The following is a 144,179-nucleotide window of genomic DNA, read 5'->3' as shown; positions in this document are numbered from 1 at the left end:
ATCACTTGATCTCACTGATACAGAAGAGGGGAGAACCCTACTTCCCACTACTTTGTTCAGTCTGTCCTTTGCCATGTTGGTATGGAGGTTCAGCCTCTTAATGGGCCTCGATGACATCAGAGGTAAGAGGAAGTGATGTGCTTATTACCTCTGATGTGCAGCATCTTGTTTGATGTTAGGTGGGTGTAAACGCTGAGTTCCCCATAAGCTCTACTAATTCCGTGTATGTGCAGGGGACAAGGGTGAAAACTTCTGGAGACAGCCTCATTAAATCTCACCATTTCTAGGTAGAAATGAAGGATCAGAGCACCACCTAGTTCTGATAGCTAAGGGATGGAAAATCAATTGTCCACTACGTCCTGTAAAAATCATCTGGCTGGGAAATTGGAGCATCCCTTGCTTCTGTGACAAAGAGGGATTATTTGAAAGATCAACTCCCCGCTTGGATCCCTGAACTCCTAGGGGAGGCGATGCAGTTTTTCTGTTGGTGTTGGCTAGAATAAAGCAGGTGTTGCCAAAAGATTTTCTGTTGTTAGGGTCTGGGGAGAAGATTTTTCTTGGAGCTTCTTTTGTCTATGCCTGTTGGTGGTTTTATGTTGGAGACTATTGCAACACCCTATCTGGGATACATGGGAGCCATTAACAAAATCCAGTAAAATCCAATAAAAAATCCTGCAAGAAAAGTTCCAGGATCCTCTCCATGGCCCAATTTCTTCTCCCCACCTTTCAGAGACTCCCTATGCTTGTTGATGGGCTGTTTTAATTGTAAAAGCTAAAGATTTTTTAATTGTAAAAGGTAGAACATGGGAGGAATGGGACTCCGCCATCTTGATGGACTCCAATACCATTGTTTTATTGTTAATTCTAAATTGTTTTAGGTTCCCCCACTTCTGATATCCTTCCTCAGTCTTATTTTTTAGTCTCCCATTGACATGCACATGAATCAACAAACAGATTTACATGCTTCAAATACATTTTCATATTGATGGATATCTTAAAATATATACCTGCATTCTGTGTGTTTTGTGTGCGTGTTTAGTACATTTATATTAATGATAATGTGTTAAGTATATCATTGGGCTTTTAGTTTACTCATTCACAATTTTGAAAATATATCCCAAGTTGTATGAATGGATGTACTAAAATTCTTTGATCATTGTGTCACATAGCACAAGAGGAAAACTGTGCTTCATTTATACCTTTAAAAATTGATATTTAATGTTTTTTATTTTTTTCCAATTTGAATAATGTCACAACAAATATCCTTATAAGTATGCCCTTGAGAATTATTTTGAGTATGTTTCTGGATACGGAAGTGAAATTACTGTGCTGTGGGACATGTATATATGCAATTTTATAGGATACTGCTACATTTTTCTTCAAAGGATGCCTAGTTACACTCTGGTCATGTGCTATTACCAGACTTTTTGGTTTGTGCTTAATTTTAATAATCTAATGGCTGTGTCCTTTTTAAAATTTGCATTTTTTTCTGATTTCTGGTGGATGGAGCAACATTTTATCCACAAATCATTAAGTTTTATTGGTCTGTGCAACTCCTTTATATATAACTTTCCCATTTTCCATTTGATGTGAGAGGTTTTTTTGTTTGTTTAGTTATTGGTTTGTAGGAGTTTTTTTGTGTTTAAATATAATCTGGGTACACGAATTTAGTACATTTCCCCCGGGTCTATTATCTGCTTTATATTCTTTTTTTTTTTTTTAAGATTTTATTTATTTATTTGACAGAGACAGAGACAGCCAGCGAGAGAGGGAACACAAGCAGGGGGAGTGGGAGAGGAAGAAGCAGGCTCACAGTGGAGGAGCCTGATGTGGGGCTCAATCCCAGAACGCTGGGATCACGCCCTGAGCCGAAGGCAGACGCTCAACCGCTGTGCCACCCAGGCGCCCCTCTGCTTTATATTCTTGCTTATAATACCTCCTTCTTTAAATGTCTTTGTCTTCTCTTTATATTTTGTATAGGTTTTTATGGAAGTACAAAATATTGCATACAAAGGGTAAAGTGTGTATATATTAAGTGTATTTCTCTGTAACTTTGCCCATCTGTGTAACGAAAACACAGATCGAGACGTTCAAACATGAGCATCCTTGAGTTGCTTGAGTGTCCCATCCCACAGGGTAGCCCTTACACTCTTTGAAACATAGCTCATTTTGTTTGTTTCAAGTTTTTATTTAAGTTCTAGTTAGTTAATACATAGTGGATTATTTGTTTCAAGAGTGGAATTCAGTGATTCATCACATCTATACAACACCCAGTGCTCATCACAGCAAGTGTCCTCTTTAATACCCATCACGCATCTGGGCCATTGCCTGACCACCTCCCTTCATCACCCCTCCATTTGTTCTCATAGAGGGTATTAGCTAAGCAAAGTAAGTAGGTCAAAGAAAGACAAATTCCATAGGATTTCACTCATATGTGAAATTTAAGAAACAAAGCAGATGAACATAGGGGAAAGAAAGAGTAAAAGAGAGAGAGAGGCAAACTATGAAACATAGTCTAGTTTTACCTGTTTGAACATTTCACAAAGTGACTCATGCTGCATGCACTCTCTCTTTCTATCATTGCTTTCATTCTTTTTCTTTGAGATTCATGTCTGTGTTCTCATATAGATTCAGGTCATTATTTTTCCATTGTCATATAGTTTTTACTGTATGAATACAGTACAGCTACTATTCATATTACTATTAATATTTTGTTAAAAGTTTTGGTGATTTTTAATATTGTTTCTCAAAGTTTCTTGGACATACTTTTCCAAAGTGATATTACACACTCCACTATCAGTGTATCAGAGTCTGTGTGTGTGTGTAAATATTCCAAGTGTTCTAATGTTCTCACTATCATATCTTGAAATAAATCCTACTTCTTAAAGCTTTTTTTTTTTCTATAACTTTGCTATATTTGGTTTAGTAAGATTTTTGTTTAGGATATCTGCATCTACATTCATAAGGGAATATATTAAATATATACATTATATGTATATATAGTAAATATATTGCCTAGTACATTTCTTGCTTGATTTTGTTGTCAAGTTAATAACTTCACAAAGTATTTTATTGAGTCTCATTTCTCTATTCTATTTCTAGCCCTTGAATGTTAGGCAGAATTAACATAAAATATTTTGGGACAAGTTTATATTTTGAATTATCTTAGTAAGGAGTTTCAACTATTAATTCTCTTTATTTAATGAATAAGAAATATTGAATTTATNTTTCCCTATCTTTTTCTAGAAAATAGTCCATTTTATCTAAGTTTTTAAAATTTAAGGTATGAATCTCTTAGGGAAAATACCTTAAATGGAGATATGATAGAGCCCTTAAATAAATAGATGTTCTAGAATAGAAGAGCATTGGTTTGCATGGGGTGGAAATGTGATTTCACATTATTCATAGACTGATATTGGAGTTTATTAATGGAGATTTGAATTTATAATTGTCATTTACCAATACCATTTCTAAAACACATGGCAGACTAGCACTCTTGTGATTTATAGATTTGAATGTTTTGTTTCCGCAAGCTAAATATAAGTTGATATTTGATCAAAGTGTATCTGGGGTTGCAATTAGATCTGTGTGGAAAATGAGAGAATTATGCAGATATAAATAAGAGCATTTCAATCTGAATAAAATTATAAAGGCATGTTTGCATTGATAAATCATAATCATTTCTAGCATTTGACATGCTGTAGTTATCCCTTACTGGGCTGCTATCCCAAATAGGCATTCTTAGGAAAAGTAAGAATGTTTATTTCCTGAACACACACAGAGGGGAGAAAAGGCAGAAAGAAAAGTCAGTGATCTAAGACATTATTTAAGAAAAATAACATTAGAGTGTTGTGATGAAAGTTAAAATTCTGCCTGTGAAAAATACTAAGTAAAGAAATACCGAAAATGAGAAAGTTCTTCCTCAATGAGAGGAAGAAGAACCTAGGCTATCTGTGACCTTTTGAGTCTTTTTTTCTCATTTGAAAAATAATAATTTATGCTAAAAGATTTTTTTTATTTTAAATGTTGAAATTCTGTGACTATGAAATTATACTGAATCTAAAATATTTAAGATCAAAATATACTGGGACTTTGTAGAGGATTTTGCATTTGTAGAAGAAAGAAACGAGTCTTAACACACAGAATTTCATGAAATAGGAGCTAGGGACACCAGCTGATAAACCATAGAACACTATAAAACGTTTGGGCTGTGACTCACCTGGGTGGCTCAGTTGGTTAAGCATATGACTTGGGCTCAGGTCATGATCTCAGGGTCCTCATACTCTCTCTCTCTCAAGTAAATAAAAAAATAACTGGGCTGCACAATGTGACCTACTATCATATATCAAGTTCAGATTAACCTATCTGCCACTAATTGGTTCCCTGGTTACGTTAAAAAAAAGTTTTAATGTTTAGCCTGGAAGCAATACCAGTTAAAAAACAATCCAGAGCATATCCTAAAATTGCATAACCTCACTGTTTATTACGTGCTCCCAATGTCTTTCATTCTTCCTTTCCTGACATTATCTTTCCTAACTGAATTGTTGAATGCTCTGTCTTACAGTGTTGCACATCACGTAAGCTGTGAATCCAGCTACGGCCACACACAAAAATGAGCAAAGCCCCACCTCTGCCATCCATGCATAATTAGCAAATTGCTGTGATGTTCAAGTCACTCCTATTTCATTTCTTAACTTATCTCATCCCAATTTGTAGTCTCTAAGTTTGTTTGAAGCTTTTAAGACACCTCTTTTAGTTATTGAGGTAATAACCAGATCAACAAGAAATCAGTGAGAATATGGGAGATTTGCAAATAACCTTAAATGACTTGACATAACGGTCATTTTTAGAATGCACATCAAACACTGCTTAATGCATATGCTTTTCAAATGCATGTGCAACATTCATAAAAACAGACCACATTTTGGGTTATAAACAATCAGAAAATATTGAAATCATTCAAGTACTTCCTCTAATTTTAGAGAAATTAAAGCAGAAATCAATAATGAAAAGTTAATGAGAAAATGCCCAAAAATGTGGAAACTAAGCAACAAACATACGGTAATCTGAGCCTAAGAAGAAGAAGAGAAATTAGATAATATTTTGAATGTATATAGAAATAGAAATATGACATAATGGAATTTTGAAGGGAAGCCAAAAGATTTGGCAAAAAAGTAATTAATACCTACAAAAACACATATTAGAAAAATGGAAAGCTTAAAATCAACCTAGTTTTAACTAGGAAGTTAGAAAAATAACAGTAAAATCACTTTAAAAGACTGGAAAGAAGAAAATAATAAAGACATGAATTAGAAATCAATGAAGTCTAATTTCTACTGCTGGCCATGCTACTGACCTTTCATCAAAAAGAAATAGAAAACTGGGTGCTATACATGAAACAGCAATTTTCAGGCATTAGGATACATGTGGCATAGGATTATGATTACAAAATAAAAGGCAATCAAATGAGGTCATATTTATGATATACTTGGATGTTTTGTTAAGTACATTCTGGACAGCAAAGGGGGAGACAGAACCAAGGAGAGCACTTTACTATTGCACAATTGAGTAAAAACAGATTGGAGTTTAGGGATGACAAGTCAGCTGGAATTTATAGGGAATAATATGGGAGAGGAGAGAGCTATACTGAGAAACTTCTCCAGAAACCTGCAGGAAAGCTCCCTTGAATCTGTTACTAAAGAATTCTCTGCAGATATGTTGTGTGAAATCCAGCAGGCCAGGAAAAGTACCTCTGAGCAGCTGTAAGCTAAAGAATTCCCAGAGTTTTCTAGGCCTGAGAGAATAGTGAGTTCCAATCAACCAGAAATGAGGGGCCTCATGAAATGACCAGGCCATACATTAGAGGACTCAGATAGCTCATTCCTCAGTAGGAGGGCTAGACTACCCTAGAGTAAAGGCTACTTTACACCTGCCCTAACAAAGCTTAAAAACAAAGGTTACAGTTATTGAGTTGATTTGTAAGTTAGTTAATTTCCTGCCAAAACAAAAATACTCAACAAATTTATAGTTACAATCTTCAGCATTAATACAAATTACTAAGCATTAAAGGAAACAGGAACACATGACTCATAACCAAGAGAAAAATCAACCAATGGAAACACATGCAGAGAGGACAGCACTGATGGATTGGCAAACAACACTTCTAGAAGAACTAGTATAAATATACATAAGGGTTTAGAGAAAAAAATAATATATTGAAAAGGCAAGTAGAACATTTGAAAACATCCATCACAAATAAAAATGCAATCTCTCAAGTGAAAAAATGTATTTGATAAAATTAATAGCAGATTAGACATTGCATAAAAAAATTTGAGTTTGAAGATGTACAATGGAAAATATCCAAGTTGAATCACAAAGAGTAAAATGACTAAAAAATTAAACAGTTACCAGTGATCCCATGTTCAGGCAATTAAATACATATAAAATTTGAGACACAGTGGGAGTGTTAGAAAAATACACTTGAAACATTAACAATTTTTACCAAATTTGATGAAAACTAGAAATCCACAATTCAATGATCACCAAATGGATTAAATACAAAGATAAACAGATCAAAGTATATCATAATCAAATTGTGTAAAAACAACTGAAGTCAATGAAAAAAGAAACATAATACAGAGAGCAAAAAATAAGAATAAACAACATTCTTATAAGAAGCAAAGCAATCTAGAATATTATGGAACCATATATGTAAAGTGCTGACAAAAAAGGCTTGCTACCTCAAAATTCAATATGACAGAACATATCCTTCAAAAATAAAAGTGAAATAAGGACATTTGTATTCAAACAAAAGTTTAGAAGAATCAGTAGTAGATCTGAACTACAAGAAATGAAACAAGAATTTCTTCAGGGGTGGGGCACCTGGGGGGCTCAGGCAGTTAAAGCAGCCAACTCTTGATTTGGCTCAGGTCATGATCTCAGTATTCTAAGATTGAGCCCTGCATCAAGATCCCTGTTCAATGGGTTGTCTGCTTCTCCATCTCTCTCTTCCTCTGTCCCTCCCACCCACTCATGCTCTCTATCGCCTCTCTCTCTCTCATATAAATAAATAAAAATCTTTAAAAAAAAAAGCCAAGTGCCATTTCTTTTAATAAACAAAACGTGACAAAAGCCAACAAGACAGTATTGTATATCCTCAAAATTATATATATGGTTGTCTCCCCTTATCCATTGGGGTACATTCCAGGGCCTCCAGTGGATGCCTGAAATTGCAGATAGTACCAAATCCTACATATATTATGTTTTTTCCTACCATGCATACCTATTGAAAAGTTTAATTTATAAATTAGGCACAGTGAGAGATTAACAACAACTAATAATAAAATGGGACAAGTATAACAATATACTGTGATAAAAAGTATGTATATGTCTTACTCTCTCAAAGTGTCTTATTGTACACTGAGAGTACACTCAGCCTTACTCTTCTGGTGATGATGTGAGATGATTAAATAAATGCCTACATGGTGAGATGAAATGAGGTGAATGACGTAGGCATTGTGACATAGCATTAGACTACGACTGACTTTCTGACCCTATGTGAGAAGGAGGGTCACATGCTTCTAGACCACAGTTGAGTTCAGGTTACTGAAACCACAGAAGGCAATGCTGTAGGTAAGGGGGGACTACTGTGTATACACACACACACACACATATATGTATATATACACATACACACATGTAAATATATATATAAATATATACATATATATGTAAATGTATATGTAAACATATATATTTATAAATATATACATAAACATATATGGACAATATGTATAATATATTTATATAAAATATATACATAGTATATCAAAATATGTAATACATATAAATATACAATATACTATATATAATATATATATACACACACACATACTTGACTTCGGGATGTTTGTGTTTCCATAAACACTGCAGATATGAATTTCTGAACATTAATAAAGAAGCAGCAGCAGCTGGATAATAATGTTTCCCTGAAAGTGTTGCATATTAAAACATTTTCCCTAATTTTGAACTGTATCTGTCTTGCAAAACCACTGGCTCTGCTACAATAAGAGAAATTAAGAGCCAGAGCATGTTTGGTTCTTAAAGACTCTGACCTCCATAAATAAAAGCCTCTGCCTAGGGAGGAGAAGCGAAGTATTGAAGTATGATTATTCTGGACAAAAGAGGGTAAAACAGGAATTCAATACACTGGCTTAATTACCAGCATCTACACTGATTATTTCCCTCTCAGCCAACTCTGCCTCATTTCCTCCTGTCTACTGTGATTTTCAGGGACATTACCTTGGGAATGGATGAAGCAAAGGAGGTGGTGTAGATGGTGCTGAGAGAGTGAGGTAGGCCGTGGGTCTAGGACATACAGGTCACTGCACTGGTGAGAGTTTTATTTGCAGAAAGGGAATCCATTCTACTGAGCAGAAAGAGATTAATTAGGACACAAAGAGAGAGGGCTGAAAAACAGATTCTAACCTCACAGAAATAGTGTTAAAATCCACCACATGACACAGATTCCAAAGAAGCTGATTTTTCTACCACCTGAGGAGACTGTCGATCAGGAAGACACTGACTTTGGAAGCCACCTGCCAAATCTAAAACAATGCTACCTTGGCTGGCCATGATCCATGCAAAAAAAAAAAAAAAAAAAAAAGGCAGCCACATGCTGTGATCTCCTTCTAGTAGCTCAGTTTCAAATTATAGACTTGGGCTTATGCATCCCAAAACAAATCCGGGCCCCTGGCCACAAGAGAATCATTAGGAATCTTGACTGCAGTTTTTAGCTTTAAAATTTGTCTTGAAAAGAATCCTAGAAAGCACTTGAACTCAATGTTTAATGAAGCAATTTAAACCCACTGGAAGCATCACCAAGGAATTCAACAATAAAAGTTAAGTTTGCCACAATTTTAGGGTCCATATATGTATTTGCTAAGGCAGACTGTAGTAGCACACAAAGGAAGTAGTTCCATGCAACGGAAGTTATTTTTAGATTATGTAATAGACATTAGAGGCTAACTTGGCAACAGGTATTAAGGACTATGGGTACCTTAGTTCTGATAGAGACCTAAACATGTTGGTCTGTAAACAATAGCTCAATATAATAGTAAATGTTTTACTTATTTTAACAGATCAGGATAGTTCCAGATTTATAGGAACTCTGCAATTTCCCATATGGTGTGTCCTCTGGTCTTGTGTGTTAGTTCCATCTCAGCCCAACTGAAGAGGGAAAGAGATGGAGAAGCACATGTTGGAAAGATTTATGGGCTGGAAAGTCATGGGAGGGGCAGAGCAGTTTTGCTCACAGAGTATTGCTTAGAAATCACTGATTTGGCCACACTAACTGCAAGGGAGATTGGCACATTTGGTTTAGCAATGTGTGCAGAAAAAAAATGGAAATGGATTTCGATAAAGCTAGTAATCTCTGCCAAAATACAAAGAAGGATTTGTGCAGTTGGCCATTTCAAGCACAGTTTAGCGGACATGAAGTAAATAGCTTAGGAAAGGCTGGAAATGCATAATTAGTAGGAAATATATGACTATAAATAAATTTATAGATGAACCCAACAAAGAATAGGGCTTACTACAAATGCTATTATCAGCTGGAATTATGAAGCACTTAAAACTTACGTAAACTATTAAAGACTTAATCACAAGTCATACAATTAAAAATCCACGATTACTAATGCTACAATGAAATTTATAAAACCCTACTCAGGGTTTTGTTTGAGCCTAAGGACTGTTTTCAGATGAATCTGTTTGGGTTGACTCTTGTTGGGTGAGGAGCCTAAGAAGAAGAGAAATGGCAGGCAGCTGGAGAAATGGCAGGCAGGACCCTGAGATCATGACCTGAGCTGAAATCAAGAGTCGGACACTCAACCAACAGCCACACAGGTATGCCTAAAAGTTCTCTTAAAGAAATACAGACTCTAAGAAGCACTGGGGGAAAAAAGTGGATTATATCCACTGCAGAAGCATTCCATACAATGATAAATTAAATGTAGATTGGGGTCAACATTTGAAAAGAAAAACTCTGCAGGAATTTTCTAAGATAATTCCACTACAAAAATTTATCTTATAGACATATCTATATATGCATAAAAGATGACAAGAGATTTTCATTACATCATCATTAATAGCAATAACTATAAACAAGCTAAAATGTACAACCATATGGCACTAGCTCAAAAGATTACGGTAATGATGCAATGGAATTCTATGCAATAATAACAATTATATAACAAAATTACATCTATATGCGCTAATGTGGAAAGGTACAGAATACTGTTCACACAGGGTTCCGTCATGTATCTATATATGCAAATATATCCAAATATATGCATGAGAACTATGGAGACAGTAAAAATATCAGTGGGTGCAGGGGTGCGGGGATGGGCAGGGTTGAATAGGTGAGGTGCAGAGGATTTTTAGGGCACTGAAAATACTCTGTATGATGTAACAATGTGTGATATCATAATGATATAATGACAAAATGATAGATGTCATTATACATTTGTCCAAAATCATAGAATGTATAACTCCAAGAGTGAGCCAAAAGGTCAACTATGGACTCTGTGATCATGATGTGTCCAAGCAGGTTAATTGATTGAACAAATGTACCACAGTGGCAGAGGATACTGATAATGGGGAAGGCCATGCCCATGGGGAGTTAGAGGGTTTATGGGAAGTTTTTGTACCTTCTTTTCAGTGGTGCCCTGACCCTTAAACTGCTCCAAAATATTAAATCTTAATAAAAACTAAAAATGTACATATATTAAATTTAAAATGCTAAGTGAAAAACAGATTTTGGTGTATTCACCTGTAAAATGTGTGGAACTGTCTTGGGATTGCCTTGAAATGTGTTCTTTGAAACATTGCTTTTCTTCTTTCCTTTTTTCCCCCCCTTTTAGAGAGAGAGAGAGAGAGAGAGAACACGGGGTGGGAAGGGGTGGAGGGAGAGAGAGAGAGAGAGAGAAACTGAAGCAGTCTCCATGCCCAGGGCAGAGCTCCACATGGGGCTCATTCTCATGACTCCAAATTAAAATCAAGAGTTGGATGCTTAACCGACTGAGCCACCCAGGCACCCCTGTTTTTCCATATTTCCTAATGGAAATTGCTATATACAATTAACTCTCTCTTCTTTCATTGTCACTTTTGGTAAGCTGTATTTTCATGAGAAAATGTATTTTCACAGAATTGTGTAAACTAGTCCCTTGTGATTCTTAACATTTCCTGTTTGTGTTTTTTTCTTTTCTCTTTGTGTTTATTTCTATATCAAAATTTCTTAGTGCATATTTCCGACTACTTAATTTGTCATTTTGCTTATGATTTATTACTTTTACTAGTTTTTTAAGAACCAAAGCATTTATTTGTTCTATTATACAGTTATTCTGTGTTTAAGTTTACTAAATTTTTCTTTAACTTGTATTAATTTCTTTTTGGTATCATTAGTTTTAGTTTTATATTTTTCTTCACTTTTTTAGTTTGATTCTTAACTTATCAATTTTCATGTTCTTATTAATGACTATTTCATGCTACAACTTTTCTTCAGGTACTGTTGTAGTTGCGCTCCATAGGTTTTTCTATGCAATATTTTCATTATCATCGTTTCCTTAAAATACCTTTTTGATTTAAAACATTATTAGCTCTATATTTTAATCATCCAAGTCAAGGAAACTTTTTTGTTTTCCATTATTTTATTTCCATTGTGGTCAGAGAATATTGTTACATTATTTATACTATTGGGATTTATTAAGGTTTCTTTTTGACTTGATATATTATTAGTTTATATAAATATTCCTTGGAATCTTGAAGCAAAGTCTTGTTTTCTCTTATCAGAATAAGATGTTCTGGGGCACCTGGGTGGCACAGTGGTTAAGCATCTGCCTTCGGCTCAGGGCATGATCCTGGTGTTACGGAGTCGAGCCCCACATCAGGCTCCTCCGCTATGAGCCTGCTTCTTCCTCTCCCACTCCCCATGCTTGTGTTCCCTCTCTCGCTGGCTGTCTCTGTCAAATAAATAAATAAAATCTTAAAAAAAAAAAAAGAACAAGATGTTCTATATAAACCCATTACACTGCACTCTTTTTTGCTTTGGATCTTCAATAGTCTTCTTTTTTTTTCCCTCTGCTTGATTTAACTTGACCCCAGAAGGGTTACGAAAATTTAAAACTTGTGTTACTACTATCAGTTTCTTCTTGAATCTCCTATAATGTGTTTCTTACACAGCTGCTCATTTGGTGCATAGATATTTCTAATAGTTGTATCTTTCTCTTGAATCAAGTCTTTTGGTGCTATCAAATATCCATTTTAGATACTTTGCTGTGAATATGCTAGTAACTCAGTATTTATGTTTCATTTAAATATTGCCTTTATATATTGCCTTGTTCACCATTGCTTAACTTATAATTTTTGCTTTTTTAATTATTTTGTTTTAGCGTGTCTGCCAAAGAATTCAGTTTTGCTCTTTGATCTAATCTTAGAATCTTCATATTTTAATTTGTAAATGCAATGGACTGAATGTTGTGTGCTCCCCCCCCCCCCGCCCATACCTATGTTGAAGCCTTAACCCCCAACGTGATGGTATTAGCAAGTAGAGGCTTTGGAAGGTAACTAGGTTTAGATGAAGTCATGAGGATGGAATCCCCATGATGGGATTAGTGCCTTTTAGGCAAAGAAATACCAGAGCCTTCCCTCTCTTCTCTGTGAAGATACAAGCAGAAGGCAGTCATCTGCAAGCCAGGAAGAGAGCCCTCACTAGGAGCCAAAATTGGCCAACATCTTGATGTTGGACTTCCCAGCTTCCAAACTGTGAGAAATAAATAATTATTTATTTAGATATTTACTACTCAGTAAATATTTTAGTAAATATGTAGTATTTTGTTATAGCAGCTTGAGCAGACCAAGACAGTAAATTAACAATATTTACTTTTATTATATTTACTGATATGACAAATGCGTTTGCTGTTAGTTGTCATATTACTTTATTTTTTCAGTATATATGTGTATGTGTGTACATGCATGTACATATAATGCATCAAAATATAAATATTTCCCATTTAGTCTCTTTTTTAAAATTTGTAATCTGTTCTAGTGATAATTTATATGCAGATTTTTACATTTATTTCATTATTTCTCTGTTTAGCTAATATCCTTACATCATTAACTTTTCCCCTTTCAATCCTGTTATTTCATTACCTAATTTAGGAAGACAGTTCCTTCTCTTTGAAGTTTAGTTTTTTATTCTTAATTATGCTTACTACTTGATTTGTCAGTTTTAAATATCATTGAACATTTACCCTTTCTCCAATGAACAACCTTCTTCTGCTATCCACTGATTCTGTCATTGTTGGACCATATAACATTTTTCTTTAACTGTTAGTTAAGTTCCTTTATGTATTTTACACTTCCACAATTCAGTAGAATCAGCATAAAGTAAATGTCAATAAAATTAGACATGCTGTGTGGCCACTAAATCCATCTGAGCCTCAATTTCCTCAGTAGTCAGATGGAGCACTCAGCTCCATTAACGTGTTGACATGAGGATTAAGTGAGGCTTCTGGAGAAGAAAATGCTCCAAAATTTAGCAGGCTAAACAAATCTTCATTCCTCATTCATTCTAAATTACTGACTATAAGCCCTAGTAGACTGACTTTACAAGGATTTATTCCTTAACAGCATAAATTTTGGCATATAAACAAAAGTGATTGAATATATATTTATTCAAATTTGTGATGTAATATATCACAGTCAAATATTTTCCTGTCAATAATATTCTTGTTTGTCATAACACAGCATATATGTTACCACATTTTTAAAAAAACCCAGCTAAGCGAAATAAGTCAATCAGAGAAACACAATTATCATACGGTTTCGCTCATATGTAGAATATAAGGAATAGTGCAGAGGACAATAGGGGAAGGGAGGGAAAACTGAATGGGAAGAAATCAGAGAGGGACACAAATCATATGAGACTCTTGACTCCAGGAAACAAACTGAGGGTTGAGAAAAGGGAGGTGGGTGGGGGATGGGATAACTGGGTGATGGGAATTAAAGAGGGCACCTGATATGATGAGCACTGGGTGCTATATTCAACTAAAGAATCATTGAACGTTTTCTCAAAAAATAATACTTCGGCTAATTGAATTTAAATTTAAAAAAATTAAAAAAAATAAAAACCCACTTACATGAGAATATCTTTGAGGAATATTTCAGAGTTATAGGTACCAAGGTAATCATTAAGTTCACAAAGATGCTATCACACTGTTTCCTCTGTATTATTGATTGTTCTGTTATGCAATGTATCTTTTATTAAATTTAATAAATTCTGATTCATTGAAGTCAAATATCATTCTAACTTTTCTTGATCTATTTTGCTACTCCTGGCTTAGCTTTTATTCTAATTCAAAGTCTTGTATCTTCTTAAAGTGGAGTAAGAGCCTTTTCCAATATCAGGTTAAAAGATCACTAAATGAAAAGTAACTCACAGAACAATCTTATGGACAATGATAAAGTCTTCCTTTGTAAGTCACATTATCATTGTCTTGTAATAGAAGGCTTATGCAGCACTGCCTGTTTCCATGTTGTTTGTGTTTCCTCCCAGTAGGAAGAGAATATTTCTTCTCCATTGTCTTGTCACATGACTTATTTGGACCAATAGAAATGTTCCTGGAAGATGGTGTTTATCAATCAGAGCAAAAACTAAGAGATATGTCTTCCCTTTTCCCTCTGCCTGACAAAAGCAAGACCCAAATAGGGGCTCCTCCTACAGCTTGGGACCTGTCCTGGTGGGATGTTGCCATGATAGCTGATGCACCACCACCTCTACATAATATGAACAAGAAATAAATGTTTGTTGTGAATCACTGAGATGGATCAGAAAACCGGGTATAGCTCCTATAAATGTAGAGCGTCGGCGGTCTATGCAGTGCTTAAATTCCTTTCTATCTAGGAACTGAGTGTTAGTCCTTGTAACAAAGCCACACTGGGAATTTGGTATCACTTTATGTGTTTTCCTCAAGTCACACATTGAGAAAGTCCCCCATCTGGCCTATAATCATTCATAAAAAGTATACTTTCCTTGTCTCTATACACTCTGAATCTGGAGATGACTCTAAATGCAGCCACTTCTGACCTTCTACCATGTTCTATGTTAGCTCCACCATTTTGACTTCTTGTGTCTTTAGAGGTACACAAACTTGAAGATCTTAGAGCCATGCTCTTGCTGGCATGAGGTGAAGGAAGTAATAATTCCACCATTCTTTCTTACGAGCAGACTTAGTCTGACAAATACACTTTCAAAAAAAACCTCTTCAAAATATCCTCCATCTCTTTCCATTCTGACCTATTTTTATATCCTTTATCATGTTGAAGAGTCCAAGGCTCATGGAACCAGTTCCTGAAATATTCCCTTGTAATTTCTGCATATAGCAAACTCTCTCAAACTCATTTTGGGAATGAATAGCTATCATACTGACACTTCAGTTGCAACCAATGCAGGGGAGAGTCCTGCCTTAAAATCTATTTTATGTGAATAGGAAATGATGATGCACTTCATTTCCAAACTGAGATATGGTCAACATTTTTAATTTGAATTTTGATCCACCAATTTTAGTTAGAAAATATCTACAAGCATCCAAATAAGAAAATCTTCCAGGGGCGCCTGGGTGGCACAGCGGTTAAGCATCTGCCTTAGGCTCAGGGAGTGATCCCGGCATTCTGGGATCGAGCCCCACATCAGGCTCCTCCGCTATAAGCCTGCTTCTTCCTCTCCCACTCCCCCTGCTTGTGTTCCCTCTCTCACTGGCTGTCTCTATCTCTGTCGAATAAATAAATAAAATCTTAAAAAAAAAAAAAAGAAAATCTTCCAGAATAATTTATCCAGGATTTATCATAGTAATTTTTAAAAAATATTTGGAATTTGAAGCAATTTATTTTTATTTAACCATATGCAGCTTAAAAGTTTACCAAAACTACCAAGCTATGTATGAGCACAGTATTTCATACTGAAAACGTACACATCTCGTGAGAGTCTTATAGGACTGAGCCTCTCTCTTTCAATCATCTAGCAAATCAAGGTGTCAAGAAAAGACATAAAGAAAAACAACCATTATACTTAATGAGATGACTTCCAAATAATATATTTTCCAATGAAAAATATGACTATATATTATCATTTAACAATAAAATAATAATCACTTATGAGAAAACTAGAGAAAACAGAAAAAGACATTGCCACTAATTTAGCTAATGATATGTTATTTGGGTATATTTCTCTTCCATATCATCTTAAGATATTTCAAAGAGTTAAAACCATCCCTTATATTTAAATATGCTTCTTTTTATAACCTCGTTTAAAAAAATAAACATTTGACTAAAAGTCTTCCTTTACTTCTTTGCAGTCTTTGTAAGCATCAGGTTGAAAAGCTATGCACTAGCCATCACACTCAGTGGCCTCTGTTTATTTAACTGTTTCTTAATTTGATCACATTTCACCTTTTAAAAATCTTAGCTACTATTTATGTCTACCATCCCCAACACAGATTTGTAAAAAAAAAGAAATTGCAGAATATTATCTATATAAAATTACAAATCTTAAATCCATCAGAAAAACAACAACTAGAAATGGAACCATAAACATCTGATTTTGAGAAGTTCCTGGAAATACTAAAGGAGATCAGTACAGAAGCAAAGGGTAAGATCAGTACAGAAGCAAAGCTGCACAGAGGCCTGGGCATAAACAGATGCAAGAGAAGACTACAAAGGTAAAAGAACAACCAAGGCCCAGAAGAGGTGTGATCTGTGGCAATCTCCAGCAGATATGTCCCAGGACAGTGAGGGTGTTCTATTCCTCTTCTTTCTCTGCCCAAGAACTGTGGAGTTGGATGCTGGAACCAGAGTCTCATCAGTTTTCCAGGTAATCAGACATTCCAGAAAGCAAAACAGTATTTCCAGAATATATATCATGTGCAGAAACATATCTAGCTCCTTTCCTCCAGTACCTTGAGCAGATGCTCAAGGAATACATTTCATGTACGAAGATAATCAAACAAATCTCTTCAAACAAAAATTAAAATCTGAAAAAATAATATGACCAAGAAAAAACTTTAAGTTAAGTACAATTATATATGCTGGGAAGAATTTTGTATAACTTTATCCATAATAAACTTACATAAAAATAATTGCATGTTATGAAATAGGACCAATTAGAACTAAGAGCTATTGGAAATTCAAAATCAATTTGTAATAAACTAAAACAAAGCAAACAAAAGTTCAGTAAATAAAAAGGAAGATAAACATAAAAAGTGAAAAAAATAAGGGATTAACACTAAAGAAATAGGATATAGAAAGTATGAAACAAAAGACTGAAAATACATCAAAGGGGTCCAATTTCTTCTATAAGGAATGAGTTCTACAGTGTGAGAAAAGATAGAATACAGGAAGAATGGAAAGCAGAAGAGAAGGGAGAGAGGGAGGGAGAGAGGAAGGAGAAAATAGATCATTCTTAAAAGCAGAATTGAAATCAATCTTCAGTCTGTTATAGGCTCACCAAGTGCTGAGAAAAAAGAATGAAAATAAAATAAATAACAGTAATAATATTAATAATAATAATAATAGCTAGTAACATCCTGTAGTAATTCTGAACTCTACATTAAAAGAAAATCCCAAACACTTTGAATCTGACCATACAAGAAAGATAATGAATTTTCATCATATTTCTCATTAGTAACACATGATTCCAGAAGAAGAAAAATTAGCTATATTTTTAAGTTCTAAAGGAATATCCTGTATTCTGTTAAAAAACTGCTCAAGTGCAGTGGGAAAAAAGTTGAAAAGGTACTGACTCTATAAACAAACTTAAAACCTTTAAATACTTTCTGATTTAAAAAAACATGAGCCAGTAAAATAAAGAGTTATCACTAGACACCTACTGTACTGGACAAAACGACACCACCACATGCTGGCGAGGCTGTTGAGCTGCGAGAACCCTCATTCACTGCTGATGAGAATGCAAAATGGTAGTCGTTTTGGAACAGTTGGGTGTTTTCTCACAAACTAAACATATTTCTACCAAATGATCCAGCAATCGCACTTCTTAGTATTTACCCAAAGTTGTGGAAAACTTATATCCTAAGGAAGTCCTTGGCTTTTGATGTCTCCTGTGATTAGATTGGGCCCACTTGGATAAATCCAGGATAATCTTACTTTAAGGTCCATTACCTTATTTACATTGGAAAATCCTGCCACCCATGTAATTTAACACATTCATGGGTTCAGGGGATTAAGATGCGGGCATCTTTAGTGGGCCATTATTCTGCCTACCACAGTCTAATCCCAGACCTCCACGTCCAACCCCCACACAAAGTACATTCACTCCACCTAAAAATCTCATTTAAGTATCATCAATTCAAAATCCCCAAGTCTCAATATCTAAACCATTGAAATCAGGTGTGGATGAATCGTTGTTAGGAGACCATTATTCCATCAATTGCATTTGGTCACTCACGAATCTTACAATTCAGGTGGGAAAACAGGCACTGGACCAGTAATTCTAAAAAACAAGTATGCTAACAAACATAAATACAGTTTATATGGAAGCATAAATTAGAAGACTCGAATGTAATATGGGGAGCTTACCTCCAGTATCTGAGACCTAAAAGAACAGTGGATATAGCTAAGTGAAGTGGCTAGGTAAAGTAGTAATGGGTAGGGGGAAAGATAGGTGTAGGGCATCCAATAAGAACGCTGTTTTAGTAAACCAGGTAAGAGTGGGCATTAACTTGTGGTAACATAAGTAGGAAAATAGAATAGTAGATCTTTAAGATTTGGAGCTATATGTAGAAACTACATTTAATTTATTGATTATAGGTTGGGGAGCTAGTCTAAGGGTGAGTAAGAGTCAACAAGGACCTCCAAGTTCTGGCATAGGTAGCAGATGACAGAAGTACAAGTTTCCATGCAAAAGGGATGATGAGATCCATTTGGAGAATTTTTGAGATATGCGACCTCTGTAAGACATCCACGTGAAGATATGAGATAGGCAGGTGGTTAAACAGGTTTGTGGCTTGCTTGCAAGAGGGGTCTTTGCTAGAGATTGGACTGGGGATTGATCAGACTATAAATGACAATTAAAAACAAAAGAAGATGCATAAAACAAAGATAAAAGGAAATAGCAATGATTTCAATGACCCTGAAAGACTCTTTAAAATAAAAAGCAAGAGGAAAGCAGAGGACAAGTATTCAAGGAACACCAAAAGATGGGCTCCTGGGTGGCTCATTCAGTTAAGCGACTGACTCTTGGTTTTGGCTCAGGCATTGGTCTTAGGGTCGTGAACTCAGGGATGTCATATCAAGCTCTGTGTGGGGCTCCATGCTCAAGGCAGAGTCTGCTTAAGACTCTCTCTCCCTCTGTCCCTCCCCCGCCCACCCACCTCCATGCTTACTCACTCTCTCAAATGATAGATCTATTTTTTTTTTAAAACACTAAAGGAGGTTATGAGAAAACTAACAAGAATGACTAGGGAAATGTGGTAGGATGAAAAACAGGGCTTGAAATTAACATAGAATTTGGGTTGACATAAAAGAGACAATACATTCTAAGTAGGGGGTCAGCATGTGGAATTTGCTATTATTGAACTGACCGTGGACATGCGGGTGTGTTAGGAGTTGAAACAAGAATGACCATTAAATAAGGAATGGTTCCAAATTCCAGAGTTTGTATTAGACTTGGTGAATAATTAGAAAAACATAGATTCTTAAATACAAAATAATACAGTGAAAATTAATGTTTATTATTTAGATTAATTTGACAGGTAATAATAAATGTCTGAGTTTGTGTAGAGATGTACAGTGTTAACAGCGCGACGGTTCATGTTTTTCTTTTCATACTTTTCCAACAAAAATAATATTGTTAATTTGTCACATTGATGTACATTATTATATATAAAAGTCTCAGTCTCAAGGGTCTTAAATCTAAAAATTGCAGTGAATGTTCAGTTACTAAATTTTCTGAGGATTGAGTGTCCTCAATTAAATCAAGTATTGAACATAGAGGTAACCTGAAAGATGTTATAAAGGGTAATTAGTAAAGTTCCCTATAAATAAAATGAATTTATGGTAGCTCCCTCTGTGGAAATCTGAGTTTCCAGCCATTGCATTTTTGCCCTGAGAACAGGACAACAGATCTTCAAACAACAGCAATAATGATGAGTTCTGCTAACTGGTTTCTGCCAAGCCTTGCTTTATTTCAAAATTCTTCCTGATTACATAAAGTTCTTCACAGGATGAGCCATCTGGCAATTTCTCTGAATTTCTCACTGGGTTGATGGCAGAAAATAAGAACAGAGCCAATTCTCAGAGAATACAAAGGAAGCATGTCTAGATTGCCATGGCAGATTTTTACATCAATGCCAAGAATCTTTGCATAGATGCCAGGTAGGATATTACCACTGAAATCTGATTTAACTATCGAGGGACATCCGACACCAAGCTTACTAATTATGCCTTTGTTAATTGAAATTTGCAAATCGCCATCATCTGCATAATTAAAAAACATCTCAACCATGTATTGATTTGCAAAAACAAAATATTGATATTGATATATGTATTATTAAATTTGTGGTACTTATTTTAGGAAATAAAAACATAGGATGATTAATTTTATCAATCTAATGTAGGGTTTTTTTTTAAAGATTTTATTTATTTATATGAGAGGGGAGGGGTGGAGCAGAGGGAGAGGAAGAGAAAGAATCTCAAGCAGACTTCACACTGAGCGTGGAGCCCAAGGTGGGGCTCGGGGTGGGGCTGGATCCCACAACCCTGAGATCACGACCTGAGCCAAAATCATGAGTTGGTCGCTTAACTGACTGAGCCACCCAGGCACCCCTCTAATGTAGGTTTAAACAAGCATAACACAATGGCAATATAAGAATAAATATAAAATGATAACTTGTTGCAAATAAGAAAGCTACTTCATTTTTAGATGAATGTCTACAAAAAAAATGGTAATCAAAATATGAACTTTTTAAAAGTTCAAACAGAATGTAATTTATACTTCATCCCAACTCCATAAACCTCCTAATGATAGGTAAATAGGAATAATCTGTTTTTATCTCCAATTACATTTTGTTTTGTTTTGTTGTTTGTGCATGTATCTGTTAAAGCCTACTATGGATCAGGTGTTAGGAAACTGCTGGAAATACAAAGAATAACGAAACAGTTTCCAGTCCAGGAGTTGTCAGAAACCAACATGGAAGACTTTTTTCCATCTGTGGAGGAAAATATGTTTATAGTATAATTTTCTTCAATCTTAATTAGGTATGTCTTTTAACAGGCCAACTTTACTAGATTTGACAAAATTTTTGGTGTCTTAGCTGTGGAGTTTCTTGAACGTACATATTCTGCCACACATGCATTCGACCACACCCAGAGCTCCTTGAGACCAGCTGTTGTAACATAGAGTTGGTGCTCAATTAATGATTCTTCAAAAAATATTCATAAATGAAAGCAGCTTTTTTTTAGATAAATTACTTGCTTCACTTGTTGATTTCATGCAATTACATGTTTCCATTTCATGACAGCATGGGGAGAACTAAGAGTAATACTAGCTGTGAACTTCAGTCAGCTTGGTCATTACTGTCAAGGGTACTTTCTCCTCCTCTCTGCCATCTCCTGGGGGGGCACAAGGGGATGCCTTTGTGATCCCAGATGGTTGCAGCAGTTCTAGGAATTATAATAACATATGAAAAATTGAGAAAATGAACTATTTGTCATATTGTTTCATTTTAGGAATAAGTAAACTTATTCGAAGCCCCACCTTCAATTTCCTTTCATGTCTTATTAGTCAGGATTTTGTCCTATTCTGCAACTTTAAGCCATTCACTCATGGGGCTTTGGTTTACCTCAGTGACCTGAATTCTCAATTTGGGATGATATGGATGTTTGAGAGTCAATCATTCCGACTCATTCAGAGTTAAATTTTAATCATTTTGATTCATTCAGAGATTTGAAGGCTAAGAATTTTCATGATAAGAAATTTATTCTAACAGAGAGCTGGTGTGCACAAACTTGGCAGAACGTTCATGTTTAAACATGGGGGGATATGGCTTGCATTTGGATACAACACAGTGCACATTACTTGTTGAATCCACTAGCCCAGTTTTCCCCAAACAAGGGTGCCTCTGGAAGAAAAAAAGGAGGAAGGGGTCCAAACACCAGTGACTTTAAAATGATTTTTTTGGTACTGACAACATTGAGGGATCATAGATTAAATGCTCGTAAGGTTTTCATGGGCAGTATTTTCCAATGCAGACACTTTTGGAAACCTATTGGATAATGAAGGAGAAATTTTGCATCAGAAACAGCAGAGATCCATGTGATCATTGCTGATAGGAAAAGAAAACAAACAAAAACGAACAAAAAATACCCCATTGTTTATGGTAGTATATGTGAACAACCCTTAGAGGATTGATTGCAGTTTGACAATTCAGGAAATTTGGTAGATACAGGCAAAACCAGAAAAAATATTCAATATTTTACTAATAAAACATTATCTCTCCTCTTCAGCCTGGAAAAAATATGAGGTATAAAGGACAATTAGTGAAGCAGTTCTTTAGGGAATGGCAATGAACTTGGTTTTGGAAATATGGGTATTATTGTGTCATTTAGACATTTAATTGTTTAATCACTTAGTACAATAAAGGCATAAAAATGACTGTAATTAATGACATTTCCTAACATTTATTTTAAAAGTGTGTATTCTAGGTGACATGATTGCTAAATTTTTTTTTCAATATATGAAAGAAATTCTCCTAAACTCAGACACACACACACACAAAAACTTAATGTTTACCATATAGTGTATCGAAGATAGTATTTCATCCTGGTTGACAGATATGATTCTGGTTCACTCCCTTTCAAGATGGAATTTCTTACTTGATGTTAGGCATGACTCAGTTGATTGTATTTAATATGACTGAAATAATTGTTAATAACTTTATATAACTGGCTTTTTTTCATGAACAGCCAAAACCTATTAAAATATGCATCTGTATTTTTAAAGATCACATGTGCAACTACTGATTTCAGAATCACAATTTCTTACTAGAACAAGAATTTAATTTCATCCAAGTCTTAATGCTGGCCTCACTATATCCTTGGTTGATTGGAGTAAATTTGTTTATGGAACAGTTGTCTTTATCTGACTCCCTGAAACCACTTTATATTAACTTGGGGATTAATTTATACTGTTTCATTGTCTTCTTATTTTCTTCTTATTTTGTTCTTCTTCCACAACTGCAGCATCTGAGGGGCTAGACCCCATTGGCCATCGTTGAAGAATTAAAAATGAGAAAATACAGGGAGATTGTTTCTTATTAATAATACCCTGGTTGTTTTCCTTCATTCCCCTCTTGTCCCTCTTAAATTCAGTTATTCCAACTATTGCCCAAATAGCCTTACAACTGTATGGGATCATGGAAACACCCTTTTCCCATACTCTCTCCAAAATTCCTACCAAAGCCTCATATTCCTCCAGTTATCTTGTTTCTCTCACCTGTTCACAGAGCTCAGGACTCCAGCCTTTGGGTGATTCTTTAAAGGTCCCAAGCACATTTCCACCTTGAGGCTTTTGAACTTGCTATGGGTCCGCTGTCACTCCACTCCCTTCACTCATTTTATTCATGTTTCTGTCCAGCTGCCTTCTCCTCAGAAAGAACTCTTCATTTCTTTATAGTAGTCATATCTACCATTATGGTCCTCCTTATTCTTTATCATCATTGTCCTAGCATTTAACTGATATCACATTATGAAATTATTAACCTATTTACCTTTCTCTTTCCTACTAGAATATGTTCTATGAGGTTGGAACTTATATATATCTAGTACACTGCTATATCTCTAGCAACTGAAACAGTACCCAACATACAAACTACATCTGGGAATATATGATGAGCTCAAAGGCACATATGTTCTGTTCTGGGAGCTAAAAATGGCTAGTGGGGACAGTAAGTATTGTGTTGCTCTGGTAAGACTGCCATAACAAAATACCTCCAGCTTGGGGGGGTTGGGGCTTAAACAACAGAAATTTATTTTCTTGGGGCACCTGGGTGGCTTAGTCAGATAAGCCTCTGACTCTTGATTGTGGCTCAGGTCATGATCTCAGGGTCGTGAGATGGAGCCCTGCATCAGGCTTTGCCCTGAGCCAGGAGCCTGCCTGAGATTCTCTCTCCCCCTCTCCCTCTGCTCCCCACCCTCTTGCTCATGTGCACATGCTCTCTCTCTCTCTAAAAATAAAATAAGATAAAATAAATAAAATAAAATAAAATAAAATAATTTCTATTTTCTCACAATTCTGGAGGCTAGAATTTCAAAATCTGGTTGGTGGAAAATCCATTTTCCGGTGAGGACGCTCTTCCTGACTTGCAGATGGCTGCCTTCTTGCTGTGTTCTCACATGTGTGCACTGAGAAAGAGCTCTTAGGAGTCTCTGCCTCTTCTTATGAAGATACCAGTCTTAAGGGAGTAGAACCCCATCCTTATGATCTCATTTAACTTTACCTCCTTAAAGGCACTATCTCCAAATATAGTCACATTGTGGGGTTAGGACTTCAACAGTCCATAAAAAGTAGTAAAAAAAGATTGGAAAGAAGGACTCTTATTTCATACCAGAAAGTTTGAATTTTACGTTAGGTGTTTCTCTATTATTCATATCACTATGTTTATTAGATCAATTATTAATCTCTTGATTTCTTTGACACCAAATCTTTTTTTCCCTATTTTCTTTTTAATTTTTTTTCTTCTATTACAAGGCTCACATAAGTTTTCTAGTGTTAAATTTAAGACATTAAATATTCTGTTATCTTTAAGGAAGGTCATATGAATTATAAATCTTAAGTATTTGAAATGTGTGGCTTAATTCCTTTGGAAAGGTTGTGCTCTTCTTGCTACTTACCATTTTTACGGTTAAATATGACAGATAAAGTATTTGATATGGGTGGAAGCCATTTCAAATTAATAACTAAAATAAGACATAAAAGAGTACCACCTTTCAGTTATAAGATGAATAAGTTCTGAAGATCTAATGTGTACCATAGACAAGATTGCTGGGAATGCTGTATTTTGTAATTGAAATTTGCTAAAAGAGTCAAACTTAGATGTTCTTAACAACAACAGAAAAGTAAATATGTGAAGTGATAGATGTGTTAATTAACATGATAGGGGTATCTTTTCACAGTATATGCATATATCAAATCATCACATTGTACATTTTAAATAACTTATGATTGTATTTGTCAGTTATACCTCAACAAAGCTGGAGACAAATTTTAAAAGCATAATAAGAAACTAAAATAGGAGAATAAAATTTGGGATAATTGGAACTGTATCATGCATATACACTGAAGAGAAATATTAAGTAGCTCAGGGATGACTTATAAGTTGTTTCCAATTCTATCACATCTATTGCTCCTTAGGCTAAAAGAAAATGTATACAGAATAAAACTTACCTATATACCTATAATTTTAGGGAAATCAATATAATGCCCAAATTACTGCATAAAGGAGAAAGGAAAAAAACAACTTACAAAAAGGATTGTGTTTTCAGTATGCAAATGCTAGACAAGACTACACAAGGAGGGATCATGAAGATCACAGATGCTTGCACTTACAGAATGTATCACTGGAAATGCAACAGCTACAAACACATTATTACATAGACAGGTTTTATTCCAGAATCAACAACATTCATGGCACCAAATTATTTTTCCAAGTGGTGAATGCTTCTCAATAAAGTTCTAATGAAATGAATTATACTTTTCTCTCAATTTGCATGGTGTTACATTCTTAGAAAGCTCAGAGTGCATTAAGCTATGCACAAATATTTGTTTTCTATTTATGTGTAAAATGAGTTATTTCCCAGCTTGGATAATTATAAAGATGTGTTTCACCTATATGATGTTCTAAAATCAAGAAAGACACAGGATGAAATTTAATTGCACAGAACTATCCCAGGCATGGCCAGAAAACATCATACCTGGCCCACATCCACTGAATGTCAGTAGCACGCCTTAATCATCTTTACAGCCTAAAATACTCTCAGACATTTACAAAATATCTGCTATAAAAGGTGGACCTGCCATCTCTCTCAATCCCAGCAGCTGAAAACCACTGAAATGAAGTCACTTAAGTATCCATGTGAACGTTTTCTTGTAGGCCATACTAGTTTTTTGAAACATCCATTTCTAACATTTCTGATTACTTTGTCACTATAATTCTTAAATGCATTTCTTCAGTCATTTAAGAAACATTTATTAAGCACCCAATACTCTATTAGTCCATAGGATCACAAAAAAGGACGCACAAAAACCAAAACCAAAAACATAAAAAAAAAAAAACTTCTTTTAATAAGAGTTACAATCTATTAAAGTACAGAGACTCTTGGCCAGTAACTTTCATTAAAAGCTCCCAGAGCAACAATTATTCAACATAGTTCACACAGCTTTTACCCATGCTGCTGACCTCCTATCCCTATGCTCAAACTTCCCAAACTGTCACCCAGCAAATAAACTCGAGGTAGAAGTAATGACAATGGAGTGTAGTTTTAGTGGCTACTTTGGTAGGTCGATCAGCCGATGGAATAAAAAGATAGCTTTTTAAGTGAGTTATATTGAGGTCTAATTTACACACAACGAAATTCACTGTTTTAAAGCATAAAGTTCCATAACCTTGGGTAAATACATACAGTCAGGTAACTATCAAAATAGTCAGAATATTTACTAAGCACCTTAAATTCTCTCATGACACTTGGCAATCAATCTCCAAAAACTAGCTGCCACTACTTTGTTTTCTGTTGTAATTTTATCTATTCCAGAAAGTCATATAAATGAAATAAAGCATAAAGTAGCATTTTGCTTTTGGCTTCTTGCATTTAGCTTTAGTCGTTTTGAGATTCATTAATTTTGCTGCGTTTATCAGTAGTTTATTCATTTTTTATTTCAAGGAGCATCCCAGTTTTCACCTAGGAATGAGACTGTTAGGTAGAATGGTAGGTGCGCATCTACCTTTCCAAGACGTTGCTGGCGAGTTTTACCAAGCGGTGATGCAAGTTTGCACTCTCACCAGCACTATATGCTGTATCACGTTGCTCCAGTCTTGCCAGGACGTGATCTGGTCCGTCTTTTTAATTTTGCCATTCTCCTATGTATTATCATAATTTTGTGATTTTAATTTGCATTTTCCTGATGACTAACAATGTTAAGAATCCTTTCCTATTGCTTATTGACCATTAACACTTCTGCCTTGGTGAAACATCTGGTCAAATCCTTTCCTCTTTTTTAAATGGGTTGTCTCTTACTGAATTATAAGTGTTCTTTATGTATTTTGGATACAAGTACATTATAAAATATGTTTGCAAATATTTTCTCCCAGTATGTGGTCTGCCTATTCATTTTCCTCTTTTTATCTAAATTCAATTAGCCAACTTATATGGTAGATCATTAGTTTCTGATGTAGTGTTCAATAACGTATCAGTTTCATATAACACCCAGTGCTCATCACATCACGTGCCCTCCTTAATGCTCATCACCCGATTTTCTTAATAGCATCTTTCAAAAAACAGAATATTTTAATTCTGATAAAGTCCAACTTATCATTTTTTCTTTTATTTGTTTTTTTTGTGTGTCCTACTTAAGACATACTTGTTTATGCCAAGATCACAGAAATATACTTTTATGTTTTCTTCTATAAGAATTATGTTTTTAACTCTTTCAGTTATGTTTATTATCCATTTCAAGTTAACTCTTACACAGTATGTGCAGTAGTATATGTTTATTATTATTATTATTATCATCATCATATAAACCAGATAGTCTAGCACCAATTATTGAAACGATTCATCCTTACTCAATTGGTTCACCTCTTTATAACAATGAATGGACTGTATACAGGTGGACTCTACATTGGGACTATTTATTGTGTTCCACTGACCACTATAGCTACCCTTTCCCCAAAAAACATTTTGAACATCATCGCTTTGCATTATTTATATAATTAAACACATTCAGTGTATATTAATTATATGATTTTTTTGAAATTATTTTGACCATTCTAGGTCCTTCTCATTTACATTTTTTAAAAGGTTTGTGTGTAGATAGTGAATTGCTTTGATTGATTTTCCAATATTAGAAGTGATTTCTAGAAAAACTCCACTGGGCGACAATTTAGCATTCTCTGAGAATACTGCTAAGTTCGATTTGCTAATAATTTTTTAAGAATGTTTTTGTTTATACATGGAGGATATTGGTTTGTGGTTTTCTTTCCTTGTAATATCTTTGTCTGGTTTGGGTATTGAAGTAATGCTAGCTTCATAAAATGAGATGGGAAGTTTCCCTCTTCCTCAAATTTCTGTTTAGATAGTATAGAATAGATATTATTTTTTTCTTAGGTATTGGTGAGAATTTTGCCAAATAAGCCATCTGAATCTGACCCTGGAATTCTCTTTCTCTCTCTCTCTCTCTATATATATATGATATAGGCCGATAACTCATTTCCTCCAGACTGATATTTGTGATCCTTGTGAGCTTAGGTATTTTAAGAAATTTAAGGATTTTATTTAAGTTGTCAAATTTATTGCTTAATATTTTTTATTACACTGGCATTGTGTATAGGATCTGTAGTGAGGTTTTCCTTTCCCTTCTTTGTTCTTTATGTTATAATATTTGTCTTTTCAATTCTTTTCTATTAGTCTGGCTAAAGCTTTATCAATTATATTATCTTTGCAAAGAAGCAATTTTTGGCTTTATTGATTTAACTGTTCTTGATTTCCTTGACTTTTTTGACAGGTATGTTAACATTTTATTTGTTTTCCTCCAGTTCTTTTTTAGGTTATTTTTTAGTTATTGTTTGGTTGTCTTTTCCATAATCATAAGCACTTCAAGTTGGATTTTTGGAAACTGGTGATAAACCGTAACCTCATGAGAATTTTTTCCGCCAGAAGGATTGCTTGTGTGTTTATTCCCATCACTAGGAAAAATATTCATAACTAAATCATTTCCTACTATGATTTATCCAGATACTGTGAAAGAGACTGACTTCTCTACATTTTCAATAGTTCCTTAAAGATTTCCCTTGCTTTGACTTGGTCAAGATTATATATTCTTTAAGCAATTTTATAGAAAAGTACACTGTTGAGATATTTCCTGAGCCCTTATATATCTGGGAATGTCATTTGCATCCCCGCCTTTACCAGTCAAATGTTTTTCCTTGTCTCTGGCTTTTTATGTTGATGGACAATTAGGTTCTGCAATCACATAAATTTTGAACCTTTTATCTGTAAGATTGTCATTTCCATCTGAATGCTTTTTGCATTTATTTCCTAGTGTTCTGAAAAATGTCACCAATAGGTATTCCTAAACAGGGGGTGGGAAATATTGAGTTACATATGCAATGCTAAATATGTTTCATGATTGTAGTCTTCTAGTTGTGCACAGTGCACCTTCAAAGCTTATGTGGCATTTCCCATCAAAAATCAATTTAAACAATTTATGGAGACCAACGAAAATGAAAACACAATGGTCCAAAACCTATGGGATACTGCAAAGGCAGTCCTAAGGGGGAAATACATAGCCATCCAAGCCTCACTCAAAAGAATAGAAAAATCTAAAATGCAGTTTTTATATTCTCACCTCAAGAAGCTGGAACAGCAACAGAGGGACAGGCCTAATCCACGCACGAGAAAGCAGTTGATCAAGATTAGAGCAGAAATCAATGAATTAGAAACCAGAAGTACAGTAGAGCAGATCAACAGGACTAGAAGCTGGTTCTTTGAGAGAATCAATAAAATTGACAGACCACTGGCAAGACTTATCCAAAAGAAAAGAGAAAGGACCCAAATTATTAAAATTATGAATGAAAAAGGAGAGGTCATGACCAACACCAATGAAATTGGAAGGATTATTAGAAACTATTATCAACAGCTATATGCCAAAAAACTAAGCAATCTGGAAGAGATGGAGGCCTTCCTGGAAACCTATAAACTACCAAGACTGAAACAGGAAGAAATTGATCTTTTAAACAGGCCAATTAATTATGAAGAGATTGAGTCAGTGATAACCAACCTTCCAAATAACAAAACTCCAGGCCTGGACAGTTTTCCTGGGGAATTCTACCAAACATTCAAAGAAGAAATGATACCTATTCTCCTCCAGGCAAAGACCCCCTCAAAAAGGAGAATTACAGACCGATTTCCCTAATGAATATGGACGCCAAAATCCTCAACAAGATACTTGCTAATAGAATCCAACAGTACATTAAAAGGATTATCCATCATGATCAAGTGGGATTCATACCTGGGATGCAAGCGTGGTTCAATATTCGCAAATCAATCAGCGTGATACATCATATCAACAAGAAAAGACTCAGGAACCATATGATCCTCTCAATTGATGCCGAAAAAGCATTTGACAAAATACAGCATCCTTTCCTGATTAAAACCCTTCAGAGTGTAGGAATAGAAGGTACATTTCTCAATCTCATAAAAGCCATCTATGAAAAGCCTACTGCAAATATTATTCTCAATGGGGAAAAGCTGGAAGCCTTTCCCTTAAGATCAGGAACTCGACAAGGATGCCCACTCTCGCCACTATTATTCAACATAGTACTAGAAGTCCTTGCAACAGCAATCAGACGACAAAAAGGGATCAAAGGTATTCAAATTGGCAAAGAAGAAGTCAAAATGTCTCTCTTCGCAGATGACATGATACTCTATATGGAAAACCCAAACGAATCCACTTCCAAACTACTAGAAGTTATAGAGCAATTCAGTAATGTGGTGGGATACAAAATCAACGCTCAGAAATCAGTTGCATTTCTATACACGAGCAATGGGACTGAAGAAAGAGAAATTAGGGAATCCATCCCATTTACAAAGCACCAAAAATCATAGGTTACCTTGGAATTAACTTAACCAGAGACCTAAAGGACCTTTATTCTAGAAACTATAAATCACTCTTGAAAGACATTGAGGAAGACATAAAAAGATGGAAAGATATTCCATGTTCATGGATCGGAAGAATTAACATAGTTAAAATGTCCATGCTACCCAGAGCAATCTACACTTTCAATGCTATCCCGATCAAAATACCGATGACATTTTTCAAAGAACTGGAACAAATAGTCCTTAAATTTGTATGGAACCAGAAAAGGCCCCGAATCTCCAAGGAACTGTTGAAAAGGAAAAACAAAGCTGGGGGCATCACAATGCCGGATTTCGAGCTGTACTACAAAGCTGTGATCACAAAGACAGCATGGTACTGGCACAAAAACAGACACATAGACCAATGGAACAGAATAGAGAGCCCAGAAATGGACCCTCAGCTCTTTGGGCAACTAATATTTGATAAAGCAGGAAAAAACATCCGGTGGGAAAAAGACAGTCTCTTCAATAAATGGTGCTGGGCAAATTGGACAGCTACATGCAAAAGAATGAAACTTGACCTCTCTCACACCATACACAAAAATAAACTCCAAATGGATGAAAGACCTCGATGTGAGACAGGAATCCATCAAAATTCTAGAGGAGAACATAGGCAGCAACCTCTACGACATGGCCAAAGCAACCTTTTTCATGACACATCCCCAAAGGCAAGAGAAACAAAAGATAAAATGAATTTATGGGACTTCATCAAGATTAAAAGTTTCTGCACAGCCAAGGAAACAGTCAGAAAAACTAAGAGGCAGCCCACGGAATGGGAGAATATATTTGCAAATGACACTACAGATAAAGGACTGGTATCCAAGATCTACAAAGAACTTCTCAAACTCAATACACGAGAAACAAATAAACAAATCAAAAAATGGGCAGAAGATATGAACAGACACTTTTCCAATGAAGACATACAAATGGCTAACAGACACATGAAAAAATGTTCAAAATCATTAGCCATCAAGGAAATTCAAATCAAAACCACACTGAGATACCACCTTACGCCAGTTAGAATGGCAAAAATAGACAAGGCAAGAAACAACAATTGTTGGAGAGGATGTGGAGAAAGGGGATCCCTCCTACATTGTTGGTGGGAATGCAAGTTGGTACAGCCACTCTGGAAAACCGTGTGGAGGTCCCTTAAAAAGTTAAAAATTGAGCTACCCTATGATCTAGCCATTGCACTACTGGGTGTTTACCCCAAAGATACAGACGTAGTGAAGAGAAGGGCCATATGCACCCCAATGTTCATAGCAGCAATGTCCACAATAGCTAAATCGTGGAAGCAGCCGAGATGCCCTTCAACAGATGACTGGATTAAGAAGCTGTGGTCCATATATACAATGGAATATTACTCAGCTATCAGAAAGAACGAATTCTCAACATTTGCTGCAACATGGACGGCACTGGAGGAGATAATGCTAAGTGAAATAAGTCAAGCAGAGAAAGACAACTATCATATGATTTCTCTCATCTATGGAACATAAGAACTAGGAAGATCGGTAGGGGAAGATAGGGATAAAGAAAGGGGGGGTAATCAGAAGGGGGAATGAAACATGAGAGACTATGGACTATTAGAAACAAACTGAGGGCCTCAGAGGGGAGAGGGGTGGGGGAATGGGATAGACCGGTGATGGGTAGTAAGGAGGGCACATATTGCATGGTGCACTGGGTGTTATACGCAACTAATGAATCATCGAGCTTTACATCGGAAACCGGGAATATACTGTATGGTGACTAACATAATATAATAAAAAATCATTAATTAAATAAAAAAATTGAAACAAAAAAAGCTTATGTGGCATTTCCCAAACATACTGAACAGCAGAGCCCTTTTGAGTTCATGGAAGTGTGAGTATGGGCTCTTCGTTCCTACCACGTGCCAGCATCTCCCTGCAAGAGCACTCACCTGCCGTCTGTTAGAAGGATCCTATAGAAAGCATTCCTGTCCATTAGAAGGATCCTATAAAAAACATTCCTTTTACACCATGGAAGCTAGTACCCTGGACGTCTGGTAAGAGTGATACCATCACAGACAAGGTGATTGACTCACAGCTGCTAGGCAGTATTTGCAATAGATGGTCAGCTATAAACTTGACCCTGTGTGTCCATGGGGATGTCTGAGGTTGGCTGCCTCAGAGATGCTTCCCATGCTGGAGCAGACGCAAAGTGGCATAAAAGACCTGAAGTTGCCTATTGGCTGCAGCACAAACCTTTCTCACAAAGATGAGACTTCATATTTTTGGGCAGTGGCTGCTCAGTTTGATAATGTCTGGCAAATTGGTTAACCACTTGATAAACTTTGGAAAATATTTCATCAGCATAGAAGGAACCTCAGCAAAATCAGTAGAGCATTTGGTCCATTGACGTGTTGTTAATGACAGAATGTATGGTATACCCCATTTCAGGGGGAAGCTTTTCCATCATTCCAAGAGTTAATAAAGTTGGTAAACTCCCTGAGGAATGGGGAAGATACAGTTTAAGAACTACAATGGAGTTAACAGTCTCTTTCTTCCAGTCTACTTCCACAGATTGTAAAATGACAATCCTGATGTGGTTTGTCTGTTTGCAGTAAATGCACCCAGCAGTCCTCTGAATTTGTGAACCACAGCCAATATTCTAAAATCTTCACACCACACCTCATTTTCCAGGCAGCTCTGCAGACAATGAAATCCCCAACAATTAGTTAAAAAAAATATTTAGACCTTTTTCCATTCAGGCTTTCAGGGAGAAACACGTCAATATACACTGGGCTCAATATTCTACCTCTCTGCGTAAATCATACCACTGGATGGAGGGGAATCCCAAGGCATTCATTTGGAATTTTGAAGATTTCCTTTCACTTTTTTCCTCATATCTCCTAAAAATCTCTTATAGTTCTGCCAGATAATTTGTCAAATAGTTTCTCAAGGAATTACATGACAGTCTGAATTTTTAGCTAGTGTTCTCTGGGTAGTCCTGTAAGAAAACATATCCCACTAACTTCGTCATATGTTTTCTGCTGCTGAGCAGCTTTCTGGACATTTCAATTGGCCAGCATTGGGATAAAGAAAAATTGTGCAAGCAGCTCCTTGCATAAAACTTCTAGTACTTCTGCATGTAGACCATCAATTATTACAGAATCTCTATCGAAAATAAAGTTTTGGCAAAAGTGTTCTGCGAAGAAATGCTTATCAATCTTGGAAAAATTGTTCCCCATAAAAAAATGCTCTACTCAAATCCAAGATTTTAATAGTAAGATCCACTGCTCTTTAATGCTTTTCTTATCTAGATGGATTCCACTGATTTTAAAGTCAAACATAATCAGTTAAACCACTCAATGGGTTTCTGGATTAAAGGAACCCACAAGTTTTTTAATCAGCTAGTAATTTCAGAAACTTTGGTATAATTCTACATTTGTGTTTAAGTTTTCTCCCCTGGTGCCAATACACCTGCAAGATTTCTTCCGGTTCAGGTGAGCAACTTTCACAAAATCAACCACTCTGCGCCAGGAATCCCAGAGTGCGTCTGAGGAGCAGCGTGTGGGGGCAGGCAATATAGAGAATTCATGCTCCACCAGCAATCCTTTCTCAAGGCTTTTTCCTGTGCAATTTGAAATCCTTCTGGGAGAGTGAACTCAAAATCTCCAAAAGGACCTCCCCAGGGCTTGGTGAACACATCCAGGAATTATCCTGGGGCTTGATAGCTAAGACAGTACCCAACAAGGACTAGCTGGTGCTGTCCCCTCTCTGGCTGGGATCCTGGCTCTGAGGCTGCCAAGGCTTCAGGAGCTCAGCATCTTGTCCAGAGCTGACTTTCCCAGCTGTAAGCGCCGCCTGCGCACACCCCTTCCCCGGCCCGTGCCAACCACTGGCACCCACCCTCAGCACTGCAGCTCCAGCCTTGATTTCCTTGACTTTTGCTTTTTATTTTCTTTTTCCTGCTAGGTTTGGTTTAAATTAGCTATTGTTTGATAACTTCTTAAAGTACACGTTAAGATGTTTAGGTCGAGACTTTTCTTCCATTCTAACATAAAGATCACTTTAAATTTCCATCTAAGCACTTCTTTAGTTATATTCCATCACACTCAGTTTTCATTTCTCATTAACTTCAGACTTTTTTTTTTTTTTTAGTTTCTCCAGGCTTTTCTTCTCTGACCCATTGGTTATTTTAAGGCATGCTGTTTAATTTCCAAATATGTTGGTTCCAAATACCTATTACTGATCCTGCTGTGGTCAGAAGATATGAACAGATACTTTTCCAATGAAAACCTACGAACGGCTAACAGACACATGAAAAAATGTTCAACATCATGAGCCATCAGAAAATTCAAATCCAAACCACACTGATACCACCTTACACCAGTTAAAATGGCAAAAATTGGCCAGGCAAGAAACAACAAACGTTGGAGAGGATGTGGAGAAAGGGGAACCCTCTTACACTGTTGGTGGGAATGCAAGTTGGTACAGCCACTTTGGAAAATATTGTGGAGGTTCCTCAAAAAGTTAAAAATAGAGCTACCCTATGACCCAGCAATTGTGCTACTGGGTATTTACCCCAAAGATACAGACGTAGTGAAAAGAAGGGGCACCTGCATCCCAAAGTTCAGAGCAGCAATGTCCACAATAGCCACACTGTGGAAGAAGCTGAGATGCCCTTCAACAGACGAATGGATAAAGAAGATGTGGTCCATATATACAATGGAATATTACTCAGCCATCAGAAAGGATGAATACCCACCATATGCATCGACATGGATGGAACTGGAGGAGATAATGCTAAGTGAAATAAGTCAAGAGAGAAAGACAATTATCATACGGTTTCACTTATATGTGGAACATAAGGAATAGCATGGACGACATTAGGAGAAGGAAGGGAAAAATGAAGGGGGGGAATTCAGAGGGGGAGGTGAACCATGAGAGACTATGGATTCCGGGAAACAAACTGAGGGTTTTAGAGGGGAGAGGGTGGGGAGATGGGCTAGCCCGGTGAAGGGTATTAAGGAGGGCACATATTGTATGGAGCATTGGGTGTTATATGCAAACAATGAATCATGGAACACTACATCAAAAGCTAATGATGTACTGTATGGTGACTAACATATCATAATAATTTAAAAAATCAATAAATTAAAAAATTCAAAAGATAAATTTAAAAAAACACACTCCATTTGATTTTAAAGTGGAGATTTTTGTTCTGATCTAGAATATGGTCTATTAGTGAATTTTCTATGTGCAATTTAAAAGAACGTGTTTTCTGGTTCTTTGAAAATATCAATAAAATTGTCAAACTTCTAGCACTACTGACAAAGAAATGAGGAAAGACATAAACTACCAATATCAGGAATGAAACAGGATGTTACCATAGATCCTGCCAACACCCAAAGGATAACAAGATAATGCAGAGAACAACTGTGCACACATATACTGGACAACTTACATAAAATGGACGAATTCCTTAAAAAAACAATCTACCACAATCTACCACAACTCACCAAATATTAAATAATTTGCAAGCCCTATAACTATTCAGAAAAATGAATTCATAATTTAAAACTCTCCCAAAAAAAGTAATCTTCAGGCTCAGATAGTATCACTGGAGTTCTACCAAGCCATTAATGAAGAATGAACATAAATTCTACACAATCCCATCCAGAAGATGAAAGAGGGAATACTTTCCAATTCATTTTATAAGGCTAGTATTACATTAATTCCAAACCCAGACAAACATAATTTCAGAAAGAGAGAAAGAAACAAATAAAGAAACGAAGAAACAAAATTACAGAAATCCTTAATAAGCTTGTCAAATCGAGTGTAGAAATATATAAAAAGAATTACAAGCCTAAGTGGGATTCATTTCAGAGAAGCAATGTTTGACCAATATTTGATAATCAAACAATACAATCCACCATATTAACAACCAGAATGAGAGAAAACATGAACATATCAATTGGTGGAGTAAAAGCACTTGACAAAATTTAAGCCATTCATGATAAAAACTCTCAAATAAAAAGGAATAAAGAGGAACTCCTTCATTTAGAAAAATAGAATCTACAAAAACCCTGTAGTTCACATTCTACTTAATGGTGTAAGTTGGAGTACTTTCCCTCTAGGATCTAGGACAAGGTAAGGATGTCTGCTCTTAGCACTTTATTCACCCTAATGCTGGAAGATCTAGCCAGTGAAATAAGGCAAGGGAAAAAGAAAGAAAGAAAGAAAGAAAGAAAGAAAGAAAGAAAGAAAGAAAGAAAGAAAGAAAGAAAGAAAGAAAGAAAGAAAGAAAGAAAGAAAGAAAAGGCATACATATCAGAAAAGAAGAAACAAAACTATCCTACTGAGAGGAAACATGATTATCTATGTATACAAAATCTAAGGAATATTAAAAAAAAAAAAACCTCCTAAAACTAATGATTAAATTAAAATGGTAATACTGTGATGGTTAATTTTAGATGCCAACTTGACTAGGCTAAGGAATGTCCAGATAGTCAGTAAAACAGTATTTCTGGGTGCATCTGTGCAGGTGTTTCAGGATGGCATTCACATTTGAATTGGCAGACTGAGTAAAGAAGATTCACCTTCAATGGTGCAGATGGACATCATCCAATTCGTTGAGGAGCTGTATAGAGCAAAAAGGGGAGGGAATTCTCTTGCTCTTCTTGAGCTGAGACTTCCACCTTCTCCTGCCTTGGGAGAACAGATTCCTGTTTCTTCTACCTCCAGACTCAGGACTCACACTGATTACACTGCTGGCTTTCCTGGTTTTCCAGCTTATAGACGGCAGATGTCAGACTGTGGGATTTATCAGCCTCCTAAGTGTCTTTCTCTCTCTCCTCTTTCTCTTATATATATATATATATATACACACACACACAGAGATAATATAGTAATATAGTAATACATAGCTATATATAGTTACATAGTTACATATATAGTTACATAGTTATATATATAAATATATAGAGTTACATATCTCTCTATATTTAGTCAAACATAGTTATATATATATATATAGTTATAGTTATATATAGTTACATAGTTATATATGTATATATATGTATATATATATATATAGCTATATATAGCTATATACAGTTACATAGTTTTATATATCTAAAACTTCTCTGGAGAACCATGAAAAATAACATACCATTTGAAATCATTAAAAAAAAAGGAAATACTTAGGTCTAAATCTAACAAAACATGTATGCTGCAATCTACAAAGTGCTGATGAAATAAGTCAAAGGAGATCTAAAGAAATAGAGAGACGTACTGTGTTCATTATTGGGTGGTCCAACATAACAAAGATGTCAATTCTTTACATATTAATATAAGGTTTTAATGCAATTCCTAACAAAATCCCAGCAAATCTGTGGGTAGAGATAGACAAGCTTATTTTAAAAATATATAAAAATGCAAAGGAACTAAAACAGTTAAAACAATTGTGAAAAGTAAGAATTAAGAGAACTGAACTGGCTCCTCATTCAGGATCTGTTAAGGAGGTACAGAAATCAAGACTTTGTGATATAGGTAGAGGGATAGACACATAGACAGGTACAACATAATAGAGAACCAAAAAACAGACCCACACAAATATGCCCAACTGATTTTTGACAAATGTGCAAAGCAGTTTAGTAGAAGAAAGAGCCTTTTCAACAAGTGGTATTGGATAAATTGCATACCCACAACCAAACACTGAACATCAACCTATTTCACAACTTACACAAAAATTACCTCAAAATGTGTCACACACTTTAGTGTAAAATATAAAACCATGAAACTTCTTGGTAAAAAATAGGAGAAAATATTTAGGATCTAGGAACAGGCATATAATTCTTAGACTTGACACCAAAATGGGATGCATTAAAGAAAAAGTTGATGAATAGGGCATCATCAAAATTAAAAATGTTTGCTCTACAAAGACCCTAAGAAGAGAATGAAAAAAAAATCTACATATTGAGGGAATACATTTGCAAAATGTATGTCTATCACATGTCTGACAAAGGGCTAGTATCCAGAATAAAACTTTTAGGAAGCTATCAAAATCCAACAGTGAAAAAAAAAATCCAATTAGAAAATGGGTAAAAGCAATGAACAGATATTTCACCACAGATATCTACAGATGACAAACAAGCATTAGGAACTACAAATTAAAACCACAGGAGGTACCACTGCACGCCTATCAGAATGGCTAAAATAAAAAATGACACCAGAAAATACTGGCAGACATCCAGAGCAACTGGATCACACGTACATTGCTTGTGGGGATATAAATTGATACAGCCACTCTGGGAAACAATTTGTCAGTGTCTTTCACAAACGAGACCTGCACTTACTGTAAAACCCAGCAATTGCCCTGTGGGCAATTTATCTAGAATCATGATATTTTACGTTCACGTAAAAATCTCAGCATGGTTGTGACAGTAGCTTTATTTGTAATATCCAAAAACTGCTAAATACCCAATGGGTTAATGTCCTTCGATGGGCTTTTGATTAAGCAAACTGTGGTACCTCCATAGCATGAAATATTACCCATCAATCCAACAATCAATAAAAAGTGCCTATTAATACACAAAATCTGGATGACTCTCCAGAGAATTATGATGAGTGTGAGAAAAAAAATCTAAACCAGAAAAGTTACATAGTGTATGATGATATCCTTGAAATGGCAAAATTTTAGGAATGCAGGACAGATTACTGGTTGCCAGGGGATAAGAAGTGGACGCAGAGGAGAGGGGAGCTGTAACTATAGATGGGAATGTGTTCATAATGAGCTAACTTTACAGTGATTGCAATGCTCTGTACCTTGGCTGTCTGAGAGCAATATGCTGGTAGCTCTTCCCCTAGGTGGAAAAGACGGTATAGGTCATATTAGGTGATGGGTACGTAAGATCTCTCCATCTTGGATTGTACAACTGTTTGTGAATGTACAATTACCTAATTTTTTTAAAAGTTTAATTTTAAAAGTATTAATGTTCAGGAAACTGGCCTTCCCAAACTGATAATGTCATTCATTGAACACTAAACAAATTTTATGAAAAACAATTTGATACTGTATTGCAAGAGTATCTCGAATCTTTCTACCCTTTTACTCAAGCGTCTGTTTCTGAGGATTTGATACTATATATAATCACATTATGTTATGTTCAAAGTTTCCATTATTAAAAATAAATGAGACTTATGTGCACAAATTCATTAGTCACTTATCATAGCAGCAGCAACAGAAAGGAAACTATCGAAATGCCCGAATATGGAGAGATAGCAAAATAAATCACTTTGTTTACATAGAATAAATACATCCATATATTGTCATGGTACAAACAAGTGGATAAGGCAAATTATAAGACTGTATGCTCTATATGATTTTAATTCTGTATTAATAGTTAATTAGTTATTAATAATTATTCATAGTTATTAATATCTCATCTAAATATACTAACAAAGATTGTTTGCTTGACCAGTCCTTAGTCAGGCCTAAACTTCCCCCTAGGCCCATGTGTGCACAGTTGAAAATCCAGTTTTAGCAGAACCCCCTACTCTCAATATTGATCACCCTAGATATCCAGTCAGGTTCTGCATTCTCTACCACCCAGGGTGATGTCTGATCACCCGGCTTGTTGGCCACAAAGAATCCTGTTAGGTTGACGTAGCCAGAATCCTTTTCACCTTTGATATTTCCTCTTAGTAATTTTCCATTCACTGCCCCCACCCTGCTCCTGGGCTATAAATTCCCACTTACTCATGTTTTTTTGGAGTTAAGCCCAATCTCTGTCCCCCACTGTGAAACCCATTGCAGTGGGACCTGCACCAATCATGATGGTGTTGAATAAAGTTTGCCTTAACCATCTTTAACAAATGTCATTGAGTATTCATCCCTTCAGCAGTATTTATACCAAAATAAAAGTAGCAGTTATGTCTAGGAAAGAAATTACAGGTTTGGTTTTTTTTAAAGGATTTTATTTATTTATTTGACAGCGAGAGAGACAGCCAGCGAGAGAGGGAACACAAGCAGGGGGAGTGGGAAAGGAAGAAGCAGGCTTCCAGCAGAGGAGCCCAATGCGGGGCTCGATCATAGGACCCTGGGACCACGCCCTGAGCCGAAGGCAGACCCTTAACGACTGAGCCACCCAGGCACCCCAGAAATTACAGGTTTTTAAAATGTTTTTCTTTATGTATTTCTTGTATTTTCCTAATTTTCTATAATTAACAGGTTAATTTCATCATCAGAAAAAGTCCTCTAAATTGAAGTTAATAATCCAAGACAAAGAAAAATTGATTCTGCTTTATGAATAAATGATGGATTTCATGTGGTTCAAACAGACAACTAATGTTATTTTGGTCTTTCATAACCTTGTTAATTTCTTCTCTTGTTCTGTCAGTTACTGAGAGAAGAATGTTGAAGTCTCCTAACAATAGCTTTGGATGTTTTGTTTATTTCTCATTTCAGTTCAATCAGATTTTGCTGGGATCTTGAAACTCTGCTGTTAGAAGCAAAATCACTTGGGGTTGTCTTGTCTTCCCACTGAATCGACTCTTGCCTCTGCAATCTCCTTTACTGGAAATTAGTTTTTGTCAAGTGTTTGTCTATCTCTTTACCTTTAACTTACCCATGTTTTTACAATTAATGTGAGTTTTTTACAGACAGCATCCAAATTGGTCTTAGTTTTTTAATTCAATGTCACAATTTCTACTTTTTTAGTTGGAGTATTTAGACCACTGAGTTTATCTCAGTGTATTTAGTTTGATGATGGGTATGGTTGGATGCATCTTGCTATTTTCTATTTCTCCCATATGCTCTTTGCTTGCTTTTCTATTTTGTGGGTTATTTTGACTGTTTCTTCTATTTCATTTTATCTCCACTACTTGCTTATGTGTGAAACCTCTTTTTTATTTCTGCACATTGCTTAACTTTTCCTCCAGAACCCGGAAGGCATAACTCATGGTTATTTTATAGTCCTTTTTAGATAGCTGCCACTTAGCTGGGCCATATCTAATGAGCACACCTCTTCCCTTCTCAGTACAATGTTACTGTGGGTTTAATCAATCTCACAAGTAGTGGAGCTGAATTTGGGTTTAATTGTTGCTTTCGTTGCTTTCAGATTCCACCAATATAGAATTGCCTCAACCTTCAAACCCTTCAATGACTTCCAAACACTCAGGTTCAATTCAAAATCTTGCCTTGTCCTAGAGGTCCCAGATTGCTGCATCTCCCATCTTCCTCAACTTTTCACCTACTCTCTTTAAATATTGTAGCCAGGATAAGCTCACCAATGTTTTTGGAGGCTGCTTTTGCTTTTCCCTTCTAGTACTGTTCACAATTGGCAATTATGTGTTCACTTCTTGCTTAATTTATTATTTTTACTCCCTTACTGAATTATAATTTCCAATGAGGGCTTAGTACAGTCTGACATATTGTGTGTTCCCGGTAAATATATTTTTAAAAATAACAAATGAACTGTAACAAGAAGAAAACACACCAATTAAATTAAGACTAGATGTTAATTAGGAGGATAATGGAATTACCTAGACCATGTGTGCAATGTTGAATAATTGCAGACTTACAAAGTTATTTTACATAGTGATTCTCTATTTTTAAATATTATTATATTTGATTCATTTCCTTAAAGTATGCTAAATCCATCAGAATTAAATAGATTTTGCTATAAAAGTGGCCTGTTCTATTTAGTGAAGTGCAATTGCTTTGATTTAAAATAGTGGTTGATGGTCTCTGGGTCTGTGCACAAATTCAGTATTAAATCTGAATGTATAAACAGAAGCATTCCATTAATTAATGCATGTGAGGTTTATACAAGTTACTTTGAAATCTGTCCCGCATATCTCACCATTTTTTTGACTTTCTGTCGCCGTGGTTGTGAAAAAAAAACAAAAAATAATAAGAAGGTAAGAATTTCATCTACTACAGTCTTATTCAAAAACTTTACATATTTTTTTTCTTTAACTTCAACCCCTGACATTTAGCTTACTAGCTTGGCCTGTTCACCTTGCACACAAAGTAAGAAAATTATAATCTAAATGTATGGTGCAGAAAATGCCATTTTCATATTAGTATAACGCACCAAAAGAGTGATTTTTAATTCCTTTTTAAAACCACAAGATTACAGTACATTTACCAAATAGGCATGGGATTATTAATAGGCTTCATTATGCTACAAAATGTATGGCGCAATTATGATTCAGAATGATTACTTGCAGGTGGACAGACACAAACCTTCCGTCTATAGGAACGTCCAAGCTAAATGTCACATTCTAGATCTGAGTATTTCTCACATCATTGCTCCTAACAAGAACATAGATTAGATTTTTAAGAAAGGAGGAGGAGGTGGAGCCATAGAACTCACTCACAGATAGTATCACGAACTCTATCAACTGCGTGTGAAGACCTTGTGTAATAAGAGAATGTCTGCTACACAAGCTGGGGTACCAAATCATGAGTCTGGAAGCTGGCTGAGAAGACCAAGATGGTCTGTGAGAAAGGACACTGTTCCTCCTCTTGTTAGCACACTTGAAAAGTCCAAGATCAAGAGCTGGAGATAGAGCTGCTGCCTCCTATAGTTGCAACAAATGATTGACTTTTAATATAATTGTTTCTTAAAACAGAGGATCATAGGGGAAGGGAGGGAAAAATAAAATTAGATGAAATCAGAGAGGGAGACAAACCATAAGAGACTCTTAACTACAGGAAACTAACTGAGGGTTGCTGGAGGGAGATGGGGGGGCTGGGGTAATTGGGTGATGGGCATTAAGGAGGGCACGTGATGTAATGTGCACTGGATGTTATATGCAACTAATGATTTCATTAGTTGAACTCTGCATCTGAAACCCATGATATACTGTATGTTAACTAACTGAATTTAAATAAAGTAAGTAAAAAAACTTAAAGATAAGATAATTGTTTCTTATCCTTATGATCCTGAACTATGGCAATTTAAGACTTGGGTTCCTAGGGACAGGAAACTTAAATCAGGGAACATAATGTTTTAAAGTATTGGAGTCTAACATCGCCACTTCATTCGGAAAGATAAATCATGGTTTTGACTGGAATGATTGACTCTAACTATCAATAGGAAACTATTGAAATTCTAGTAGCAGTGATACAGTGATACCAGAAGCAGTAAACATGTGTTGAAGACACATTTGTGTTGTCTGCACATCTTCATTCCTTGCTAATCATTACTGATCTTCTGCTTCCATTTCCAAGCATACTGTGGGAGCACCATTCATGTTTGATACAATGACCATAGGTGAGTGGATCACAGGAACAAGAACAACACGGGGGCACTCAAGCTCTTTGCAAGGTGAAGACAGCATGGTAAACACAGAATCTGGTGTATACTACCTGCCGTTAAGGTGGATACAATATTGAAAGTGATATTAAATAAAAGTGATTATTGGACTCAGAAATAAGCTAAGTAGCTTCCTGGGCCAGGAGCAAGATCAAAATTTTGAAGAAGGAATCGGAGTATTTTACCTATGAAATATCGAGATCTAATGTCAAGCGATAGTAATTAAAACACTATGGTAGTGGCACAGGGACAAAGAGACCAATGAAGCAGAGCAAGAAGGTCCATACAAAACCACCCATATATGGATCCTGACACATGATGTAAGTGGATCTACAGAATAGCACTAAAATGATAAACTTGTCAATAACTGGTTGTAAGCAATTGTTCATATTTTTTAATTACCTCCTACAATAGGAAATATAAAGCCAATTTAGAATATGTATGTAAATGCAAGCAAGATTCTACATCTCTTAGGAGAAAATGTCAGAGAAATTGTTATTAGCCTTGGATAGGCTAAGATGTATACAGGTACAAAATATATAAACCATAAAAGTAAAATTCAATAAATCTCACTACAATAAAATGTAAAACATATGTTTACAGAAAGATATCATAAAGAGAGCTAAAAGGCAAGTCAAGGAAAAAGAAATGATTTTTAAAACATGAGTAAACAATCAAGACAGTACATTAAGAATTTTAATAAATAAATAGACATTTTATTATTGAAAATCAAGAAAAAATAACTCATTAGAGAAACAGGACAATTCACAGAAAATGAAGCTAAATGGCTAATACCATGTGGAAAGATTGCTCAAACTTTCTAATATTCAAGGAAATGCAAATTAAAGTAAAATCCCATTTCACACCAATGAGATATATACAATTTTAAAAGTCTGACAATATCAAGAATTATTGAGACTATGAATAGCGACTTCTAAAATGACAACTCTAGCAGGGCTGAAGATGTGACTGTCCTACAATCTGGGGGAGGGGAAGAAACATGGAAATATCATGAGACGAATTGTGGAACAGAATGATCCACTGATCTGGATGCTGTCAGTTTAAAAGCCTTTGGAATAGCAAATGATACTAATAGATTTCATTTTAAAGCACTTATTTGCATTTTAAATTAAAACTCTCTTTCAGAGATCTCAGACTTCCTCAAAATTGCCCCAAAGAAATATTTGCTGCAAGTCTTTCATTAGCACAGAAACAAAGAGACTTTGGGACGCTTGGAATCCAGCTTGGTGACAGCCATAAAGGCGAAAAAAAAAAAAAAAAAGAAGCAAATTTCCCAAAAGTATGGAAACAGTGACAGTCCCGGCAAAGGATGAGATCTTAAACTCTGGCTACTTTGTGGAATGTCTCTGCTATCAGTGTAAGATTGCACATTGCACAATTTTTGGAAATGGATAATTCCGGGATAATACTAAAAGTGCTGGTCCGGTTACTCAAGACCTTGATGACATGGGCAAGTTTGAATCTTCTCTGTAAGTAAACATTCTATTTTGTTATCCAGTCTTCGAGCTTCTGAAAGGGTTGTGCCTTACCTTTCTTAGCAATCTCATCTCATCTATTTCATGGTTCCAGCTCTTACTTTTAATTGGGTGACCATAAAATTAGTAATCCTATATAGAATCTCACTCCTCACTTTGAAACCCACATCCCCAACTGTTGGACATCTCCATCCATAAGTCTACCTCAGGTCTGTCCAATAGAACTTCTAAGAAGATGAAAATACTCTTTGTGCTTACCAGTAGCATAACTTCTAGCCACATGGGGCACTGAATGTGGCTATGACAACTGAGAGACTGAACTTATTTATTTTACTTTGATTTAATTAAAGTTCAACTAACCACATGTGGCTTCTGTATTGGACAGCCCACATGTACCTGAGAGCAGAAAGCTACCCTATAATGTTTCATTTGCCAAGAGTTAATTTCTCCAATTCTTTGGAACCTCTCCAGCCTTGACAGTGCTTTTGTATAGCTTTGTCACTTTTCCCAGGAAAATGCTCACTTGACCTCTTTATTGTCAAATGGTGTAAACTAAGAACTGACATATGCTGTATAGCAATCAGCACTTAGTATTTTGGTTTTTTTTTTTTTTTAAGCATTTAGTATTTACTACATCAAACATATTTTGCTTTGCCAAATGATATAGGACTGTATCACATTTTTTTCCTCTTTCATAAGCACCTTAACTTAGATGCCAACAAACTCTTTAAGTCCAACTCTCAAAGGAAAATTCTAATCAACATATCCAAAGGTAAAATGAAGTCTACATTACACCAAAAGTGAGCACATAATTTCTTGATGTGTGCTTAATTTTCTCTGCAGGTAGATGATAGAGTAGAAACTTACAAAAATCAATTAGCTATTGTTTGTGAAAAGATAATTATAGACTGGTTGCTTTGAACTTGTTCATGCAAGAGAAATGAAAAGAAAAACATGTTGCACCATTTTAAAACAAAATGTCAGGATGAAAAGCTGACTGAGAGGAAAATTGGACCACATTGAGTGGTTACTATTCATGAATATATATGAAGTACTATTGTTACTGTCAGTTTGCATAATGAGTAACTTGTTTCCAATTTTTAATTTTATATAGAAATTTCTTATAATTTAACAACATACAGAACATTAACAACATTAATTTTCTTTATTAAAACTGTCACATATAATGTTAACGTTCTCACATTTCAGTGAGATAATGTTTCCAAGATTGCCTCTCTGACATCAGTTGAATCAAGGTCAGAAATAAGAATTTTGCTACATCAATACAATTATATAGTTAGATATTTAAAAAGATATTTAACAACCAGCTCTCTATAGCTGACTGATGTCCATGGGACATATTCATTTCTTTCCCTTTTCATCAGATTTCTTCAGATCTGCTTTGACATAGAGCCAAAAGCACACTTCCCTTATGGCACTGTGCCCTGCCTCCAAATTAATACATGTAAAAAGCACATCATGAAAAAATACAGTCCAACAGCAATATATGGTTTATAATGGGCTATAACTCAGATCTAAACCCCAACATCCTAAACACACTTACTACTCCCAAATAAATAAAATAAACCTGCAAATAAAAAGACCAGGTACTCAACATACATACATTTTCTCTTTCCTTTCATTCTTACGATAGGAGATCAAAATAACACGTGTCGGGGCGCCTCAGTGGCGCAGTCGTTAAGCTTCTGCCTTCGCTCAGGGCGTGATCCCGGAGTTCTGGAATCGAGCCCCACGTCAGGCTCTTCCGCTGGAAGCCTGCTTCTTCCTCTCCCACTCCCCCTGTGTTCCCTCTCTCGCTGGCTGTCTCTCTCTTTGTCAAATAAATAAATAAAATCTTAAAAAAAATTGTTTAAAAAAAAAACAAAATAACACGTGTCATCTAAAACATTAGTAAAGTCCTCTCAAAAGAGAATTTGACATTAAATCAGGACAACTATAATACCAGATATAGAAATAGGAAATAAGCAGATGCCAGAGAATAAATTATTACTTCATACCTTCTTTATAACCTCAATGATGTATGAGTTTTCCCTAATTTGATCATTAACAAGCAAGAGAGTTTATAAATAAATAATGAAAGCTTAATGGCATACCTTTATTTCCTACTAAAATTCTAAGGCTAAAAATATAAAAGTAAGGAAAAACAAGCATGAATATTAAAAACTAAGGCACAGAGCAGTCAAAATATAATAACTTCCAAGAAATTCTACGAGATACTGTGCAGATGGAAACAAATATAAAAATTTTCTCTCTGAGAGGAGGAAGACCTTGGGAAAAACACTTAATGCTCTATAAATGAGCCCTCTGTGTATTTTATTGTTAGAGCCATATTTCATTCTTCAAATAAACTGGGAAAATTAATATGTAAATTCTTACATTGCCTGAAAAGTTATTATGCTACCTACATAGCATGTTATTTAAAACTTAACTAAATTATTTTTTCTAAAATAATCTGTACCTAGTAAATTTTGGCTGGAATTCATTAACACCTGTTTGGCATATATTTATTAGACTGTCCAAATAGTCTATTTGTAATTGATTTTTTTGTAGACTTTATTTTTAGGGACTAGCAGTTTAAGTTCACAGGAAAATTGAGAGACAGATACAGCGATTTCCCATATACCCCCCACTCCAACACATGCATAGTCTCCCCCATTATCAACATCCCCACCAGAGTAGTACATTTGTTACAATTGGTGAACCTCTATTAGCCCGTAATTACCCTAAGTCCATAGTTTATCTTAAAATTCAGTCTTGGTTTTGTACATTCTTGGTTTAAACAAATGTGTAATGAATCATTATTGTATCATAAGCTTTTTTCACTGCCCTAAAAATCCTCTGTGCTCCACCTATTAGCTCCTACCTCCACCAACCTCTGAAAACCAATGATTTTTTTACTGTCTCCAATAGTTTTTGCCTTTTATGGTTGGAAACATATGGTATGTAGCCTTCTCAGATTGTCTTCTTTCACTTAGTAATATGCACTTGAGTTTCCTCCATATCTTTTCATGGCTTGAAAATTCATTTCTTTTTGACATGGGATAATATTCCATTGTCTGGATATGCCAAAGTTCGCCTATTCGCCCACTAAAAAACACCTTGGTTGCTTCCAAATTTTGGCATTTATGCATAAAACTTTGATAAACATCTATGTATAGGTACTTGTATGGATGTAAGTTTTCAACTCCTTTGGGTAAATACCAAGTAACACGATTGCAGAATCCTATGGTCATTTATACATCCTCCCCAAGCATTTTGTGTGGTCAGTATTCCAGATTTTCTTTCTATTAGGCATATAGTAGTATTCGTTGTTTTAATTTATATTTTCCTGATGACACATAAACATCATTTCATATGCTTATTTGCCATCTGTATATACTCTTTGGTGAGGTGTCTGTTCATGTCTTTGGCCCATTTTGGGGCCATTGTTTGTCCGTATTGTTAAGTTCTCATAGTTTGTTTTCTATTTTGGATAAAATTCCTTTATGAGATGTGTCCTTACAAATACTTTCTCCCAGTCTGTGGCTTGTCTTCTTTTGACATTGTCTTTCACAGAGCTGAAGTTTTTCATTTTCATTGTGTCCAGCTTACCCATTCTTCCTTTCACAGATCATGCCCTTGGTGTTTTATCTAAAAAGACATCACCATACCCAAGGTCACCTAGGTTTTCTCCTATGTCGTATTCCGGGAGTTTTATAGTTCTGCATTTTACATTTACATCTGTGATTCACTTTGAGTTGGTTTTTATGAAATATAAGTTCTGTATGTATATTAATTATTTTGCATGTGGATGTCAAATGTCCCTGCATCATTTGTTGAAAAGACTATGTTTTCTCAATTACATTGGCTTTGCTCCTTTGACAAAGATCAGTTGACTATATTTATATGGGTCTATTTCTGGGCTCTCTATTCTGTTCCACTGATCTTTTTGATATTTTTTTTCACCAATTCCATACTGTATAGATTACTGTAGTTTTATAGTAAGTTTTGAAGTCGGATAGTGTTACTTCTCTAACTGTTGTTCTTCGAGGCTGTATTAGCTATTCCGGGTCTTTTGCCTCCCCATAAACTTTAGAATAAGTTTGTTGATATCCACAATTTTGATTTTGATTGATATTGTATTAATATACAGATCAATTTGGAAGGAATTTACATATTGAATCTTCCTAACCATAAACCATAAACTTCCTAACCATGAATATTTCTCCATTTTAGTTATTCTTTGATTTCATCATAAGAATTTTATAGTTTTCTTCATAAACATCCTGTAAATATATTATTAGATATATACTTAAGTACTTCATTTTGGGGGTCTAATGGAAATGTTGTTGTGTTTTTAATTTCAAATCCCACTTATTCATTGCAGGTATATGGAAAAGCAGTTGCTTTTGTATATTAATCATGCATCTGGAAACCTTGCTATAATTGGTTATTAGTTCCAGGAGTTGGTGTTTTTTTGTCAATTCTTTCATATTTTCTACAGATGATCATATACAGTTTTATTTCTTCCTTCCCAATCTTTATGCCTTTTATTTCCTTTTCATGTCATTGCATTAGCTAGAACCTCCAATACAATGTTGAAACGTAGTGAGAAGGGATGTCCTTGTCTCATACTTGATCTTAGTGGGAAAGTTTAGAATTTCTCATTATTTAGTATAATATTAGCTATAGATTTTTGTAGAGATTATTTTTTTATTTATCACATTGAACAAGTTTCCTTCTGTTCGTAGTTTACTGATAGTTTTTATCATGAATGGGGATTGGATTTTTTTGAATGTTTTTTCTGAATCCATTGATATGATCATGTTATTCTTTTCCCCTTTTGGATTATATTAATTGATATTTAAAGGTTGAACCAGTATTACATACTGGGAATAAAATTAGACGTGGTGTATAATTCTTCTACATTTTTGGGAATTTTTGCATCTATGTGCATGTTCTTTTTTCTTTTTAATAATTTTTATTTTGTTATATTAGTCACCATACAATACATCCCCAGTTTTTGATGCAATGTTCCATGATTCATTATTTGCATATAACACCCAGTGCACCATGCAATACGTGCCCTCCTTAATACCCATCACTGGCCTATCCCAAACACCCCCTCCCTTCCCCTCTGAAGCCTTCAGTTTGTTTCCCAGAGTCCACAGTCTCTCATGGTTCATTCCCCCTTCTGTTTATCCCCCCTTTCTTCTTCCCTTCCTTCTCCTACCGATCTTCCTATTTCTTATGTTCCATAAATGAGTGAAACCATATGATAATTTTTTCTTAAAAAAAAAAAGATAAAAGATAAAAGCTTATTGATTTCGATTGATCTTTTTAAAGAACCAGTTTTTTATTTCATTGATTTTCTTTTTTAATTTACTATTTCCAATTTTATTGATTTCTGCTTTCACTCTTATTATTTTCTTCTCTTTCTTTAGATTTAATTTGCTCTTCTCTTTCTAGTTTCCTAGGGAGGAAAATTAAATTAGTGATTTTTGTATCTTCTTTTCCAGCGTGTGTATTTATTTATTTGTTCTTTTAAAGATTTTATTTATTTATTTGACAGAGAGAGACAGCCAGTGAGAGAGGGAACACAAGAAGGGGGAGTGGGAGAGGAAGAAGCAGCCTTCCAGCAGAGGAGCCTGACATGGGGCTCGATCCCAGAACACCGGGATCACGTCCTGAGCCGAAGGCAGACACTTAACGACTGAGCCACCCAGGCGCCCCTCCAGTGTGTGTATTTAATGCTATAAATATCTCTCTAAGCACTGTTTATGCTACATACCACAAACTTTGGTGCATTGTATTTTCATTTTCATTAAGCTCAAGATCTTTTTTTAAATTTCTCTTCGTATTTTCTCTTAGATCTATGTGTTATTTAAAAGCATGTTGTTTAATTTCCATTTATTTTCAGATTTTCCAGTTATGTTTCTGTCTTTTCTAGTTTAATTCCATTGTTGTCTGAGATCAGACATTGTATTTTTTTTAATTCTTTTAAGATGTGTTTTATGGTCCAGAATGTGGTATATCTTGCAAATATTCCATATATTTGGATATTGCTGTTTTGGGATAAAATATTCGATAGATGGTAAATATATCAAATGATTGAAGGTAATGATGAGTTCAACTGTGTCCTGAATGATTTTTCTGCCCACCAGATTTGTCCCTATCTGATATAGGGATATTGAAATCTTCAATTGCACTTCTACTAGTTTTTACATCACATAGTTTGATGTCCTGTTGTTAGGCTTATGCATGTTAAGCATTTTATGTCTTCTTGGAGAATTACCCCTTTTGTTGTTGTATATTTCCATTCTTTATTTTGGATAACTTTCCTTGCTTTGAGTCTGCTGTCTATGAAAATAATATATCGACTCCTACTTTTTTTGATTAGTGCGAGAATGATGTATTTCTCTCCATTCCCTTACTTTTAATCTATATGTGTCTTATATATAATGTGACTTTCTTGTACATAACATATAGGAGGGTCTTGTCTTTTGATCCACTATTACAGTCTTTGTATTTTGATGGGTGCATTTAGATGATTGACACTCAAACTGATTATTGGCATAATTGGATTAATATCTACTGCATTATTACTGCTCTCCATTTGTTGTTCTTGTTCTGTTCCCATTTTTGTCTTCCACTCTTTTTCTTCTTTTTGTCATTTTAATTGAGCATTTTATATGATTACATTTTCTCTCCTTTCTTAGTATAGTATTATTATTATTTTTTGTTTTTAGTGGTGACTTAAATTTGCAATATATGCTACCAGTAATCTAAATACACTTTCAAATAACCCTGCAATAGTTCACAGGTAGTTTGAGGACCTTATATTGACAAAATAATCCTAATTCTTCCCTGTTCATCCCCGTATTATTTCCATCATTGGTTTCACTCATATACAAGCATATACATATACATATACATATACATATACATATACATATATATGTATATATGTATATATGCACGAAAGTGTGTGTGTGTGTATATAATGAAATGCATTATTGCTATTATTATTTTGAACAAACTTATCTATTACATCAATTGGGAATATATAAAATAAAATTTTTTATTTTAACTTCACACATTTCTTCTTCAATATTCTTTCTTTCATTATGTAGATCCAAGTTTCTTATATCATTTTCCTTCTCTCAAAAAAACTTCTTTTAGGTAGGTCTACCAACAACAAATTTCCTCTATTTTGTAATCATTCTTTCTACTTCACCTCTAAAAGATAATTTCATAGTGTACAGAATTGTAGGTTCCTGTTTTTTCTCCTCTCAACACTAAATACTCCACTCCACTCTCATTTATCATCTTACATGCAAGGTTTATGAGAAGAAGTCAATATAATTCTTATCTTTGTTTGTATAAGTCAGGTGGTTTTTCTCTTCTGGCTTTTTCCAGGATTTGTTCTTCTTTTTTTTCCCCATGGTTTGGAAATGATATTTCCAGGTGTAGTTTGTTGTTGTTGTTCCATTTAGCCTGTTTTGGTTCTCTGAACTTCCTGAATCTGTGGTTTAGTGTCTGACTTTATTTGGGGAAATTCTCAGTCATTGTTTTTTCAAATATTACTTCTGTTTCTTTCTCTCTTTGTTGTTCTTTGGGTATTCCCATTATGTGTTTGTTATATCTTTTGTAATTGTCTTGCAGTTCCTGGTTATTCAGCTGTGTTTTGTCTTTGTTCTCTTTGCTTCTTGGTTTTCAAGTATTCTGTTAATATATTCTTAAGCTCAGAGATTCTTTCCTCAACTGTGTCCAGTCTACTGATAAGCTCATTAAAAACATTCTTCATTTATGTTACAATGGTTTTGAGTACTAGAATTTCTTTCTTTTTTAAAGATTTTTATTTATTTATTTGACATAGAGGAAAAAAAGAGTGAGCACAAGCAGGGGGAGCGGCAGGCTGAGGCAGAGGGAGAAGTAGTCCTCCTGCTGAGCAGGGAGCCCAATGTTGGGTTCCATCCCAGGACCTGGGGATCATGACCAGAGCCAAAGGCAGATATATAACCAACTGAGCCACCCAGGTGCCCCAAGCACTAGAATTTCTTTTTGGTTCTTTCTTAAGATTCTCATCTCTCAGCTTACATTGCTTATCTGTTTTTCCATTCTGTCTACTTTACCCATTGGAGCCCTTAACTGCTTTAAATTACCTGTCTTTTAATTCCAATACCCCTTTCATGTCTGGTTTTGATGCTTGCTTTGTCTCTTCAAACTGTGGTTTCTACCTTTTAGTACATTTTGTAATTTTTTCTTAATAACCAGACATGCTGTACCACATAAACAGAACTGCTATAAATAGAACTACAGTGATGTGGTGATAAGGTGTATAGAAAGGGGAAGTCCTATGATTATGTCTCAATCTTTTAGTGAGCCTAGTGGATGGTGAACTTCATAGGTATTTTTCAGTTTTTATTTTTCTCCCTCTTTCAGAGGGATAAGATGGCTAACACGGGTTGAAATTGGGACTTTCCCTTCTTCCCAGTCAATTAGGCTCTGACAGTACCCTAGCAGGTGAGACCTTAGCTAACTAGTTTCTTCTAGTTAAGAAGATGAGAGTTCTGTGGTATATTTTGAAATAGTTCCTTTCTTCCCTCTCCTCCATTTGGAAGCATCAGGGGATTTTTTCCCCAGTATTTACCGTAACAATCTGGTTGGGTTCCTGGATGTAAATCTCACAATACTGTAGGCACCCTTCTCTGACTAGTTATCCCCAGAGTTTTAACTCTCAAACTTGTCCACACCGAACTTCCAATGGTGTTTCAACTACAGTTGAGATTTTCCTATCCTGGCACTCGTTCCTGTGGTGGCTTCTATTCATAAGTCTCTGTTCTGGTAAGCTATAACTCCTTGTATTCGCCTCTTTGTCTCTCCAATCTTTGGTGCAGTGGTCTACCCTCTGTACTCATCTCTCTTATGGATCCAAGAAGAGTTGTCAACTTTTCAGTCCATTTTTCACTTTTGGTTAGGACAAAATGGCAACTTCCAAGCGTCTTACATGTAGAACCAGAAAACAGAATTTTATGTCTTATTAGTAAATTACTTTTGCCTGGAAAAAATCATTATGTCATCAAGATTAAGAAAATATTTTTTCATGGAATTACCATGTTGAGCAAAACCTATCCTATTATGATTCTAATAATTATGTGCATATTTGAATGTGTATGTGGTTTTTTTTATTTTTGATATATCTTTACAGAGTTTCTACTATATTGCTCTTCTAATGAACTAGTTTTGATTGCTACATTTGTATTTGTTTTCTAATTACTTAGTAACTAGAGTTATATGGAATATATGAGTATCCTTTAGCTTCACCCAGAACAAAACTCCATTATAGTGGGTGGCTGTTGCCAAAGTATAAATATACACTTACCTTTCGGGCTGTCAATCAGTGTATTTCCATTCTCTCTCCCCCAGCCTTCGTGTTGGCATTCATATTACATCTACAAGTGTTATAATCCTTGCAATTCATCATTATTGTATTATTCAAGATCATTTCACTTGCAAATGATGTAAACCCACATTAAACAAAGTTAGGCAAAAACTAAAAGGAAGTGGGAATATATTGTCTTCTGTACTAAAATGATAAGAGTAACCAGAGGGTATATCTAGCTGCATCCAGAAGCTCACATGCTCTCAGAATATTCTTGTTTGAACTCTCATCTCATCCTCTATATTCCCATGTGCATGGGCTTATGACCAAGAAATATGGATATATATATCCTTACATGTTCCAGAACTGAAAGAGAGGTTTTCCTGTTCTGTATGTAATAATAAAATCTTGTAAAAAAATACTAAATGCCTAATTTAAAGATACATATCCATTTGTGCACCCATAATGTAGCCAATTAGATATAGGTATAGTCATGAGTCTATAGAGATTGGAAAAAAATTAAAACTATCTTTATTCACAGGATAGGATCATATGATCTTATCTGAAAAAAACTACAAAAAGGCTACTAAAACTAGTAAGTGACTTTTATGTTTGCAGAATACAAGGTAAGTACAAAAACAATTAATTTTTTACACATTAGAAAAGGAAATGTAAAATTAAAATTTAAAACATACCACTTAACTAGCATCAAAAAGTGTAAAATATTTATGGATATATTTGTCAGGAGGTCCACAAGATCTGTACACCAAAAACTATAAACATTGCACAGAGATTAAAGAAGAACAAAGTAAGTGGAGAGATCTATTCATCATGGATTCAGAAACTCAGTAATGTTAAGATGTCTGTACTTGCACAAACTGAACTACAAATTTAATGCAATGACAGTCAAAATCCCAGATTGCTTTTGGTAGAAATAAATAGGCTGATTTTAAAATTAGTGTGGGAATTCAAAAGACCTAAAATAGCAAAAACAAATTAGAAAAGGAAAATAAACTGTAGAACACCATCACCACTTACTTCAAGAAGTATTTTAAAGATAACTATAATCAAGCAACTATGGAATAAAAATGCACAGATAGATAGATGGAACCAGACAGAGTTCAGAAATGGACCCATTCAAATTGTCTGATTTTCGACAGGTCCCAAGGAATTAAATGGAGAAAGGACAATGTTTTTGATAAATTGTGTTGTAGCTATTGGATATGCATATGCCACAAAGAAAATAACAATCCTTGGCTCTTACTCTTAACTGTATACAAAAGTATTGCCCAAAGACATGTAGTTGTTGAACCTATAAAATTTCTAGAATAAAATATGGAGAAAATCCCATGACTCTGGGGTTTTGTAAACATTTATTAAATAGGGTGCTGCAACAAAAAATCACATCTTAAGTCAATCTACAAATAGAGAGGTAACATTTAAAAACATAAATCAGACGAAGGACTTGTATCCAGAATATATTTTTTTAAAAAACCCTCTTACATAACAAAGATAATACCACAAACCAATTTTTAAATTGATAAAATATTTGAAAGACACTAAAAATTTCAATATACTGGTAGCAAATACATGAAAATATATTTATCATTAGTTACAGAGAAATTCAAATTAAAATGAGTGAGATACCACTACATGTCCACTAGAATGACAAAATGTAAAAGAAAGCTGATTTCAACAATTGAAAATGAATCAATGTGATCCACTATTTCCACAAACTAAAGGAAAATCACACATAGACCGATAGAAGGCATAATGGCTGAAAATGTGCCAAGATATTGGTAGATACCAATCTTCAAAAGTCTGATGGCAAGAGATTGCAAAGGCACTAAAAATACTATGCAAAGGCATGTACAAGAAGCAGAAGAAAGACCAGTGTGTACAGAGGGCAATGATAAAGGAAAAATGATAGAAAATTGAATCAGAGAGACAGATAAGGGAGCTGGTTCATCTGGGCCTCACTAGCCGTGGTGATGATTTTGAATTTTATCCCCAGTGAGGTAGTAGCCATTGGAAATTATTGAGGCGGAAGGTGACATTACATGGCCCAGGGTGAGGGTTAATTTGTTCAAGAATGATCTCCTGCAGGTTGACTTCCTGGAGAAGGAGCTGGCTTCTTAGAAGGCTCCATGGAGACCGGTTACGTCCTCATGATTAAAAAATTAATCCCAGTCAACAACAAGACTTGCCTCAAAAGGCCCTCTGCTTCTCTCCAACCATTAGCGCTGTGGTGGCAAATCATGCTACTGGCTTATGTCATCATACAGCTGTCACCATGAGGCTGCATCAGTGGTCTTTCGTCCCTGGTGGAAGTTGGGCTTCTGCAACGTGAGCTGGCAGAACAGGGCTAGAGCCAAGGATTTTCCATGCGATCTTATTACTGATCTCAGTCCCTGGTCAAGTCATGAGGGAGCGCTTCCATTGAAAGCCACATCACTCTCCCTAGGTCTTATGCCCATCCACGTTAGATTACTATGCACTTTCCTATAATGCATTGAGCAGCAAGGACCCCACACTCCTGCTCTTGGCTAAGGAAGTATTGCCCAGTAAAAGCTGCTTGTAATTGTCTTTTGTTTGCTAGACACTGGCTTAATTAAAAGAAAACAAAATCCACTTTGGTTGCTATGTTAAGAATAAACTGTATGGCAGCAAGAACATAATTAGTGATATAAATTTGAAACCTGTTCCAAAACTCTTAAGTGAGAGATGATGATGTAAGAGAATTTGTCTGATTTGAGGTTTATGTTGAAGCAGAACCAGATTTCCTGGTTGACTAGTTGTATGGCATGAAAGAAAGAGGTCAACTTTGACTCGAGGGTAGAGGCACCAATAATAGGTGATTTAGAAAAAGGGGAGATTAGGACTACAGTACAGCCTCATTGAGTCAAGATAGCCAATAGATCCAACACTTTAATTTGGCAACAGCTTTTTACAAGGACTATAGTTCATCCAATGTCAATCTCTGCCACATATTAAAGTGTCAAGAATGCTCACCATCTCTAACAATGTTAACAATGGTTACTATCATAGAGACCCAAAAATTAAAAAATCTGGGCTACACATTGTACGCAGAGTTCATATTTCCAGAAAGCTGACAGCATTGAATAATGCACAAAGGGGTTTCTGTATCAAAAAAAAAAAAAAAGCATATACTTGCCTATAATATTCTCTTGCTTTTATCTTCACAATTACACTTCCAAAGAGTTGTTTATACTAAATTTGCGACTTCTTTTCTTCCCATTTCCCTTGAAACTTCTTGAAGATTTGTATCTATGCTTGCCACTCACATGAAACTGATTCTTGTCAAAGGAACCAACTTCTCTAAGAAATTCAAAAGGCAAATTTGAATATAACTTTTTTCTTCAGGTACCAGGAGAACCACTTCTTCCACCTTAAATTGCTCTCTGTCCTTGACTTCTATAAATGATTTCCTAATTTGGTTTAATAATTGACCTTTTTTTTCTTCTCAGTCTACATACTCTTTTTCCACTGTGTTTATTTATGCCTCAATTTTTTGAAAAAGATTGATTTATTTACTTTAAAGAGAGAGAGAGCATGAATGGGAAGGGCAGAGGGAGAGGAAGAGAGTATCTCAAGCCGACTCCATGCTGAGTGCAGAAACAAAACCTGGGCTCGATCTCATGACCCTGAGACTATGACCTGAGCCAAAACCAAGAGTTCAACGCTCAACCAACTGTTCAGGTACCTGAATTTACACCTCAAATTTAATGATAACCAAATCTGTTTGAGCACCTACGTAACTTCTTCTGATTTTTAAAAACATACATCAAATTGCCTGTCTACAGGATGCCTCTATTTGTACCCAGTGCCCGAAATGGAAATCTTCACTGTTATCCCAACTTGTTACAAGGCCTGAGTTCATATTTTGAATAGCATAAACATTTATATCCCTACCAAGCCATATAATTTGGAAGTTTTTAAAATTTTCTTCTCTCCTCATTTCTACAACCATTTTCTGGTGACCTTCTGTTTCTCTCTTGAATCCATACTTAATTTTTATCATCATCATTATCTCTCCCTGGATTATAATTACTTTAATGGATTTTAACTGTATCCAGCATGGAGCTATGTCTGATACATTTTCATTGTATGAATGTATAACAGAATAAGTTATATTTTACCTAATCTAATTTTAAACCTTGTCTTGTGGATCAAGGTAATGGGTAAGGCTGGGAGAAGAGATTCCCTAAGGCTTAGAATCCAGCTTAATTTAACAATAGACCTGGCAAAAGATCCCTATCTTTAAGAGATTTTTAAAAGGTTTAAAAAAGGAGGAAAGAGCTAAAGAGACTTTCTAGAGCAAGTTTAGAAGCCAAGTTTAGACTTGGTTGTGTAGTTGAAAAACGCTGGGAATAAGTGAGAAGCATAGGCGATAAGAGAGAAACAAGAGGGAAAAGGGACTTGAGAAATTTTGTTGTTTATTATAAATTTAACTTTATTATCCCACCTGCTGGTATGTTCTTAGAAGCTACTGGAAAGATTTTAAATTGTTTGGTACTTATTTTTGGATGCCACCCTAGTATGTCTTTGAATGCTACCCTGGATCAGGATGGAGCCACAAGATAGCCCCCAAGCTTTCTTCAGTTTCCAAATGAATGAGTATAAAGTCCAGATCACAGCTATGACTCCAGTCTTGAAATTTTCAAAATCAGTTTTGACAGTCAGAATGGTACTTTTTCAGCACAACCTTAGCCAAGTTAATTCTCTGCTTAAAAATCTTTGATGGTTTCATTTTTTAGAATAAAATCCTTACCACCATCCATGAGATCTAGGCCCTACTTTCCTCTTCTGATTTTCTCTTGATAGAGCCCTCTATTCAGCATAACTTTCTCTTTTTTCCCCACAAATAAATTGGGTTTTTTTTTTTTTGCATGTTCTGAAGCATTTTTTGAACATTCTCTTTGGTTTCTAATAATGTATACACTACGTTCATTATTCATTCAATTTTGAATATCCTCATCCTACCCACTCCTCCCTACAAAACTTGGCTCCTATTTATCCTTCATGACTCAATTTAGGTTAGACCTCTTCCATCTCATTGACCATTCTCTTACACAGACCTTGCTACAAATAGTTAGAAGTCTCTCCTCTGTGTTCTGATAGGGTAAGATAATCTTAACAGAGCAATAACTATGCCAACCATTCCTTGTTTAAACTGGTAGTACCTTGAATATATTTTATATCATATTATTATATTATATTATATTATATTATATTATATTATATTACTATTATGATATCAGAGCTTAGCCTAGTACTATAGTTTGACTGTTTGTGTCCTCCTAAAATTCATATGTTGTAATCCTAATGTCCAATGTGATAGCATTAGGAGATGGGGCCTTTGGGAAATGCTTAGTTCTTCAGGATGAAGCCCTCATAAATGGAATTAGTGCACTTATAAAAGAGACACCACAGAACTCACTAGTCCCTTTCGCCATACCAGAACATAACAATAAGCCAGCAGTGTGTAACTTAGACGAAAGCCTTCACAAGAACATGACCTGCTGGAACACCGATCTTGGACTTCCAACTTCTAGAACTGTGAGAAATAAATTAAGTCACCCAGTCTGTGGTGTTTGTTATAGCAATATGAATGGACTACGGTACCCAATAATGTCTTAGTAACCACTTAAAAATATTTGTTTAATGAGTACGTATCACTTCAAATTTACTAAATTTACTATAAAAATACAAAAATGAAATGCCAATTAAATTTGCAATGCAGTATTTATGCCCAACTTAATGTCCAAGAAAAAAAGTCAAGATGACTGCAACTATAAAATATAAGAAACAAGTATATATAAGAAAAGAAAAAAGCAAGAAGAAATTCTTTAAATCAATAACTATGTTTAAAAATTACATGTATTTACTATACCTTTTCCAATATACCTAGAATCATTTGTCATCATTTTATGGAAAAGAATACTGTATGTAGTAAAAATGTAAAGGCAGCATCAAGTTCAAAGTGAATGTTTTTTATTGGAAAAGTTTGTTAATATATTCTGTGTGAGTCTTTGCTTGATTCTCAACTCCCTAAAGCTTGTATTTTGTCTTCTCTCCAATGACATGGTATTTGACTCCGTGTAAAGACTTGTGATCATTTGTTTGATTGCAACCATCTGTTCCCTAAAAGTCACTTATCTCTCTCAGGATTTGGAATGATATCTACAGATTCCTACGGTGCCCTCTTTCTTTTCCCTTGAGGAAAATTACTTTGTCTTGATTGCCCATTTCTTTTTTATTCTCTCCTGGGTTTTGTCCTAAATCAACCCTGTCCATGGGGAGTTCAAAGGCAGCAATTATAAAGCTTGAGTCTAAGAATTACCAGTGACTGGTATGTGTGTTCTGGTGCCCGTTGGGACTTCTCATGTAGTTTCAGTCCTTCAAATTTCTATGCAAAAGCAACAGCATATAGAAAAGTCAAACACTATAATATGGTTTTCTTTAGATAAAATACTGAGGTGATAAGAAGAAGAAATCTGAGAATTTACCATAATGGGCAGATAGTGTGTGCCCACTACTATGCAAGGTAATTTGCTTGAATAATCTATTACATCCTCAAAACAAATCAATGAGTTAGACATTCTTTCAGCTACTTTTAAAGTAAGAAAACGGAGGATCACTGACTTGTCCAAGGAGCCACTTAGCTAGTGGATGAGTTGAATTCAAACCCAAGTTTGAAAAACTTCAAAACGTGTTCTTTCATAAGAAGCTCTTTACCTCATATGGACATTAGTATACTTTAAACTTAGTCTTTAAAGTTCTCTTTCAACTTGGTAATGTGTAAGTTCTAAGAATATCAGAGTATATATAGGGAAAGTATTAGATATGTCTCTGTATCACAAGGTGTTTATAGTCTAGTTGGGAACATTAACCAGTGTAAAACAGTTAATTTAAAAAGATGTAATGCGAATGTGCAGACACAAACCTTTTTCTTTCCTTTTTTTTTTTTTTTCTAGTTTTTAAGGCTGGAGGGTAAATCCCATCCAGTGACTCCTGGCTAGCACTGGAAGTCATTATAAGCATCGAAATCAAGCAGTATTTTCTTCCAACTTTGTTCATCCCTTTAAAAATGGTTTGGATTTTCTGTGTCAATAATATTTCTATACAATTTTGTAGCAAACCTAATAATTTCTAAAAGATTCCTGATGGAATTATACATGGAATTGTTTTGATCTTATAAATCAATTTGGAATTAAATTACACTTTGAAAATATTGAGCTTTCCAATTTGTAAACACTATGAATCTTATCATTTGCTTAGATTTTCTTTTGTATCTGTCAGCAATTTTCAGTGGTTTCAGTAAAGAGGTCTTGCATACTCCTTATCCCTAAGTATTCTATGTTTTTTGGCACCATCATCCCTTAAATTTCATATTATTCTTTTTTCCTTCCAGTACCCAAAACTATAATTGATTTTTTTAGTATTATTAAAGAATTTGATCATTTTTGAGTACCTGAAATTATGGTTATTAGTAACTGAATATTATTTGAAAAGCATTGATGCATAACACTCTATTTTTAGCTAGTCCCTTATAATATAAAAAGCCATTTCATATTTATTACATCATTTCATTCCTTCAACAAACCTTGAGCCAGTCTTGTAAAATGTTATTATTATTTGCTCAGTTTAGAACAACAACAAAAAAAGCATAGTAGGTATCATTTATTGAACACAAACTATACTTGATTGTTATATCTCTAAGTTGTGTTCCTACAAACTTATTAAATTCATTTAATAGTTATAGTAGTTTTATAGATTTCTTAAAATTTTCTATGTAGACAACTATGTAATCTACCTTTTTCTGACAATGACTAGGACAACCAGTATGACTGAACAAAAATGTGAGAATGGGCACCTGGCTTCATTCTCAATCTTAAGAGAACGTGCTAACATTTTCATAGGACATACAGTGTCCTACAATATTGATAATTTTTATATTTGTCAATGTCTTTGTCAGATTTTGGTTTTGGGGTTATGCTGGTTTTGTGAAACTATTGTAAAGTACTCTCTATTCCTATATTTTGTGAGTCTGTTGATAAGGGCTACATTAAAAAAAAATATTTCATGTAATGCACCAGGGAAGCCATGTGGGATTGGAGTTACCACTGTGGGAATTTTGACGATGAACTCATTTCTCTAATAGATATAGAACTATTCAAATTTTGTATCCAATTTTGTTAAATTATAGTTTTTTAAGAAATTTGTCTATTTCATATAAATTGTCAAATATGTGGCAACAGAAGTCACTTTCTATCCTTTGGATGTCATTAAGATCTGTGGCAATAGCATCCCTTTTGTTCTTGGTATTGACAACAAATATTTCCTTCTTTTTTTTCTCTTTTTTTTATTTCCTTCTTTTTAGCAATCTAAGGATCCATCAATATTGTTTAACTTCAAGAACGAGCGTTTTGCTAATTTTATTTTCTCTTGTTGTGTGTTTCCTCTTCTGTTGATTTCTTTTTTTTTTAAAGATTTTATTTATTTGAGAGAGACAGAGAGAGAGAACAGAGGGAGGGTGAGAGGGAGAGGCAGACTCCCCAATAAGTAGGGAGCTCGATGTTGGGCTCCATCCTGGGACACTGGCATCATGACTTGAGCCAAAGGCAGACGCTTAACTGACGGAGCCATCCAGGAGCCCTCTTCTGTCAATTCCTATTCTCATCTTTATTGTTTCCTTTCTTCTACTTACTTTTTTAGTATTGTTGACACACAATATTACATTAGTTTCAGGTGTAAAACTTGGTGATCTGACAAGTTCATACATTCTGTTTTGTTCACCACAAGTATAGTTTACCATCTGTCCCATTACATCACTGTTACGGCATCACTGACTGTATTCCTTATGCTCTGCTTTTTGTTCCCATGACTTAGTCATTCCATAACTGGAGGCTATGTCTCCCTTCCCCTTCACCCATCTTACCAAAACCCCCAACCCCCTTCCCTCTGGCAACCACCAGTTTGTTCTCTGTACTGATAGTTCTGATACTGTTTTTTGCTTGTCTCTCTTTTTTAGGTTCCATTTATGAGTGGAATCACATGGTATTTGTCTTTCTCACTCTGACTTGCTACCCTTAGCATAACATCCTGTAGGTTCATCCACGCTGTCTCAAATGGTGAGATCTCATCTTTTTTGTGGCTGTGTAATATTTTATATATATATATATATATATGTTTTATATATATTTTATATATATATATATAACATATATATGTTTCACAATCCATTCACCTACTGATGAACATTTAGGTTACTTCTATGTCTTCTACTTATTTCAAGCCGAGTTTGGTCTTTTAGTTCTAACTCCCTGGAGTAGAATTTACTCATATCACCGATTTTAGTCCTGTACTATTTTATTATTTATTACTATGATATTATTTTCTAATTTAAGCATTTAAAATTATAAATTTCCCTCAACAAACTCTTAGTGGCTTTCACAAATTTTATTAGACGGTATTTCTAATTTCATACATTTTGAAATATTTTCTAATCTCCTTGTGATTTCTTCTTTGTACCATGGATTATGGAGAAGTATATTGCTTAATTTCCATATATTTTTTTAAATTTTCCTAGATGTCTCATTATTATTACTTTTTAATGTATTCTGCTCTATTCAGAAAATAAGCGATATATTATTTCTAAAGTACTGAGTATTTCAACCTTTTTTATGACTACCTTATGATCCTTTTGGTGAACATTTCATTTTACTTGAAAAGAATGTGTGTTTTGACATTTTCACATGTAACATTCTACAATGTCAGTGAAGTCAAATGGGTGAGAGTTGTTCACATTCTCTATCTCTTGATTTTCTATCTAATTGTTCTATCAATCACTGAGAGAGAAGGGTCAAAATCTTCAACTCTTTGTGGTACTCCCTACTTCTCTCAATTCTGTCAGGTTTTGTTTCATGCATTTTGTGGCTCCTCCATTAGATGCATACATTTTTAGGATTATTAACTCCTTGAGCAAGTAACCTTCTTTCATTATAAAATGTCTTTCACTGTCTGTTGTAATGTAACTTTTTTCTGATGTCTACTTGTCGTTATATTAAGATAGTCATTCTAACTCTTAAAATATGGTATATCTCACATTTTAATATTAGAAATGTTTAAATGGGGGCGCCTGGGTGGCACAGCAGTTAAGCATCTGCCTTCGGCTCAGGGTGTGATCCCAGCGTTATGGGATCGAGCCCCATGTCAGGCTCCTCCACTGGGAGCTTGCTTCTTCCTCTCCCACTCCCCCTGCTTGTGTTCCCTCTCTCACTGGCTGTCTCTATCTCTGTCAAATAAATAAATAAAATCTTAAAAAAAAAAGAAATGTTTAAATGATAAAAAGTATTTTTAATTTACCCACATATTTATTTTTTTCTATTGTTCTTCACACTTTTCTACAGATCCAAATTTATATTTGGTATCATTTTTCCAACCTGTAAAATAGCCTTTAGCATGTGTTCTATTACATGCCTGCTACCAACCAATTTTGTTGGAAAAGTCTTTTCAATCTTTATTTTTGAAATATTATTTTGTTGGACACAGATTTTAGATCCCCCCCCTTTCCTCTTTAAATATGATAATCAGTTTTCTTCTGGAAGTGTTTTCCTTGAGAATGGTAGTCATTACTTTTTCCCACATGTAATGACCCCCACACTGGTGCTTATAGTATTTCTTTTTTATCAGTGCTTTTCTACAAATTGGTTAGGATGGCTTTCCATAGTATAATTTTCTTTTCCTTTTTTTTTTTTTTTTTTAGTTTAGAGTTTGTTGAGCATCTAGGGTCTTTGTGTTTATAGATTTTATTACATATGAAAAATTTCCAGCCTTTTCTCCAACTCTTTTTCCTTGTATCTGTTTCTAATAATTAGTCCTTCCTGGTTGTGGGACATACCTTCCTCTCTGTTAAGTCTGCATTCTCAATGGGCATTTTGAATCTTAGATTATTAAGCATATGAATTTTCTTGCCTTTCTCTAAAGACTATTGAGTTTGGTGCTCTTAGGAGTCAGCTTAGGTGCAAATTAGTTTGGTCATTTTAAGGCTTCCTTGGCCCTATTCCTCAGGCATCTCTTTTTTTGATTCCCTCCTGATTTCTCCAGGTATCCATCAAGATATCTCTTGTGTATACTTTACTAGTTTTCCAGCTTACAGCAGCCTGTATCTATTTACCCAATTTCATACCTAATTTCTACCCTTTGTATGTGCACTTGAATATTCAGGAACATTCAATGGATATTTGAGTGTTTCCCTGCCTATCTTTTTTCTGATTCTTTGCCTCTCAAATTTGATATCTCCTAAGTCCCCAATCTTTAATACCTGTATCTTCAGCTCAACGAGATAAATATGCTCTCTTGATTCCTCAACCCTATTTTGACAAATGCCTACCGGCAGGAAGCCTAGGCCACTTTAAGGCTCAACATGCTTCTTTCCCTTCCTCATAGTTTACAGTACTGAAGTGCCTAATGTCCAAAGTCAAAAGGTATCAATACAAGTTATTCCATATGGACAGAAGTGAAAATCTCCAGAAATGTTTTTCTTTTCTTTTTTTTTTTTAAGATTTATTTATTTATTTGTCAGAGAGAGAAGGAAATCAAAAGCAGGGGAGCTGCAGGCAGAGGAAGAAGCAGGCTCCCCGCTGAGCAAGGAGCCAGATGAGGGAGTCCATCCCAGGTACCTGGGATCATGACCTGAGCTGAAGGCATACACTTAACCAACTGAGCTACCCAGGCATCCCATGATTTTCTTTTTCTTTTAACTTGGTCATCCCTCAGAACCTACAAAGTTAATATTTCATGGGCGCTCAAATAGGTTCTTGAATTATATTCACTATAAAAATCAGCATATTTCAGGGTGCCTGGGTGGCTCAGTCGTTAAGTGTCTGCCTTTGGCTTAGGTCATGATCCCAGGGTCCTGGGATCAAGTCCCATATTGGGCTCCCTGATCAGCAGGGAGCCTGCTTCTCCCTCTCCCACTCCCTCTGCTTGTGTTCCCTCCCTTGATGTGTCTCTCTCTGTCAAATAAATAAAATGTTTTTTAAAAATCAGCATTTTCCAAGCAAGTTTTCTGATATGTGATCATCTTACAAAATGAGCTTCGCTTTTATCTAAGTGCTGCAAAAGACTTGACGTACATCCAGTCATTTTGATTGGCCACCCATCAAATGCAGGCTTATCATAGTTGTTGAGGAGATCCTTCAAAGTTCTACACTATGAAATGTTTAATTCAAATTATTAAAGTACAGCATAATTACTTCTTATTCTATAATGAGAAATAAAGTGTAGTTTTCTAATGGCATGGTATAGCATTTATTTTCATATGGCAGTATATGTGTTGAGAAAATGTATTGATTCACAGGAATATTAAAAGCAGATTGTTTTCTTCACTCTTCTCAAATTATACATTTATTTAAATTACAGACTTTGTAAATGCTCTTCATGTAATTTAGATAGGCTCTCTCAGAAATTTTCATGATTAATATAAATTAAAACACATGCATACCAAGTTGTTTCCATTTGTCAAAATTGTTCAAAATTCCAAACTTTCTCTGTATCTCAAATATTGAGGTAATCTGAACATAGAGTTCCTTTCAATTTAAAAATGTTCTCTCTATAATGAGAACAGGGTAGGGGAAAATAGCATAAATTTTTAAATGTTCTTCAGAGAAAGCTCTGAAATAATGCATTTCTTTCTGTCTGTCATTTTGTTTTGTTTTGTTTTCATTTTCAAAGGGTGAACTGTATTGCCATGTACCTCTCAACTAATAAATGTGCTTGGTTATACAAGATACACTCCAAGAAAACAATTTGACTTTTTCTTAGTTCTTGCTATTAAGTTATGCTTTTGAGATCCATAGATAAAATCATTACCATCTCTTTCTCTATACTACGCTGTACAGAAACACACACACACACAGATGAGCTTTAGTTTATTTCTTAATGATTTCCTGTAGCACTGTATATCAAATTACATTTGTTTATCTAGGGGGAGAGAAAATAATAATGTATCATTTCATTAGTTATTGCTCCTCTTTGCATTAGTCATGCCAGACATTAATGATTTATCTTATTCAGTGATGCCTCTTTTATATTAAAATATTATAAACTTCAAAGTATGTCTCTAATTAAATCCTTAATATGAAAAAGTCTTGGTGAGTCGATGCCTCCAATATTTTAAATATTTCTTTATTTCCAATGAGTTGAATAATCTCAGCAGAATGTTAGTCAATTATGAAGAATGCGCTTGGGAAAGCTGACCGTGGCATAGTAATTAGGAAGCAGCTGAAATCCCTGTTTCTTGCAAGTTTTCAAGAATATGCTTGTTTAAAGGATGATTTTAGTAGAAACCATTGAATATGTCCTCTGAATTTTATTTTAACACGGTCTAGTCATGACATTTTATCTCATCAACAGTGAGACCACATTCCCAAACTGTGCTTGCTGAATGCTCTTAACATAATGATTACTAGGGAAGGAATTGAGATTCCTGAGATATGTGAGAGGTTCAGTTTCTTTTGAGATCAAATTGTCAGTGCTACCATGGTGTGGGGTACGCTCTCGCAAACGAGGAGCTCACATCTGGCATCACTAATAACCTTTAGATCTAAGCATAGAAATAAAAATAAATTTCATTTAAATTCTATGCATAGTTTTATTTTCTTCCTCCTCCAGTATACATTTCTCTAACAGCAGTTATTTGCTATTTTTCCATGTAAGTTTTGGAATCTGAGGCTAACTTATGAAATGTAGAAATTAACCCACTCTTAGATTAGGTACTATGTATACAGATGGGTACATTTGAAGACCTGAGCCACACGTTAAGATACATTAAGATGACACAGTTCTGTTTCAGAAGACCAGATAGACTCCTATACAAACGGAATCCTTTTTCTGGTTCAGCCAAACACAGGAAAGATCTCAGTGTGAGTGTTTCAGAATAATGTCCACTGTATACCATGTTTGATTTACTGTGCTTGTTACAAGAACAGTTTGTGTCTATTGGAGTAGCATTAAGATCTCCAAGGCCTTAGAAAAGCACTATATTTGAAATCAACCCCTTACCCCCAAATATGCCCCCCACACCCATAAAGGTCTTTTCATTACACCTTTGAAGTATTAAAGTTAACATAGGACATCTTTAGGAGTGTGCATATGTGAAGGAGTAATGTGTGAGAATAAGCGAGATCCTATCTGATTTACCATAAAAACATTCTAGAGGGGGAGTTACAGAGTTATGGTTTCAATTCTGACATGTGAAACCTGTGTTGTGTCACTCTTATCCTTATAGTAAGAAAAATCTAAACTAAAAATGAGTGAATTTTCTTGAACCCATAGAGAACTCAAGACAGGATAAATTGGTCATCCCCCAATCCAGAAAGAGTTGTGAATTAGAATCACAGCAGTGATCTGCTTACTCAGAGCAGAAACCATGAGACAATGAACAGGTAGGAATGCTTAAATGGTAATTTTGGAGACTGCTCAAGTCTGAGTGAGGTTGGTACCAGAGAAAAACTCCTGGTGGCCTGTCTTAGGGGTTCCCCCCAGTCTTGTGGATTTTGCTTCAAGGAACTCAACAGGTTCTCACTGTGAAGATCCTGAAAGATAAGATAACTTCATGGTTCTGGCAGAAGGAGCAGAAAATTAACATCTGAAGTACAACCAGAGCATTCCTCAAAACCGAGGCTTACTCTCCAAGTAAGAAGACTCTATTTATTTATTTATATGCCTTATTACACTTGGCATGTTATTTACCTGACTCATGTGCCCACCAGCCTTTCTGTCTAACCTTAGGAGGCAGAGAACAGTTTGTTACTGGACTCATGAGCCAAATTGCATACTAAAAATATCAATAAACTATAATATCTGTATCAGATTCTTAACTTTTAAAGTTTATAAAACCTGCACAGTGACAGATAATTACAAATAGAGAACCACAATGTTATTCATTTTAGCCTTAATAAAATGTTTTTAATATGAAATAATACAAACAATATATAGACCTTAAGATGTAGAAAAGGACTGTGATTGCTTTAGGTCAGTCTCTAGATGTACATTGTCCAATATAGTAGCCACTAGCCACATGTGGTGTTGAACACTTGAGATGTATCCAGTCCAAATTGAGATTTTTGTAAACAATAAACCAAGCACTGGATTACAAAGACTTAGTTAAAAAAAAACATGTAAAACAGAAAATTATTTTATATTGATTACATGCTGGAATAATGATATTTTGGATAGTGTTAAATAAAATTATAATATTAAAATTGATATTACCAGTTTTTAAAAATAGTAGAATACTAAATAATGCATATGTAGCTCACATTATATTTCATTTGGACAGCCACTCTAGAAGGAAAAAATACAAAACTCCGGATCAGCCATACTTTAATCAGTAATATAGTAATGGGTCATCTGATGACTTACAATAAAATGTGTTAAATTACCTCAAAATCTTTTTTAGCTTATTGACATCATTTCATTGATTTTTTTTTTCAACAAGCTGAATTTTTCTGTGAGTTTTGGCACTGGGAAGACACAAGTCAGACAACACCATTGTGAATTTGTCAGAATTTTAATTCAGAAGCAGCATGCATGAGTGTTGTCTGGAATAATAATTTTTTGAATTTTCAGCTTTGGCTATACCAATAGATAACAATCATTAAATGTAAAACACTGAAACATTTATCAAAATTAGTACAGCTGGTAATTTCCATTTCATTAAAATTTATATGTGTTTTCATTTGTAAAGTTTCTTAAACTCTCGGAGATCCATGAAACCTTTCAAAGTTTATAGATGGAGATCATGCACTCAGTGAAATTTTTTGGAACATTTTGTGGATTTGTTCATTTTTCTATTCTGGAGAGAGGAGTCAAAGACTTTATCAGTTTTCCAAAGGACTCGATGATACAAAAAAATTAATTTCCTACTTTAGAACTAGCTTGACTTCTTTCCAGTACTGTGACTTCTTTTTGGTTGAGATAAAGACTAGCATAAGTTTCTTCAATTTAGTCTCTGCTTTTAAGTTTTTTGAGTTTCTGAGTTTTAAGAAATTAACTGGAAGTATTAAGAGATAGTAAATGCTTGGAAGGGAGGATGAGGGACTGCTTTTTAATCTGAAAATGATAGCAACTTTATATGATTTAAATCACATTTGACATTTTCCATCTATCTGCTCTCAGTAGTGGAAGAGTTAATGCCTTCACAAAGAGTAGTTGATGTAAAAGAAACCCTCATGTACTATTAGTAATAAAGCAAACTGGTGCAGCCGCTGTGGAAGGCACTATGGAGGGTCCTTAAAAAGTTAAAAATTGAACTAACCTATGACCCAGTAACCTCATTACTGGGTATTTATGCAAAGAATATGAAAACACTAATTCAAAAGGATATATGCACACCTATGTTTATTGCAGCATTATTTATAATAGCCAAATTATGGAAGTGGCCCAAGTGTCCAACAAATGATGTATGGATAAAGAAGATAAATGGAATATTACTCAGCCATCAAAAAGAATGAAATCTTGCCATTTGCAATGATGTGGATGGAGCTAGAGAGTCTTGTACTAAGTGAAGTAAATCAGTCATAGAAAGACAAATACCATATGATTTCACTCAAATGTGGAACTTAAGAAACAAAACAAATGAACAAAAGAAAAAAAGAGAGAGACAGAAAACAAAACCAGACTCTTAATTATAGAGAATAAACTGATGGTTACCAGAGGGAAGGTGTGGGGTAAATAGGGGAAGAGGATTAAGAGTACACATGATGAGCACTGAGTAATGTATAGAAATGTTGAATCACTATATTTTACACCTGAAACTAATATAACACTGTATGTTAACTATACTGGAATTATCATTTAAAAACAAATAAACAAAAGTAGTTGATGTCTAAGTTGTCAAAATTTAGTTAAATTAATTTTGTATGAGGGCGATCATCAAATTTTATCCAAAAGAAACTTCCTTTTTGGTATTCTCAGACATCATTAACTTCACAGGCACACAAGCTAATATAGAGCAAAACATCCCTTAGGCTCAATAAAAATAAAAACAAACAGCTCTCCACCCTGCCACTGCAGGTTTTAGCATATGAAACAGTGATTTTCCTACCACAGGAGCCAGATTTGCTTTAGAGAACACTAATTTCATAAATTTACCTCCAAACTTGGTATAGTCTGAAGACACTACCCTTAAACACAAAATGGTGCAAAGTCTTCAAAAAACTGAACCATTTTTTTAAAAGAAAAGCTCACAGTTTCTGTTTTGTTTTTTTGCTCTTATGTCTATGCCAGCATAATAAAACAGTTGATGCTCAGTGTGGCAATTTCAAAAATTTGAACCCCAAAAGTGTGTGTATTAGTAAATAATAGATTATTTGAGTTTCTGAAGTAGTCCCACAATGTAACTCAAATCATAGCAGGATCGGAGGCAAGCAGCCATTGGCTACACAAGATACAGGACAGGCAGGAGATCCACTGAATCTTGTGGCTCTAACAATTCTGGCCACCAGCCTGGGCTAGAGTAGAGTCCTGAAGAGTCTTCCATGTACATACCATATCACCTATAGATCAGGGGAGTCCAGAAGACAGACCAGAGGTTGGGCTAGGGAATGGGGTGGACACCAGAAGACTCAGTACAATGTCCCCACGTTAGAGATGCTTTTGATATTTAGCTTTCACTACAGGAAAGCCATAAACCTTGACTATAAAACATAACACCATTTCAGTGGCTCAAAATCTATATTCACAATGATACTAATACATTCTATGTTTGTTTCACTACCATTCTCTTAGAGTGTAGAATAAAGATTCCAGAGGCTGCATGAAATATGATACATAAATGAGATCCATGAAACATGAAAAATGAATTCAAGAACAAGTATAAAAATCCAGCCAGACACTAAAGTCACTTGCAACAATGTAAACCAGTGCCATTCTTCTCACCATTTTTGTCTGTTTTCCAAAATACAATTATTTGAGACAAAAGTATGTTGTGTAAGTTAGCATGTAATGATTATTACTGCTATTTTAAATTTATTTGTTTGTTTATTTTTTTTAAGAGAGAGAGAAGGTGGCTGGGGGAGAGGAAAGGCAGAGGGAGAGGAAGAGAGAATCTTAAGCAGGTTGCATGCCCAGCTCTGTCAATGTAGGGCTCAATCTCATGAACCTGAGCCCATGACCTGAATTACTGCTATTGTAAATGAATAAATAAATGTTTAAATTTTTTCTTAGTTTTAATTTCTAGGCAAATTTTAATAGAATAATGCCCATAAACAAATGCTCCTTGAGGTGCCCAAAAAATTTTCAGAGTATAAGGGAGTCTTGAATCAAAAAATTTTGAGAATCATTATCCTACATTAACATGTTAAAATAAAGAAACACAATCTTCTCAAAGGGTATTTAAAATCCATCTTATAAAATTTAACATTTTCCTAGTAAAGAAATAAGCAGAAGTTATTCTTAATAATAATTATCACAGATTCATTCAAGCTATACTCACATGTGCAAAGAAGTTTCTACCTGACTGAATAATCTGTAAATGTATACTTCCAAATCAAGAATAACTTGGTCTTTTCAAATTTAATTGCCATCTTTCCATTAAACAGTCAGTATGTATAGTAGAAGATTTAGCTTCCTATTGGTTGCTGAATTAGAAAGTCTCTTTGGTGATTTTGAGCTAAATGCTTTAAAAATCCACTTCTCCTTCCCCCTTTCCAAAGAGTCTCTGTGTATGAAGATGTCCACTCTCTCTCTATGGACCCATGTGATGTCTCACAAATTTGCTCTCTGCCCCAGTTTCCATCTGACCTGTTATCTGGGTTGGCAACTCCCAAGTGCGGCAGATCCCACTGGAAATTTTGAATGGATCTATTGGGATACAGCCTAGCCAATGGTCCTAGCCATTCCTCATGCTTTCTGGGTCCTTGTCTCTATGATTAGACCTCTGGGTGCCCACAGGCCATTCTCAGAACTTGTGCATTTTCTCACTAGGGTAAGCAGAAACTTCTGGATCCTTTCACACTGTGGCCAAGCCATGTGTACCAAGGAGTTCCTCTTCAGACTCTGCAATGAGGTTCCACACCACCCTCATCTCTGCACCACCATGCCCAATCCCTGTTGGAAATTATGCTGGTCCAGTCTTGAGAAGCAGAACAGTGGAAACAATATTCTTCAACATTTATTTAGGTATTTCTAAAGTAACACTTCCTTGTCAATGATCAGTTTCAAGGAGTAGGTAGAGGAAATCAAAAGTACTGTCCTACTATTGTGTTCCTTATACACTCGCCATCTCTTGGGTCTTAGAGAGTCAAATACCCTTTCAATTTTACTGTGACCACCCTTAGCTCCTGCTTCTTCAATCTTGATTCCATTTTCCCTGATAAGCTCTCACAGGAATAAGAGAATACAAATCAGGACTCATTTCAAAACTTATATGTATGATTATATTTTTTAATAAAAAATGGAAGAGATACCTTCAAAAATCTATAGCACACATTACATTGTATAATAAAATGTTAGAAACATTAAAAGGAATGTCAAGGAAAAAAATATGGATGCTCAAGATCTCTGTAATATTCAATATTACCTGCAATTTCTAGGTAATAGTTTTAAGACATAAAAATGAAAGAGATATAAATATCAGAATGAAAGAGACATAACAGATATCTTTATGCTAATGTTATTATTGCTGGTTTGGAATAACCAAGAAAAGTGTCTGTCACATTGGTAGATTTGTTAGAACTTCCAATAAGGTGGTCTGCTATAAAATAAATATAAGAAAACCAATAGCTTTAGAATGTCTTAAAAAAAAACAAGTGAATTGAAGTTCACAGTATCAATTAAACATTAACAGTACAAGTGAAAATACTTTTGCTCCCTTTTTCATTTTTCCCTTCTCTTACATTTCTCAGAAACTATAGTTAACAAGTTGCAGAAGAAAAACAAGTAAAGAAAGAAGCCAAAAGTCAAAGAGCAGATATTTGCTGATCAAATTATCTCTTCCTGCACTACATATCTGGGGATGGTGGATATATTTAAAATTAATTTCAACACTTTCATTGTATAATAGTACCAATTTAATTTTCAAAATGAAATGTTTTAATTTATATTGTGAAGACATATGACATGTGAGTACAAAACCCTGCCACCATCATAGTTTTCATCTAGGGGAATGGAAAAAAAATTATACTGAATATATTTGAAAGAGACATGCAAGACAAAACAAAGTTGCTTTGTGATTTCATCTATGAATAATGTTAGTTTAACTTGCTGGCTGTATTATTTAACAAAAGTATATGACTTTCAATATCTGACTTTATTGAGTCATAAAATAAATTATGTACAATGTATTTTATATAAGTAAGTTATTCAAATTATGATCTTTGCTTTGGCATATGTTTGGAAAATTCAAAAGCAATTTTTAAAAACTGTAAAATTCTGATATCAAAATATACATATGCATTGTGTACTAACCAGAAGGAATTCTAAACAATTTCACAATATAATACTGTTTATTTTAAATAATGAAAAAAATAGTTGTAATAGGAAGCCATAGACTTTCACATCTTTAGGACACTCACAGTATTATTTATACTCACAGTATAAACCCTGTCAAACCTTTTTCCTAACCCCCCAAGTAGAAAAAACTGCTTCCTTCCTTTTTTATGCTCCCTGCTTTCACTTTAAATAATACCTGCATTTGAGATATTTCAGTGGAATCAGATGTTTTCCCTGTTAGATTAAGATCCTTAGGGACAATATAATTTCCTCTTCATTGTTGTAGTCTATGTGCTTTGTATGTGTTAGATACCTATTAAAAGAATGATGGATAATAATTCTGTTGAAAGGAATATATAACTCAGAATTCTGAGCCATGAAATTTTTCTTTATTGTAAATGCTTATGATGTTTATCTACATTTACTACATTGCTTTTTGCTATTTATTACCTTACCTAACAGTTTTATTACATGAATTATTATTATCTGCATGACCTATACTTAAATATCATCAAGAATGATTTCTTTTGAGAGAGAGGGGAAAATGGTGGAAGAGTAGGAGGACCCCAGGCTTGCCTCGTCCCATGAATACAACTAGATAACTATCAAATCATCCTAAATACTCCAGAATTCAATCAAGACTGGAAGAACAAACTCCACAACGAAAGGTAGAGAAGAGGCCACATCAAAGAAGGTAGGAAGTGTGGAGAGGTAGCTTAGGAGAAAAACGGTTCATGGATGCTATGGTTGGGAGGAAGCTGTGGTTGTAGAGAAGGGCAATTGTTAGACTAGCACACAAGGCAGCATATGAGGAAGATGATTCCCCATAACAACTGGCTTGGAAAACAAGAGGGCCTGAATTTCATGAGTTCTTGCAACCAGCAGGGCTTAAACCCTGGAGTTTTAAAGGTCAGTGTGCTTGGCTCTGGGAGACCTCAGAAGACATTGGGCTGCTAATAGAGAAAAGGCAAGGCAAACAGCCCGTGGACATACAACATAGAAACAGCGAACTGAAGAGCACATGGGGTGCACAGTGGGGACGTTATTCATTCATCTTGGAGCATGTCTTAGAGAGGAAGTTTCACGGAGAGACCCCTCCAGGAACAAAGAAACTGGAAGGTACTATTTGCTCCCCCCATCCCTCAGCATAAACAGAACCACCTGCAGGACCCATCACAGCACTGACACTGGCTACCAAACTTGCTTTCACAAACCCCGCCCTCCATACTCAGAAAGAACCACCCTTCCCAGTCATGCTTGTCTCAGTTCCAGTGCAGTGGGCCCCCTCCTCCGGAAGACTGGCCCAAACCCCTGCCAATACTGGATCTCCCAACTCAGAAGTTGTGCAAGGCCTTGGTTTTTGTGGTGGCAGTGACAAGTCTCATTTCATAAGCAGACCAGAGTACACCTAGTTAGAACTCATCACATTCAGGCCAGGGACCAAACACTGCCCACAATAGGCAAAGAGAGCCTCTGCAGATGACTGGCCTGAAAAATAAAGCAGCCAGGACTTAACAGCAGAGGACATGCAGCATACATCGGAGACACTCCTGGAAGTGCCAGGCCCTGAGGAACAGAGCACACTACACTGCAGGGCACTGCAGGACCTCTTCTTCATAAAGCCATCACCCTCAAGAACAGGATACATAGCTGACTTTCCTAACACAGAAACAGGCACAGAGACTTAGGCAAAATCAGAAGACAAAGGAATTTGTCCCAAATGAAGGAACAGAACAAGGCCACAACCAGAGATCAAAGGAAAACAGATATAAATAACATGCTGATGGATGATTTAAAGCAATGATCATAGGGATCACTGGACCAGAGAAAAGAGGGGAGAACATCAGAGAGACCATTAACATGATGATAAGGAATAACAGTGAAGTAAAGTGCTCAATAAACAAAATGAGAAACACACTTGATAGAATAAATAGCAGTTTAGAAGAAGGAGAATGAATTAATGACCTAAAAGACACAGTAATGGAAAGTAATCAGCTGAACAAAAGACAGAAAAAAGAATTATGCAGAATGAGAATAGATTTAAGGAGCTCAGTGACTACATCAAATGCGATAGCATTTGTATTATAGGAGTCCCAGAAGAAGAAAAGAGAGAAAAAGGAGAATTTATTTGAAGAAATGATAGCTGTAAACCTCCCTTATCTGGGGGAAAGAAACAGATATCCAGATCCAAGAAACACAGAAAACCTCCAACAAAATCAGCAAAAGTGGATTCACACCAAACATATTGTAATTAAAATGGCAAAATGTAATGATAAAGAAAAAAATCTTAAAAGCAGGAAGACAAAGGAAGATAGTTACACAAAAAGAAACCACACAAGCCTATCAGCATATTTTTCAGCAGAAACTTTCCAAGACAGAAAGGAGTGGCATGATCTTTTCAAAATGCTGAAGAGAAAAAATCTACAGCCAAGAATACTCTGTCCAGCATGGCTATCATTCCAAATAGAAGAAGAGATCGCATTTCCCAGACAAACAAAAACTAAAGAAATTCATGACCCCTAACCCAGCCCTGCAGGAAATATTACAGGGGACTCTTTGAGTGGAAAGGAAAGACCAAAAATGACAGTATGAAGGTAGGAAACACAAAAGCAGTAAAAATTAATATTTCTGTAAAAAAACCATCAAGGAACTCACAAAATAAAAGGATGTAAAATATGACACCATATACCTGAAATGTGGGGAGGAGAGGACTAAAGACTGGATTCAATCCTAAACAACCACCAACTTAATATAGACTGCTATATGCAGAAGATGTTATATACAAACCTAATGGTAACTGCAAATCAAAAATCAGAGAGATAATAAATATGCAAAAATGAAGAGAAAGAAATCCAAATGCATGACTAAAAAAACCAACCAAATCATGAAAGACAAGGGTCAGAGAAAATCTTGAGAAACAGCTACAAAACAAGTAATAAAATGGCAATAAACACACATATCAAAAATTACTTTAAATATAAATGGACCAAGTGCTCCAATAAAAAGACATAGAGTGATAGAATGGATAAAAAAAAAAAAAGATCTAAATGCTGCCTATATCCCATCTATATGCTGCCTACAAGAAATTCATTTCAGACCTAAAGACACCTGCAGATTGAAAGTAAGTTGATGGAAAAACATTTATCAAAACATTTGTCAAAAGAAAGCTGGAGTCACAACACTTATATCAGAAAAAACAGACTTTAAAACAAAGACTGTAACAAGACACAAAGTACGACACTATATAATTATAAAGACACAAAGTACGACACTATATAATTATAAAAGGAACAATCCAACAAGAAGATATAACAATTGTAAATATTTATGCACCCAACAGGAAAGCACCCAAATACATAAAACAGTTAATAACAAACATAAAGGAACTAATTGATAATAATACAATACTAGGGACTTTAACGGCCCACTTACATCAATGGACAGAGAATCAAAACATAAAGTTAAGAAGGAAACAATGGCTTTGAATGACACACTGAACCAGATGGACTTAAACAGATTTATTTGCAACAGTCCATCCTAAAACAGCAGAATACACATTCTTTTCAATTGTACATGGAACATTCTCCAAATCAGATCACATATTAGGCCACAAAACAAGCCTCAATGAATTTTAAGATTGAAGCCATACCATGCACTGTTTCCAAACACAACACTATGAAACTGGAAGTCACCACAAGAAAACATTTGGAAAAAGCACAAATATGTGGAGGTTAAATAACATGCTACTAAACAATGAATGAGTCAACCAGGAAATCAAAGAAGAAATAAAAAGTACATAGAAACCCATGAAAATGAAAACACAACAGTCCAAAACCTTTGGGATACAACAAAAGCTGCATATAAGAGGGAGGTTTTTGGCAATACAGATCAACCTCAAGAAGCAAGACAAAATCTCAAACAACCTAACCTTACACCTAAAGGAGCTAGAAAAAGAACAGTAAATGAAGCTTAAAGCCAGCAAAAGGAAAGAACTAGTAAAGATTAGATCAGGAATAAATGATATAGAAATTAAAAAAGCAATGGAACAGATCAATGAAACCAGGAGCTGGTTCTTTGAAAAAAATCAATAAAATTGATGAACATTTAAACAGACTTATCAAGAAAAAAAAAGACCTAAATAAATAAAATCACAAATGAGAGAGGAGAAATAACAACCAACACCCCACAAACACAAACAATTATAAAAGAATATTATAAAAAGTATGCCAACAAACTGGACAAGCTAGAAGAAATGGATAAATTCCTAGAAACATATAACCTACCAAAACTGAAATAAGAAGCAAAAAAAAAAATTTTTTTTTGAACAGACCAATTACCAGCAAAGGAATTGAATCAGTAATCAAAAACTCCCAACAACGGAAGTCCAGGACCAGATGGCTTCACAGGGGAATTCTACTAAACATTTAAAGAAGAGTTAATACCTATTCTTTTCAAATTATTCCAAAAAATAGAAGAGGAAATTCATTCTATGAGGGCAGTATTATCCCGATACCAGAACCAGATAAAAACACCACCAAAAAAAAGAGAACTACAAGCCAATATCTCTGATGAACACAGTTGGAAAAATTCTCAACAAAATACTAGCAAACCAAATTCAATAATACAGTGAAAAAAAATTCACTACGATCAAGTGGGATTCATTTCTGGGTTGTAAGGGTGGTTCAATATTCACAAATGAATTAACATGATACACCATATCAATAAGAGAAATGAAAAGAACCTTATGATCATTTCAAAAGACGCAGATAAAGCATTTGACAAGGTACAGCATCCATTGCCGTACTTTGTTGAAGGATAAAAACCTTCAACAAAGTAGGTTTAGAAGGAACATACCTCAACATAATAAAGGCCATATATGAAAACCCACAGCTAACATCATCCTCAATGGGGAAAAACTGAGGGGCTTTCTCATAAGGTCGGGAGTAAGACAAGGATGTCCACTCTCACAACTTTTATTCAACATATCACTAGTAGTCCTAGCCACAGCAATCAGATAACAAAAAGAAATAAAAAGCATCCAAATCAGTAAGGAAGAAGTAAAACTTTCACTGTTTGCAGATGATCTAATACTATCATGGAAAACCTGAAAGACTCCACTAAAAAACTGCTAGAACTGATAAACACATTCAGTAAAGCTGTAGGATACAAAATCAACCTGCAGAAATGTGTTACATTTCTATACACCAATAAAGAAGCAGCAGAAATAGAAATTAAGAAAACAATCCCATTTATAATTGCACCAAAAATTAGATATGTAGGAAAAAACCTAATCACAGAGGTGAAAAATCTGTACTCTGAAAATTATAGAACACTGATGAAAGAAATTGAAGATGACACAAAGAATTGGAAAGACATTCCATGCTCATGGATTGGAAAAATAAATAATGTCAAAATGTCTAACTACCCAAAGCAATCTACACACTTAATACAATCTCTATCAAAATATCAACTGCATTTTTTCACAGAACTAGAACAATCTTAACCACGAAGGACCCCAAATAGCCATAACAGCCTTGAAAAAGAAAAGCAAATCTGGAGGTATCACAATTCCAGACTTCAAGCTATATTACCAAGCTGTAGTAATCAAAATAGTATTAGCACAAAAACAGACACATAGATCAATGAAACAGAATAGAAAATCCAGAAATAAGCCCTCAATCATATGGTCAATTAATCTTCAACAAAACAAGAAAGAATATCCAATGGGAGCTTCTTTTCAACAAATGATGTTGGGAATATTGGAGAGCAACATGCTGAAGAATGAAATTAGACCACTTTCTTACACCATACACAAAAATAAATTCAAAATGTACTAAAGATAAAAATGTGAGGCCCAAAACCTTAAAAATCCTAGAAGGGAGTGCAGGCTGTAACTTCTTTGATATGAGCCATTGCAACTTTTTTCTAGATATGTCTGCTGAAGCAAGGGAAACAAAAGCAAAAATAAACTATTGGGATCATATATTAAAAAATCTGCACAGGGAAGAAAACAACCAACAAAACTAAAAGGCAACCTATGGAATGGGAGAAGATATTTGCAAATGATGTATCCAGTAAATGGTTAGTATCCAAAATATATAAAGACATAAAACTCAACACCCAAAAAACAAATAATCCAATTGAAAAATGGGGAGAGATATGAAAAGATATTTTTTCCAGAGAAGACATATGGATGGTCAAGAGACACATGATAAGATGCACATCATCACTTACAATCACAGAAAAGCAAATCAAAACTACAATGTGACATCACCTCACACCTGTCAGAATGACTAAATCAACAACACAGGAAACAACAGGTGTTGGCAAGAATGTAGAGAAAAAGGAACCCTCATGCACTGTTGGTAGGAATGCAAACTGGTGCAGCTACTGTGGAAAAGAGTGTGGAGGTTCTTCAAAAAAGTTAAAAATAGAGCTATCTTATGCTCTAGCAAGCCCAGTACTGTGTGTATTTACCAAAGAATAAGAAAACACTAATTCAAAGGGATACATGCACCCCTATGTTTATAATAGCATTATTTACAATAGCCACGTCATGGAGGCAGCCCAAGTGTCCATCAATTGATGAATGGATAAAGAAGATGTGGTATACACATACAATGGAATGTTAGCCATCAAAAGAATGAAATCTTGCCATTTGCAATGATATGGATGAAGCTAGAGAGTATTATGCTAAGTGAAGTAAGTCAGACAGAGAAAGACAAATATATGATTTCTCTTGTGTGTGCAATTTAAGAAACAAAATAAATTAGCAAAGGAAAAAAAAAAACAGAGAGAGAGACAAGCCAAAACACAGACTCAACTATAGAGAATAAACTAATGGTTACCAGAAGGAAGGTGGACGGCAGGATGGGTGAGATAGGTGATGGTGATGAAGCAGTGAACTTGTTGTGATGAGCACTGAGTGATCGAAATAAAAACTTTAAATACATAAAAATTTTAAAAAGGAATAGTCAACCTCAAAAAAACAAAAAGAATGGTCCTTTTTGCTTCTATCTTCAAAGATTTAAATTTACATAAACTAGGAAAACTGCTATAACAGGTATATTAAAAATTATGAAGCATTTGAGTGACATTGCTATTATAGAGATTGTAATAAATTATAATGTAATTTAACTTTCCGAAACTGAATAATAGAAATTTTAAAACCTTTGCTTGTCATGCCATGAAAAATGAGAAAAGATTCACTTTGAAACAGCGAAACAGCCATAAATCTGTTTAATGGTTGATAACACAGCCAATATTTTAAAGAAAACAAGATAGTGGTTTAATATATTCCAACTGAATTTTGAATTTTATAAATAAAATATAAGTAGGTAGGAAGGAAATTAATATTTCAAAGTGAAAGCGAAACAGTATATATAAGAGAGAAACAAACTTAAAACCACAATGAAGTTCTCTGGGAGATATTCTATAATTTCATAATATACCATGAAATGATCTATACACAGTCTGTTTGATAATGTCCTTCACTGCTCAATTTAGCATCATGTAAGCAATACAGATGGTGTGTCTACCCTATTTTCTTCTTTCTAATGATGTCTATGTTCTCCTCTTGGAATGTGAAATTTAAAACATATATGTGACATATTGTATGTACATCTTTCCCTCCCTCCCTCCTTCCCTCCCTCCCTCCTTCTCCCTCTCCTTCTTTCCTTCTTTCCTTCCTTCCTTCCTTCCTTCCTTCCTTCCTTCCTTCCTTCCTTCCTTCCTTCCTTCCTTCCTCCTTCCCTCTTTCTTTCCTTTCTTCCTTCTTTCCTTCTACCTTTGACCTTTATGATTTATGGTAGATATGCTCATATCAAGCCCAGCAATGGGTTTTGATTGATATAAGTCAACCAACCAAAGGTTGGTTTAAAAGATGCTATGGGAGAGGTGCCTGGGTGGCTCAGTCAGGTAAGTGTCTGCCTTTGGCTCAGGTCATGATCCTGGGGTCCTGGGATCGAGCCCACATTGGGCTCCCTGCTCAATGGGGAGTCTGTTTCTCCCTCTCCCTCTATTCCTTCCCCCTGCTCATGCTCTTTCTCTTGCTCTCTTTCTCTCTCTCTCTCAAATAAGTAAACAAAATATTTTTTAAAAAGATGCTATGGGATACCATTTTGGCTAATGAGACAAAGGGTAACTTCTGAGGGGCTTCTAGGAAATGTGCCCTTGCTCTTACTAATTAATGGGGAGTCCCTGTTAAAACCTTGGATGTTATAGGGACTAAATGAGATATTTTGACACAAATGAACCAGCCTAGGATAATCTGATGTAAATCAGCAAAGAAAAAGATTTTCAAAGTCTGGGTTCCTAAGGCCATTACTGGTGTCTTCAGTCAGCTGCTGTTAACAGAATACCATAGACTATGTAACTTAAACAATAAACATTGATCTCTCCCAGTTCTGGGGACTAGATGTCTGGTGAGTGCCCTCTTCCTTATTTGAAGACAATTGTCTTCCCATTGTATCCTCACTTGTCAGAGAGAGAAGAAATAAGCTCACTCATCTCTTGTCACAAGGATGTTAATGCCATCATAAGAACAGGAAAGAAGAGCCCTCCCAAAGGCCTCATTTCCAAATACCATTACATTGGGAATTAAGGTTTCAACATATGAATTTTGTGAGGCCACAAACTTTCAGTTCATAGCACATGGACTCAACATATCCTGGAGCTCCCCTAATTCTGAACTTCTTATCTGGAGTAGTTCTCCTTGTTGCTCAAAAATGTGAATCTGAGATTTTAACATATAACTCAAAAGATACAAGACAGAAAACAATTCTACAGTAACATTATAAATGATAACACTTGTGAAGACCAATGCTATAAATCTGAGTGAGTGTATTGTGCTTTTTTGTACCCATCTTCATTGAGACTTCCTTAAAATACATCATGCATTAAGAATGCCATTTTCTTTTTCATAATTTTCACACTTTCTTCATAAAATTAGCATTTCACATTTTTCATTATTTCTTAAAAGTGAAATGTAGTATACATTCTGTGCCTACAAGTACAGAGAGCACACTCATAAAACTCATTGGCGAACAAAACAAACAATCACGTAAATACAACTCAAATCAGAGTACCAGAACCCTGGAAGCCTCCTCCACATCCATGTCCAAGCACAACCCTAACTTCTAACAGCAGAGATTCGTTTTGCTTATTTTAGAAATTGTGATAAATGGAATCACAAGGAATGTATTATTTTTATTAGATCATTTCTTTCGTAAGCCGTATGTTTCTAAGATCCATGCATTTTTAAAAGTAGATGCTGATTATCCATTGTTTTTGCTGTACAGAATTTTAGAATGAATATGCCACCATTTATTTATCAATTTTAACATTGATAGACATTTATTAAAAGGCATCATTAAAAATGTGAAAATTCAAGCCACAGACCAGTGAAAGGTATTTGAAATACATAAAGCTGACTGAGATCTCACATCCAGAATACACAGTCTATGACCATACCACTCTGAACATACCCAACCTTGTCAGAATACATAAAGATTACCCAGAATTCAATAAAAGACAGATAACCAAGTAATAAAATGTGTAAGACTTATAAATGCTATATAATGGATGATGGCCAAGTCTTCAATAAAAACCTGTAAAGATTATTTTTATTAGTAGTAATCAAACAAGTGCATATTAAAGCATAATTACATTCCACTATACATGCCCCAGAATGGCAAAAAAACAAACACAAAACAAAAGCAGGCTTATGACAATACCAAGTATTAGCAAACAAGTTTAGCAACAGAAATTCTTGGACTCTGTGCAGCTGGAATTGGCAATTAGTACATTCTGGAAAATATTTCCCTTGATCTTCTAAACTTTAGCATTTGCAATTTCTGTGACCTGAAAATTTCACTCATAGGTATACTCTCACTCAGTGGCCATTTGTTTCAGAGGACATGTATATGCATATTTTTAGCAGAATCAATTTGATTTGTCTAAAAGAATGGAAAGTATTTTTTTAAATCATCAACTCTCTCTTCTAGATCAATTCAATTGTGTCATAATTTACAAAAGACAAGAGCACTAAAGGAATGAGAAAAACAGGGAAGTAAAGTTTAATGTTGAACCCAGAGGGCTGAGCAAAAAAAAATCTGCAGGAGGTCCATTGTGCTCAAAATTTGTGGACATTGAACTTAGGGGTAGCGATTATAGAATTCATTACTATGTCTCCTGGACTGATTCTCTCCCATTCAAGAGAAAAACAATTGTTCATACCTTCTCAACTATTCTCAAGCCTGATGTGGCAGCCAGGGGTGTGTACTGCTCAGATCTTCCTCCAAGAGGAACCCACCAAGAATGTAGCTGGCTTACTGACGTCAGGGGCCATGACTTTGGCTCCATCACCACCTCACACACAGGACGGGTTCTCCTTGGGCTGCTCCCTGCCAGTGATTGTGTGTGGCAGAAGGAACGGAGCATTGTTCTGTCTGAGAAATGACTCCTCAAAAGTACACTTTTCACTCTGGGACCCCATCACCCTGATTGAGACTCTGTTAAAGCTGTCTCAGTTGGGGTGTCCTTCTACTCAAACACCCTTCCTTTCCCACTTCCTTTCATAGTTGTTCTTACCTGTGTTTGGTCTGAAAGCTTCCTGTGCTAACTGCCCTTCATCATTCACTGAACATCCCCAAATAATTCTTTTGGACATCCAGTTCCATTCTGCTTCCCGGAGGACTTGAACCAGCATGTCCAGTAACCTATACTCTCTCCAAGCACTCTCAAAAACATCACCTCCCAGTCCTACCTTCCAGAGTCAACAGAAATTCAACTTTTTCTTCCAGAAATTCTAAAAGCTTATTTACATTCTTATCAATTAATTCTTCCTTTCAAATTATTAAAAAGAATTGTTCTTCTGCTTTAAAGGTGACTACAAATTATTTGCTGCACTTTTCAATGAGTGGTGGAATCTAATTATTCTGCCCCTGAAGTTGAGCTGGAACTTCTAAGACTAGATCGCTTGAAGTCTTGCAGATTTTAACCAAGTCTCCTAAAACACTCTATCTGGGAGGCCTCAGGCGCCATGTAAGGAATTAGTTTACCCTGATACTGGGGAGAAATCACATGCTGGCCCTTCATCCATAATTGCACCTAAACTCAACTTTTTGACCATTTCTACAAAGACACAAAACACAAAAAAGGTAGTCTTGGATGGTCCAGATCCAGACTCACCCATCTACCAACAATCGCTCAATCCCACAAGGAGCAGAAGAATTGTCCAGCTGAGCTGTCTGACTTCTGACCCTCAAAATCTTAATTTATAAGAAGATAGAATGAATTTATTATTGCTTTAAGTTTTTGAATTCCATAATAGTTTATTATACAGAAATGGATAACATGAACACTCTTCCCCTGTCTATGGGCCATTCATCGACCCATGTATTCTGTCTTTATTGCTTCATAAAGGATATACTGGTATTGCTGGCCTCCTTTTCCTCTAATTATCCAAATTTACACTCTCTTCTGATACCATTTTAATATGCTTAAATCTTAGAAGCACAGACCCTGTGGACTAGGCTTGTTGAACTAACAAACAGACACAAAAATTTCAGTGACTTAATCACATAGAAGTTTATATTTTGCTAATGGAAGAGCCCTGGGTGGATGTTAAGATTGTCGAGAGAGCTCTACTTCATGATCACTCAGAGACTCATCTCTTTACATCTTGTGTATTCTCTCTCCTCCAGTGCATCTATCATACTGAAGAGGAAAGAGACAGAAAAGGAGCAAAAAATATTTTATATGCCAGGCCTGAGAGTGGGAGATATCAAAACTGCCCATATTCCACTGGCTTGAACGGAGTGAAATGCCACACCTAGCTGAGAGGGAGCCTAAAATACAGTCTACTTGCACAACCAAGAATAGGAGAAGACGACTCTTGGAGAACATTAAGTTCTACCTGTCTCTACTATCAGATTAGGGAAGTCATTTTGTTAAAATATCCCAAACAACGATGGAATATGGGTTTTTTATAACTCTTCATAAAGTGCTAGTAAATAATTTTATTATCCCTATTACTATCCCTATTGAATAACCCTATAAGAGCAGTGTTCACATGGGATAAAATATTTGCAAGTTGTGCATCTCATAAGAGACTTGTATCTTGTATAGTTTAATCAATGTACACAGGCAGTATATATTTTCCTACTATCATTGCTCGACATCGTTACCTTATTATCATATTGTCCCTGCCCTTTTATTTTTACTTTGACTAATTTTTCAGTCAGATCAAAGATTTAGGTGTGTCGTCCCTTTCCCAACAAGGATACCTTCATCTCTAAACATTTCTTTATGTTGTTATTCATTACATGTGAATTATAGGTTGATAAAGCATGGAATTTCTGGTCACCCTTTTGTAGGGAAAGTTTCCTTTCTCTCCAAACAAGTAAAGAGCCAATTTTTTTGCCCCTTTAACTTCAATTGACTGTCCCACATGCATGTTATAGGCTTAGTTCATATATGGGGATGAATACCTTTTCAATACATTTCTTTAATAACACAGAATTTCTGTGAGCAAGTTGAGTGATTCAAGCAATAACTGAAATTTTACCTAATATGATTAAATACTAATGTGATTAAAACTGATTCATAAAAACACACATTCACCAATATATTAGGTCACCAAATATATTATCTTTACTGCCAAACATAGTGAAAATGCATAGAGACAGTCTGCTGCCTTAGTGGTATTATGCGTAGTGAACACGTAATGGAAGAAACAGCTTAAAATCAGGTTTTCTGACCTCAAGTTCTCTCCAGTACAATATAGGGACTATATTCCTTTTTAACATGATAAACTATTTTGACATCTTGAAAAAAAATAATTACGTTTTTTATTGGTTTCACCATAGAAGTTTCATAGATGTGCTCTCTACTTGGCCATAAAACTTCTGTTGGTGTTTAGTATAGAGTGATAACAAGTGTAGTTATAAGTGGATATATATACTGATACCCCCAATGATGTTCACTCTTCCTTTTCCTCATTACAGACACTTATAAAACAAATGTTTACAATTCAGACTGTGCCCTACAGATAGTTTTCTGAAGGTTCACAGTTAAATTCACTATGTTATATTCGTCTTTATTTTTATAGGATTTATAGCTTCCATTAAAATGATCTAGGACAGGCTTGTTTCAGTGAAAATTGCACAGATTTAAATCTGGAATAAAGACTAGCATAATTCTGCTGAAGGGTGACTTGAAAATTTGTGAAACATTCCATTCTTTTAAAAAGGAAGCCTAGGGCGCCTGAGTGGCTCAGTCGGTTGAGTGTCTGACTCTTGGTTTTGGCTCAGGTCATGATCTTGGGGTCGTGGGATCGAGCCCTGCATCAGGCTCTGTGCTCAATGAGGTGTCTGTTTGAGGATTCTCTCCCTCTGCTTCTCCCCCAGCTCACATGCTCTCTGTCTTTAAAATAAATAAATAAACCTTTAAAAAATAAAAATAAAAAGGAAGCCTGACTTCGAACTCTTGTATTAATTTAATACAATGTAAACTTGTACACAGGGGTTAAATCTCCTCAGTAAAAGTAAATGAAATGGAAAACTGAATACAAAGGAAACCAATCCTGTAGGAAGCCAGTGAGAGTAGAAATAAACAAAATGGAGCGAATTTTTTAAAATCTAAATTTAAAATGGACAAAGTCATACCAAGAAGATTCTCATGCATGGAGAGCACATGTGACAATTTTAACAGTGTCCAAAATATTATATGGGACATGGATTCAAAAAAATTGCCATTAGTATTTCTATTGTAGCCTCCAAGGAGCAAAGAAATCTTGCATCTAAACCATTGTTTTTAAATGGTAATATAGGTACTTGTTTTATTTATTCATCTTGCTACCATTTATTTACCAAGAGGGTCTTCTGCCAAGTGGAAGAGCGTATGGCAAGTGATAAGGTTTGGTTGGTTTTATATTCTAGTTGGAGAAAAGTATTCATAAACAACTTTGCTACAAAGCAGTAACAAAGTAACTATTACACAAGATGTTGTTAACCTCCATGGGGATAAAAGAAGGGAGAGGTGACTCCTTGTTGGTGTGATCAAAGAAGACCTCATAAGAAAGGTCACAATTGAGGAAGTCCAGAAAGATAATAAGGTTTCAACACTCAGAGCTCTTGGGGTGCAGATGGTCTCATAAGGATAAAGAACACTTTGAACCAAAGCCTTAAAGCAGAAATGTAACCAAGGAATGATAAAGAGATCCCCTTGAGTGTACAGAAGAGGGCTTGAAGGATTGTAATGAATGGCTAAATTAAAGGGTGATAGCAAGGCTAGAGTTATAGAATGTTTAAATCTGGACTGAAGACTTCCTTATAAATTTGGTAGAAAATATTAATTTTAATTTGACTAGTTTATTTTATCTAGAAGTTGTTAAAAAGTGTCAGAGATTTAAAGAGTGTGATGTAGGAATTTCACAGATTACATGATCATACATTAACTATATTATGCCTCACAAAAGTGTCTTACACATACTTCTAACTGTATTATGGACTGAATATTATAAAAACAGCAGGGACCCAATGAGAACTTAAAGACCACCTGACAATTCAATGCTAAGAGGAGGAAAACACCAGAGGGATCTAATTGGACATGACAACAGATTAGCATAAAACATTAGTATATTTTCCAAAATATTTGGGTTTTCTTAAAAGATTTTATTTATTTATTTGAGAGACAGCAAGAGCAAGAGAGAGAGCATAAGCAAGGGGAGTGGTAGAGGGAGAGGAAGAAGAAGACACCCTGCCAAGCAAGGACCCCGACTCGACTTGGGACTCCATCTTAGCACCCTGGCTGGGATCATGACCTGAGCAGAAGGCAGATGCTTAACGACTGAGCCACTCAGGCACTCCATTTTCCAAAATATTTGAAGTTTTGATTTGCCACCATCACTCTTAATGATGAACGGTTTGCTTTTAAGATGTAAACTAATAAAAGTATAAAGCCGTGGCAAATAGCCAGATATTGAAAATACTGCATACTTAATCATTTAAAGATTTTTTTCTTTCATATTTTAATTTCAAAATATACTGACATAATAATGCATACTAATTATTTAATACCCCAAGCTGAACTTTTAACTAATAGTAACACCCAATCAGAAAAGTTAACAAATATTTTGTAAAGTATATTTGCAAACTAGATTCAAAGTTCACTACAACCCTGTTTGTGGGATGAAAATATGTGAAGGTTTACAAATGAAAATTAAGTTAGCTGGCTCTAGGAAATATGGTCTGTAGATACTATAAATCGGACATGTATTATTCCTTCCTGTTGTACCTTCAAACATGAGGGAATATTAGCATCTCAGTGTTGAAATACGATAAACATTTTAACACATATGATATGCAACCATCTCTCCACACTCAGACCAGGATAGGGGGCCCATGTCAATCTGTAAATTCAAACTGCATTCAAATATTAGTAAATCTTAATTTCTTTATTTTTTAGATTAAAATAAATAATAGGAGATCTAAAGTTTGCTTCTACACCACCATCAATCTTCTTGATCCTTACTTTGTGCATCACTACTCTACAATTATACATTTAGCTTAATATTAAAATTCTATTCAGATGCAAACACATCAAGAGAATAATCTCATATTTCCAACTGCCTGCATTAAATAGTAACACCTGATTGCATGAAACTAATCTACGCTTTCTGGCTGGCTGTTCTATATTTTCCCTTACCTGAAAATTTTATAACCTAGTTTGCCTTTTAGTTTAAATTACATCATCAGCCAAAGAATGCTTTAAATAATGCATCATTTCAGCATCATTTTGTTTTCACCTACCTGGGTTTACTTTCTTCCTCCCTCTAAACCCATTAATGTCTTCTTAATCTTCTCCTTCTTCCTCTTCTGTTTTAAACCACTGACATAATGTCACTGCAAGATCCAAAACGTAAATGCATGTATGCACATGCCCACACACAGGGGTACTCCAGAAAACTAATGCATTGGTCAGGACAAAACAAGGCATACAGGGTAGCAACTTTAAGAAGAGAGAGGACCAGAAGGAGATGCTGTGCTGAAAATCACTGCCTGTATTCATCAGTTGATTTGAAAAGGAGTCAAAGAACTTGGAATTTAAGGCTAGGCAACTGCAAAAGGTTCATATTACCATGCAGTAAGATACAAAATCTGAGTCCACATGGAAGATGGATTTTGCCTCTTGGTGAAACATGTGGGCTCAAGGTCTCCTAAGTCATTTGTTTCCTTTTATTGTTATTATTGTTTTGATGTAAGAAATTATTTTTGTGTAGGCGAGGTAAGAGAAGATTAATTATAACATTAATTGATTAATTTACCAGACTGATTTTTGAAGACGAAGGGAAGAAACATCAAAATCAAACGAACTGAATCCACAGAAGTCTAAGCATCCACTGTAGGGATGGAAAACTCTTCCTCCTTCCCTTCTAGATTCTTCGGCTGGTCTAATAATTAAGACAGATTAACAGGAGAAAAACAGATTTAATTTTGTACATATGGGAGCCCATAAAAATATGAGACTCTCCAAAGTGACCAGAACAGGAAGCTCTTACACCTTTTAGACAAGGAAACAATGAACTTGTGAAGAATTGACAAAACAAAGGGGTTTGGGCTCCAGAAACAACAGGGCAGGTGGGGCAGAGCAGAAGCACTCGATGAGAAGCTGGCGTTGGTAGCAGAGGTGGTGAGGTGCTTTCATGGGCATGCAGAGGGGCAAACTGATGACCTGGAGTAAGCATATCTCCAAGCACATGCAATGTCCAGAGGGACTTAAGAAGTAACTGGGAGAGACATCTGATGAAAGTAGAAGGCCCTGTGATTTGATCATTAGTGTTGACTGCTCCCACAGAGTAGTCAAGCCCAAGACAAGCAGAGGAATCAGTCATCACAGGCGAATGTTTCAGGTTGGTATTTTGGAAGCAGAATTGCCCACATTTGGGTTGTGGTTCAAGCTATGGGCACAGATGTGATTATCAGTGGAGGGCGAGACAGAGTTCCTTTTGAGAAAAAACTCTTAAGAGACATCCTCATTTATTCTATGCTTTAATCTACATTAACATATTTTTCTATAACCACCCAGACTCCAAAGTTTTGATTTTTGGTGAATAAGAGTTGAGAGGGGGGAAATGAATCAAATAAAGTAGAATGTGGTCCCTAGAGATAAAGACATTTAATCATAGCATGCAGATAAGAACTTCTAAGTGTTATTCATAAGAGGCCATTACTGTAAAGAGGTACACATTAAATTCTGCTCAGTTTAAAGATGGGGACATATCAGCACTGTTAAGGTCAATTTAATTAAAACTGGGGAAAAAATCACTCATGCTTAAGATTCCATATTTCATTTCAGGGGCCCTGATCACAGCTGCTTTAGAGAAATTCTTTGGTCTATTTTCAGAGAAATATTTTCTCAACTATGGAATTGGTTGCTTTAAAAATGTATAAACTACATGGTTTTGATTCCTTTGAAATACCATTGTAAACAAACCTCTTTTCTTTGTCCTACGATAGTCAACAGAGGAGATTTTTTTAAATATAAATCATTTGCTAGATCATATACTAGAAGAACCATCAAACCATTTACACTATAATTTCAAATATTTTTTTTATATTGCCAGATTACTACTGATAAGGTCAAGATAGCACCTTTCTTTAAAATTGTGCTAAAAAAGAAATAAAATCAGAGAGTGATTTCTGGAATATTAATTTAGAAGAGTTGTAGATACTGAAATAGACAGCATAAAAGAAAGCAGCTCAAAATCAACAGCTTCATGACAATAAATTAAGCAATCTGGAAGAGATGGAGGCCTTCCTGGAAACCTATAAACTACCAAGACTGAAACAGGAAGAAATTGATTTTTTAAACAGGCCAATTATGAAGAGATTAAGTAAGTGATAAACAACATTCCAAATAACAAAACTCCAGGCCTGGATGGTTTTTCTGGCGAATTCTACCAAACATTCAAGGAAGAAATAATACCTATTCTCCTAAAGCTATTTCAAAAAATAGAAACAGAAGGAAAGCTACCAAACTCATTCTATGAGGCCAATATTACCTTGATCCCCAAACCAGGCAAAGACCCCATCAAAAAGGAGAATTACGGGCCAATTTCCCTAATGAATATGGACGCCAAAATCCTCAACAAGATCCTGGCTAAAAGAATCCAACAGTACATTAAAAGGGTTATCCATCATGACCAAGTGGCATTCATCCCTGGGATGCAAGGGTGGTTCAACATTCGCAAATCGATCTGATACATCATATAAACAAGAAAAGACTCAGGAACCATATGATCCTCTCAATTGATGCCGCAAAAGCATTTGACAAAATACAGCATCGTTTCCTGATTAAAACCCTTCGGAGTGTGCGGATAGAGGGTACATTTCTCAATCTCATAAAAGCTATCTATGAAAAGCCTACAGCAAATATTATTCTCAATGGGGAAAAGCTGGAAGCCTTTCCCTTAAGATCAGGAACACGACAAGGATGCCCACTCTCGCCACTATTATTCAACATAGTACTAGAAGTCCTTGCAACAGCAATCAGACAACAAAAAGTGATAAAAGGTATCCAAATCGGCAAAAAAGAAGTCAAAATGTCTCTCTTCACAGATGACATGATACTCTATATGGAAAACCCAAAAGAATCCACACAAGCTATTAAGGTTATAAGGCATTCGATAATGTTTGGTTAAATCAATGCTCAGAAATCAGTTGCATTTCTATACACGAATAATGACACTGAAAAAGAGAAATTAGGAGAATCATCCCATTTACTAATGCACCAAACCACCATACGTTACCCTTGGAATTAACTTAACCAAGGGCGTAAAGTATCTATATAGAAACTATAAATCATCTCTTGACAGACATTGAGGAAGACACAAAAAGATGGAAAAATATTCCATACTCATGGATTGGAAGAATTGACATGAGTTAAAATGTCACATGCTACAGAGCAATCTACCTTTCAATCTATCCCGATCAAAATACTGAGGACATTTTTCAAAAACTGGAAAAAATAATCCTTAGTATGGAACCGAAAGACCCAAATCTCCAAGGAACTGTTGAAAAGGAAAACAAAGCTGGGGAGCATCACATGCCAGATTCAAAACTACTACAAGCTGTGATCAAGACAGCATGGTACTGGCACAAAACAGACACATAGACCAATGGAACAGAATAGAGAGACCAGTAAATGGACCCTCCCTTTGGGCAGACTAATCTTTGATAGGCAGGCCAAAACATCCAGTGGAAAAAGACAGTCTCTTCAATAAATGGTGCTGGGAAAATTGAACAGTTACATGCCAAAGAATGAAACTTGACCACTCTCTCACACCATCCACAAAGATAAACTCCAAATGGATGAAAGACCTCAATGTGAGACAGGAATCCATCAAAATCCTGGAGAGGAGACATGCAGCAACCTCTACGACATCGGCCAAGCGCTATACCTTCATGACCATCTCCAAGGCAGAGAAACAAAGATAAAATAGAACTTGTGAGGACTTCATCAAGATAAAAAGCTTCTGCACGCCAAGGAAACAGTCAAAAAAACTAAGAGGCAGCCCGGAATGGGAGAATATATTTGCAAATGATGCTACAGATAAAAGACTGGTTCAGATCTACAAAGAACTTCTCAAACTCAATACACGAAACAAATAAATAAATCATAAAATGGGCAGAAGATATGAACAGAACTTTTCCAATGAAGACATACAAATGACTAACAGACACATGAAAAAATGTTCAAAATCATTAGCCATAGGGAAATTAAATCAAAACCACACTAAAAGATACCACCTACACCATTTAGAATGGCAAAAATAGACAAGAGCGAAACAACAATTGTTGGAGATGTGGAGAAAGGGGATCCTCTCTACATTGTTGTGGGAATGCAAGTTGGTACAGCCACTCTGGAACAGAGTGTGGAGGTCCTAAAAAGTTAAAATTGAGTTACCCTATGAGCATTGACTACTGATTACTCAAAGATACAGGCATAGTGAAGAAGGAGCCATATGCACCCACAATCGTAGCTTGGCATTGTCCACAATAGCAAATCTTGGAAGGACAGAGATCGCCTTCAACAGATGACTGGATTAAGAAGATGTGGTCCATATATACAATGGGAATATTCTCAGCTATCAGAAAGAGCGAGGTTCTCAACTTTTGCTGCAACATGGACAGCACTGGAGGAGATAATGCTAAGTAAAATAAGTCAAGCAGAGAAAGACAATTTCACATGATTTTTAATCTATGGTACATAAGAACTAGGAAGATCAGTAGGGAAGAAAGGGATAAAGAAAGGGGGTAATCAGAAGGGAGGCAGCGACTGAGAGACTATGAGATGAAACAAACTGAGGGCTTCAGAGGGGCGGGGGGTGGGGGAATGGGATAGACCGGTGATGGGTAGTAAGGAGGGCATGTATTGCATGGTGCACTGGGTGTTATACGCAACTAATGAATCATCAAACTTTACATCAGAAACCAGGGATGTACTTTATGGTGACTAATATAATATAATAAAAAAACATTAAAATAAAAAAAATTTTTTTAAAAAGCCATTACAATTTCCTATGGCAAACATAGTTTCTGTTGAGGAGAAAAAAAAAACTTACTGGCTTCATCAGGTTTATAATGTTAACCTTTTCAGCCTTCTTGAAATTTAGATTAGTCTAGAGAACATACAGGAATGCTGAATAAGTTACATAAGTAAACAAAAGAATGAAATTAGCATTTGAAGGATTTTTATAACCAAAGGAATAATATTATTAACTGCTCGAATTTAAGGATTACTTAATATAATATTTTTAAATTTGATATTTTTTATAATTGAAAGAAATTTTTTTTTAAGATTTTGCTTATTTATTTGAGAGAGAGAGAGCATGAGCTGGCGAGGGGGGTCCAGAGGGAGAGGGAGAAGCAGAGTCCGGGAGCCTGATGTGGCACTAGGTCTGAAGACCCTGGGATCATGACCTGAGCCGAAGGTAAACGTTTAACTGATTGAGCCACCCAGGCGCCCCAATTGAAAGAAATTCTTAAATCATCTTCCTCGATGGTGAATTTAACTAATAAACTAATAACAAATTTGAGCAAAACCTGACAAAACGTTCTATATATTTATTTCTAGGAAAGAATTATAATAGGATGACAACAGTAAGTATTAAGGAACATTTGTAAACAGAATGAGTGCAGTTAATTGTTAAAAATGTAATACTCTCCTAGAAAATCAATTCTTTAGTTGCATACCATTACTATTTGAAGTAAGTAAGAACAGAAAAACTGAAGTGTGTCAACTAACATTCATTCTGTATCGACATGGGGTCATAGCAAATCAAACTGGAAATTTAAAATATAATTTGAAGACACCAAGCTTTTTGAGAGAAGCTCAAAAATAGATACTATTGGAAGAGCTCAATAATTTTGACAAACCCTGGCCAAAGATTTTGAAATATTTACAGAGCATCAAGGAAGCACAAATTAAAGAAGAAAGCAACTATGTCTGTATTTACTAAGCATAAGTTAAAGATGCACATAGAGGCTTTGGTTTGATTCATTCACCCTTTCACAAATCTCTATTAAGAGAACATTCCAGGGGTACCTGGCTGGCTCAGTCAATAGAGCATGCAACCCTTGATCTTGGGGCTGTGAGTTCCAGCCCCATATGGGGCGTAGAGATTACTTTTAAAAATGAGAAAGAGAGAGAATATTCCACCTGACAGTATAATACATAAGAAGGTCAGACACGAAAATAATAAAAGCCTGCTTCTTCACAGGAGAGTTTGTAGTTTGGCTGGGCATGAAGAGACATGACCTGACGTGTAAGATGGTGAGAATGGACAGAGAGCTCCCAGTGGAGGGGCGAGGGAGGAAATGGGAACAGTGGGACAAAGGTGTCATAACTACATCTGCTCAGCTGTGGTGAGTTGCAGTGAAACTCAAGACAGAGCATTTGAAGATTCCGAAGACACCATAGCTCTGTTTTATAGAGTAGGCAACATAAACGAACAAACATACTTAGTATTACTCACATAAGAGGAGCTCAGAGATTCTAGCCCTATATGCTTTTAATTTCACAGTATCTCTGAATTTCACGCTGAGCCTGAGTGGAAGTGATTATATTTGATAGAACTGAGCCACCAGAAAGTCTTAAGAAGTTTCTGATTTGAGTTCAGTGTAGGAGAAACACCAATGACCAGCAAGAATTAGTATCTATAACTAGTATTTGCTTTTTTACAGGAAACTAAAATGGGTCTCAAATTTACTTAAGTACAGCTCTTATGATTAACGTATCTTTTCTTACTTTATTTTTCCATTTTTTTAGAATAAAATCAACAGAATTTCCTTTCTTTATCTTTAAAGCACTGATGTGGTTTTTTGGTTTTCATTTTTTGGGTTTCTTTTACTGTGTCAATTTTGCCAAGCTGAGATTACATTTCCCACATTTCCTTCCTCATATGGTTCTGGGTTAGGACTGACCACGGAAGTTAGCAGATGTGGAAGGCAGGAGGGAAGCAGAAGGACTTATTTTCTGCAGACAAAACTCCCACACGTTGTTACTGATTGGCTGGCTCACCTTGATGACATGGGACAGCCAGGCCCTCACCTGTCCACCTCCCACTTCAAGGCTACCCATTAGCAAAAGCAGAGCCCACAGCCCTGCATAGACTTTGTCCCCAGGTCCCTCTGTCATCTCTGGTTGGTGACTTTTCTCTGACCTACCAATCACTCCCATTCAGAATTAATTTCGCTGACTTCTCCCATAATTGTAGAAGGTCTCAACCCCATAATAAATATTTTATTCCATATCATATACCAGACCTTAAGAGATACAGGCATAAAAAGGAGAAGTTTTATTTTTCCAATTGAAACAAGAGTTTAATTTCTACTTTTCTATTAGTCAAACTGCTTTCAAAATGAACTCGGCATTTATTGAAATACCATTTTAGAATACTTTCCTACATAATAGTAGACTTTATATTGAGAAGATGTTAGTTAAAATAATACAAGTTGTAACATATTTTCTTCTGATAAGGGCTGACTCTACTCAACAAAAATTTGGCCACGACTATTCACCACATTATTTGATTCTATCATGGTGGTTTTGATCTGTTCTTTGTTTTGTGGTTTATCTCCTCTATTTTGCTTCATTCCTTTTAATGTATGAACCTGCAGATGATCTGAAATTCATTCTGACAGGAAGATGCTGTCAGACAGAAACAGAAAATCACAGGCTGGTCACCACTCGGCCACTAGAGGTAACAGCCATACCTTATATCTGGTGTCACTTCCTGACGATGTTGAAAGAAGAAGGAGGAGGCGGAGGAGGAGGAGGAGGACAACCACGACCACGAAGAGGAGGAGAAGGAGAAAAAGAAGAAGAGGAAGAGGAAGGGGAGGAGGAGAAGGAGGTCATGGCAGAGGAAGGAGAAGGAGAAAGAGGAGAAGGAGAAGAAGGAGAAGTAACAGCAGCAAAAAAGATAGCATTTAAAGCAAATACCATATACCATAGCATGTAATTTTTAGATGTAAACTCACTTAGTCTTCTCTATCATTGAGCATGTAGAAGTTGACATTATTCTTATTTAAACATGAGGAGCTGAGATCTCAAGGACATTTTTAAAATTGCTTGTAAGTCATGCAGCTCCTAAGTGGCAGAGAAAATATTTGAACCCAAATCTGCCCATTGTCAAAAACCATATTCTTCACACCAAATTTCTCTGTTTCTCTCCATGAATCACCTGCTATTCTTTTTTAAAGATTTTATTTATTTATTTGAGAGAGGGAGAGTGCACTAGCAGGGAGGAGGGGCAGAGGGAGAGGAAGAAGTCGGCTCCCTGCTGAGCATGAACCCCATGAACGGCTCAATGCAAGGACCCTGAGATCATGACCTGAGCAAAAGGCGGATGCTTAACCAACTGAACCAAGGTGCCCCTCATCTGGTTTTCTTTATTTTAAAACTCATCTTTTTTGTGATACAAAATATAAAATATAACAAAATATAACATACCTTTCTTTGTGTGTGTGTGTGTGTGTGTGTGTGTCCCTGCATGTTATCGAGTCAAGGTGATACATGAACTGTTTGGTATGGCTACCTTAAAATATTTTTTCCAAAATTATTAAATCTGACAGGGCTGTTTTGCCCATCATAAAAACAAAAGCCAATGACAACAAAACAGAAAAGCATAGAGAAAAAGTTGGAAGTTGGGTCTTCACTTCAGAGTGGGATCTTGATAGAATTAAAAAAAATCCAACAATGCTTCCTCAACTCAACCACCTTGGAAATATGACAAGAATCATCTCTCTCATGACATTACAGTATTTCACTTGTCAAACATTTTAAGAGCAAAAAACAGAGAGAGAGATGTGTATTGGCTCTAGTCCCAGTTTAAAATGGGTTTGCCCACTCATTCCTAAAAGCACTTATATAAATGCTGTCAGCCCATCCGCTCAGCCACTCACGTTGACAAGCTTTGTTTACCGAGAGGTTGTGATATGCGGGGTTGGGGAAGACCATGTCCTTTTGCTGTTCCCTTTTTACATTTCCAAAGTATTGAAATGTAGATTAAGAGATGGAAAGTATAACTCCTTTTTTTGCTTTCATGCTCACAAACCTATTTCCCCAAAATGATTTTGTCATGATGAAAACTGATGGCAATTTGATGTTTCAAAAATAAAAGTGTAGAATATAAGAGAGAGAACATGCTGAAATCTACGATTAATTGAATCAGCAAAGATGCAGATCTTGAGCATGAGTGATAAATGACAAATTTACCTTGTAATTTAAAATGGATAGCTAATAAGAAACCTGTCTTATCTATTTCTCTGGGGGGGGGAGGGGAGATTATTCAATAAAATAATCTGACATCTCTCCCTGAAATAGCCACTCACCTTAATTTAAAGCAATAAAATTCAGAACACAGTTAGGAAGTCATAGCTTGTTTTGCATCATAACCTGACAACTCAGTTAACCCTTCACTCCTCCCTCAGAAGTATCTCCCCTATTTTATTCAGGCATGTGCACGCATGTATGCAAGTGTGTGTGCCTAACCTATGAACTGAGTAGTTAGAATTTTAGAGCTGCAGTTTGGGAGGAGAGAATGAACAGAGTTGTTGGTATGCTTCACATATATTCATGCTAGCTATAAAGAACTAACTTCCAACCTGGAAGATCAGAAAGGTCTGATAAATACAGTTAGAAGACAGGCTACATGTATAGAAAGGGCCAGGACTTTCCCCCACTGCCTGGGTATCTCCTCAGTCTCTTCACCAGACCTCGACTCAAAAACAGCTTCTTCAGAGCCACCTTCTCTGAGTCCCCGAGTCTTTTAATTTGCTTTGTTAGATGTTCCTTTCTCACTATTTATCTCAGTTGATAGGATGATTTGAACAAAATTGATAAGGCTCATGGAGGGGACAATGTTTTTGGTCTTTGCGCCATTGCATCTCCAGTGACCAGAGACCAGCCCTGTGGTTAGAAAGTGTTAGGTGTTGCTAAATATAAGTTGAAACAATACTCAAATGAGTAACTGGGCTACAGGTAATGCATGGTACAATCTGGCCTGCAATTTAAATTTGCTGGTCATAAAAAACAAAGGCAGCAATGCTAAGAGAAGACAGAGGTGTATAAGACTCTTTTACAATGCAAAACCAAACTTGATATTCCCTGACATTAAATGATAAGAAAACTTACTTTGGAGAAAATAAAAGGCAGGTATATGACACACTAGAGAAGTCAAATTGACTTTGGTGTTAATTTTGCTACTTTTGTATTTCTGAAGGGCATAGTGGCTCAGACTTACTGTACTGCAAGAAAGGTAAAGAGTAGGGGAGAAGAATGAGAAAGACAAAGTTGGAAGGGGAGTGAGAATGCAATGTAAATCAGCCCGGGTACATAGGGACAGGAAATAGTTACTTGATTTACTGACCTAAGGTCTTTCCTGACTTATCAAGGTTTGCTTGGGGCGCCTGGGTGGCCCAGTCAGTTAAGCATCTGACTTTTGATTTCGGTTCAGGGCATGATCTCAGGGTTGTGAGATCAAGCCCCGGGTTGGGCCCTACACACAGCATGGAGTCTTCTTGAGATTCTCTCTCCTCCTCTCTCCCTGTCCCTGCTCTACCCCCTCCCCCCAAAAAAAGTGTTGCTCAGTGAAGTGATCTTCAGCATCCAGAGCAGAAAAGATTGAAGATTGATAATATTAGTATCTTCGTCATGTCATTGCTATGAGGATTAAAAGATTTTCAAAAGTTCAAATTGCCCATTTCTTGGAGTATAAAAAACTCATGATAAATAAGCTCTTAAAAATGCAGCTCATTTTAGGTAACTAAAGACTTTGTGGATTTTTTTCACAATGACAGTTAGATACCATCATCACGATTGATACTCTTGTCATTTTTATTATTTCAATGTCGCGAGGGTGTTTGTCTTTGAAAGGGTGGGATTGTGCCTGTGACTCATTGCTCCAAAGTCATAAAATCACTGAGTAATAATGTGCAACATATAAATAAGAAGTATGAAAATCTGTCTAAACAAGCTAAGCTGACTAGGTGTAATTTGTTGAGAATAAAAATACAAAAAAAAAAGGAAACTACAAATTTGAAAAAAAAATATGTATGCTATCTTATACGTGCACTGATGATAGAAAATTTGAGCAATATTGGCAGGAAAAAAGAATGATGTTTTTCTTTCAGATAATGAGATTATATAATAAACATAATTTTTAAAACTAGAGTCTCTTCTGTGTGGTTTACCTTTCAAGATCCAGGTCAGACAAAAAAGAAGTTGATGATACATTTTCTGAATTACAGTGTGATATACAATATTGAGCCTAAAACATAGATTTTTCTCTTTTCATAGTTTGAGAACTCACTAGACATTGTTCAAATATATAGAAAATAGGAAGAGATGTTTGTATTATGTGTAGCTTATTGATATCTGGTAATAGGCACAGGTAACATTTGGTTGACATCAAATATAGGTAATTAGAAATTACTGCTGTCATTTCTATTAGAGTATCATCTATTATCTCAATTTGAAGATCTTTTCAGCATTTATTTAATTTAGACAAGCTCTAGGGGTGCCTGGGTGGCTCAGTCAGTTAAGTGTCTGCCTTTGGCTCAGGTTGTGATCCCAGAGTCCTGGGATCGAGCCCCAAGGCAGCAGTCTGCTTCTCCCTCTTCCTCTGCCCTCCCCCAACTCGGGTTCTCTCTCTCTGAAATAAATGAATAAAATCTTTAAAAAAAATTTAGACAAGCTCTAGTTCGCCCTGAGCCGAAGGCAGACGCTTAACCGCTGTGCCACCCAGGCGCCCCAAAAGCAGTTATATTTTTAAGTTAGCAATCACATCCTAAATATCCATTAGTAAGATAAAATTTAAGTTTATAAGTAAGAGTCTTGAAATAAAAACTATTTAAGAAAAAAAAATTTATTTTAAAACTGCTGGATAATCTGTATATTGTTCCTGAAATAACTCAACATGAAATCCAATGGACAAATCCAATTTTGTCTTCAGTATTAAATTATTCCAAAAAGAGATTTTTTTCATAAAATTACTTGCATCTTCCAAAAATATTTCCATTAAAATTAACTGGGAAAAACAGAAAACACTAATAATCAATGGTCTTGAAGTTCAAACATGATGGCTGCCTCTTGTTAAATGCTCACAGTCAGGTAATTAAGGACTTGTGGGTTTTTTAAAGTCATTGCCTTGTACACTGACTAGCCACACTGAAGAAATGGTGTCAGGGTTCTATGCGATATGCTAGTGTTGCTCAGAAGCATGGGATAGCTGATAACATTTTCTTTTAGAAGTAAATCTAGCATCGCCCTTTGAGACCCAAACCCAGGAACGTGGGCAGGCATCTATAAAGAAGTAAGAGCAGCAAGCTGGAAATGGGGCTTCGACCAACTTCTGTTCATTAAAAATGAAAAATCTCAGCAAGCATTCTGATAATAGTTCGGGCTGCAACTTCTATTTTATTAGTGGGAACCAGAAAAGAATTTGCCCAACGTAGTTAAAAAATCGAGTCCCTGTTGTTGCTATCCTCTGATTTCATTATCACATTTTTCTTCTCTAGCTGAAAAAAATCCTAGATCCGATCTTGCCATTCCGATTTTCAAGCAACAACACTTTGTATTTAAAATGTTATTCACAGATTGTTATTAAAACAACCCCAGATACTAGGCCATTATATAATATATTTAAATATATTTCGCCAACTAAAAATAATTGAGGAAAAATGTCACCAACCAACCACAGGAAACTTCATTAAAAAATTCAAATATTACTACTCTGAGTTTTATTAGATGGCCACTGACGAATGTTTTACATAGTTGAAAGTCAAATGTTAAGATACATGTATGTATACAACAAAAACTTTAAATAACTGTATGTTGTATTGAAACCAATGGAGAAGTCTCACTACAGTTGCACAGCATCTTGCTTGATTGCTTGTTAAACAAATTTAATAAACAGCAAGTAACAGCTGCAGAAGCCACTGAACTTGACCCTTCATTTATAACCCTTTTTTCCTTCTTCTTCTGCATATAATGTGGATAGAATTACAACCTGCTGCTTTAGACGTTTATTACAAATACTTTGAACATGCAACGTGTTATTTTTTACCAAGGCGACGTGATATTTTAAAAGGCTCAGCTAAAACACTGAAGTCATGATCACCAAAATTCTTTTTATCTGTCTGAACACCTTTATCACTTAATAATTCAGCTGGTGAAAGACATCTAAATCCTTTAATGTGAGCTTGTTGTTTGGTTTGTTAATGGACGAGTTGAAAAAGAAGGCTAGCACAAAGTCTATTAGTATAAGAATAGAGAATGCTCAAGAGTTCAGAGGAATGTGAAAATATGGTAAGAAGGTAGCAAAGGGGGAATAAATTAATAGAGAAAATCACACCCTTTCTGGAAGATGGCAGACTGGAGTTTGTATCACAGTTAAAGCCAAGGAGCTGTGGGAAACATCGGAGCTCCAATAGAGTAACACACAGGTATAAAGACAAAAGCTGGGACATCACCATACCTGACTGCTAGAAGCTAGATCCATAAAAACGGCCTGGAGAAATCTCTTGGTATAACTTACAACACAGTAAGGAAAGTGTTAATAAAGTTGGTTAGGAAAAGGCTCTACCATTTGATTACACTCAATTAAGGGCAAGGGAATGTAATTTCTGCTTTTATAGTCCTCAATTTTTGGGTTCATTTATATTTTATACTTAATTACACAATTAATACGAGTTCATTCTAGTAAAAAAATCACATAATACAATCATTGGGGAATAACTTTTGTTTATATGCCACCCATTTTCTTTATTTATTAAGGTACATAATTGGAAACCTGGATATATAACAATTAGGTAATTTCTCTCATTTTATAACAAGTTAATTTCTTTCTATGTCAATAAATACAACACATATACACAGAAATTATTATCCTTATTCTCATGTTATGGACAATAGAACTGTGGCTAGTTATATTTACTAAGTAAGAGAGCTAATCAAATGTCAAATAACATGTTATCCAAGTGTCTTGACTTTTAGTAGCAAATTGCCCAGACTTACACCATTATAATTGCCTCAATAATATATATGTATATATGTTGTTTATATGTATGTATATATATATATATATATATATATATATATATATATATGCAAATATACAGTTGAGGGAGTTTTATATATTCTCTCATCAACACAGATAATTACAAATATTTTTCATTTCTGCTAAAAATCCATTAAAAATTTTTAATTTATGCTTTTGATTACTTTCGAATTGGACATCACCATATAATTAAGAATCATTTACACCCTAACTTTTTTTTATTTTGGGTTTACTTTATTTCTGTGTGTAAGACTTCTTGAAGGAATACATCAGTTTCAGTTTATGATACAGATGTTTTAAATTTTTTCTAAATTTTTAACATGTATTTGAATTTGTATGAATTAGAAGGTTTCACTTACTGAAGATTAATCCATATATTTTTAGTGTTTTCTCTTTGAGTTCATGCTTCAAAATCCTTCCCCACCGCACTGACATTTCCCTCAAGTATGTTTACAGTTTCTCTCTCTTTTTTTTTTTTTTGAGATTTTATTTATTGATTGATTTGGCAGAGAGGGAGACAGCCAGCGAGAGAAGGAACACAAACAGGGGGAGTGGGAGAGGAAGAAGCAGGCTGCCAGCGGAGCAGGGAGCCTGATGCGGGGCTCGATCTCAGAATGCTGGGATCACGCCCTGAGCCGAAGGCAGACGCTTAATGACTGAGCCACCCAGACGCCCCTATGGTTTCTCTCTTTGCATTTAAATATTTGGTCTCTCCAGTATTTATTTGAGTAAATGATATAAGAGGAATTGAACTATTAAATGACTTAGTCAATTTTCCCAAGTTGATAAAAGCAATAATACAATCTTGGCATTGATTCGAGATGCTCCTTTATTACAGATCAGAATTGTACATTTTGAAAATCTGCTTCAAACCTCTCTACTTGAAATTTATTTGGCACCCATGTATTTTGCTCTTTCTGTTAATATGACTTAATATCTGGGAGGTCAATTTTACATTAGAATTTTTCAAAAAAATATTTTAAAATGTTTCAAAAATTTTCTTGGCTATTCTGTCTTCCTTATTTGTCCACATTGATATGAGAATTATTTTTTAAAGAAAAAGAGAATCTTGCTAGTTTGATCCAAATTTGATCAAATCCCAGGTGAGTTAAATCATTTTGCATGTACTAAATTATCATATTCCTCAGCAAAATTTGGTCATTGTTTCTCTAGAAATTCTAAACAATTCTTGTTTTAGTATTACTATATATTTTGTAATTTTGTTGAGATCTTTTTCTTTTTGTAACTGATTGCTAGACTTCATGTTTTATTAATATCTGGTATCCCGTTTAATTTTTATTGTCATGGGGTGCCTGGGTGGCTCAGTCGTTAAGCGTCTGCCTTCGGCTCAGGGTGTGATCCCGAGGTCCTGGGATCAAGCCCCGCATCGGGCTCCCTGCTCCACTGGGAGCCTGCTTCTCCCTTTCCCATTCCCCCTGCTTGTGTTCCCTCTCTCACTGGCTGTCTCTCTCTCTGTCAAATAAATAAATAAAATCATTAAAAAAAATTTTTATTGTTAGAATCAGTTGATGTTTCTTTATGGAAATCACTTAAAATTATTCTTTCAGCATTTGCAACAAATCTGTATATGTAGGGCAGGATGACATCAATATAAGTAAAGGTGTGTATTTAGGCTTTTCAGTTTTATATATATTATATTTATACTTATCAATATAAAAAATCTTCACCACTTAGATTCTATGATTGACATATGAAAGATAAGTATTTTAGTTCTTCCTATTTTTAATGTACTTCGCAATTTTGCTTGATTTTGTAAAAAAATCCTTAATTTGGCAAGTCATCAGGGGCTGGCTGAATTAAAGAGAAGGAATAATAAAAAATTATTTATTTTTATAGTAGCCAGCACTTGTGATACATGAAGTATATTTGACTTTATTTATTGCATTCCGTTTTGTTCTGTTCATTATTTTACTTCCATTTCTTCATAATTTTTCTATGGTATCAACTATGACTGCTAGTATTCACTTTCTTCTGTTTTCTAGAGTGTGCTTACAGGTGTTTTGGCTTCTATTAATAATTATATTTCACATTTTCATAGGTGTTTATTATCTGAAGCTATTTACACTTTAGAATCCAATGTAAAACAATTTTATATCCCGGTGAATTAGATAAATATCAAGTCTTTCTTTAGTCTATGTTGTGTTCATACCACCCATTAATTCTTTTTTAAATGTTTTGTTTGTATATTGCTATTCTGTAGAATTTTACATTATATAAAACTTCTATGGAGAAAAAGTTTACCTTTACCTTCTTTTTGCAGTAATACCTATAATAGTCATGCCATCTTATTTCTATTTTAAATGATGTAATCCACATAGACCACCTTTCTAAGTCTTGGCTTTCTCATTCTTACTTATACTTGATAAATCTTCATCTCCTTTTTTGTAGGCTTAAAAACTATGCTGTGCATTAGAACTTTCTGTAGCTTTTATACATGAAAAAATGCAATTAAAATTCTTAAATTTTAATGTTTTATAAACTTCATTAATGTAGTTCCATGGATCTTAACAAACTGATTCATAGAAACCTGAAGCTATCACTTTTTTTCTTAGGTTTATGCAAAGTATAATGTTTCATTAATGCTCCACTCTCCTTCCATCCCTCCCTTCTTTTATAACATTTCTCCACTTTTTTCTTTTTAAGAGATTGAAGGAGAGCATGCACATGTGTGTATGGGGGGGGGAGAATCTTGGGCAGGCTCCACACCCAGCACAACAGGGAGCTGAATGTGGGGCTCCATCTCACCCCCTGAGATCATGACCTGAGCTGAAATCAGGAGTCCCACGCTTAACTGACTGAGCCCCCCAGACGCCCTGAGGATATTTTAATAATACACTCTTTTGTAAAAGTCTGTCTTCCTAAAAGATCATGCCCCTGGGTATAGGATTCTAATTCGAAGTTATCATTCCACTGTCTCTTGGCTGCATCATTATTGCTAAGAAACACATCATCACGCTAATTGCCCTTCTTTTGCAGGTGGTATGGCCCTACTTTCTGGCGAGTTTTAAAATCTTCTCTTTAATTAGAGTATCTTCTGCATTTCGGTGTTATGTGTCTGGGTACAGAGTTCTGTTTGTTATTCCTGTTTGGGAATCATGGGGCTTCTGAAATGAAGGACCTGTGTCATCCATCAATCCCAGAACACTATCAGTTGTTTTATATTTTGAAAATCTCATCTCTTCAGTCCTTTCTATCCTCTTCTTTTGGCTGTTGTACATCTTTTATATATTAAAAAAATCGGACCTTGTATTAAAACATTTCTTGCTCTCTTCTCTATTCTAATTTTCCTCTCGTTCACATTTCCCAGCACCTGTCTCCATGTTGCTTATCTTGGGTTTTTTAATTTTCAGATGTGTCCTCCTGTTCACCCTCTTCCCAGCTGTGCCTTATCTTTGGCTTACCCCACCCACTGATTGACCTTTTTTTTTTTTAATTTATTCATTTATTTTAGAGAGAGAAAAAATGCACCTGAGCAGGAGAAAGGGGCAGAGGGAGAGGGGAAAGAGACTCCCTGTTAAGCGTGGATCCTGATGAGGGACTCATCTCTGGACTGGAAATCATGCCTTGAACCAAAACCAAGAGTCTCATGCTTAACCAACTGAGCCACCTAGGCACCCCTGTTTGATTTTTTTAAAATCAATTGTTATAGTTTTAATTTCTTAAAAGTCTATTTGTTTTTAATCAAATCACATTAATAGATTTTTATTCTTTCATCATAATTCTGATTTTAAGTTTTATAGTTAATTTTAACAAATAAGAATCGTCATTATATTCATTATATACAAACTTTCCTTATCTGCAATTGCACACTTTGTTGGTTTAGTTGATGACCATTTTTTCCCTTATATATTTAAAGGTTTTTTTGTTGTAAGTTTATGTTTCTTACCAGTTTATTCAGAATATTTTTGAGGTGTATTTTTATTTTTTATTTATTTATTTTTATAAATTTTTTTATTATGTTATGTTAGTCACCATAGAGTATATCCTTAGTTTTTGATGTAATGTTCCATTATTCATTATTTCCATATAACACCCAGTGCACCATGCAATACATGCCCTCCTTAATACCCATCACTGATCTATCCCAATCCCTGATCCACCTCCCCTCTGAAGCCCTCAGTTTTTTTTCCCAGAGTCTATAGTTTCTCATGGTTCATTCCCCCTTCTGTTTAACCCCCCTTCATTCCTCCCTTCCTTCTCCTACCGATCTTCCTAGTTCTTATGTGAAACCATGTGATAATTGTCTTTCTCTGCTTGACTTATTTCACTTAGCATAATCTCCTCCAGTCCCATCCATGTTGCTGCAAATGTTGGGTAATAGTTCTTTCTGATGGCTGAGTAATATTCCATTGTATATATGGAGCACATCTTCTTAATCCAGTCATCGGTTGAAGGGCATCTCGGCTTCTTCCACAATTTAGCTATTGTGGACAATGCTGCTATGAACATTGGGGTGCATATGGCCCTTCTCTTCACTATGTCTGTCTCCTTGGGGTAAATACCCAGTAGTGCAATGGCTGGATCATAGGGTAGCTCAATTTTTAACTTTTTAAGGGACCTCCACACTGTTTTCCGGAGTGGCTGTACCAAGCATTCCACCAACAATGTAGGAGGGATCCCCTTTTCTCCACATCCTCTTCACAATTGTGTTACTAGCCCTGTCAATTTTTGCCATTCAGCTGGCATAAGGTGGTATCTCCAGTGGGTTTTGATTTTGAATTTCCCTGATGGCTAATGATTTTTGAACATTTTTCATGTGTCTGTTAGCCATTTGTATGTCTTCATTGGAAAAGTGTCTGTTCATATCTTCTGCCCATTTTTTGATTTGATTATTTGTTTCTCGTGTATTGAGTTTGAGAAGTTCTTTGTATATCTTGGATACTAGTCTTTTAACTGTAGTGTCATTTGCAGATATATTCTCCCATTCCGTGGGCTGCCTCTTAGTTTTTTTGACTGTTTCCTTGGCTGTGCAGAAGCTTTTTATCCTGATGAAGTTCCACAAGTTCATTTTATCTTTTGTTTCTCTTGCCTTTGGAGATGTGTCATGAAAAAGGTTGCCTTGGCCGATGTCGTAGAGTTTGCTGCCTATGCTCTTCTCTAGGATTTTGTTGGATTCCTGTCTCACATAGAGGTCTTTCATCCATTTGGAGTTTATCTTTGTGTATGGTGTGAGAGAGTGGTCAAGTTTCATTCATTTGCATGTAGCTGTGCAATTTTCCCAGCACCATTTATTGAAGAGACTGTCTAAGCTGGAGATGGAACAGAAAAACAGGTCTAACCCATGCACGAGAAGGCAGTTGATCAAGATTAGAGCAGAGATCAATGAATTAGCAACCAGGGGCACAGTAGAGCAGATCAACAGAACTAGAAGCTGATTCTTTGAAAGAATAAATGAGATCAATAAGCCACTGGCAGACTTATTCAAAAGAATAGAGAGAGGACCCAAATTAATAAAATTATGAATGAAAGGGGAGAGATCACAACCAACACCAAGGAAAAAGAAACAATCATTAGAAACTATTATCAACAGCTTTATGCCAATAAATTAAATAACCTGGAAGAAATGGATGCCTTCCTGGAAACCTATAAACTACCAAGACTGAAACAGGAAGAAATTGATTATTTAAACAGACCGATTAATTATGAAGAGATTGAAGCAGTGATCAGAAACCTCCCGAAAAACAAGTGTCCAGGGCTTGACAGATTCCCCGGGGAATTCTATCAAACATTCAAAGAAGAAATAATACCTATTTTCCTGAAGCTGTTTCAAAAAATAGACACAGAAGTAAAACTACCAAACTCATTCTATGAGGCCAGTATTACCTTGATCCCCAAACCAAGCAAAGACCCCATCAAAAAGGAGAATTACAGACTGATATCCCTGATGAATATGGATGCCAAAATTCTCAACAAGATCCTAGCTAATAGGATCCAACAGTACATTAAGAGGATTATCCACCATGACCAAGTGGGATTCAGCCCTGGGATGCAAGGGTGGTTCAACATTTGCAAATCGATCAGTGTGATAGATCATATCAACAAGAAAAGAGTCAAGAACCATATGATCCTCTCAATAGATGCAGAAAAAGCATTTGACAAAAAGCATCCTTTCTTGATTAAAACCCTTCAGAGTGTAGGAATAGAGGGTACATTCCTCAATCTCATAAAAACCATCTATGAAAAGCCTACAGTGAATATCATTCTCAATGGGGAAAAGCTGGAAGCCTTTCCCTTAAGATCAGGGACACGACAAGGATGTCCACTCTCGCCATTATTATTCAACATAGTACTAGAAGTCCTTGCAACAGCAATCAGACAACAAAAAGGGATAAAAGGTATCCAAATCGGCAAAGAAGAAGTCAAACTGTCTCTCTTCGCAGATGACATGGTACTCTATATGGAAAACCCAAAAGGCTTAACCCCCAAACTATTAGAACTTATAGAACAGTTCAGTAATGTGGTGGGATACAAAATCAATGCTCAGAAATCAGTTGCATTTCTATACACAAACAATGAGACTGAAGAAAGAGAAATTAGGGAATCCATTCCTTTTACAATAGCACCAAAAATCATACGTTATCTCGGAATTAACTTAGCCAGAGATATAAAGGATCTATATTCTAGAAACTACAAATCACTCTTGAAAGACATTGAAGAAGAAACAAAAAGATGGAAAAATATTCCATGCTCATGGATCGGAAGAATAAACATAGTTAAAATGTCTGTGCTACCCAGAGCAATGTACACTTTCAATGCCATCCTGATCAAATACCAATGACATTTTTCAAAGAACTTGAGGTGTATTTTTAAAATGCTTCCCTCAAAGAAGATTTTAGTTTTCTTTTGCTAATTTCCTAAAAGCACTTACCACATGGAAACAATTAGAATATATATTTTAGCTTGGGTTTTTTCTGGCCACATAGGTAATAATCAATTGCCCTAAATCCAAATACGAATAGGCTTCCGTTTAGTTTTCAAGGGAAAATTTTTTCTCACTCTGTTTAGAACCAAGTTCAAGATAATTATAGATCCTGCCATTGTCCTTTGTAGAGTTCTTTTTTTTTCTTTTCATCTAGTCAGCTCAGGGTGAATGTCAGCTTTCAGTGGTTCCAGCATTATGGAATGGATCTCCAATTTGCTTTCCTGTTCTCTGATTCTTTAGTCTAGTAATACCTAGATTTTGCATCAACAGAAATGAGCAAATATATCCCAAGCAAGTAATAGCTCCAAGACTTTCTTGCCCCAAATTCGTCACTTCTGAAGAATTTCCTTTCTTCCACATCAGCTCAGTCATGTATTTAGGAAAATGTATTTTTATACCTCAACCAGCATTTCTAGCTGTGTGCCCAGAAAAGAAGTTTCTCTAATCATTTCCCCCACAGTATTTGAAAAACAGTACATCAATTTAGTTCTTTACACCCAAAAGTATTCATATATTTCTCTTCTTATATTTTTCCTAATTATTTACTTCACATGTCCTCAGGGTTTCTCAAGGTAGAGTCTCTTTTAATTGCCATTTAACATGAATCAATAAGGATAAAGTTTAGACAGAAATTCAAAAAATAAGTAAGAGTAATTTTAACAGGCTAGAAAAGACAGAGTTGGGCATTCTAAGACAGGTATTCTGCCTTAAATATCATTAGAGACCTAGGATTCTCCACACTAGATTTCTACCCCATAGTCCCAGATGGCTATGCTAACTCCAATTATCACATTGGCATTCAACCCAACAGAAAGAGATAACATTGAGACACTGCCTTTGTTAAGACTTGTCAGAAGTTACACACACCACCTCTACTTACGTGCCACTGACTGTGACCAGAACACTGTCACACTGCAACACTTAGCTTCAACGTAACTTGCAAAACATCAGCTTTGTGCTAGGTCATTATGTGCCCAATTTATATTCTAAGTTCCTATTAGTGAAGAAAGATAAAAAGAAACTGGGTAAAACTGTCGACCTCTAATACAATATATCCATCCATAAGCACTGATCCTGTCACAGGGAACACACTGATTTCTACCCCCAAAGAAGCAATTCCAAAGTTGTCAGTTACCACAGCTTCTTCCAAGGACCAGATACCTAGGGGTGTTGATTTCTTTCCCACAGGCCAAGACAAAACCTCCGATGGCCTGATTATTTATAAATGGTGGGTATAAACCCTGAGAGTAATCATAATTAAAACATCCAAATAATAAACGACTAGTAGGTCAATAGTAATCATCAAACCTTCCTTGATGACACCAAGAATGATTTCCTTTACTGCTCATACAGTACGTTCTTAAGCTTGTCAGGTGTCAAACCCTGATTCTACTTTCCGGGGCGGGGGGGAGGATTTCCTTTTCATCTGTAGGACCAGCCTCTGTCTTTGGGAGCTTGTTCTTTGTTTATCATCCTTCATGGACCCTCTGAGGATGCCCGTCCTCGAGCATCCAGAGTGTTTGTGACCTCGGATTTGCGAGCCCCCTAAATTGATTACCTTAAGGAATGAGTTTTCACAAATTTTTGTAGGCCAGACTCATGACTTTTCACTCACTTAAATTCTTTTCAAAGCCTGTTGATTTGTTTGTTTGGTCCAGGGTACAAGAAGCCTCAGCCAAGCATGTTTGTTTAGACATAGCTTTTACGCCTGAAAGCCAATCTTATACATATGAGATCCTGAACTCTTATCCCATTTTTCTTTCCTTGAAGAAGCTACATCACGTGTTTCTAAAACAACAGTTTTGGGTAGAAAGACAATACACTCACTTGGTCTTTTAGGAGGTTTGATAACGGAAGAGAACTCTTAACAATAGAAGTACCTTCTGTCATAGCTGTACCTACAGAGCCAGGCCTGGGAGGAAGGAAGGAATATTCTCTGCAGTCTCTTCCCTGAAGGCCTCTAGTCTTTCACATCCCACCTCCACTTCATGGCATTGCATCGAACACATTTCTGTGATGCCATCCCCTTTTAACAGAGCCAGTAAAATTTGTCCCATATGCGAAAGGAATACCTGGGGGCTCTATTACACTATATGTGAGGAGAAAAATATTCCAAGAGCAGTACCTGTCATCATATGACTTCTTTATGTTTAGTTCAGTTAAGAACTTGGATTCGGAGCCAATGCTGGAATTCGAACCCTAGAGTTGCTACTTTTAGTAACCTCTGGCAGGTTCATTTCAAATGACGATAATACTATTGCCTATGTCCTAGAGTTGTCATATGAATAACATCAAATAAAATCGTGTTCATAGAGTGTCTGGCAGTTAAGTATAGAGCTCTATAAATATTACATATAATTATACTAAATTATGATGCTTATGATAATAATGATAATGATATATTGTCTGTCCCACATCCCTTAGATTTATCCTCAGATTTACAGTGGAATAAAGCTGAAGACCACATTTCCCATCAATTTTCTGTATCCCTATATACTTAATAACTACTATGTGCTGGACACTGCTCAAGGCACTGGGTTGAAGCAGTGAATAAACAAAAATCCCGCTCCAATGGAACTCCTGGCAATCTCCAACGAGCCTCATTTCCCATAACAGCCCCATTCCCTGGATAGATACAGCAAATAAAGAACTATAATTTCCTAGTGTGTGTTGCTCTCAAGACTTTTCCTGATGGCACATGCCTGCCTTTCCTCAAGAGATTACACTTCCAGAATAAACCACCAGTTTACTGACTCTCCACTTAGTTATTTTATGGCCCTCTTCTTTGCTGGACAGAAAAATATTGCCACAGTTAAGGGACACAGGTTGGAGCTCATCCCATGAAATTAAGCCTGATAACATATACGCTGATATGCTGATAACATATGCTGATAACTCAGCATCCTCCTACCTGCTTCAGGTAGACTCTAGCTCATGAAGCTGACTCAAAGTACACTACGTGCTCGAGTCTTAGAAGATTATACTCACTCCAGATCTGTCTACCTTATAATTACTGTCAAATCTTCCAAGATTCTGGCTGTAGGTGTTCTGCCAGTCTTTGCTTTCTGTACTTTGGAATTTTTGTCTCTTGCCCCCTATGCCTTTGGAAGAATTTTAATTAGCGTTTTAGAGAGAATACATGTGGCGCTGCTAGGCACACACCATTCAAATCAGACTCAGCCATCACTTTCAGATGTAATCCTAAACATGTTATGGTTTTCACTGTTAATTTGACTTGACTTTCTCCCTAAAATATTTTTAGCAGTTTGCATTTTGCTTTTTAATATCATAAAGAATTCTAACCAGACTTATTTATGCAGCATCCTTAACATCTATGTAATTTAAACATCTGGTTAAAATATTCTTTTCAGAACATAATTTTATGTTATGGTTCCTTAATACATCTACTACCTTGTATTTACATTACTAAATGTATTAAATCCATCAAATCTATTACAAAAATTATACATAACAACCAAAAGATACATTTCGTTGACTTTTTTTTTTTTTACTGACTTCAAAGATATTTTTAAAGTATTTTAAAATACTGTTTATTGATGGTATGGGTTTTTTGTAAGAAAAAGGGTATGCAATATTTACCTGAGGCTAGAAAACATTTCCCAGCATTTTGCAGTTCAGTGTGATTGCGTTGTGGACACACAGCAAATGTGGCTTGGGAATTACCTCTCAAGAAGAGCCTTTCATGCTATTCTCCATCCCTGTCTCTTCCCTGGGGTCTTTTCTCTGAGTGCTGACATAGAAATAAGCCTGGGTCCCCAGATGTCTATGCTGAGCAGAGGGAGCCTTTTCTCTTCTCTCACCACTGTTGGAACTTCGTGCAAAGAAGACACAAATTTCTGTTGTAAAAACCCATTTAATTGTGTGTGTGTGTGTGTGTGTGTGTGTGTGTGTGTTGTTTGTTTGTTGTTTTACAATACTAAACTTAACCTGATGGATTCAGAAGCCAAGTAAAGAGATCCATGAGCCCCACTTTCTATATTCGCTCCTGAGAAAGGATGAAGCAAAACTCAATGGTTGGGTGTACTGGCGGAAGGAAAAATTATTATAGTATTAATCTCTCCTCCTCACCTGATTCCATCCCCCTTGTGTATCCTCCCTTTTATTAAGATTTACTTTAAGAAACAGTTCATAGGCATTCAAGCACCACAGGGTACCTGACTCCCTACTTTCCTATGCTGTGTTCTGAAAGAGCTTCCTTATGATAGCAACATATCCTTTCTTTGGGTAGTGGCTCCTAGGATATTAAAAGGCAAAAAGAGTGAAACAGTCGGTTACTATCATTGTCAAACCTCAACATCAGTGATAAAATTGCTCAAGCATCTTGCAAGGGAGAGGCTGACTTCAGCATAAAGCACCAGCGTGTACGGGACCCAATGGTGCACTCCAGAAAGCAGAGCACTGTGGAATCGTGTTTGCAGGTCTACATTAGGGCAGGCTGGCCAGCACTCAAGGAGTGTTCTCCAACCCTCTCAGCAGATACAATGGTGAAGTTCACACAGGTTAGATTTATGTCATGATGAAGAGGGACATTCCTGGGGCTTTTCTCTGCTCCCTCAGAGCTTGTAACTCATCACAGCAACTGTGGCCCCCAAATTGAGGAAAGGACCCAGGGCCCAGACCTTTGGGTTTGAGTCTTCTTTGTTTTTTATTTGGCTGATTCCCTAAAATATAAATAAAACTGTCATGCAATTTATCTTACTTCTCTCATCATAAGCCCCAATTCTCAATTTACCTAATTAGTGACAACATTAGGTTGTGAACAGCAAGAATATCATCCTGATGAAGGAACAACCCAATGAAATTTAGAATACCCTTCATGGGGGCTCAGGTACACTACTTCCAGTGGGGTTACACATACATAGGACTTTACAAAGAAGCGGTGTTTATGATTGTGATTTTATTTTTATTTTTTTGCTTTATAACTAAATGCCTTCCATTGGAATGACCAAAAATATACTGACGTGGTAATAACTTAGGGATTTGCAAATGTGCATTCATATTTCTTTCAGTACTTAAATAATGATACAAAGGGCATAACATTTCCAAGACTTTCAGCCCTCAATCAATTTATAGGTGATCTCTTGTCTACATCTGTTCTCGAAATCTCCCAAGAAGACTCACTCTACCTTGTAAAGAAACTCATGGCTGGCTAAAGGTCTTCAGTCAAAAAGAAAAAATTTTTAAAAATTTAAAAAAAAAAAGAAAAAGAAAAAAAATTAGAATTTTGTCATGTATAATATTTAGGTCCTATTCTCTTTACTGAAAGGCACATTCTAGCCAAAAATGGTAATAAAGTCTTAAGCAATATCCAAAACGATCATTGTGAGAAAATTGAAGTTTTTTGAGATCTACCTATTATTGCAGTTGATAAAATCCCAACCTTTTCAGCATAAGACAACCTCCTTACAAAACCACCAGAGGGTAAAAACAAAACAACACAAAACAAAAACCCCTACTGTGGACTGCTGAGGCTGAATCAACTAGCCATTCTTCAATCTTAGTTATAAATGTCCTCAATAATCTGCCTATCTGAAATTATATATATATATATAGTTTATAAAATTAGAACGTGCATTAGGGATTTCAACTCAACAATATAGTAACCACTAGCAATTCATATCGTATATGAATGTTTCTCCAAATCCAAGATCTAGGGCTTAACCTCTTTGTTTACACACATAAAACAGCTTAAATAATGGTAGCTATTCCTGCAGATATTGTTGTTGCCACATCAGTGAAATTGAGGGATTCCAATGTTGATAAAACTGTACTACCCATAACAAACTGAGCATTTTTAAAAACTCTATTGAGTAATTTAAAATTACCATTGTTGGCCTATAAAACTGGAGACTCAATAGGAGATATTTAGTAGTGCTTATGCTCTCAGTGGATTTATAATAAATGTTGTGGCAAAAACAACACTGAAGAATCCGTAGAGAATGTACTGGAAGATTGTCATGAAAAACAAACAGTATTTTTGCCTTCATGCATAGAGGTTGCTTGAGATAATGAAAATATTAGAAAATGTCATCTATATACACAAGGTAAGTCAAACATAAATAATGTGGCCCCAGACTTGGAAAAGAAACGTTGGCTAATATCAGGAAGTCTGGCCATTTTCCTGGCCGTGAGGTTAGCCAAGACAGCCACTTGATTGTGCCTGCAGAAGGTACATCAACCAGATTTTATTGGCAGATGTAAGATTATTGCAATCCTGAAAAGTCATTCCATACCCTGGATATTTCATACAAATTGGGAAAGTTCTCTTCTGTAGTTGGGGATGTGGCCGGTTCACGCCTCACCAGCTGTACTAATAGTCTAAGCAAAGCCATAACAATGGGATACAGTTCTGAGTCAGATCCAAAGGACATCTGAGCTCCTCGGGATAGAATTATCCAGTTGCTAAATCACAATTTTATTAATATATGCCTATGTTTATCTTACAATTCTCTGAATATTTTGAAAACCTCAAATGCAGAAAGACCATTGCAGTAACCATGGCAAAGAACCTAATGGACTGTATTAAGACCTAAAACATACAAGCATTCACTTTGTTGGAATTATTATAAAGGAATTTTGCAAAACATTAGCACTTGATCAAAAATTTCATTGCCTCCATCTTCTACATTTTTTAGGAAAAGTAAAGCATACAAACAATATTATGAACTCAAATCAGCCAAACTCTCAGAAAAACTTGAAAATACTTTTTTTGGCCAGGATTTTTTACCTTAATGTTAATGGCCGTTATATGTTAGTTGTTTCCGGATTTCATACACTAAACTCAATAAAATAACAATGGGAAGACCTATGGTCTAACAACAGCAGTAGTCATTACTGATTCTGCCTTGACTTTTGAAAATCTGGATATGTATTTTTTAAAGACTAAGTCAATATTCTAATCCTTACCATCGGTAGATATAAATTTCCTTTCTTTAGCACCTATTTTCAGAACATCCCCGTGTGTGTCTTAAAAATTGAGTCTTCTGAAAGATATTCTACAGAAAGTCTTCTTTGAAAATGCTCTGGAAAGGATGCTAACAAGTCCTCCTGACAACGAATAGGGTAGCTACGTTACAAGGTGAATTCAGGAGCCGATTCTTTACAGTGTAAAATGAAGGCGAAAGCACAAACATAAAAACATAGATTAACAGAAGAGAAGAGAAAGCTCAAAAATAAACCCCTGATTATATTGTCAATTAATCTTCAACAAAGAAGGCAAGAAAGCAATGGGGAAAAAGACAGTTATTTCAACAAATGGCGTTGGGAAAACTGGACACCTATTTGCAAAAGGATGAAACTGGACCACTTTCTTACACCATACACAAAAATAAACTCAAAATGGATTAAGAACGCAAGTGAGACCTGAATCCATAAAAATCCTAGAAGAGAGGACAGGCAATGTCTCTGACATCAGCCATAAGAATATCTTTCTAGAGGGGCGCCTGGGTGGCACAGCGGTTAAGCGTCTGCCTTCGGCTCAGGGCGTGATCCCAGCGTTATGGGATCGAGCCCCACGTCAGGTCCTCCGCTATGAGCCTGCTTCTTCCTCTCCCACTCCCCCTGCTTGTGTTCCCTCTCTCTCTGGCTGTCTCTATCTCTGTCGAATAAATAAATAAAATCTTTTTTTTAAAAAAGAAAGAATATCTTTCTAGATATATCTCCTGAGGCAAGAGAAATAAAAGCAAAAATAAACTACTGGGACTATATCAATATAAAAAGCTTCTACACAGCAAAGGAAATACCAACAAAACAAAAAGACAACCTCCTGAATGGCAGAAGATATTTGCAAATGGCATATCTGAAAAAGGGTTAGTATCCAAAATATATAAAGAACTTACACAATTCAACACACAAAAAATGAATAAACTAATTAAAAATGGACAGAAGACATGAATAGACATTTCTCCAAAGAACACAATACAGATGGCCAACAGACACATGAAAAGATGCTCGACATCACTCATCATTAGGGAAATGCAAATCAAAACCACAATGAGATATTACCTTACATCTATCAGAATGGCTAATGTCAAAACACAAGAAACAACAAGTGTTGGTAAGGATGTGGAGAAAACTAAGCTTTAGGGACTTTTGGTAAGATGGCAAACTGGTGCAGCTACTGAGGAAGACAGTGTTGAGTTTCCTCAAAAAATTAAAAATAGAATGATGTAATGATCCAGTAATTGCCCTGCTGGGTATTTACCCACAGAATAAAAACAGTAATTAAAAAGGATGTATGTACCCCTATGTTTACTGTAGCATTCTTTACAATAGCCAAATTATGGAAGCAGCCCAAGTGTCAGTTAACTGATGAATGGATATACATACATATAAATATATATAGTGGAATATATATTATATAAATAACATAATATAATGGAATATATATAACATATAAAGTATATATTATATATAATCCATTATATTATGTTATATATATATGTATATATATATATATATATATATAAAACAAAGTATTATTCAGACATAAAAAGGAATGAAATCTTGTCATTTGCAACAACATAGATGGATCTAGAGAGTATAATGCTAAGTGAAATAAGTCCGTCAGAGAAGGACAAATACCATATGATTTCATTCATATGTGGAATTTAAGAAACAAAACAAACGAGCAAAGGAAGAAAAAAGGCAAACCAAGAAAAAAAGACTCTTGACTATAGAGAACAAACAGATGGTCACCAGAGGAGGGCAGCAGATGGATAAAACAGGTGAAGGTGATTAAGACTATACTTATCATGATGCTCTCTGGGAAATGTATGGAATTATTGAATCATTATATTATACACCTGAAATTAATTTAGTGCTATATGTTAACCACAGTGGAATTAGAATTCTAAAAGTAATTAAAAAATAAATTTACTCAAAAAATTGAAGGCCAAAAAAATGTGTCAAAGATAACTTTCAGATTTTTAACCTGAGCAATTAGTGGGATGATGTCGCCTTTAAACAATATGGAAAAGTATAGATAAAGTAGGATTGGTGCAGTTTAAAAGTAGGAAAATTATCTAGTGTTCACTACTGAACTTGTTATGTTAGAATGGTTTTCAGATATCCAAGTCCGGATGCTGAATTATACATGTGAGTCTGCAGTTCAGGAAAATTTTAGGGAAGACATATAATTTGGGAGTCATCATTATTTTTCAGTAGAGTTTTTCTATCTATTAATCTATCTGTCTATCTATCTGTCTATCTATCTACCTACCTATCATCTATATCTGCTGTGAACTGAATAATTGTGTCCCCCCAGAATTCATATGTTGAAACACTAATCCTCAATGTGATGATATTTGGAGATGGGGCTCTGGGAGATACTTAGATCATAAGAGTGGAGCCCTCATGAGAGAATTAATGCTCTATTTTTTTAAAAGGTTTTATTTATTTGAGAGAGAGAGACCACATGCACAGGGGGAGAGGGAGAAGCAGACTGCCAGCTGAGCAGAGAGCTTGTCATGGGGCTTGATTCCAGGACCCTGAGCCGAAGGCAGACGCTGAACCCACTGAGCCATCCAGGTGCCCCAAATTAGTGCTCTTATAAGAAGAAACATGAGCAAGCTTGCTTCTTCTCCTTTTCTCCATCATGTGAAAATATAGCAAGAAAGCCTCCATCTGTAAACCAGGTACAAAATAAGCCAGCACCTTGATCTTGGATTTCTTAGCCTTCAGAACTGTGAGAAATAAATTTCTGTTGTTTAAGTCATCCAATTGATGCTATTTTTGTTATAGTTCTACCAAACAGACTAAGATACTGTCCATCTTTCAATCCCCTATGCATTTAGACCTAGAAATCTATTTCTCCAGCCGAAATCAACTCTCCTGAAAACTGATCCCAAGGAACTAACTGAAGTAGGGATACCATTTTGCCAGAAGTCCTTTGCTAAGTCAAAGAATAGTTAAAACTGTAGTTGAGAACTCCTGAATTTTCCTTATTTTATTAAATGTTATTTTCAGTTGCCAAGTACATAAAACTATGCACACATTTACACACATACATTAACAAAATCATGGGAGTGAGAATAAGTAGAAAATGAAATAGCTTGACTTTACTGTAACTAGAGAGAATCATATGGTCTCTGATCTTAATCCTAAGTAACATAATGACCACTATCTACCAAGCACAATAAAATCATAAGGCCAGTGATAATGATCCACAAAAGTATGAGGTAATGAGGTACAGGAGGACTATTTATCCAAACTGGAAATACTGACCGATGTGTCTTCATATTTTCAAGATTTTTCTCATCAAATTTGTAAGATGCTTTTCGTTGACCACACTGTCTTAGGTACCGCGACTAAAGTACTTTTCACATCTCAAGTTTCGTTAAACTACAAATATACATATATGGTTAAGTGAGTGTTTGAGAAGGGCTAACAGCAAGTCTAAATGTTTCTTTCTGCGGAAAGAATGGCTTACCCCTACTAGCACTGTTTCCGTGGAAACCTAATGGCTTAAGGTAACGGCGGCACCTAAGCTCTGTTACTAAGCAGTGATGTTTGTTGCAAAATGATTCATATTTGATGACTGCATTTGGGTTTGCAGGGCTGGGAGTGAGCTATTAAAACCTATTGAGGCACAGCCCCCTGAGCCCCCTGCGCTATGGACTCCTCTATTCAGGTTGTTCCTAGGGGGACCTGAAAGTTTTGCTCAAGGGATGTTACAAGATGCTGGTCCAGTGCTAAGACTAACCAAATCCAGGGTAGTTCCCACATCTGCATACACGGTCTCATCCTTTATGAAAGGGCTGATGCTTGGGTGGTCTGAACAATGTGTCCTGAAGTATTGGAAGGATTCCTCTTGAAGCTGTCAGGTATGTTGGGATCCCCGTCCTGTATGTTTGCAAAAAACTGAAGTGAACTTGGTACCAGATGATGGGCCATGTTCGTGTGAATGAAAATGCCAATCCAAACCTGAAAGTACCTTCAATGTTACGTGGAGTACATGTAACAGTCATTTTTTTTAAATCTCTACTGTCGTCATTTACAAGAGCAAAGGACACAGATGGTTTAAATGTTTCACCAATGTGTCCAGTAAAGATTTAGCCATAGCTTCACATTCTGGGCAAAGACATTTCTAATTTATATTTGCAAATGCTTATTCCTGCTAAGGATACATAATTTCCTTGAGACTAAATTAAAAAAAAAAAAACTGTTACAAATACTCCATCATTTAAAAATAAGTATTTCCACTTCATGTTATTTTTACTTAATACATATTACATTTTAAAACACTTGTTTGGAATTCTAGGTTTTTTTAATTCATTAAATTTTATTAAAGATAATTTCCCTATTTATCACAATTTTAATTATAGCATGTTTTGTAAATAGATTTCATATTGTATTCTTTTAAAAGATGTATACATTGCCTTTAAGTATACAAAAGTTAACTTATGTACTTGTATCTTTATAAATACCCACGTTGAACCAAAAATTGTGTACCCCAAGGTTGATAACATCTAGCAGAACCAACTGACTTATGCCATATAAAAAATGCAGGCATGGGGCGCCTGGGTGTCTCAGTCAGTTAAGCATCTGATTCTTGATTTCGGCTCAGGTCATGATCTCCGAGTGGTGAGAGCGGGCCTGCCTGGGGCTCCGCACTGGGAATGGAGCCTCCTTGGGATCCTCTCTCTCCCTCTCCCTCCGCCCCTCCCCACCCCAACTCGCATGCACGCGTTCTCTAAGAATTTTTTTTAAAAAATTCAGTCCCAAGTTTTCAACAGAGGCCAGAAATTTGGGTTATGATTTGAAATTTGAAATTTCCTAGTCTTTAACCATTGGCAACTATGATAAAACATTCACAGTCCTCGTCCTCTTCCATTAGGCCTGGGGCTCCCTCTCTTTGCCTTGCCAAACTAGGCTCCTGGTCACCCTACAGAGACATGCCACCGGGTTCAAGCCAACGACATATCAGTGGAAGGGACGTCTGTCCACTTCGGGCTTACACTTAAAACATTTTTACATTTGAATTCTTCCTCCATTTCCTCTTCCAGTGCTGGATCACAGATGTCGTTGTACCCAGATTCCAGTACATAAATTAGGGGAAGGAAGAGCTAAAACATCCGAGGGAAATGGTATCTCTGAAAGCTAGACACTCTGCCCATTTGTCCCACTGACTCCGAACTGAAAATGGGAAATATTTCCCCAATATATCTCGTGCAAGCCAGCTTATGTTGAGAGCTCTATATTACTACAGCAAATGACTGCCTTAAGTAACACTGTAATTCATTCAATATGTAGTTTTAGAAGTCTGTGAAGGAAAAAAATGGAAAAACACCTATTGGCTTGGAAATTGAGGCCATAGGCCAACATTTCCGGTCTAGCCCTTACCATCTACACCAGCTGTATCTTCTCCTTGCTGGAATCTTCACAAACTACTTGTGCACCAATCTGGGGTTTTGAAATGTTATTCTCTCTACCTGAAATTTGCTTTTATCACTTTCTGTCTATTGAAGTCCTATTTATCATTTAATACACACCATCATTGTCAATCTCTCCTCTGAAGTGATGAAGTGATTTAAACGATAAATAATAAGATGATAGATTTTAAGACTATCCCCAATGTATTAACTCAGTAAACATTTATTTAGCATGTGGTCTACCTCTGGACAGTGAGAACGATGACCCAGAGGATAATATGATCAGTAGCCCAGATGTCTCCCAAGGCAGCCCTTCCACTTGCCCCTTTGGGCTTCATTATAGTCCATTTATACACATAACATAGCACCCTTCATGATGATAATATTGACTCGTTCCCTTGTTTTCCTTCCTTTGGATTCTAAGTGCCTTGAGGATAAATCCTAAGTCTTATTAAACTTTGTTTTCATTTTAGGTTTATTCCCCAGGAAATAGACACCGAAGCAAAGATTTGCTGGCAGAAAGTTTGTTGGGGAATACGCTGGAACAAGTTCTCTAAGGGGATGTGGGAAGCGGGATGGGGCAGAGGGAGAAGCTAGACAGTTGGACAGCACGGCCGTCACACAGAGGTCTGGATCAATGCTTCATGAGCTCTGGGGCTAGAATGATGCTTCCGAGTTGGCCCACATCACCAACTTCTTAGCCTTCTCTTCTACTGAACCAACACTGCGTTGGAGCTGTATCCCCAGGAAGTGAGAGAAGCTTGAGTAAAGCAGCCCCCTTCTGCTGAGGCCATTCCCTGGAGACAGACTCATCTGTGAGCTGCCAACGGGCAGCTTCCCCAGCAGCTGGGGAAACGAGCGTGTGGCCCCGAGGGAGGCCGAGCAGAGGAACACAGGCTTCCCTGCGGCATCATTCATGACTGGATGCTAAACCCATGTTTACTGAATTGATAATGGTGAGAGTGTCTTAAAATGTATCATTTCATGTTTGTGAAATGGTCCATAAGGTCCTGTTGAGCAAAGTTTCTCAGTCACTTATGCTGTGACATATGGCTTACAAGTATCCTCTTATTGATTCCCTCAAGCATCAGGGAAGCTGGCTGGGAGCTGTGGATGTGATTCGGTGACATTGGGCCATGAGTGGCCTTCTCCACCAGCCATATTCGGGGACTTTAGAATATTTCCTTTTCTCTGTGTTTCATTACATGGAAAAGGTTGAGAAGCACAGGGGCACTGGAAATAAAAGTAGAGAAAATATCCTGAGGACTCTTCAAGGCATGAGACTATATCATTTTACTCACAGAAAGTGACAGGATATACACTTTACTTTTACTAATGGAAGACCATGACTTACATGTGAAAGAAAAAGAATGGAGGTGATTCTCCTTAACGTTTAAATCACAGTAAGTAATAACATGCGGCTGTAATATTTTTCCAATTGAAATGCAAGGCATATCCAGCATCTTTTATCCGAAGAGCTCATCTGGTTTAGGGGTTTTTCTTTCTGCGAGTCAGAAGGCTGGTGTAAGGGACTCTGGGACTCCTGTCCTGGAGCACAGTGGAGAGACAGAAAAAACGTAGCTGAATTCATTTTCATAATCCATAGTTGAAAACTAAGAGAAATCCAGGGACAGACTCAACTATGATGACTTAGTATGTTTTCAAATCATTTCTGAAATCTATTCATTTAAAGTGTATTAAAATAACTAAGTTACAGTTCAGAGAACAACCTTCATTTATGACAACTCACAGAGAAAATCCAAAGGAATCCTGTATTTGCCTTCCCTAATGACTAGCCTCATAATTTGCAGTGTAATTAAAACCACTTCTTAACCTGTCTGTATTTACCTCCCCAGGTTCTATGTGTTATAAGAAGATATTCTTTATAACTGAAAAGAATGTCTCCAGGGTGAACATGTGCAATTTCTATGAACCATAAACCTCTTTTTGAAGTTTAGGATAAGCCTATGACTCTGTGTTACCAAGGATGCAATCCTGGAATATATTGCCCTGAGCTGTGACTCTGTGCGTGGCTTGAGACTAAACAACAAGACTGGAAGGTCATTATCTACCTTCCATGCTCCAAGTCAACTACACTGTGTCTCAGAGTGTGTTATGACAGCTCTGCACAGATGTTTCTGGTGGTTAAAGAGCTCTGTCACCCATGTCTGTTTAAAATCTAAAAATGACGCGTAAGAGATTCAAGAAAGGGCACTTGGTGCCACATCATACTCAAGCAAATCTGATGGAGAAAAAATGATGAGGGCTATGGACATGCTATTTGACACCTCTCCGGTGCTACTTCAGATTCTCATTTTACCTGCTTTGTTCATCTCTAGCTGCTGCTGAGGAGATCCACTCCCCATGCGTGCGGTAAGATGCAAACATTGACCAGTGGAAGATGGAAAAGATAGAAAAGTCCCTCCCCATTTCCCCTTTTATGTCCATTTTGGAGCATGGTGTTTTCTCTATAGCCTATCTGCTGATGTTGCAAGTAACAGGGAAAGTTTGCGTCTCTCCATGAAGCAAGGACCTCTGGTTAATGCTCACGCCTTTATTTCTCACTCTTCTTGCCCTACGTTCTTTTTTGCTGCTCTGACATTTCTCAATAAAGTGTCAGTACTCAAAAACAAACAAACATTAACAACAACCTGAAAAATGTATTCCACATTGTCTATTATCGAAATAGAACAAAAGTAGCATTGTACTTTAGTGAGATTACTTTGGGACTTCTTTTTTAAAAGCAGAAGAATAAGAGGTGTTCCATTTGGCCAATAGGCAAACCTGCATCCTTAAGAATCTCCACTCTAAAATGAGCGGTGAGACTTGACTATCTCACAATTTCATCCAGCATCCATTTTTTTTATTAAAATGTGGTCAAACTTGAAGATATGGGACTCTTAACAACAGTTTTCAGACTTGAATTAAAAGAACGCTTAAAAACTTGTATTTTGTATTCTTGATGTAGTATCTCCTAGTAAAATGATGAGAAATCTTAAGGGAAATGATACTACTTATATGGTTCAAATTAGGAAAAGCAAAGGAGTTTACAACCCTGTCTCTTATAAAACAAGTTCTGCCAAGATAGTTGATAAAATGTGGAATTAGGAAGTTTATTACTGAAAATGAAGGCATATTTGCACTTTGGTTATATAGTTAAAATTCCATGTGTGGATATACAGGAAAATATTCTCCTTAAAAGAGAAGCGCCAGAAATGGGAATCTTGTGAGACCTTCTTAGCTCATGGAAATACAAGGGTCTCTATCTTCAGAATAAAACAGTATTTTTAAGTATAGGTAACCTCCATGTCACCATACCTTGACTGACTTCTGATTCTTGTTGTTGTTGTTGTTGTTGTTTTTAATTCCCTTATGGCAGAAAACCACAAATTAATGTTTCTAACTTTCCAAAACCACCTAGTTTTGAAGCCCATGTTGCCATAAAACCAAGTTTTCCTGCTTGGACCCAAACTGCCATACAATATTTACTATTTAATTTTTATTATTTAGCAGCATAAAATAAAATGTAATAAACCTAACAGTCTTCCCTCTGTCCACAGAAATCCTGGATTAAATATACAAGGAATATTTTTTTAAATGTAACAGAAAAATTAAAAAAAAAAAGAGAGAATTTGGCAAAGCTCAAAACCCAGGGTGGATTTGCAGTCTGAGAGAAGTAGGTCCAGAAACAGGATATAATGACTGGATGTCTGGGTTATCCTGTGATAAATGGCATAAGAGCTTTTCTAGGCAAAATGGGACTTAGAATTGAGACATTTGCACAGCACAGGAAGCTGAGCAGGCTTGTCCCTCTGGGGCAGGGAATGGAAAGGAACCCATCTGCAGTCAAGATAGGAGTAGGAAGTTTGGCTTTACCTTGAACTCAGGGTATAGGAAAAGCTATAGCCTCTCCCAGGTGCTAGTCTTGAGCCCCAAACTGTCACATTCCCTTTGTTTAGATATCTACAAGCCACTAATTAATATAAAAGGACATATAAGATCACTCATTGGTGAAATCCACTGAGCACCTGCTGGAAAAAAACTTGAAATTACTCTCCAGGAACAGTTAATGTTATAGTTTATGAGATAACCACATGGTAGGAAGAAGGAAATGAAGATGAGCTGGCAGCAAAAAAAAATTAAATAATTCATGGCTAAACATTTTACCATGAAGAAGAAAACTCAAGCACAACATATATGAAGATTAGCACCCAGAAAAACTAAAAGAAGAACAATTTTAAAGTGATGGAAAAATTACTTAGGACAACATAGGAAGCAGAGAAGTCATAATGAACGAACACGAGCTATGAACAAAAGAATAGGTAGATTTGAGAAAAATAAAATCTGGAACTTAAAATCTCAGCAACTGAGTTAAATAGCTAATTTCAACCAGAGGAAAAGGAAATTAGCAAAAATTTAAGAAAAAGGTGAGACAAATACCCAAGATTTGTAATAGAGAAATAAAGTAATATAAAATATGAGCGATTATGTTACTGTGAAAATATTAAGAAAAAGCAGTGCTTTAGGACAACATGAATTTCTAGATAGCAAATCCAAAAGAATACAGAGATAAATTATTAGAATAAATAATAGACCCTTAATAGTTTTCTAAATACAGAGTAATCACAAAATTAATAGCTGTCCTTTACAGTAGCCAAAAAAAAAAAAAAATCAATTCAGCAAGCTTAACTTTAAAAAGTGGAGTTTAGTTTGGGATTATGAAAAAGTTCTTATGATGGTTGAGGACCTGTGTGAATATATCCAATGCCACTAAACTTGTACACTTAAAACTGTTTAAATGGTCAATTTTTATGCATATTTTACTACAATAAAAATTGTTTTTATATGCTATGGAAAAAATAACTGAAAATACAAGATACTTATATAAAAATACACAAGAGTTTTTCGAAGAAAGTTATAAATTTCTACTGAAATAAACAAATGAGAGTCTTATTGTAGAATTAAACCATGTTCATAAATGGAAGAATTCAATAGCTTATGCCATTTTTCTCCATCAAAATGTATACATTAAATATAATTCTAATAACCTCAGAAGTATTTCACAATGACACTGGGATATTTCTCATAAAATTCATATTGAAGAACAAGTTATTAAAAATAGCAAAGTCAATTTTGAAGTTGACAAATGTGGATGATTTATCTCATAAAATATCAAGCTTTATGTAATGTTATAGCCATGCAAGGTAAGCAGGGCTCCACCAATATCTCTCCCAGAGATTGGGATATATGAAAGAAGAGGAAACTGAGTTTAGAAACTCTCAGAGAAGGAAGCTAGGGAGCACCCCGGATTGACATTCAAAGATGGGGGAATCCACTGGCACATGGATGCCTTGGATGACAGCTGACAGGTGAACTAAGTCACCTTGAAGGTGTTCTTCCCAAGTAGGTATAATGTCAAGATTAGGAGACCCAACTATTTAGGTGGTATGAGTTTTATTTCTGGCTAAGGAACTGAATTAGGAAGCTGGTGGCAAGACATTAGCCAAAATGCGCATTATCCATGTCATGAAACTTAGTAGTGCTCCTCCCAAGGGCCCATCAAAGAAAATATGCTTGTATACCCTAACATGTGGGATGACTGCTAATGAGCATTTATGACCAATGAAGAAAAACCTGCAAAAGTAGGACAGTTGAATGTGAGTACACCACAATATGAGTAAACAAACAAGCAAACCCATAATCTGTCCCTTTCCTCTCTTGACTTCTTTACTTCTTTCAATTTCTGGAAGAATAAGGTGTGTGCCTGAGATGTCATCTAGAGTAGGAAGACATGAATGATCATACCAGTTTTCAGCAGCTGGAGAAAAATTAAGGCATTTATACCCCCTCTGAATTCAACCCATTTAATAAGCTACTTATAACAAGAAAAATAATACATAGAAAATTCAGAGTACTAAATCTTACAATCTTCTTGAAATTAATATTTTAATATTTCTAAACTCACTTTTAATGGTTTGAAAAAGATGAATGCTAATAACATTTTTTCTAGGTCAAGAACAAAAATACAATTATTTTACACCATAATTACAATTATGGTGTTTCTTTGGTTTAGCCTGATACAAGGAGGATCATCAAAATAATTTAACAGAAAGGTTAAAGTTAAAAAACAAAAAAAGTGACAAAAGGTCAGGATATACATAAATGATATTTCTCACTTTTCAAAAAAGATTTTATTTATTTATTTGAAAGAGAGAGAGCACAAGCAGGGGGAGCGGCAGGCAGAGGGAGAAGCAGGCTCCTCACTGAGCAGGGAGTCCAATGGGGGACTCAATCCCAGGACCCTGGGATCATGACTTGAGCTGAAGGCAGACGTGCAACCGACTGAGCCACCCAGGAGTCCCTCTCACTTTTTTTCTTGATATGGAAGAAAAATAATGAGGAATGACTACTGCTGGAAGTAAACCCTAAATACATCATTAGAATAGAAACCATGATAGTTATAATAACATAGTATTAATTAGTATGTACTTGTATATATTATTACATATATATTTATGATATTGTAGTATTATAAAATAAAATACATAGTATTATATTAGGTCAAGGCTCATTGTTCCATATCCTTTATTACAAAGAAATTTTTACTGCAGACTACTATGTACATGATGCTATCTATTAATAGTCACATTTATGCCTAAATGATCACAAGAAATTGAAAGTAAGACCCAGAACATGTGATTTTAATTTAGAGATTATTAACTCTGCGAGTGTGGATGGTAGACCCAGATGTAGACACCCATGGCGAGAAGAGAAGGGCTGAAAGAAATGAGCTTTTCTACAATCCTACTGTAAAGACAGACCGTGCCATATTTAACACTTAACATTCTCTGCTTTGTCATAAAATCAATATTAATATCAGAGGTAACTGTTAGAAAGTTTTAAAAATCAGATGAAGTCTTAAAGAACATATAGTCCAATGCCTCCGTTTTATAGAAAGAACAATTAAGCTTCGACTTGTAAATACTAAGTGCATGTAAGTATATTTTCACGGATCACCTACTCAACGTGTGTAGAGTTGGGCAGTACAATAAGTCGTAGAGTTCAGTGTAACGTATGCACTCCAGCGTTAGCGTCTAATGAATGTATTGATTATTTTCAGCAAAGCCTACTTAGGTCTCCTTTAGTTTTCTTGGTTATTAGACACAAATTATACTTAAATCTCTCACTAATGAGAATATCCTAATCCTTTTGCACCTGTAAATACTCAGATTAAGATAAATATGTTTATTTAGAAAAGATGAATGGCCGTCACCCATATAATCATAATTCGGAAGCATAATAATGCAAATGAAACGCATTTTAATGAAAAAGTAGTTATAATTCTGGATTAAAGAAAATGATATTCTATTCCAATTTGGGCCATTAAGTAAATAGCTTTGTGGTTTAGAACAAATGACTTAATCTTCCTTGTCTTCATTTTCCTCATTGGCAAAACTTCTAAGCTGAAAACAATCTGGTCCTTTATCATTTAAACACAATTTTTCTGCATGTAAGCTTCTTACAATAAAGAACTTTTCATATGATTTACCACTCCATTTTTTTCTCTACTGTTTAGGTAATGCTGTTTCTTACTATTTAGAAACAAAGACTGTTTTGCCAAAGCAAGGCATACTTAGTTTCAAATGCACTATGATATTGTGTGATGTTTTCTCTTTAAAAACATTTTTATGAGTTCTAGGGATTTTACATTGTTTTAGACACTTTGTATGAACCACAACAAACATCTGCTTTTGAAATCATTCTAAAACAACACCTGAAAAAGATTTACTGTAATATGCGATTATAGTTTTCAAATGAAAGACTAAGGGACTACCCATGAGAAAAGAGTAATACAGCAATATACAGGGGCGCCTGGGTGGCTCAGTCAGTTAAGCCTCTGACTCTTGACTTTGGCTCAGATTATGCTCTTAGGGTTGTGGGATCAAGCCCCTGCCTGAGTTAGCTCCCTGCTCTGCTCGGCAGGGAGTCTGCTTCTCTTCCTCTGCCCCTTCCCCTGTTTGCTCTCTCTCAAACAAATAAATAAATCTTTAAAAAAATTCAGCAATATACAAATCCATAGTCTGTACAAGTTCTTCTAAATGAAACTGAAGTACTTTTGGAGGCTTTTTATTTGAGGTATGCATAATAAGGAATGAAATAAAAATGACACCAGAAATCCAGGGGGAGATAATATATACATTAAAATCAAGGCCAAAAACTATGTTCAATGTATTAGCAATAAACTTTTGAAAATCAACTCTAAAATTCAGGGCCTAACATAAATTATAAGAAACATAGATTAACATTTTAAAGTATGACTGGTCATTAAGAGTAAATTTGAAAATTTTAATCAGTCGTTCAATAAATATACAATGATAGGGGTACCTCGGTGGCTCAGTGGGTTAAGCGTCTGACCCTTGGTTTAGGCTCAGGTCATGATCTCATGGGTTGTGAGATCAAGTCCAGGGTCCAGCTATGTGCTCAGCAGGGAGTTGGCTTGAAGATTCTTTCCCTCTGCACCTCCCCGCACTCGTGCATGTACGCTTTCTCTCTAGAATAAGTAAATAAATCTTTAAAAAATTAAAATAAAATAAAAATAAGATGATCTCAGAACTAAGTACCAAGCATTGGATAGGCAATTGGTGATGTCCAACAGACTCTGGTCTTCAGGGACTTTACAATCTGGTTGGGAAACAGAGGTAATTTTAAAGCATTATAAATGTGAAGATTAAAAAGGTAGACTGTCCTGTTGGAGCATATGGCAGGAGTATTGTATTCATTACTGAGGAACAGGAAAAATTGAAGAAGTGAGGAATAGGAAAAAAGGCAGTACTTGGGAGTGGCATAATAATTGTGCTCCAGGTAGAATAAGCAGACTATAAGGTCTGGAGATAAAACCTAAGTCCGAGATAAGGTTTGGAGATAAAGGTCTGGAGATAAAACCCAAGATAAAACCCAAGTCCAACGTGGCTCTTGCATAGACTAAAAAGGTTAAGAGAAGAGAAGAAATAACTATAAAGCAATGAATCTCAATAGGTGGTCCTCAGACCAGGAACACTGGCATTAGTATCACTTTTGTGTCTTATGTGTGATAGATTATCAATGAATATTTATTAATTCTTTCAAATTCAAAAGTGGCTCTAAAAGAAATTCTAAAAAATTCTCTTAGTCTATATCCCATTTACGTTGGACACTTGTAGGAGTTTTTTCCCCCTCTGTGATAAAATACAAATATTTGTAATTGTAATCATCATCATCATCATACCATCACCATCATCATCACCATCACCATCATCATCCTTATCATCATCCTCACCATCACCATCATCATCACTATCATCATCATCATCACCATCATATCATCACCACCACCATCACCAGCATCATCACCAACACCAACATCGCCATCACCATCATCATCACCATAATCATCATCATCACCATTTTAAAGTAGGATATATACATCTATAGAAAAATGTTTGAGTAAATATAAAGAAAAATCACTTTTGAATGTGAGTGCAGCTTAGTAAAAGTCTAGACCGTTAGAGTATGTTTTCTTTAAGCAGCTGCAAGAATGGGGCCCACATTAATAAATGTTTGAATAGGATAACTTATTTCTTAAAAAGAAATATGTTCAAAATCAAGGAAAATGAGCACATGGTTAATAATAAATAAAAATAATAAATTCCAATGTTTTCTAAGCTATTTTAAAAAAATTATATGGATCTGTATAGTGCCTAATCATGATAGCGTCTATTAGTTGATCAAATAGATGTGTTTGTGGCCATGTACATATGTGAGGGATGAGGAGAGTGGGGAGACAAGAAAAGGAGGGCAGGAGAGAGGAAGGGTTAAAGATATCAACATAAAAACCTTGGACTATGTATTTTGTTCGTTTTCACTATTATATGATAAAACCTTTAGAAGAAGCTTAAGGCATTTAAAACTACCCCTAATACTTTATTTTAAAGATAAATTTAAATAAACAAAGAGAACTTAGACTACTTTTTATTTATGTTTCAACACAAAAATAAATAGAAAGGAGCTAAAAACTAATTATTACTTGGGTGGAGAAAAGAGAAAGTGCTAAATCTTTTATCCTTATCAAATTCTCTGACAAAACTAAAAACAATAGAATGTTAATAGCCTCCTTGATCATGGTCATCATTAGTGTGTATGCTGATTAGAGAATTCAAAAAGACATGGTTCCTATAAGATCATGCCATCTAAATATGCAGATCACTTGGTTCAAATACACAACTTACAGAAAAGTGATGCAAAGGCTTCATTCAGTATTATTCACATGGGATTTAAGAGTTGCTAAGCATTCCTCTAGGTAATTAAATTCAACAATTTTGTTTAGGGAAATAAACTTAGGATAGTTTCTTGAAATAATTAACTGTAGTTGCCTTTCTGATTTTACTATGTTCATTTATTCTTCCCTTAATGTATTCTGGATCTCTGACATTCTACTCAATCTGTCTTCCAGGTCGCTAGTCAACAACTGAGCACCAAGTCAACAACTTGGCCACTCTTTAGTAGTTGACATTATTAACGAATTTCTTTTAAAACTGCTCCATGTTTGATGTTTCTATAATTTCCCTTGCTACTCCTACTTGACACCCATCCATTGACTCTTTTTGATTTCATCCTCCAGCCCTTGTCTCTTCTGATGGTATATACTTTCCACTAGTAATCTTTTGTTTTTCTTATCTTGCAACTACAATATATTGATCGACAACTTCTAAATCTACCTCCCCATACCCAACTTCATCCCTAATAATATGATCTTGCATGATTAACTGACCAGTGGGCATCTTCATTTTTTTAAAGTTTATTATAGCTACTGCATTCTGACAAGTCCAACTTTTCTACCACCAATATAATTCCTTTCTTTGAGGACTTTCCCTATGATTTATTCAAGCCAGAAGGCTTGTAGTTTGTCCTTATTCCATCCATCATCTACTCTCATTCCTAGTATCTACCTAATTCATAAGGCGACCAATTATTTTTCCTTAAACCTATGGATTCTTCTCTTTCCTGCTCCCTATAATTACAATTTCTACCAAAGCTTTTTAGTCTTCCTGGATGAATCATACAAGGTCATCAATCTCTTCCACATCTCAACAGAATGATTTTTCCAAATGTAATTATAAGGACAAGCCCTGCAAAAAGGTGTTTAAAACCTGTACTGCTTCCCCAAAACTTTGAAGATAAAAATAACAATCCTTCAGCATGGTGCTTAAGAGACTTCATGATGTAATTTCTGTCTTCAGTTAAACAATAGCAGTTAAAGTTCCTGTTGTTCACTTCACTACCGTTTAGTCATGTTAAAGTTTCTTTCCTAAATAGGTTACCCTACATGTCTTTGGATCTTCACAACTATTACTTGGGAACATCTTTTTTCATCTGATAGCACCTATTAGTTCTTTAGATTTCAGATTCACATCCACCTTTGAAAATTTTTTTGATATTAAGATTCCCCTACTACAAAATCCTAAAGGATTTGATTATCTGTTAGCTTTGTTGTCTTCTCCCCTAGATTTGCACACTTTGAAAAGTATGGTTTCATAAGCTGTACTAGAAACTCATTAAGTATTTATAGAAAAAATCAGTGAAGTTTAGAGTTTCAGGCTTAGTAAGGAAACAAAAGCATTAGGAGTTCACTTTCTTAAACCTTATCTGAATCTGGCAACCATCCTATGAGTTAGTCAGGCAACGTACATTTATTTGATTTTTTAAGTGAAAGAACAAAACCTCAGAGAGATTAAGCAACTTTCCTGTGGACATACAGCTTATGTGATACGTGTTCTCATTATCCTTAAGCTAAACAGAAATGAGCAGGAAGAATACAGTAGGGATATAGGTACATAATGCTGACTGAAGTTTGATTCAGTTCAAAAAATTTTACTGAAAGCCTATGTTTAAAGCTATGTATTTTGGCAATACCTTTTAAATTTTGAAATAAGTTAGATTTATGAAGGTGTGAAGTGTTATGGAGCTCACATATTCCCTTCCCTGGGCTTCCCTTCATGTTAGCAATTTACATAACAAAGCAACGATTATCTTTCAAAACACTATTAACTAAGCTAAAAAATATAGTTTGAAGTTCACTATTTTTCCCTCATTACGTAGTTTCTTTTTTCTGTCCCAGAACCCAGTCTAGTCTTCCATATTGCATTCCAATCTGAGCCAGCTCCTGGTGACTTTGACAATCTTTGACAATTGTGATGAGTACTGATCAGTTATTTTGTGGAATATTTGTCAATTTGAATTTGTCTAATATTGATAATACTTTTTCTTGAAATACAAAAGAGGGTTGCGTCCATTTTCAGAGGGACACAATGATCTCAAAAAACATTGACCATGATAAGCATCCATTTTTCAAAACTCCCTGGTTTTTACACATTATGACAACAATATTCAAAAAACAAAAGTACATTGAGTTTTTATACACACGAATTGAAATCTGGGAGAAAATCTATTTAGGTTTTGAGAGAGGTTGTTTCTTGTATATTTTGAAACTGTAGGCAGTTTTTCCTTTATTATTTACATGGCATGCAAAATTTTGACTATATTGTGCAGTCTTTTTGTAACCTATACACAAAACAAAATAGAACTTTAAAATATATTTCCAAGTTCCCCATTATATCTTCTATACCTGTGATGTTCCACAGCATGGCCATGAGACACATTTGACTATTTAAATTTAAATGAAATAAAATTAAAATTTAGTTCATTGTTAAACTAGTCACATTTCAAGGGCTGAAGAGCAACATAAGGCTGACTAGACGCTGTATATTGGACAGTAGAGATTATGGAACATGCTAGTCATCACGGAATGTCCTATTGAGCAACACTATCTATGGACCACAATTGTGGGAGACAGTCTTTGCATTCACATAGACATATTTTCTGGACTGTTGCTATAGACCGAATGTTTGCATCCCCTGAAAATTCACATGTTGAAAACTAATTCCTGATGCGATGATATCTAAAGGTAGAGCCTTTGGAAGCTGGTTATGACATGAGGGTGGCCAGTGCCCTTTTTATAAAAGGGACCCCAGAGAGTTTATAGCCCCTTCAGCCACGCGAGGACACAGCAAGAAGACAGAGCTTATGATTCCGGAAGTGGGCTCTCACCAGACACTAACTCTGCCAGTCTCCATCTTGGACATCCCAGCCTCCATAACTGTGAGACATTTCTCTTGTTTATAAGCCACCTAGTCTATGGTATTTTTGTAGCAGCCTGAACAGAAGACAATTGTCCTCATAAGTTAGGAAACAAACAATGTCAATTTTGTTAATAACTACATAGATCTCTCAAGCAGACTCCCTGCTGAGTGCAGAGCGCAACAAGCGGCTCCATCCCAGGACCCCGAGATCATGACCTGAGCTGAAATCAAGAGTCAAAGTCTTAACCGACTGAGCTACCCAGGTGCTCCTTAATAAAATATTTTAAAATCCTCACCTCCAAATCATTTTCATTTCATTAAAGCTGTAGACCTCTCAAAAGCTCAAAATTATTTCACTCCCATTTCTATAGGATGTTCTTATGGTAGATACTTGAGCTAACCAAAAGTGTTCATATTCAGAAATGTTAATTTCATCTGTTCTAGTGGGTATTTTGAAATTCATGGTGTGCCATCTCTGGGTGAGTACAGTACCTTTTCCCTATTTCTTCTGTTCTGCACTTTATTTGTACTTTACATATTTGGTTAATTTCCTCCTCTAATTTCTTCTATGCATTTATTTTCTTCCTCCTCCAATTAACCTCCTGATAAACTGTCTCTAATAGTTTTTATCTTACAACCACTGCACTTAACTTGCTGCTATGTCCTCTGCTTTCTGCCAACTACTGATGGAGCTCACCTCCTCCCATCCCTCCTCCACCCCTCCAAAGTAATCCAGGAGACACAAAAGTGCTTGCTCAGCCTGTTAAACCAGGACATCAATTTTTTAGTGCTCAATAATGAAACAGGCTGACTCTGCAAGGAAACTATAAGGAATTGCCCTCCTAACCCTTGCCCAGCTCATCTACATTTATTGATGATAGCACATTATTTCATACCATTTTCTTGGAGAAGAGTAGAGTAATCCTGGTGCTGCAATTTTAGGCAACAGAATTAAGTGCTATATAAAATCAGTGATTTTATTATTGTATCATTAATGACTACCCTCTCACTCCATGAACATAAATAATATTTAATCATTAGTGTTCAGGTTGGTGTGCAAGCTAATTTGCAATATAAATTTCCATCAGTGCAAATTTTCTATTACCTTTACACTTACTTTTAGAAAGTATAAATTTTGGGGGGAAAACATATAATTTGCTATTTCATTCCCTAGGAAGGTATAATCTAGAAACTAGATTATAAATATCTTCCATGGTAGTGATCACTTCTGAAACTGCAAATATTTCATAAATTATTCCTTAATTTAAATGATTAGGGGTCAGCTCATTTTCCAAACTAAGCTGACAATTGTGGCAGGAAATTGTGGCAAACACATCGTATAGACAATGCTGCATTCAGGTCAGTATTCTTTCTCTAAAGGTGCCACAGGTTAAGGCAAGCAGTCAGCCTCCATTTCATGGCCCACTCATGTCATCAGTTATCTGGAGTATTCATTTCTCCTTACACTTTTAATTATGATATTTATTTTATTTGTTTAGCTGTGCATTAAAAGATTGACATTCTTTCCCTCTCCATTTTCAATGAACGATAATGATTCAAGTTTTCAACTTATCAATTTTTTATTTTCAAACCATCTGCTTTTCTTATGCATTTATCTGGGCCCCTACTGTAGTCATTTAGTGCAGGAAAAAAAATAAGCATGTGTCTAATTTGGAATGTATTAAAACTCTCATTCCTGGCTTTTTATCAAGGATGTTATCATAGATAACGATCTTCTTTCCTTGATTTTCACACACTGTGCTCCATTCCCATGACATGGGAAGTACATTCTTTGGCAGAAACTAAACACTCTTTGGTAGTTTCCTTCAAATTTTACATACATACCTATCTTGTGATCTAATAATGCTACTACTCGGTATTTACCCAAGAGAAAAGCCTCTGCAAGAAAATCTTAGAAGCCCTATTCATTGTCATCAAAAACTGGAAACAAGCCAAATGTCCTTTAACAAGAGAACGTGTTTTTTTGTTTTGTTTTGTTTTATTTGAAAGATTTTTATTTATTTATTTGACAGAGAGAAAGACAGCCAGAGAGAGAGTGGGAACACAAGCAGGGGGAGTGGGAGAGGAAGAAGCAGGCTCCCAGCAGAGGAGCGTGATGTGGGGCTCGATCCCAGGACCCCGGGATCATGCTCTGAGCCGAAGGCAGACGCTTAACAACTGAGCCACCCAGGCACCCCGACAAGAGAATGTTTTAAAATAATTCATGACTCTCCAGTAATAGAAAACAAATCTACTACAACATGGGAAAACATTAATGAGTCAAAAATGTCAGGTTGAGTAAAAAAAATACTTAAATGAATTTGCTCTGATCCTGTTGACATGACGTTCTAGAACAAGCAAAACTAAGTTTACAGTTACTGAGATTAGAACAATGGTTGTCTATGGGTGAGGAAGTGTGGCAGACTTTCTCTTGTGACTGAACTATCCTGCATCTTTTTTTAGTGGTTGTTACAGAGATATATACAATTTTCCAAACAAATGAAAATAAAACATAAATCTGTGAAGATGAAAACAACTGTATATTAATACCCCAATAAACATAAATGCAAAAATCCTTAAAAAATATTAGCACTTGAAACAAACAAAAAAATTAGTAAACTGAATGCAGCAATATATAAAGAGGTAATGCAGCATAACCAAACGGAATTTCACATGGAAAGATGAATCAGCATAATTCACCTTATTAAGAGAAAAAAAAACTAGTAAAACCATATGTTCATGTTAATAGGTAAAGAAAAATTACTTAAGAAAATTCAACACCCACCCGTGATTAAAATTCTCAGTATTCATAATGAGGATAGTCTGAAAGCTTTCCTCTAAAGATAACGAACAAGCCAAGAACGTTCCTTCTCACCCCTACTCTAGCATCATACTCAAGATCTCAATCAGTACAAGGCAAGAAAAGTAAATAATAGGCATACAGAATAGAAAGGAAGAAGTAAAACTGTTGTTATTTGTAGATGACATGACTGGGTATGTAAATCACCCTAAGGAATCTCTAAAATGCTACTACAAATACTAAGTTTATTTTTTGTAAAGATTTATTTATTTATTTGAGAAAAAGAGAGAGAACGCATGGTTGGAAGGGGTGGAGGGAAGGGAGAGAGAGAGAATTCCAAGTGGACTCCCCACAGAATGCGGAGTCCAACTTGGGGCTCAGTCTCATGACCTGAGGCGAAATCAACAATCAGAGCCTTAATCAACTGAACGACCCAAAAGCCCCAAATACTAAGTTAACAGGATACAAAGTTAGTATTTAACACTCAATTTTATTCCTACATAGTAGCCATGAATAATTTCAAAATAGCATGGCCAACTACAACAAAGAAACAATTTCCAATGTCATCAAAGCCATAAAATGTTGAGGGTTTATTTAACAAAAATATGTGCAAGATCTGTATACTGAAAACTACAAAACATTGCTAAGAGAAATTAAAGACCTAAATAAATAAGTATATTTACAATTCTCCTGTTTGGAAAATATTAGGGTATCAATTGTTCCAATATTGACCTATAGATTCAAGGCAAACCCCATCAAACTCCCAGCAGGATTTTGTTGGTAAAAATTTATAAGTTGATTTGTAAAAGTATATGAGGATAAACAGGACCTAGCACAACCAAAACAATTTTGCAAGAGTAGAACATATTTAGAGCAGAAGGGGTTATGCTACCTTATTTCAGAATTCATTAACAAGCTAACATTATGAAGGCAGCTGGGTTCATATAGATCAATGGATCATAAGGGATCCAGGAAGTAAATCATTACTATATGGGCAATTGATTTTTAACAAAAGTGCCAAGGTATTTCAATGGGAAATTAAAGTTTTTTCAATAAATGGTTCCAGAACAACTGGATATCATTTGGAGGGGAAGAAAAAAAAAAAAACGACAATATTTTCTTTACAGCATACAGAAAAATTAACAAAAAATGGATTAAACGTAAAATCTATACCCATAGAACTTCTAGAAGGAAACATAGGGAAAACATCTCTCTCTCCTTCTCTCTCTCTCTTTTAAATTTAAGATAGGTGGAGATACCTTAGTCGGGTCATAAAATGAAAAGAAATAATAAATTGGACTTCGTCAAAAATAAAAACTTCTGGTTCCTGGTGAGAAGACATGCCACAGACCAGATAAATTTTCCTCACGTGTATCTGACAAAGCACTGGGGTCCAGAATATATAAAACCTATATTATGCAATTATATATGCAATCTATATATGTCTACAACTTATTAAGGCAATAATTGCATTTAAATGGGCAAAAGATAGAACGAAAAGATTTATGAATTGATAATGTGCCACATGGATGAATCTCAAAAACATTTTGTTGAGAGAAAAACATTTGTTGAGAAACTTAAAAGAGTGCACACTTTCTGATCCCATTAATATGTAATTCTAGAAAAGCAAGCTGATTGAGGCTGGCAGAAAGATCAACGGTTGCCTGGGGGCGGGGACAGGGAAAGGCAACGACCAACCAGCTACAAAGGAGACACAGCATCAGGAGGGAACTCGTGGAAGTGACCGGAAATAATTCTCTTTCTAGGCTTTGAGGACCTGTGTGTTGGGGGGAGGCATATTACATGATGTATATGTTTGTCAAAACTCATTAAATGTGATATTAAAATGGGTGTATTTTATGATATTACACACAAATAAAATTAATTTTAAAGCAAATGTACCTATGTTGCATTGTATAAGTTATACTAATGAAAAGTATACAGAGAACTATAGTAAAGTATAATAAATGATAGGGACCAAAATGAAAAAGAATATCTGTTTTAATTAAGGATGTCCTCTAGGACATAAGGATTTAGATACTATGCCTAACATAACGAATGACCAATGAGCGAATGAACTTTGGCTCAAGAGCAGAAGGCTTTGTCCTCCAGATGCGTGGGGCTTGAGACCCAGCGACAATTGAGTGGGTGCTCACGTGTTCCAGCACATTTAAAAGTCACTGTAACGAAGAATCAGAAGTTAGTGGTTTTCCATCAAATGTACCCATGTTTGTGCCCCTACTCTGGGGAATGTTTTTGAGCTTTGGGAATGCACCTGTAACATGTAAGGACAATAAAGGGAATACGCTTGCATAACAGTCCTCAAACTCTCACTGGTAGCAGGAACATCGATTCTTACTTTGGATAAAAAATTCCTCGCTTTAGAAGCATATATTGAATTTTTACTGAGCTCCTGATACACTACTTAGCAGATTGCTGACTATGGGATTAGTCTAATATGACTTTATGGAAATAAATGGGCAGGGAACAGAAAGGTATAAAATCTTTTAAAATGGAAGACCTCGTTGGTGATTCTCCAGTGCCTCTGTTATAATGTTACCTATCCTGGATTTTTGACTGCTGTGCCTAATGGCTCACCTCTAGCTACATTTTGTTTTGTTGAAAAAAATATTTTAAGCAGTTTAATATTTGCATTTGAAAAGGAGCTGTCAACACTGCAACCCTAAAGAACACCTTGTGTGTTAATTTCAAGAGTTGCAGGGGAGAGATTATTGGCAAAAAAGAAAGTTTCCCTGTGTCTACCTTCTCCCTGGCCTCCTTATACTGTCATATTATTACCAATTATTTTTTTTTGGAGTTAAAATTAAATCTAGTGCAACATAGTGTGTCAAGGTCTTTTTTTCCATTATAAGAAGTAAATCATCAGTCTAGTGGGTAAGAAATGCATTCTTTCAGACAGACAGGCAAATGGATCATTGTATTGTGTTTAAAAATCTGTTAGTAAATCAAATGTGGATGGTAATTTAGTGTGGGATAAAAATGATACCCAAGACAGTGAGCAAATTAGAGACTTCAATAAATGGGCAAGTGGACATCCATGCAAAAAAGATGGATTTGGAGTTTCATCACAATACACTAAATTACTACCAAATGGATCAAAGATTAAAATGTGAAAATAACCAATAATAATTAGATTCCATTTTAACAGTGTGGTGAGGATTACCTTTCTAACTACGATTCATCACCTAGCAACAGTAAGGGAAAGATAAATTTGACTACATTAATAAACAACAACAACAAAAATTTTAAAAGTGAAACTTAAAATTGGCAAAATTTGATAAATGTAAAAGAAAAGTGACAAAAAAATTGAAACTATCTTATGGGCAAAAATACTAAAGTTCAATGTCATGTTCTTTTTTGGAGAGGCTATGATGAATTGTGCTCTTTCATATACTGCTGATGAGAGCGAAAATTCAACCCTAATGGAAGAAATTTTGTCAATATTTTTCAAAATAACAAATACATGTATTTTCAACTTGGAAATGTTACATATGGGAATTTATTTTACTGGCAGATATATATATATATATATATATATATATATATATATATATATAC

The 144,179-nt window shown here is 35.6% G+C and overlaps 1 pseudogene; it reads right to left on the bottom strand.

Moving 5' to 3' along the window:
- Window positions 1-32,914: 32,914 nt before the first annotated feature.
- Window positions 32,915-126,991, bottom strand: LOC103662003 (annotated as a pseudogene).
- Window positions 126,992-144,179: the final 17,188 nt, after the last annotated feature.

This window comes from Ursus maritimus, unplaced genomic scaffold (assembly GCF_017311325.1).
Source record: "Ursus maritimus isolate PB19 unplaced genomic scaffold, ASM1731132v1 scaffold_7, whole genome shotgun sequence".
NCBI lineage: Eukaryota > Metazoa > Chordata > Mammalia > Carnivora > Ursidae > Ursus > Ursus maritimus.
Note: the sequence above shows the minus strand (reverse complement) of the source record. Positions and strands in the feature narration are given on the sequence as shown.